Source organism: Hemicordylus capensis, chromosome 4 (genome assembly GCF_027244095.1).
Source record: "Hemicordylus capensis ecotype Gifberg chromosome 4, rHemCap1.1.pri, whole genome shotgun sequence".
Lineage (NCBI taxonomy): Eukaryota > Metazoa > Chordata > Lepidosauria > Squamata > Cordylidae > Hemicordylus > Hemicordylus capensis.
The window spans coordinates 18035606-18157501 of NC_069660.1; the positions used below are offsets into that span (position 1 = coordinate 18035606).

The following is a 121896-nucleotide window of genomic DNA, read 5'->3' on the forward strand; positions in this document are numbered from 1 at the left end:
TCAGGATGTGTCATCCCGGCTTCAGGAACTATGGGCTGCAGGCATGCAGCATTGCTCATCTAGAAGTACGGTCCACACTCCAAGAAACAAGCCATCACCTGTCTGGGGGGAAGCCTCCCCCTCTGCCTTCCTGCTGCTCCTCCCACCCAGTCGTGTGAAAGACCTCAATGTGATCTTATATAGATTTAACTAAGAGTGTGTTCAGAAACAACTTCATTTTCTCCTTCTCCTTTTCCTTTCTGTCTCCACCCCCCTTAATCTTTTCAGGATTCCCCCCCCCACCAGGCAAACCTATAAAAAACAAAACACAAAAAATACTGGATAGAATACAACAAAGTCTTTATTATTCTTGTTATTACTACCCTTTGGGGACAAAGAACACTATTTATTCTGTGTGTTTTCTGTGCAAACTACTTGGAAAACCTTTGTTGAAAAGTGGTATATACACATTTGTAGTAGTTGTAGTAGTAGTTGTTGTTTTATTACTGTTGTTATTTATTTATAAACCACTTCTCACAGTTTACATAGCAAAAGGATAGCTAATAGCAGTTGATGGGCCTCTCATGGGCAGAACATAGGAAACTGCCATATACTGAGTCAGACCATAGGTCCATCTAGCTTAGTATTGTCTACACAGACTGGCAGCAGCTTCTCCAAGGTTGGAGGCAAGAATCTCTCTCAGCCCTATTTAGGAGATGCCACGGAGGGAACTTGGAACCTTCTCCTTTTCCCAGAGTGGCTCCATCCCCTGAGGGGAATATCTTACAGTGCTCACACATCAACTCTCCCATTCATATGCAACCAGGGTGGACCCTGCTTAGCTAAGGGGGCAATTCATGCTTGCTACTACAAGACCAGCTCTCCTCCTCTATGAATTTTTCTAACCCAGGAGTTCTGAAACTTGGGTCCGCAGATGTTGGACTACAACTGCCATCATCCCTGGGGATGATAGGAGTTATAGTCCAACAGCATCTAAGAATTTTAAAACAATCCAAACCAGGAGCCATCACTACACCCTGTGGTAGCAAATAATGAACAATGCACTGAGTGATTAAGTACTTTCATTTGTCTACTACCCTTCAATTATACTAGGTGATCCCACATTTGGGTATTATGAGAAGGCTTTGTGATATCCACTTGTATCACACCACCCAAACAACAACAGAGGCTCTGGCAAAGTAGCCCCCTCCCTCAGTATTATATACTGTACCATAGTCAGCCTCTCTTCCGTTTCCCTGTGCCTTGGGTCATGTACATGAGTCAGCACCCGTAGTGACTGAGTCTCTGTTGGTATTCACAGATGGTGGGTGCTTGTATATGATGGACCTCTTTGTCTGGTTTCAGAGCAAGAGCGGGAGGTGCCCGATCTCTCAAGCAACGTATTTTTAGATTGTGAGCCCTCCGGGGACAGGGATCCATCTTATTCATTTATTTCTTTCTTTATGTAAACCTATTTGGTAACTTTCGTTGAAAAGCAGTATATAAATATTTTGTTGTCCTTTTGCCTGGAAGCAAACCAGCATGTGTGTGTGTGCGGCCAAACTGTTAAGGGCATCTACGAAGGACGTCTGATTCGGGCTGGACTGATATTTCCAGAAACTTCACAAAGAAGATCCCTCCACAGCCAGAGGAGCAGCCGGGTGGACTGGTGCTTCCATTCACAATGCCCACCTTGCAAACAATGGAAAGTATGTCAGGTCCCAGCATATGGAAATAGATCAAAATGGGTGACTGCACATGTTGACAGGACACTAATTAAATTGATCCACACTTTGTGATTTACCTATTTGGAGCTGTTAATTTTGCAGGAGTTAAGACAAGCTGCTTTCTTCCCTTAATGAAAAAGGCACTGGCGAGTCTTGGCATCTTCAAGGAAAGGGGTGCCACCTACTGGACGGCCAGAACTGTCTTCATCCTGCAAACCAGCGAAAGCTCCATTATATTTCATTTTCAAATGTGAGAAGGCTGCACTAGAAAGCTATTGATTGGGGCTATAGCTCCATACCACTAACCATCATCTGTTAGCCTTTGTTTAAAAAATCCCCAAGGCTCCATTTCCTACAGTGCACTCCTTAGAAAGACTCAAAGCCAGGCTGTTCCTGACTTGAATAATTTGCACGTTGAAGCAACAACATGCTAAAGTAAAGTTATGCCGTCGAGTCGGCGTCGACTGCTGGCCACCACAGAGCCCTGTGGTTTTCTTTAGTAGAGTACAGGAGGGGTTTACCATTGCCATCTCCCACACAGTGTGAGATGATTTCTTTCAGCACTTTCTTATATCGCTTCTGCCCAATCTAGGTGTTTCCCATAGTCTACACAAACAAAATTGCATTATTGGTTGACTGTACTCTCTGAGGCTGTTCTCATGTGCAACCGAGGAAGCCAAACCTAGTCTCATCTACCCGTAAGAACTTCTGCAAGCCCCGGGGCTCCCAGCGGTGCCTCAGCAGCGAACCCGCCTCTGGAGCCTCCCTCTTAAATGAGGTTAAGGGAGCAAGCTCTCCCTGAGCCCCTGGCACTGGAGGGGAGCCTCACAATGCACCACACACACAGTGGATTATGGTATTTCTGGGGGCCAGGATGATGTTTCCTGGCCCCCGACCCTCCATGCTGCTTGGCACATCAGAGGACTGTGTGGGCGTGTGATGCGAAGCAACGGAGGAGCAGTCGTCTGTGGGGAAGGTAAGTTTAAGCAGCCTTCTCCTCCACCTGCCCAGTAGCCCTCTCACTCAGTCATAAGGATGGGCCCTCTGTATGTCCTTCCTGCTTGCAATCACCTTGTAATATTGACTGATCTGTACACAGCTGTAACAGCAAATATGTTAAACCTGAATCCACCCTTAAGTGATCAATAGTCACAAGTGTATCACTCAGATGTTGAACATTTGCAAAAGTGGCCTGGGAATGGCCAACACTCACGGGTGAATGTCAAGCTTCAACACATTTCCAACATCCACTGTAGCATGCTGGTAATTTAAGATTTTGGAGAAGCCAAGAGGAGAATGTCAGAATATTCTGACATTTACCAATAAATCTGACAGTTGTCAATTAAGTACAACCATCACCCTCCCTTCAGTCATTTATGAGTGAAGGACATTTTCCTTGCCACAGGTATAGCAAGCCAAACCTCATCACACAAATACCTGACATGTCCCACTGGGCCGTTTAATATTTTAAGACTTACCAGTCAACATTCAAATACATTCTAAAAGACAATCTTCTCCATGAAGCCTTTGATTTAACCCCCTAATCCTCCTCTCCAACTGTAATCCGGTTTAAATATTTGTAGCTGCTTTTGCCTACATTTTATCCTCTGCTCCTCTTGTCTCATTCCCTCCTCTTTCAGTTGAATCTCATTCAAATTGAGGCTGTAAACTTCTGGGGGGCAGGGACTTTTAATTTTTTAAAATAAATCTCTATTAAGTGCCATGCAGTTTGATGCTGCATTATAAACTATAACAACAATAACAGGTACCATGCCTCCAACATTGTGAAGGTTATATTACACAGATATAAAAACAGAGAAAATGTATATATCCCCATGGTACAGAGTAGGAAGTTGGGTGTATTTTAAAACATGGGGTTTAAAATAGCTTTTCCTTAAATTGTTTGCATTGCAAATGTAAAACCTACATTACCAAGAATTTCCATTCAGCTTCTCTTCCCAAGTTGCATCCTGCAAGTATGATATCCACATGAAGCACAAGCTGCATAAGCATCCCACCACTCGAAATGGTCCTTCCACAGCACAGCATGTTTGCCCCAGCTCCTGTAATGGAGCACGAGGCAGGGGCTCTTACTGGCTGCCGGATCCTGGGGGTCAGAGCTTTCTCAGCTGTTTGCCAAGCCAGCTCCCCAGCCTGGCATTCTGCATTGGGAAGCAACTGGAGCAGACGTGTTCAGGCTGATTCTCAGAGGTGCACCCAGGTAATTTTGGAGCCTGGACCTAAGGCCTTTTGAGGGCCCCCCCCCCTTGCAAGTTAAGCACCATTTTTAGCACATAGGTTCTTGAGGGCACAAACCACACCACCCATGACAGATTAAAGACCATTTGGGGGGCCATAGGGGGTGTGGAGGCATCCCCCACCCCCACATCTGCTGGGGATGACTGATAAGTGGCCAGCAGGCCTTCATTGTTCTGGGATGGGATTGGGGGTCTTGGCAGGGCAGTTTTGGTCTTTGGGGCCCTCTTTACTCTGTGTGGGTCAGGCTTGGAAGGCTTGCTTTGGGTTTTACACACACACACACACACACACACACACACACACACTCTTCCTTTTACAACTGGCTTCCCTCACACTAGGCATAGAGCTGTCTTGCAGAGGCTGAGGATAGCTTGAATTGTTCCCTTTGCAAAGTGGAGCCACTTTGGTCTGCTTTTTCAAGGTTGTCTTTTCTCCTGCACTGTTGGAACACTTTGGATATTCCACCAAAGAAGGCCAAGGGGAAGACTGGCGGTAAGCTGGTTCGCCCACTTGGGAAGCACCACCCCCACCCCTAGCTCTCCTCCTCAGAGGACGGACAGGATTTTGGCCAAATTAAGACACTCATCACTAGTTTGGAAGCCATGGAGAAGGCTAAATGTGCCCTGGCCCTGATGCTGGGGGTCCTTCTGGTGTTTGTAGCACCCTAAGAATGATCCCAAGGGTGTTAAAAGGGTGTAACTTATGCAATTATTTTCCAATAGGTTGGCATAGCTGGGGAAGGAAGATGATGCACCAAGTCCTTCACTGATACAAGTGGGGATGCTTCAATTCCTAAGGAGAGGAGAGCTGGTCTTGTGGTAGCAAGCATGACGTGTCCCCATAGCTAAGCAGGGTCTGCCTTGGTTGCATCTGAATGGGAGACTTGATGTGTGAGCACTCCAAGATATTCCCCTCAGGGGATGAAGCCGCTCTGGGAAGCACAGAAGGTTCCAAGTTCCCTCCCTGGCTTCTTCAAGATAGGGCTGAGAGAGATTCCTGCCTGCAACCTTGGAGAAGCTGCTGCCAGTCTGTGAAGACAATACTGAGCTAGATAGACCAATGGTCTGACTCAGTATATGGCAGTTTCCTATGTTCCTAACCACCCTATGCCTGTGCTGAACCCCATCTGGAGTGGGGGCATGTCAGTCTCCAATGAGTATTTGGCTGTGGCAATCTGGCCCTAATGGCGTCTATCCTTCTGCCCCTTACAATCTTCCTGGTGATCAGTTTGGCTGGCCAGAGGGCATTGGGGGCTGGCCTTCTTCTTTTTCAAGTCAGCACATCACCATATGGGGCTTGCAAACAGGTTTGGCAGGAGGGGCTCCCTTCCTGGTCAGGCCACTTGGCCTCAGATAGCAGGTGGGGCATTTCAATATTCCTAGCAAACGTTACCAGCATGGTGGAGTGTCTTTACTTCTTAGTGGTCACCTATTCCCAGCTGTGAAGGAGCACATTTGGAGAGGAAAATGTGTTGATATCTTCCAGCTTCTTTTTAGGGAACCCGAACCTGTTCCCAAAGAGGGTGAGCATGACAGGGATCAAAGAAATCAAAAAGGAAGCCCGTTGAGCATAACTGGACAAATTGGCTCTTGGCATTCACAATTTACATCGGTGTAGTTCTGCAGGTGCAGTCTGCTAAAGGCCCAGCCCTACTCAAATACTTTGATATACATGGATTTTGTAGGTAATGCCTGGCAGTGCTACAGCCAGTAATTCAGGATGTGCATAGTGCTTGACCCTTCCATTCCATGGGACAAGCAATCCTAGGAGCTTTGGCTCCTGAACATGACTCCGTCCAGACCTATCCAAGGTAATCAGTTAGCCAGCAGTTATATTATATCTAAGACCCCAGTGGTGAATGCACCAGTTGGGTCTTCTCCGCAGTGGATTCAACCCCAGCTCTTTGGGAGTTTAATTGTGGAGATATTTGAACCTGCAATCCATGCAAGTATTGCCATGATTGTGGGTTCTCTGGGGATAAACACCCAAGCTCCAGTTGTCCTAGAAGTAGGGGTTTTAGAGCGGGCACTAGGGACCAAAGTTTCAATGCAAGGCAGGTGCTGGAGGATCTGCTTCCTCCTGGAAAAGGGGCCCAGCCCAATTCATTTGTTAGTTCTTGAACACTTGGTGGATTACCCACTATGTGACAAAGCTGGATATCTGCCGCATGGCTTTACGCATGGTTTCAGAACCCTTATGAATTGCCCTGGGTCCATGTGGAAGCACATAATTTGAAGTGAATTCAGGGGATGGAGGGTGTGGTGCATCGAAAAATTCAGAAGGAAGTGACATTGGGTAGGGTGCTCGGACCATTTGTATCCTTTCCTCTGCCAAATTTGTGTTCTTCACCAGTAGGTATCGTGCCCAAGAAGGTGCCTGGGGAATATTGACTTATTTATCACCTTTTTGTCCCCAGGGGTTTTTCTGACACTGATGGCACACTGGCAGAGCTTTGTTCAGTCCAATATACTTCATTCATTCATTCATTCATTCATTCAACACATTTATATACCACCACCCAAAATGCTAGTCTCTGGTAGTGGTGTGCCCGAACCGGTCTGGAGGCCATGTTGGAGGCCTCCGAACTGGTTCGGGAAGGGACCAGTCCAGCGGTCCGGCGGGGGGGGGGGGCGTCTATCTTTAAGGGCGGGGGGTAGAACTTACCCCTCCCGCTGCTCTTCCCCCTCCGGCGCTGCGGTAATATCCATAGTTTTCGGGGCGGCAGGGTCCTTCCCTGCCGCTCCGGTGCCCGTCATTGCCCGGAACAAACTTCCAATGTACTACGCATGCGCACGGTGCAGCGCGCGTGCCCGGCGCCGCCGTGTGCGCATGTTGCATACATCACACGCATGCGTGTGTGTGATGTATGCAGCGCGTGCCACGGCGCGCGCATGCGTAGTACATTGGAAGCTTGTTCCGGGCAACGACAGGCACCGGGGTGGCAGGGAAGGACCCTGCCGCCCCGAAAACTATGGATATTACCGCAGCGCCGGAGGGGGAAGAGCGGCGGGAGGGGTAAGTTCTACCCCCCTGCCCTTAAAGATAGACGCCCCACTGTGCCGGTCCGGATGGATCCGTACCGGTGCACATCACTAGTCTCTGGGCGGTTTAAGGTAAAGTGTGACGTCAAGTCAGTTTCAACTCCTGGTGCCCACAGAGCCTTGTGGTTTTCTTTGGTAGAAGGAGAGGTTTCCCATTGCCTCCTCGTGTGCAGTATGAGATGATACCTTTCAGCATTTTCCTATATCGCTGCTGCCCGATATAGTACCAGAGGGGATCCAAACTGGCAACCTTCTGCTTGTTAGTCAAGCATTTCCCAAGCATTTCCCCACTGCGCCACTTAAGGCAGTTTACAACAAAACAATAAAAACAACATATAAAAAGATTAAAACATTACAACAATTAAAATTTTGACAAAGCAGTGCATATTGTACGCAGCTGTGGGCAAAAGGCACTGATGATGAACTGTGATGTTGAATCTGCCTTTCATCTTTGCCAGTACATCCTCAGGACTTTGATCTTTGGGGATTTCCATTTGCTGGCTCCTATTACAGGTATGTTGATCAGGCTCTTCCAATGGATTGCTCTGTATCTTGCATGGCATTTGAGTCGTTCAACTCAATGCTGGAGTGGGCGGTCAGGCATCATGTTGGGTTGCAGACCATTGAATAATTTTTAGACAATTTTCTTTTATAGGATACAGGGACTCAGATCTGTGTATTCACGTCTTGGATGAGTTTCACTTTCTGTGATAGGAGCTTTCAGTGCCTTTGACTAGGAGAAAATGGAGGGCCCTGTTAGTAAGCTCATCTTCCTCAGCAACAAGCTTGACATGGCGAAAGCCTGCTCTCCGTGAAAAGTTTGAGTCGCTGCAGCTTTGAATTTCTTAATGTCCAGCAGCACGGAAGGTCACCCTGAGGCAATTGCAGATTCTGGTTTGAAAACTAAAATCTGCGTGCAGGATGGTTGCCTCAGGCAGAGCTTTCCTTCAGCTTTTTTGTGATGTCATGGTGGGCCTCAGGGAGCCACACCATAGGTTGTAAGTCACGGCTCAGATGAAGGAGGATCTGGAGATATGGTCCACCTTCCTCTCTTCCTTTAATGGAGTGTCCTTTTGGAGGTCCAAATGATTGTTAGAGATGGATCTTCAGGTACACTCTGATGCAGCCGGTGGCTTGGGTTTTGGTGTTTATTTCAAAAGTTGCTGGTGTGGTGTGCACAGCACTGTGCTTGGGTTCTGTCATTTGGGTCCAGCAATGTAATACCTGGGATCTCATCTTCCTAGAGTTCTTCCCTATCATTGTAGTGGCACAGCTTTTGGCAGGTCTTTTTGAAAATTCCACCATACACTTCCAGTGTTATTACTAGGCTATAGTGCACCTGATTAATTCTCAGACTTGCAAGTCCGTATGGCTGCCTTGGCCTTTTTTTGCAAAGGCGCAGGGTTAGCTGGTAACACAGGCAACTTCAGGATGTGCCATATACCAGAGGGTGGGCCAGACAAAGGTCACCACAGGTTGATGCTCGCAAGCTGTTGATGCCATAATTGGTTGAGGCTTTGATCAGTCTTTTTCCTACACTTTGTTTCTCAGCATTTGAGGCCTCTTTCTTCCATACTCCTATGGATGGTTGCCTTTTTTGGCACCTTCCGTGCTTCTGAGCTGTTTCCCAGAGGGAAACATGTGCCCATGTCCCATGTAGTGCAGAGAGGTGACCTGGCCATTCAGGGGTCCTCAGCAACCATTTTTCTTACATTTTCAAAGACTGGTCAGAAGGGGGAGGGCCAGCTGGTTACTCTGCACAGGTCTGGGCAATCTGTGCTATGTCCAGTATCGAGCGGGTCCAAATTGGGTAATGGGGAGATTTGTGTCCTCTTGGGGTGGGGGATTCATCCCCCATACAGACATTTCATTTTCATGGCCTGAGCTCTATAGGGGTGACAGGGTTCGTTTATCCCCTCTTGGGTCAGATATTTACTTGACTGACTTGCAAAGGGGATTGGCTGCTGTTCTGAGTGGTTGGTGGGTGGTGTAGAGGGCCAAGCTAGGCTGGTCCGCTGCTGTGGCAAGGACAGTGCAGAATTATTTAATAGAGTAGGGTCTGGTGAACACCTTGTTTGTTTGTTTGTTTGTTTGTTTGTTTGTTTGTTTGTTTGTTCATTTAGCATATTTTAATACCTGCGTCTCTGGGCAGTTTACAGTAAAAATTTAAACATAAATTAAACCATTAAAATCATTTAAACATTAAAATCATTAACTTTAAAATCATTTTAAACCCAACATTAAAATATTAAAACTATGAATCTAATTAGAAGCCTGGATGAATAAATATGTCTTCAGTGCCTTTTTTAAAATTGCCAGAGATGGGGAGGCTTATTTCAACAGGAAGCACATTTCAAAGTCCAGAGGCAGCAACAGAGAAGGCCCGTTCCTGAGTAGCCTCCAGACGAGTTGGCGGCAACTGCAGACAAATGTCTCCAGATGATCTTAACAGGCAATGGGGCTCATGGTGAAGAAGACGTTCTCTTAAATACCCAGGGCCTAAGCTGTTTAGGGCTTAGGTTGGTCAGGTAACAACCAGCACCTTGTATTTTGCCCAGAAACATATCAGCAGCCATGTAGTTCTTTCAACACAGGAGTGATATTGTCTCTCCAGATGACCCAGAGACCAACCTGACTGCCGCATTCTGGATATTGATGGACTGCAGTTTCCAGAATAAATACAAAGGCAGTCCCACATAGAGTGCATTGCAGTAATCCAGCCAGTTGCCAGCATATGTACCACCACTTTGAGGTCATTCATCTCAAGATGACGCAGCTGGTGTATCTGCCAAAGCTGATAAAAAGCACCTCTGCCCACCACCTCAACCTGGGACAGCAGGGAGAGGTTCAGATCCAGGCAAGGGAGATGTTGTTCTTATAGTCCACAGCCACTCCACCTCCCCACCCACGTCTCCTCATCTGCTCCTCAACAGAGTACCCTGGAGGGAGAAGCTGGGCCTAGGCTGGGCCACCAGCATCCCCCAGCCAAGTCTCTGTGATACATACCAGGTCAGCCCCTTCATCCAGAATCAAATCATGGATGATTTCAGGTTTATTCTGGACTGACCTGGCATTGCAAAAGATCAAGGTGAGGCTCTGTGGGAGGCTGGCACTGTTTTCTACAGTCAAAGAGCTGGCAAGGCAGCCAGAAGGGGAAACAGCCATTAAGTTCCTGACTTCCCTTCCCCTGCAACGGCCTGCTGACCTGCCGACTTTACTTCTTCTATTCCTCCCCCACCCACTGAAATAGCTGCCCCAAAGTCAACGGACACACCCCTTGCCTCCCCATCTCCAGACAGACCCAGACACATTACAGACGCCTTCACTCAAGACTTGATAACAAAAATGGGCTAGACAGCAGTTATCGCTCACAAAATAGCCATAAAAAATATATTGTGCCCCAGCACTCAGCCCCACACCAAAGGCTGCTCCCTTTTGGTGGCTACCTGCAGGCCAGCCGCACCGCCGGCTGTGCTGGGGGCCGCAGCCCCCTTCTTTAAAAGCCCCCAGAATCCCTCCTCTCATGAAGGACTCTGGGCAGGGCTGGTGTAATCAGTGCCTGCAGGGGGTAAAAGTCAGGCACTTAGGAAGGGAAGGCTCCCAGTCAAGGCAGCAGAGCTGTGCTGGTCTAAGCTGTCCCAGCCAGGAAATGAATGGTGGTGGTGGGGAGGCTGCTGTAAATCTCCCAGCCCTTAGGCATGCATTTGGCATATAGAGGGGCTCAGGGAGCTTGGGCTTGGGCTTGCTCTAAACTGCTGTGGCTTCACCAGTCTGAAAGGACTATACCAGGGTTTCTCAACGTGTGGGTCCCCAGATGTTATTGGACTTCAACTCCCATAATCCCCAGCCCCAGTGGCCTTTGGTTGGGAATTATGGGAGTTGAAGTCCAATTACATCTGGGGACCCACACGTTGAGAATCCCTGGACTATACGGCCAGGGGGGTGATGCCTTGTGTGGTTGCCTGACATTAGATTTGCTAGGAAGAGCAGCCTCAGCCTCAGCACAGTGCGCCTGCCTGAAGCCAAGGTGTGTCTCCCATGGCATTATAAGGTGGGCATGCACCATGGGTGACAAGCTCTAGTTCCCACACTGGGGTGTGTGTGTGTGTGTGTGCTACAGATACAATGTAAAATAAGACGAATAAAGGAAACAAGTTGAGTTAAAATACCAGGCTAAAACCACATTTAAAATTCCATTTTTTAAAAAGTTTCAAATTAAAAGTTATTTTAAAAAGCTTAAAACTGAGCACTATAGAAACTAAAGAACCTACCATAAATAAACAGCAAATAAAACATTTAAAAGCCTCTTTTGAAAGATGTGTTTTAATTGTGTGTTTTTTTTAAAAAAAAAAACTAAGGTATCTGATGTGACAACAATCTAAGGCTGTGACAAAACTACTTGTAAAAGGCTACCCAGTAAGTCAGTTGCTGAATTGGAATTTGAACCCGGACCTGATATCAGTTCTCCCTCTATTAATCTGTAGGTGATTCCTCCAATTTTGAAGAACAAGTTGCAGGTGAAGGTTAATATACACACAAGATGAATTTCTTTTTCAAGTAACAATGCTTCACCACTTCAGTGATTAATGTCACTACGCCGTGCTGATTTCACCACCTCATAATTAAGCAGAAGGTATTCAGCTGTATAGCAGTTGAGCATGATAATGGGTTATGCATTAGCTCTTTTACCCTGCAATTTCATACCCTATTTCCCACCCCCGCCCCCACTTTTGTTGTTGTTGAGGAACATAATGCAATCATATATTCAGCAGCAAGGATTCAAGTGATGACCTCTAAATGTTCCTGGAGGGAGCAAACTCCTTTGCCACTGATTGTTGCCTCGGTCTACCTGCTAAATTGAAATCACACTCTAGAAGTAAATTTTCAGTAGAGCATTATCTGTGCAATTCCCATTAACGATAATAAAAAGAAAGAAACCATGTGCTTTTCTCTCCCCCCTCCCATTTTGATAAATGGTCCTGAAAATTGCCCAGTTCTTCACATGAGTAACAGAGATGACAATAAAAGGAATACTGAGGAAAGAGATGGAACATGGAAGAACTGCTAAGAGTTTTTTCTATAGTATCTTGTCTTGTATAATTTATTTTCCTGGTACCTTCTACAAAGAGCTACAAGTATTGCTTTCTAAAGTGCTATACCATGCTTTCTAAAGTGGCTCAGGGCGGTTTACACTAAAATAATAATTTAAAAAAACATAACAATTAAAATTAAAAAACAGATTAAAATTACAATTAAAACTGATTGATTGATTGATTGAGTGCTGTCAAGTTGGTGCCGATTCTTCGTGACCACATAGATAGATTCTATCCAGGATGATCTGTCTTCAACTTGGCCTTTCAGGTCTCTCAGTGGTGCATTCATTGCTGTCGTAATTGAGTCCGTCCAGCTTGCTGCTGGTCATTCTCTTCTCCTCATTCCTTCAAATTTTCCCCACATTTGGGGAATTTTTACCGGACTTCAACTTTTCCCTGGACTTCTCAAGAGAGCTGGTTCTTTGCATAATGTGTCCAAAGTATGCTATTTTGAGCCTGGTCATTTGTGCCTTGAGTGAAAATTCTGGATTGATTTGTTCTATGATCCATTTGTTTGTTTTCCTGGCTGTCCATGGTATCCTCAAAAGTCTTCTCCAGCACCAAAGTTCAAAAGCCTCAATGCTTTTTCTATCTTGCTTCTTCAAAGTCCAGCTTTCACATCTATAGAATGTCATGAGGAGAACCATTGTCCGAACAATTTTAATCTTTGTAGGTGTAGACACATCATGGCATCTAAATATCCTTTCCAAGGCCTTCATTGCAACCCTACCAAGTGCTAGTCTGCAGTGTATTTCTTGACAGTTGGCTCCTTTACTGTTGATGGTCGATCCTGAAAGGCAGAAGCTATTAATTTAGTCTTCTTTACATTTAATTGTAGTCCCATTTTTTCACTGTGCTCCTTAAATTAAATCTAGATATCTTTAATAAAATTAGTAGCAGATTGATTGATTGATTGATTGATTGATTATAAAACACCTTTCCTCATTAAAATGGGTGGTGCCAGCAGGAGCGTTCCTTTCGTTTCCTGGTGGTCATCATCCCCACCTCCACCCCTACCAACAATGCCTCAGGAGTAGCATCACTCTCCAGGGCATTGTGAGACCTCCATTTGTAACTATAGGAATTAAGATGAAGCAATTTGAATGTACCCAATTCGCCTGGATTCTTTCTCAGTGAAAGTAATGTGAGCCTCTATTTAAATGTTGTAGACCCAGTTTTTCAAACAAGGCATGCAGCACAAAAATCTGTCTTCAGTCAATAAATGCAGCCAGCTTGGATGTACTCTTTTATGCTTCCATCTATTGGACCTGAACAAAGAATGTTCATGTCCATAGTCCTTTCTGAATCTACATGACCCTGCAGTTCCATTTTTTATTATCAGTGCCTTGTGTACTTTGTAGGAGGATGTGTTAAAATAAACTTTAGGGCTAGATTCCATATGCAATATTCTAAGTTGGGATGAATGCCAAGATGTGTCCTGTGTATGTTTTGTACTTAAGCACATATTGGACTGTGAATAATTGAGAGAGAAAAACACTCCTTACTTTCAGAGCTGCTCTGCAGAAAAGCAAGCAAAATCAAAATGGTTATATGCTGGAGATTTTTCTTTTCTTAATGTTTATATTTACCTTTTTCTCTCTCCTTGTCTCTTCTACATTGCAGCAAGATTTCTAGCAGTTTCTACCACCCCACTGCCATCTTAGGCCACTCTGTGACTGCTGTGGAATGGAATGCATAAAAGATCTTTAATTCCAAATATATTCTACTGCATCCTGATCATGCAGATCCAATTACATCATGCATTGCCACATGCTTTCACCTCTGCGAGAGGCCAGGAGCATGGTGGGATCCTAATTGTGTATCTCTGAGATAGTGTGCCCTCCCCCACCATATATCCATTCGCTTTTAGAGTTTCATGCAAAAGGCAGGCCTGAACTGCAGAGTGATAATGGAGTAGGAGGGTAATTGCTATAATTCAAATGTCAAGTAACCAGTCAACCTATTGTGTCTTCTTTCTCTTCCCTCCTTGTTCCTTTTGTGCTTCTCCACCTGCTGCAGACTTGCCTGATTCTGATGGCAATGCCTTGGCACCCTCTCCTGTTTAAAAAAAAAAGATAACTTTTTTAACTTCCTGAATTAAAAGCCAATTTTAAATTTTTTTTAAAAAGAGCTTGCAGAACAGTTTCAGCATGCTGAAAGAATCTGAGTACATTGTTCTCCCTTTTAAAGAATATTTTAAAAGAAAAATAATTTGTGCCATGTGAAAGAGGATTTAGCTAAACACAACAAAGAGAGCATTTGAGGATTTGCTCACAAATTCCTCCTTCCCCTCAGCTCCAGTCCTGGGGAAGGTTGCCTCCATTACAGAATTCAGACATAATGGAGGCAGGCTTCAGCCACAAACCAGAGGCCCGAGCAGCGAACCTCACTTCAAACCGAGGATTAAAACTGGAGTTTGGTGAATGAACCCTCAGGACGAGTTAGGGTCTGAACTGTGGTTTTCCCCATTCAGACATTCAGATTTGGGGACCTCTGGCTGCTCTGCCTCCAGTTCCCCATTATGTCTGAAACTGGTGATTCTGTGGTGTCCTTGGGGCCAACCCACGTGACTAACCAAGGTTGGGCAAGCTTGATTATCACAACCAAGAAGGACCTAGAGCATCTCCCTTACAAGGCTGTAGGCCACCTCCAGCCTCAGAGGCAAGATGCCTCTTAATACCAGTTGTAGGGGAGCAACGCCTGGGGTTTTTTAGTTTAGAAAAAAGACATAGAGGTCTATAAAATTATGCATGGTATGGAGAGTGGAGAGAGAAATAATTTTCTCTCTCTTTCATAATGCTAGAACAAGGGGTCATCCCATTGCCAAGAAATTTAGCACCAACAAAAGAAAGCACTTTTTCACACAATGCATAATTAACCTATGGAATTCTCTGCCATATATGGTAATGGCCACCAGCCTGGATGTAAGGGTTTCGATAAATTCATGGAAGACAAGTCTATTACTTTATTTATCATGGCTACATTTATTTGTCATGGCTATAGACCACCTCCAGCCTCAGAGGCAAGATGCCTCTTAATACCAGTTGTAGAGGAGCAACAGCAGGAGAGAGGGCATGCCCATACCTCTTGCCTGTGGGCTTCTCAGAAGCATCTGGTGGGCCACTGTGTGAAAAAGGATGCTAGATAGGACTTGGGCCTGATCAGGCAGGCTGTTCTTATGTAAACTTGTCTCCCGAACTGTTGTTGAACTACAACTCCCATCATCCCCAGTCACAATTGTGGCTGGGGATGATGAGAGTTGTAGTTCAACAACAGCTGGAGGGCCAGGTTTGCCCAGCCCTGTATTAAACACATTACTGTTGCTGATGGCCTTGGCTGGCCTCCAGACTAATGCCATCCTAGTGCAACAAAGATACACCCTGGCTAGAAGGTCATGTAGCTGAGTGGGCGCTCAAAATTGCATCATCTCCTGCAATCCAGTTGTGCACGCATTGCACTGTGCAGCAAGAAGAGAGGATAGCTTTGCATCGTTCCCTGCAATATATGAGGTCAGAGGAAGAAGTTTCACCACAGAAGGTGCACCACAAGTTGTGCAACACTAGTGTGGAATGCCAATTTAGTGGAACTAGAGCACAACATGTTTTCAGTAGTGTGGATGTTTGCACAAGTGCAGCATTTGTCTGGATGCCAGCCCTTGGTTTTGTTGGCGATACAACTCCAGCAGCATCAGCTCTTTACACCTTCTATCCTACTGACCACAAGGGGCCTTGGGAAGAGAGACAGTAAGCAAGGGTCTTCCTCTTTGTCCCTCTCTCTCTGCTCTGGCTTCCTCTGGTTGGCAGACTGAGAGGTTACCTCCTGAGGTACACTGATATTCCTGAGGTACCTACCTGAGGAAGACTGATATTCTCAGGTCTCCCCCTTCTTTCATGTTCTGCTCTCATACATAGAAAGCTCAGGGACACAGGTTTTCTATGCAACTAGCTTCTGTCATGGGTCTTACATGTCTTTCTCAAGATACGCTTAATGGGCTTGGTTCTTCTCACACACACTTGCTCTGCTATAACTGGGGTCATTGAAATCCCTTCCCTACAAAAGTATTAAACTGAGTAAATCGCTGGCTTGCCCCACTGCAGACTGGGGTGGGGCAGGGCAGGGCTAAAGAGCATTACCTCTGCTCCAGGGTCCCAGCTAGATATGATACGATAAGTCTTTATTGTCATTGTCCTGTACAGAACAACGAGATTAGATGCCACCCCCACTCCCATGGCTGCCATTTAACAAGGAAAACAAGCTCCCATTGGCATGTGCGGAGGCCAAGCTGGACTGGGACCATGGCGCAGGGTGAGAGTTAAATCCTCTCTACCTCATCACCATGTCCTCAGTCTTTGGGGTCCTGCTCCAGCGGCTGTTGACTCAGTTAGAAACAGGCCTGCCAGTCCTAGTAAAAGGCTAAATAGTCGCATGGGGCCTGGCCCAAGGGCACCACTGGCTCACACAAACACATACCATCTCCCATTGCTAAAAAGAGATGGGGAAAAGAACAAAGGCAGTGTGTTTCCCTGAAATAGTCCACAAGCAGCCTTGTGAGCTGGAATGCTGCCCCCCGTCTATCTGAGATCTGAGAATCATGGGAAATCTAGGGCACACCCATAATCCTACCCCACCCCTAGATATTACCCACACCATAGGAACATAGGAAGCTGCCATATACTGAGTCAGACCATCTAGCACAGTATTGTCTACACAGACTGGCAGCAGCTTCTCCAAGGTTGCAGGCAGGAATCTCTCTCAGCCCTATTTTGGAGGAGAAGCCAGAGAGGGAACTTGGAAACTAGATGCTCTTCCCAGAGCGGCTCCATCCTCTGAGGGGAATATCTTACAGTGCTCACACTTCTAGTCTCCCTTTCATATACAACCAGAGTGGACCCTGCTTAGCTAAGGGGACAAATCATGCTTGCTACCACAAGACCAGCTCTCCTCTCCTTGGAAACTGTGGCTGAATACTGAACTTGTTTACCAAAGAGCGGGCATGCAAACAGTCTAGGATCTTGATGTTTGTTGGGAGGAAGGAGGGCTTTGTTTATACTTTGATAATTTTTGATCCTGTGATTGAGAAGCTCCCTGTTCTTTAAGAACGTTGAAAAGTGGTATATAAATAGTAGTGTTAGTAGTAATAGTAGCAGTAGATACAAACTCCTGTTGTCTTCCTCTTCATTTCTGGAGCCAGGTTCATTTCTGGACCCAGTGGGTAAGCTCGGAACAACTCTTCATCCACACTTTCCTTTGCAGATCCTCGAAGCAATCTCAGAGAAACAGACAGATCGCCAGCTCTTTTTGCTGTATCTTCCCTGAAAGATATGCAATGCATTCTAGGTCTGAGGTATCACAGAAGGCTTAATGAGGAGGCCGACATCTCCTATGTGACAAACGATATCACACCGGATTCTGGGCCTATCTGAACTGCAAATAAATTGAGAACGCGACTGAAACACACTGGGGGGCTTTGCCATAACTCGCAATGTTTGAACAAAGGTCTGTATAAAGAAGAGCTTAAAATGTTCAGGCTTGAGCAATTAAAGGAATAGCATTTGGGGTCAAAATAGCACCAACTCTCTAGCTTCATGTACAATTCCATGTTCTCATCTCTTCAAAAAGAGTATCTCCTTAGCAACAGACCACACATTTCTTCTTTCCCTGAGGTCATCTTGCTCCCAAATGATACAGAAATGGCATGTTTGAAGCTGAAGGGCTGTTAATAGTGCCGTAACTATTTCTCAATATGTGAGGCAGATGAACTATCCTTGAACTCTGTGGGCTGCCTACCGATGCCATTCAAATGGATTAAATTTCCATCCACTGGGAAGCCAATCCAAAGATCGCTACATCAATACAACCAGATCCATTATTCTAAAACTATTATTTGATCTTTGTGATTATCAGTGGGGATTAGTGATGGCAAAGCATGGTTCGGCTGAGGCTGTCTCTGACAGGACTGGCACAGCCAGGGGCGTAGTAAGGTTGGAGTGGGCCCAGAGACAAGATTTTAAAATGGGCCCCCCCTTAACTGAGGCTGAATAGTGGTAACAAAACACATAGTAATACACACACACACACACACACCTACCTATGTGGCCCAATAGAACATCATCCTAAATTGCAAGTCATTTAATGGTACTAGATAAAGACATGCTGTTCTGGTAGCTCCAGGTCTTAACACTCACATCAGTTTCGGAGGATGAACACAACTGAAAGAAGCCAGGGCGGGTGCGTGGCTGGGGGAGTCAGTCATGTGACTCGCCTCTGGGGGGTCCCCCAAGGCAGTGTCTCCCCTTGCCCTATTATAGTTATGCCCCTGGGCACAGCCCTACAAGTTGCATCATTGTGTTGATGAGCATTTTCACACCTGATCCTATGTGTTTCTTTTTAATATGATGACAGGCCATAATGATCTCCCTGTTGTGTGCACATTCTATCACATAATTAGAATGGTTAAAAGCAGGCTTCCCCAAACTGCAGCCCTCCAGATGTTGCTGAACTACAACTACCAACATCCCTAGCCACAATATATTGTGGCTGGGTATGCTGGGAGTTGTAGTTCAGCAACATCTGGAGGGCCACAGTTTTGGGAAGCCTGGTTAAAAGCAATGGTGTGGTTACAAATTCAGAAGCGCAGGTGCTGTCCATGACAGGCCTCCATAGCTATGCCAACTGTTTACCCTTTAGCCACACACACTCCACTTAGGCAGGCGCAATAGTTTTTTGGGGGGTGGATTCTGTTACAAGAAATCAAGGATAGTTTCCTAACCCTACAGAGGTTGAACCTCATGAGGTTATTCTCCCAGAAAAGCAGCCTGGATTGTCAACCACAAAAGGCAGAGGATACTCCTTGTAACAGTTTTTTTTATATTTAATTGTTTGTTTGTTTGTTTGTTTGTTTGTTTGTTTGTTTGTTACATTTATATCCCACTCTTCCTCCGAGGAGCTCAGAGTGGGTGCAGTCCAATATTCAGTTACTGTATGTAGCAAACTGGGGAAATTGCAAGTGTAGCAGATTATTTCCATTTAGAAAGCAAAGGGCTTTGCATCTCTGCTGAGACCCTGGAGGGGGAAAAGTACTGGGACTGCATCCTTGCCCATCCCTGCAGCTCTGCACTACTGGTTAAGGGGGGGGTGATTTAAAAGGTAAATGGTGCCTTTTCCCCCTCCATGCAGCAAATAGCAACTCTATGGGTGCAATTCTTTTCAGGAAAATGACATGGAAGGGAACGGTCACCCCACCTCAGCGCCAGTGTCTGAATCTCAATCAGATGACCCAGTGACTTACATACTGCCCATTTCCTCACCTATTCAATAGCAGGGCATCCGCACTGGTTCTATGCATCTCTCAAACCTGTCCATGTTGCTACTGAGAGCAGAGAGACTCTGTGGCTATTGAGGATAGTTTTGGTGCCCTAGCATTGATGTTCCCATTTAGGAATGAATCTATCTATCTATCTATCTATCTATCTATCTATCTATCTATCTATCTATCTATCTATCTATCATATTTCTATACCGCCTGATATGTACAACTCTAGGTATGATGGGGAAATTATTGCTAAAGCACTGACCCAATTCCTAGTAGCCACTGAGCTTCTCAGCATTCAATAACCATGTGAACAGGCTTTGGAGATGCATGGAGTTACTGTATGACCACTCTTGGATTTCCAGGGGGTGGGCACTGCACAATATGTAAGCATTGGTTGCAGTTAGCCTTTGAAAAACATGCAGGAAATGCAATCACAGATATCCCACCATCTTGTCCAGTCCTCAGCTCACAGTCAAATTGCTTCATGGAGTTTGTAGTCTCAGGTCTAATTCTTGCACATGCACATTGTTCTCAATGCAGGACTAACTCCAGGTTTCAGAAGATCCTCATCAAAGTGCAGTTTGGTGGGCTGTGCCCTGGTTGGGTGCTCTCCTAAGGTTTAGGGGGGCTTACCTTGGAAATCAGCTCAGATAATGTTGTGGGGTGAAATGGGATAGTCCCTGTTGCCCCAGCACTACTGACTCTGACTTCTACACACCACTCACTCCATGGCTGCTGTGAAGAAAAGAAGCCATCAGCTGATCTTCTGCATGTGTCACATTCATTTCAGCCCAGGAAGCCACATTCTCAATAATAGGTTTGAGGTTATCTGTTGGAGGTTCATTGGGACAAACCTATAATTAGGGTGAGGGCCAACTCTACTCTTGAAGCAGCAACAGGCTTGCCTGCCCACCATCCATTGCTGACACCACTCATGTAGCAGCAACCAGCCTTTCCAGCTTCCTTGCTTTGCATCTTTCCCCAACACCGTACCTGTTTCCTGGAGCTAGAGACACCAGATGCCTCTGCAGGAACAGCTGCAGTGGGGACGGACAAACAGCAGGCAGCTGAGAGAAGCTGGATGCTGTTGCAATGGCAACTGTGAGTGGGTGGTGCTGGAAAAACCAGTAGGAGCAACAGTGGCAGTGATGGGAGGGGGTTGTATGGGCAGGGAAGCCAGAAAAGCTGGTTGCTCCTGCAAAAGCAATGACAATGGACAGTGGGTGGGAGAAGCTGGTTGATGATACAGGAATCACAGCAGTCATGGTGGTGGCAGTGGTGATGGGCAGGCAGAGTGTGCCCCAGGAGTGGGAGGAGAGAGGAAAGCAGAAGGAAGAGGGACAGCAGGACTGACCAAGTGGAGGAATGCTGACAATATGAATGGCATTTTGCACCTTGCCTCAGGCACCCGAATACAACAATCTTGTTGGGTGAACAATGTGCAGGTCTAGCAAGGATATCGGCAGAGATCCCTGCAGAGAAACGGGATCAGAGACAGCTCACTGGAGCAGAACAGGACCATGGACAGATCACCGGAAAAGCACTGGCTGCATACCAGGCAACATGTTAGTATATTTCTCCAGCAAGTCTTCCCCTCACGAGGTCCTAAAAGGATGCTCAGTTTCGTTCAAACCACAACAGTGTATACATGGTGTTGGGGGTTTTGTTTTTGTTTTTATTTTTGTTCCAGCCTCCAAGTATGCATAGTTTTCTCACACAGAACTGGCCCCAAATTGCCTCCCAAAGTATGGCATTTCAGCAGCAGGAGGGGTGAGATTTGGAGGTGGAATTTACTGGTGGTTGAGGCAGATTTGTCCCGGGTGACCTTTTTTCATCGTTCCCCTCTACAATTCCCCTGCCATGCTAGGCCATCTCAAAGCATGGTTCTAAATGTGCATATACTACAGTGGCGGCAAATATTTATGTACCACTCTTCAACCAAAGTTCTCAAAGTGGTTTACATAGAAAAATAAATAATACATAAATAAGATGGTCCCCTGTCCCGCACCTTAAGTGGTGCGGCGGGGACAGTGGTTCAGCGGAGACACCACGGCCCCGCGGAGGGCATTTGTGCATGTGTGGCAGCCACCAAAATGGCGGCCGCTCGCTTGTACAGCAGCCCGAAAGGGCCAAAAAGGTGTTGCTTACCCGGCCACGGCAGTGATGAGGAAGGCCAGTGGGAGGAGCGGGAACCCACACAGATGCCACCCCTCCCCCCCCCCCGCGCAGCTACCACAAGCTCCCTGAAGGGGCTACAGGTACTTGTTTTACATTTTTTAATTTTTTAAAAAAAAAAGTTTACAGATCTGCCAGATTGGACCCGGAGGTCCGGTTCCAGTCCGACGGAACCGGGGGGGTGGTTTGGTTCGATCACGAACCCACGAAACCCCGGACCGAACTGTCGGACTGCAGACCACCATACCAGTTCCGCACATCCCTACAATTAATTGCAAAGTTCTCTTAGTCTGCTCTCTCAATGCATCAGTGCATCTTTGCTCTGTATGTCAACCACTGTGGTATGTGGTTAACATATATACCCCTACAGGTATATACCCCCACAGGAATATACCCCTGTGGTTGGCTTAAAGATCCATCAGTTTCACTTCCTATTTGCAGGAAGGGGCTCAGTTTTGCTTTCTTTTCTTGCTGTAGATAATAGTCTAATCCCTGTGCTTGCTCGGGACACTTTTGTGCAGCAATCCACATGTGGCTCCCTCATCAGAAGTGGGAAACCACCTGTTAATGGCATTTCTAGTTATCCAAGAAGCAGCTGTAAGACTTTCCCTCTTTTTAAATGCAGCAAATGCATTCCTGGCCCACAAGTTCCATGGGCGAGCCCTCCTGGAAAGCCCTGGCTCATACAAACATCCTGACCTTCCCATTCTGATTCCATTTGGCTGTGTGGACTTACTGTACCAGAAAAGCAGCCTTTGAGTAGGTTGCCGCTGTTTTTGTCACTTCATACCATTTTAATCCACATCATGCTGGGCCACTAGCATCTACCCACTTTCACGGTCTTCAGCATGTGAGCTGGTCCAGGCTCTGCTGCATTAGAATGGAGCCCGGCACAGCAATGAGAAAGCTGAGGGGGAATGCAATTAAAGCAAATACCTCCTTGGGGATGGGGGTTCAAGGCCTGATTAAGCCCCCAGTGAAAATGAACTTGGTGACCCAGTCTGAGCCTCTTTTGCAATTTGCTACAGTTCAGCATAATTGACAACCGGTGCCTGAGGAGAAGGCTCAGGAGTGGATTAGCGCATTTGCTCCAGGTCAAGATTGAATCGCCTTGGCAGAACCGAGCAGAGAGGTGTGCAGGCTGGCTGTCTGTGCCACCGTTGTCACATTTCTAAGAACTGATCGCATTCCAAAGGGTAAGGAAAGGATACGAGACAAGGGATTGGAAGGGATATAGAGGGTTTAAATGCCAGGAGAAAGGAGAGCATTGAAATAAACAGCTGACTCATCCCCTCTTGACTTGGATCTTAAACTGCACAGAATCATAGAATTTAGAGCTAGAAGGGACCTTGGCAGTCTTCAACCCTCTGCTCCATGCAAAAATAACCCAATCCTTCTTTTGGCCCGAAGGCTTCAGAAAAAGTAAACCAAGTCAGGTTGTTATAAGGAATATATGCAGCTGCCTTATATTACACCAGAGCATTCACTCATCACTTTCTACTCTGACTGGCAGACAGCTTTCCCATCACCTGCTATCAGATCCTTTGAACTGCAGATGCTGAGAATTGAATCTGGGGTCTCTTTTGCAGGCATCTGCTCTTCCACTGAACTATGGCCCTCTCTTGGGAAGCTGGCACCAGGAATATCTCTTGCATCCAGGTGGAGGGAGCAGGCAGGAATGTAGAACTGCAGAACCAGGAGCTCCAAAAGTATGCCTGAAGCCAGGGTAGCCCATGAACTTGTAGCACCTGAGGTGAGGCACAAATGATACTTTCCCTACGACCTTGGTGGGACCTAGGTTAGCTCCCTTTCACATCTGTCTTGGCAAGTTTTGAAAGTGGAAAAGGGGAATGGATGGAGAGAAGGTTGCCTGCAGCCTCCTTTCCCCCCAAGAACCATGAACTGAGACACGGCTAGCAAAGCTTGCAAGGGTCAGATCGGTCCCAAAGAGCTGCTCCAATGGCAGCAGTGGGAGGGGCATCTTGAAGCCTTGCCCCAATAATCTGCCACCTGAGGAGACCACCTCACCTTGTCTCATAAAAGGGCCTCTCCTGCCTGGACCCCAGGGACCTAAAAATAGTTCATGATCCAGGATTGATTCAAAGAAACACCATGCCCTGGGAGAAAACCCACTTCTTCTTCAACTTAAATGAGACGTGTATAGCCTGACACATGCTCATAGATCAGATGCATAATAATAGAATTTCAGAGCAACTGGGCACAGATGGGAAAGCTCTTTGCAGCACAGCTCTTTGCAGCACAGATGCATCTTCCAGTTGCTCTGGATATCAGCCACTATTCTGCACCTGGATCTGGCTAGTGGGCTTTAACAAAAGATCTGTACACCTGAAGTCTGCCTACTTACCTCTGGTGTAATGTATGGCTGATGTTAAGTGGTAGTTAAGAGTGTGAACCAGAAAAGTAGTCCCCAACTACACTGTCACTTCAGCTGTCAACTCACGAGGTGGCAGAAGCACAGTTGACACTTTGCCAAGTGTGGGAGGCAGCCGCAAGAACTCTAGCCTGCAGCTGGACACATTTTGTGCAGTGCAGAAACAAGAATGAAACTGTAGTGGAAAGTAAGTTTTTGTGCAGCTGGGCTTATGGAGTTTAATAAGGAAGTCGGTTGTTTCTTAAAAAGAAATAGAGGAGAAAAGGAAAAAGCAAAAGAAACAAAAAATAAAGATGAATACCGCTTCCTTTCAATCTTCATAAGCGTATACAAAAAGTATCTTACAGTATTTTTCTTCCATTCTATGCAAAGCACCTCCATTGCTCTTGTTTCCTATTTCTTTTCCTTCCTTCTTTCCTTCCTTCCCTTGATATGTTATTGTTATGTTTTCATCTATATTTTAAATTGTTTTGTGTTGATATTTTGATCATTATTTTTTTAGATTGTAAACTGCCCGGAGATTTGTATATGGGGCAGTATAGAAATGTGCCATATGAATGAATGAATGAATGTTCTCACTCTCTCCCATTTTGTCTCTTTTTCTATTCATTCTATTTTACCTTCCATCTTTTTTCTTTGCCTTTTCCTTCCTTCCTTCCTTCCTTCCGTGGTTATCTTCCCTCTCTTCCTATCTGTCTTTTTCTTCTTCCATTCATTCTCCTGTTCATCTTTTTCAGTTCTTTCTGTTAGAAAATTCTGGAGGAAATGGGGTGCTCATGGATGGGGCTGGGCTGCAGCAGCTGCTTGTGCCTTAGGAACCAGAGTTCAGAATAATCCTTGGGATTATTGCCTTGCTCACCTGCATGATATGATAAATATGATAAAATATGATATGATGTGATAAAATAAATAAATAAACCCAGGATTCCGCACCTTGCTCAGATGTTTGGGGCTGGGTGTCAGTCTGGCGGGTGGGGGGGTCCGAGCCTAACTTCAGGCTGGTCAAATCCCCCACCCCTGTCACTGAGGGAAGGCAGGCAGCTGAGCTGCACAATATCTTGTGGGGGGGGGTCCTTAGAAAAAGAAGATGATGTTTATCAAGGAGCACAAGGGGGTGGGAAAAGTCTGCTTGAAATGAAATTAGAAATGAGATGAAATGAAATGAAAATTGGCATGGTATAAGTGTGAGAGCCAGTGTGGTGTAGCGGCTAGAGTGTTGGACTAGGACTAGGAGTGTGCACGGAACCAGTCTGGGCCCATGTAAGAGGCCTCCGGACTGGTTCGGAATTTGGCCGGTCCGGTAGTCCAGCGGGGGGGGGAGTGTGGCTTTATGGGTGTGTGGGGGTAGTACTTACCCCTCCCGCCGCTTTTCCCCCTCCAGCACTTGACTTATTAGCAAAGTTTTTGGGGTGGCAGAGTTCCTCCCTGCCATGCCTGCCCCCATGGTTGTCTTGAAGAAGAAGAAGTTGGCACCACACATGTGCCCGTCGCAGTGCGCGCGTGCCCGCCACTGCCACCACCGCACGCGCCGCGTACATCACAGGCAACTTCAGGGTGGTGGCGGCGGCACATGCGCACCATGACGGGCACAAGCGTGGCGCCAACTTCTCCTTCTTCAAGGCAACGATGGAGGCAGGGGCGGCAAGGAGGAACTCTGCTGCCCCACAAACTTTGCTAATAAGTCGAGCGCCTGAAAGGGGAAAGCGGCGGGAGGGGTAAGTACTACCCCCCTCCCTTAAAGCTACACTCCCCCCAGTGCCAGACCGCACCTCTGTGGTTCTGTGCACACCCCTAACTAGGACCAGGGAGGTAAAGGTAAAGTGTGCCGTTGAGTCAGTGTCGACTCCTGGCGACCACAGAGTCCTGTGGTTGTCCTTGGTAGAATACAGGAGGGGTTTACCATTGCCTCCTCCCACACAGTATGAGATGATGCCTTTCAGCAGCTTCCTATCGCTGCTGCCTGATATAAGTGTTTTGCATAGTTGGGGAAACATATCAGCGGGGATTTGAAATGGCAACCTCTTGCTTGCTAGTCAAGTCATTTCCCCGCTGCGCCATTAAGTGGCTCTAGGACCAGGTAGACCTCAGATCCCTGTTCAGCCATGAAACTCACTGGGTCAGTCACTTATCTCTCAGCCCAAACTACCTCACAGGGTGGTTGTGAGGATAAACAACCATGTATTCCATGCTGGGCCCCTTGGGGGAAAGAGTAAAAATAAATAAGTGGCTGCATTAGTATTCTATGGAATGATGCTTGGATAACAGCAGCACAGGCTGTTAAGAGGAATGAGCAGTTCCAGCTTTTTAAAATTTTGCTTCTCATGCATATAGAGTGAGTGGGTTTTTAAAAAACAAAACATAAAGATGGCACTAGTAGTAGAGGGAGTAAGAGGATGCTGTAACTGAAAGGTTGGTGGCGGCAGGAACTGTCCAGCATAGCAGAGCCAGCTGGGCAAGCAGGAAGGCAGGCAGGCCGCTGGTGTGCCTAAAGAGTGGGAGAACTGCATTTCTGTCTGAATCTTTTCCTGATTCACCAGAGAGCTTTCCAGACTAGACCCTACAACGGGGTCAGTATATATCTCGGAATTGTGCTTCCACACTTCCTGAGTCCAGACACCACAGTCCCTACAGGGATAGCAGGGTGCCGTTCACATTTCTAATGCCTTGTTGTGAATTTAATCGCTGCAATATAGAGCAAAAACGTTATACATCCGGCGTGGGAAAGATGCAGTTTTTTCAGGCTGTTAGTTGCTGCGAGACTGCTCCCCCTGGTGTTTACGTTCCGAATGCGACTTGCCCGAACAGAGGCATTTTGCTGCTGTTCCAGCAGCTAGTCCAGAAAGCGCCCTGGTCATCTAAACCACAGTCAAGGCCTTCTGTAGCGATGTGCTTGCATCTTCCCTGCAAGCTTTTAAAATGAGGAGGACATCTGAGCTCTCTGTAGAAAGGAGTTATTTCTCCCCGCCTTTCAGAGAATAACAAGATTGGCAATGGATGAGGCTCACACAAGAAAAGCACTTGAAAATAAAGCTGTTTTTAAAATATTGTCTGGAAGCACCCAAAGAGAGATGTCCTACACTTGAAGAAAATCACCATTTTTTCCTCTTGCTCATTGTATACCAGGTTAATGTCTGCCATCTTCTGGCCCATTTGCAGAATTACCTAAGCTGATAGTACTGGGCTCAATATTTTCCTCTTCCCGACTGTAACTATTTAATAAGTCTAAGATCTTTTTTTCTCATTATGTGAACCAGTTGCTGTACAACTAATACTATGCAACTAACACAGTACAACTAACACTGAAGTATCTTCTCCAGATGTACATTTTTGCCTTGTAAGTTATCAACTTTCCTGCATCAGCACCAGTTCTGGCAACCTTTGCTAGCAGCTGCTGAGCTGGAGAATTCTAACTTTCAGAACCAGATATGATATAAATTTCGAGAAAAGTTAGAGAATTCTACCTTTCAGATCCAGATATGTGTATGTATATGTATCTATACATACAGAGAGAAAAAGAAAGAGAAAGAACAATACTGGTTACTAGTATCTTATAGAGATTTAGAATGGAACAAATATTTCCGGTTATTAGCTTTCCACTGTATGGTTGCCAACTGACTTGTACCATCAGGGTGCATGTAGTAGAACTTAATATGGAGAAATCAGCAGGTGAAGTTTTTCCACAGCATGGTGACAGAAGCAATTGCTAGTGTTTATCTCTATGCTGTGAACAACTTCACTGCACATCAAGTGACTTTTAAAGGCATAGTTACTGTGGCCATTTGAAAGGTTGGCAGCCCTACCCTTATGAGAAGAGCCAATACAAAATAAGTGTTCTCTATCTATCATATGCTGGAGGGTGTGTGAATTTATGCTTTTAGGAGGCTCTTCAAAAGAAAGCCAAATATTCTGTTTGGCATTGCCTTATCTTCAAGATGGGTTAGGACAGGGGCTGTCGATCTTGTGACCCCAGATGTTGTTGGGCTACAACTCCAATCATCCCCAAGAGCCACTGTGGTTGTGGATGATGGGAGATGTAGTCCAACAACATCTGGAGACCCAAGCATGAGAACCCCTGAGTTAGGAAAGGAACTTCTTTGTGAGGGAAGAACCATGCAAGATGGTCCTAAATACGCTTACACAGAAGTCAGACCCACTGGCTGACATACAGCACAGCCCACCATCTGTCCAAGCAAGATGCTCCCATGCTGCTGTGTTCTACTCAAAAGCATCCTGCAGCTCCTTGCAAGCACACGGAGCCTCCATGATACCTGAGGACAGTGCCATCACTCCAGCAATGAAGCTCCCCCGATTCTCAATGGGAGCTGCATTACTACATCAACGACATTGTCCTTAGGTGTCACAGAAACTTTGTGTGCCTACAAGGAGTGACAGAGTACTTTTGTGTGGACCGTAGCAGTGTGAGGGCATCTTGCTTGGATGGGCGGTGGACTGCGCAGTATGTCAGCCAGTTCATTTACTTCCAAGGAAATGTGCACAAGGTTTAACGCCTTGCAGCCAGATCCTAACCATGTTTTCTCAGAAGTCTTCATCCCCTGAGCTTCTCCAGGCCCTGCTCTCTGGCTCATCTCTAAGCATATTCAGTTGCCCAGTATCCAAGACAGAAGCTTCTCAGTGGCGGTGCCACAGCTTGGGGATTCTTTCTTGGGGGAGAGTCACCAAACCCTCACGCTCCCTGTTCTTTGGTGTGCTCTTAAAACCTTCCTTTTGTGCCTGGCTCTGGACTAACTCATTTTAATTATTTTTTAGATCTGCTGTTGGTTCTTGTTGTTATGACTGAGTTTATGTTTATTATTGTTAAGCCTGCTGGTCACTTTGTGAGGACAGTGTTCTGATAGGCATGGTATAAATGTATCAAATAAATAAGTCGGCTCTGTGGAATTTCATGGGTAAGAATACTTAGGAATGCTTAGCCAAACTCTGTGCAGAGTTAGTGCTTAAACCCCTCAAGACCAATGGACTTGGAGGCATCCAACTCTGCATAGGATTGCAGCCTTCACCCAGATGAAGCCTAACTGGTAACCAACATACACAGAAAGCTGCTTTATACTGAATCAGATCCATGGACCACCTAGCTCAGTACTGTCTGCAGCTCTCTGGGATTTTGAATAGAAGTCTTCCCCAGCCCTACTTGGAGATGCCAGGGACTGAAAGTGGGACCTTCTGCATGCAGAGCAGATGCTTTACCACTGAGCTATGGTTCTTCCCCAGCCAACTCAAGCATTGCCCATCAGTTGTGCACTGTGCTCCTCCATATCCTTGACAGTTTTTCCCCAACACACATGTTTGCAGTCCCAGGCAAGCAGCAGACACACATGAAGGCGCTTCACACAATTGGTGTGAAGCGCCTGAGAGGGTTTATCGGGGAGAGCGGGCTTAGCCCACCCTCTCCACAGATGAGCAGCCACTCATAGCTGGGCAGCCAGATCAGCCGCCCACACGACTGCCGGCTCCATCATGGATCCAACAGGGGTAGCGGGGATCGGGGGCCGCGTGGCCCCCGGAAGTTGCAGGATGCCCCGCGCAAGTGCACAGGGCATCCTGGAGAGACCTCCAAACCTGGGAGGCTGCTTGCAGCCTCCCAGCGGGGGTCTCCTCATGTGTCACCATGGTGCAGAGCCACGCCGTGGCAGCACACACTTCGAAAACCCGGGTTAGCAGAGCGCTTGCTCTGCTAACCTGGGCTAAGGGGAGGGCTACTTTGGTGGGCTAGCCACCAGAGAGCCACCGGGCTTGCCTGCTGGTTCTCACGATGGGGAAAAACCAGGCTGGGCTTCTTTAGCCCGGTTTTCCCCCATCGTGAGAATAGCCTTAAGGTTTATTGAATTCATGGTGGGCCACCATGCTTGGCTAATGGGTTGCGATCAGCTTGGATCACAGGTTGTACTGGCCTGATCTAAGTCTTGGGTTCCCTGATGTGGACTGGTGCAGCACTGCCCCTTTCTCCACTGGAGTTCAGCCTTGCCATCCCTTGAATTTAGCAAGCTCCACCGCTATTGCCTTTCCTCTTGGAAAAGCAGTCTCGGTCCAACACAGAAATTCAAGGTCAAACATCTGTGGCGCCAACAGCAAGCTCCATCCAGCATGACATCCAGCTGATTTGCATGAAATCTGTGCAAGGAGGAATGATTAGGATATTCCCCAGGAATTGCTCCAGGAATGGAGTGCCAAAGTAACCATCCAGTCAATGGGAATACAAGCACCACCGCCAAAGATTGCCTGATGGTATCCAGTTGTAATACCAGATTGTGAATGCCAGCCAATCACATACTTTGGACATCCATCTCCAGTTGCATATTGATTTTTTTGTTTTAATTTTAATTTGCAATGGAAAAAAAAAGTAGACAGGAATAGACCAGCTGTCCTGGGTGTGTGGCCTGTACTCCATGATTTGCCTGCCTGTCAGCTCTCCAATCAGCCTGCAATTACAGGCCAAGCCAGGAAGCCATGTTTTAAATAACTCTCTCATTAGTCTCAATTTTCAGCACCAGCACACATGCAGATAATAATAATAATAATCCAGTTTCTTTAGGAAAGAGTTTTGTACTGTTCCAGCATATTGGATACAAAGTTTGCCAGTTGTTTGACAAGACGATCAACTCTTAATGGAAAGAAAGACTGGGAAGCCACCTGCCCACATTTTAGCCACCACATAAAGAAGACTCTTCTGGTGTCATTAGGTTTTGTGTGTCTTGTGTGCAATTGCTGAGAAAGTAGCATCTTAAGATAGGGGTTCTCAAATTTTGGTCCCAGATGTTGCTGGACTACAACTCCCATCATCCTACATTGGTTGTTGGCCATTGTTGGATAATGGGAGTTGTAGTACAGTAACATCTGGGGACCAAAAGGGAGGAGGATTAACATGGATGTCAACAATCCATTAACTTTCTCATTTTTCTGTAGCTTGCACAAATGCCCTGGGAAAGACAAAGAATGGCTGCATTTGCAAGTAATGCCACACCAGAAGGTTAGAATTCGTGTACATCTAAATGTGTGAAACCGCAGTTTTGTGGCAAAAGTGACCTGCGGTTTCCTTTGTCAAACTCCAATTTGAACCTTTGGTTTGTAGTGAGTTCTGCTTTTCCAACCTGAGGAGGCAGCATTACGTCTGAACACAGATGCCACCATAACCAAAGTTCCGTGCTGTTTCTGGAACAGAAATCATAGAGAAGATGGCCCAGACCCACCCAGTAACATACCCGCTCCATGCCTGCCATGCTTCTCACTGGCCACCCACCCCATCTCCACACACTTCAAGCCATTGCTGCAATGTCCCATACCAAGCTTCTTAGCCTCTCAAAGTGAAAAGTCACATTGGGGATGCCCACTTTCCACTGTGTCTCTTGTTCCCCCCTCTTGCAATCAGAAGAGAAAGGGGACGGGATGGCAAGATGGGCACTATGTGTTTGGGTCTCCAAAAATGAATCAATAAAGATCTTCACAAGCACATGCAGGCACAGTGGCACCATAAACCAGGCAACCTGATTAGATCGCTGCAAAGATAACATATGTCAGGGCAGGTTTAAAAGGCAGCCCCACCCAGGAATTCTTGAATGTGCCCACTCTATTTTTTGTACAATAAAGTTGGGAAAGGGGGGCCCAGCCTCTAATCCATTGGTGAAAGTATGCAGTCTGTGGTGTTACTCATGAGAAGAACCATCCAGCAAGAGCAGTATTGCTTCCAGTACATTCAATTGTACTGCCAGTACATTCACTTCTTCTGTACTGGCAGATGCAGATCACAGTGGGAGAGTGGTGTGGCACCGAAGCAGTTAATTTCCAGAGGCCCAGTTGGTTGCACATGTTTTGCTTTCCATTTAGGCTTCATAAATGAAGCTGAACAAAGACAGGGGCCGAGATGATAAACATTGGCACTGTTGGGACTCCCTCCGGCTTCAGCACAGCAGGGACTAGCAGATTCACAGGCATCTCTTTCCCTGGGAGCAGGTAATTGAAATACTATAGCCCATCAAAGACACTTTGCAAACTGTCAGGCAGGAAAGTGCTTAGTTAAATGCAGAGTCTGAATGAAATCTTTCTTTCTTTCTCCACTCTCCTCATACACACACACACACATACACACCCCTCATGCTCTGCTGCCGCCTATGCTACACGTGAACATGCAGTGCTCAAGTTGCCTTATTGGCAAAGCCTGATTCTGACCAATAGGAAACTACAAGGAAGAGGATTGTGTAGATCATATAGGCATAAGTAATACCAGGGCTGCTCAAGTGGTGGTGGTGGGGAGAGTAACTGGGGCAATCTGCCCCAGACCTCCACAAAGCAAGGGCCTCCCACCTCAGCTCCTATGTATACCATTAATCTCTTTCCAAGCCCAGCCACATTGTTCAAGAGAATGGTTGGTATTCTGTTCAATATTTTGTTTTTAAAAGGGGAATAGTTTATGAGAGTACGATGACACTGAATTGCAAAATGTAGAGCCCACCCATGATAAACTGGGAAAGGAGGAGCTCTAGAGAATTCTCACGTACGGTTCCCCATCTTGGTATGCACATGCATGAGTCCTTTTAGAGGGGCCCCATCACACCTACCCTGGGCCCTGTTTATCCTCTGAGTGGCCCTGAGAAATCTGCCAGACCAATGACAAGTACAATGCAGGTGTGTAGGTATAACTGAGACCAAAGGGGACAAATATCATTTGGCTGCCAATCTCTGGGGGCCACCGGCTGTCTCCCCCCACTGCCATCCCCACCCTTGGGATGCCTGGACACTGAGTGACCCATGTTCCTGGGCCAAGCTGCACCGCTACCAGCAGGAGGTATGGGGGGGGCACCTGCCTGTGTGACCCCTGCTGGCTGCCTGGTCATCCGCCCACCTCTTGCCACCCAGTTGCCTCCCCTGGCCAGCCTCAGTTGGGTCTCATAATGTTGTGTTGCCCGCTCCTGCCAGCACAGCAATGTCATCAGACTATGCGGCAAGGTGGCCAGGTGGTGTGTGAGTGGCCTGTGAATGGCGGGTGGTGGTGACGGCAGCAACAGCAATAGGGGCCAGCCCAAATCTCATCTCTGGGCCACCCTCGTCATCGCTAAACCACTGGTACAATGGCTTTGTGGGGGGAAACTGAAGGATGAAAGCTGTTGAAGGATGGTGTCAGGATGTCAGGTTGCTTGGGTGACCTTGTGGGGTCTGGAGAGGGGCGTGGCATCCCTCCTGTGGGGCTTTCGTTCCCTTAGGTGGGGGTGGGGATGAGAGGGGTCCAGGCTGGTCAGATCCCAGTAGAGTTGGGAAGGCAAGGCAGGGAAAGCTGCAGGAAATGGCTCCAGGGAGACAGCTAGGTTGGGAGTGGCAGGAAACAGGAAGCAAGGTCAGGAAGGGGGCGGGGCTGGAAGTAGGCTTTAAGCCCTGTCAGCTCTGCACTGGGGTATTTAAAGACAAAGCAGCTGATGAGGAGGAGCTGCTTCTGAGTATGGGAGCCAGGAGTTCTCCAGGAGAGGGAACTGGCTGAATGCAGCAAGCCAGGAGGACTCAGGTGACAAGCTAACCACCTCCTCTGGCTGTTCCTGAGGCTGACCTTTTTTTTTTTTTTTTTGGTGCTGACCCTGTCATTCTGGAGTCTAAAGTAGATGACTGGAGAGCAGGTGGAGAAAGACTTGGCTTGAATCCGACAGATTGCAACATAGAGCTCATTGGAAGACCTATGCTCGGGCAACACATGCACAGATACATGTGGCAAAGATGCGATTATTTTCTAGGGATGTGCGAAACGTTTCAGGTATTCAAAATGGGCCATTTCGAGTGTTTTGTAGACAAAATAAAACACCCATTTTCCAAATCTAAAAGTTTTTGTACACAAAACAAAACGTCCCTTTTTCGGCTACAAAATGTTTTGTTGTTTCGGACCTCCATTTTGTGGCAATCTCTGAGTCAGTCTCCATTTTGTGTTTGAATTTCCCACCCTTCCAGCCTTCCGATCGGTGACCTAAAGCATGGGCTGACCTGATGATGATTCCCTCCTTGTTCCCCATTGGCTCTTTTGCCTCTTCCCACTCTTTACTGACCCCACATTAGCCAGAAGAAGGGTCAAAGAAGGGGCAAGGGTGGGGGGAGTTCAAGGGTTTTTTTCAATTCATTCAACAAGTTAGTTACTCATTTGCCATTCTGCCTTTCTGCCTCATTGGAGAGAGAGAGAGAGAGAGAGAGAACTAGTTTGCATTTCATGGCATGCCTCAAGTTGCCATGATGATGCCATGCCATTGCCTATGCCTGCCTGCCTTGTTGCCAGCCTGAGCCCAGCCTGCCAGCCTGCTATCACTACTGCATGCCAGCCTGGGAATGGATTTATCTGCTGCATTGCTTTTTTGTTCCAGGAGAAATTTTTTTCAGCCCCTTGAGAGATGCCATGCCATTGCCGATGCCTGCCTTGTTGACAGCCTGATTCTCTGGTAGAAAATGAGATTGTCTATGACAAACCATGAATCCACTCTCATATGCTACCAGAGAATCTACACTCAAAACATCTCAGAAACAACAGAACCCAGTACCCCATGGGTTAGCAACCCATAGGGGTGGTTAGCATCCTATGTGCTCTACATCACCACTCGCTTTGGGCCACCCTGGTGCACCCCAAATGCAGTTATGGGGCTGCTGAATCCTCCATCATTCCCTATAGGGAAGAACCTTAAAGACGCGTAAACTGCATTAAATCTTTAAAAATCAGCCCTCTGCCCAATTCCTTTGAAATATTTCTGGCAGCTTCCTTGCCCTCACTGGGCGCTACCACTCACCCAACTCTGCTCTGGGCCACCCCCTTTCCCCCCAACATGAAGCTATACTTTTGCTCAAACCTCCCTTATTCCCTAAGGGGAAAATCTTAAACTTCAAAACTTCACCAAAAATCAGCCCTTTGCCCAATTCCTCTGAAATCTCGGTGGTAGCTTCCACCCATTGGGCACTACCACCACCGACCCACTAGTTTTGCCCCAGGGCCATTTTTTTAAATCCAAAAAATATCGGATTCGGATTTTGCAATTTTGAACAAAGAACAAAATTGGGGTGTTTCAGATTGGCTGATATCATAAAAAGAACAAAATGGGGGTGTTTCAGATTTGGGCCAAAAAGAAAACAGAAAAAAATCCACAACACACAACCCTATTCTTTTCTGCCCTTATCTCATCCACAAGCTCATATCCAGCAGAGTTGTTCAGAGTTGTGAGAGGGCTAGTATGTGCCCCTCATCCCTTGAATCAGAATCTGGAACCATCGATTACCCATTGTGATGTGTTTAATGAATTTTTTGTGGGGTAAATCTCTTGTATTCAGGCCGATCTAGATTCCATCTCCACAATTACTTCAGTGTCTAATGGGGAGGTGTCCAGCAACTCCTCTTATGTGGTTAGGTTGGATCAATTCCAGTTTGTGACTCCTGAGTATGTGGACAAGCTGATTGAAATGGTGTGGCCCACCACCTGTCCTCATGACACTTGCCCGACATTGCTTATATTATCTGGCAGGGGGATTGTTGTAGAAGGCCTGGTAGAGATTATAAATGTGTCTCTGAGGGAAGGTAGGATGCCTCCTTGTCTTAAGGAGGCAATTATTAGACCACTTCTGAAGAAGCCTACCTTGGATCCCTCAGAGCTGAGTAACTACAGGCCTGTCTCCAACCTTCCATGGCTGGGCAAGGTAATTGAGAGAGTGGTGGCCTCCCAGCTCCAGACAGAATTGGAGGAAACTAATTATCTTGACCCATTTCAAACTGGCTTCCGGGCTGGCTATGGGGTGGAGACTGCCTTGGTTGGCCTGATGGATGACCTCCAACTGGGAACTGACAGAGGAAGTGTGATTCTGTTGGTCCTTCTGGACCACTCGGTGGCTTTCAATACTATTGACCATAGTATGCTTCTGGAGTGTCTGAGGGGGTTGGGAGGCACTGCTCTGCAGTGGTTCCGTTCCTACCTCTCAGGCAGGTTCCAGATGGTGTCCCTTGGAGACTGTTGTTCTTCACAATCTCAACTTTTGTATGGTGTTCCCCAGGGCTCCATATTGTCTCTGATGCTGTTTAACATCTACATGAAACCGCTGGGAGAGATCATCAGGAGATTTGGTGCAGGGTGCTACCAGTATGCTGATGACACCCAAATCTATTTCTCCATGTCAGCATTATTCGGAGAGGCATAACCTCCCTAAATGCCTGCCTGGAGTCAGTGATGGGCTGGATGAGGGATAACAAACTGAGACTGAATCCAGTTAAGACAGAGGTACTCTTTGTGCGGGGTCGAAACTTCAGAAACAATTTTGATCTGACTGTTCTGGATGGGGTCACACTTCCCCAGAAGGAACAGGTACGCCGTCTAAGGGTGCTTCTGGATCTGAGTCTCTCTCTGGTGTCCCAGGTTGAGGCAGTGGCCAGAGGTGCCTTCTATCAGCTTCGGCTGATACGTCAGCTGCATCTGTTTCTTGAGATGGATGACCTCAAAACAGTAGTACATCTGCTGGTAACCTCCAGACAGGATTACTGTAATGTGCTCTATGTGGGGCTGCCCTTGTGCATAGTCCGAAAACTACAGTTGGTCCAGAATGCGGCAGCCAGGCTGGTCTCTAGGTCATCTAGGAGAGACCATATTACTCCAATATTGAAGGAGTTACACTGGCTGCTGATATGTTTCTGGGCAAAATACAAGGTGTTGGTTATAACCTATAAAGCCCTAAACAGCTTGGGCCCTGGGTATTTAAGTGAACGTCTTCTTCATCATGAACCCCACTGCCCACTGAGATCATCAGGAGAGGTCCGTCTGCATTTGCCACCGGCTCGTCTGGTGGCTACTCAGGGACAGGCCTTCTCTGTTGCTGCCCCAAGGCTTTGGAATGCGCTCCCTAGTGAAATAAGAGCCTCCCCATCTCTGACAGCTTTTAAACAGTCCTTAAAGACGCATCTGTTCACCCAGGCTTTTAATGGATATTGTTTTGATTTTTTTTAATGTTTTAGAATATTGGTTTCTTTTTAAAATTTAATTGTCGTGTTTTTAAATTTTTTGTTTTTGTTTGGTTGTAAACCTCCCAGAGACGTAAATTTTGGGTGGTATAGAAATACATTAAATAAATGAATGAATGAATGAATGAATGATAAGGGCTAGGAGCCCACTCTGTCCCCTGGGAGTTTGACAGATGGCTTATAGCACTATGATGACAATACATCCATTCAACATTCCTGGAGCCCAAGATTCAACATCACTTTTATGTGCCATATTTCATAAGACGCTTTTTGAAAATAGCAGCATATGATAATGAACAACTCCAGTTCATTACGGGAATTTGGGAGGAAGTCGACTCAATAAGGACAGCTTCCCTGCCAAAAATCGCCCATCAATGGGAATCATCACAAAAATCAGTTTTTCATTATACTTACAGCAAATGGCTGGTCAAGTCCTAGGGTGGTGCGACCTCATAGGGCATCAAAAGTCAGACCAGGCAATAGACAGCAGGGAAGTTACATTGCTAATGAGCCAACTAGCTGCAACCTGCATGGGGCAGCTAGGTGACAGTTTGCTCTTCCCTCCCCCCTCAAGAACATAGGAAGCTGCCATATACTGAGTCAGACCATCAGTCCATCTAGCTCAGTATTGTCTACACAGATTGGCAGCGGCTTCTCCAAGGTTGCTGGCAGGAATATCTCTCAGCCCTATCTTGGAGAAGCCAGGGAGGGAACTTGGGACCTTCAGTTCTTCCCAGAGTGGCCCCATCCCCCTAAGGGCTCATATGTGGTCTCCCATTCAAATGTAAACCAGGGTGGATCTTGCTTAGTAAAGGGGGCAATTCATGCTACCACAAACAAGACCAGCTCTACTCTCTAGAAGGAGGTGGGAGGGTAAAGTGGGAGGAAAAGTTTCTTGCCCTCATCTTCCTAAGAAACTTCAAGTCTCTACGTCTCTTGATCCTCGGTTCCAATATACTCAGAAGCCCACCACAGTACGAAGCAGCAGCTTCTGAACAAGGCCTGATGTTTACCATAGCAAACAGAAAGTTTGGTTGTTTCCGCTTATTCTCCAAATACTTAATGAAAGTTTATATGTCAACCAGAAGGTGGCAGCAGTTCACTGTAGTTCGCATCTACACACAGGAACATCGTTAACTGTTCATCAGAACTTGTACATCCAGATAGATAAGCAAGCAGACAGAGCCTAGCCAGGGGCGGAGCTACCATTGGGTGAACGGGTTCAAAGAACCCAGATCGCGCCCAATCAGGGGCCACACTTTGCGGCCCAAACACGCCCCCCGCATCTGATGTCAGATGTGGGGGTGCTGGTTTAGCTCCCGAAGGGGGGCCGAGCAGCCCCCGTTCAGGAGTTAAAGGGCTGCTGTGTTTGCCGTGCGGCCAGGAGCGACTCTTCCCTGCCTTTAAGGCAGGGAAGGGCCGCAACTGGCCGCACTGCAAATGCAGCACCAGCAGAAGTCTAGTGTGGCTTCTGCAGCACCAGCAGAAGCCGTGTGGCCCCTTCATGAGTTAAATGGCTGGTGCTGCATTCGTGGCGCAGTCCGGAGAGGCTCCGGGCCATGCCACGGATGCAGCGCCAGCCTGAGTCTAGCTCCCAAAGGGGCTGCACGGCCCCTTCGGGAGTTAAACAGCTGGCGCTACAAATGCAGCACCGGCCTGACTCGCTCCCTCCTCCCGTGCCAACTGACTGAGTCCTGAACGGAGTTAGGGCTCTGTTTGGGAGCCAGACCACACCCCTCATGTCTGATGTCAGATGCAGAGGCATGGCTAGCCTTGCATCTGATGTCAGACACAGGGGGTGGGGTCAGCAGGGCCACGGCTGCACACGGGCCACTGGCGCTCAGGCTCCGCCACTGAGCCTAGCCTTTGGAGTCCAGCGTGCCATTTTGAGCTAGGTCTTTTCAACTATAGCCCCATTTGGCGCTCGTGGTTACAGCACTGAAAACATGTAGGAAGTCCTTCCACCAGTGCTGTCCCTCACCCCCTCTCTCCAGGGAGATCCAGGCTGCTGATGACAAAAGCGCCATCGCTCACAGGTGCAGTGGGTCCTTCTGCAGACAGCTGCCACTGTCTGAAGAGGGTTAGTGTCTGCTGGTGTTCTGTCAGAGTTGGAATTCCTGTCAGAGTTGGAATGCAAAAACTGTTAGAGAGCTTGGAGAGGATATCTACCCCAGCTAACATGTGGAAGTTGCCCAGCTGTGGAAGTACACAGGTAAGGGGAGCACTGCTAATTAATATTGTCTGGAGACATTGAGTTAAAGTTCTAATTAAAGTAATCTATTTAGGAAATCCATCAGGGAGATAGATAAGCCTACATGCTTAGCTGCTAGCTAGATACAGGAAGAACAGAATGGAGAACATGGAAGTCTCTCTCTCTCCGGTGAGAGAATGAAACATGAGACTTTCAGTCTAACAAAGGGGAATCAGAGCAGAGAAAGGCTGGTCAGAGAGGGAATGCCCTTACTGGCTGTCTCTACCCCTAATGCCCCTAGTGGCCAATAGAATCAATGACATCAGGAGCTGCATCTCCATCAAAAATGGATCCCAGTGCAAATCAAAATGGGAGGTGGGCTTGTAAGTGAATGGCTGTTTCTGAGAAGATGAAAAGAGCACCCTTTCATATAAATAGCAAACTAAATACAGAATGTTGAACTTGGACTGAGTTGTCAGCAGTATGCAGATGACACTCTGCTCTATCTCTCCTTGTCACCTGATCCTAGGGAGGCAGTGGATGTCCTGAATCATCCACTGGGGCTGGAGGCAGTGATGGGTTGGATGTGGACTAACAAACTGAGATTGAATCCAGGCAAGAGGGAGGTACTGTTTGTCAGTAGGATTGCGGATTGCCAATTGCCAATCGGGATGAGGAGATCCTACCAATTCTGAATGGGATTGCATTCCCCTTGAAAGAGCAAGTGTGCACCTTGGGGGATCTGGCCCTGCTTTTGAAGGCTCAAGTGGAGATGGTGGCCAAGGGTGCCTTTGCAGGGCTTTGGCTAGTTCACTAGCTGTGTCCCTTTCTCAAGAACACAGATCTGACCACTGTTACCCACGCCTTAGTCACGGCTAGATTACTGTAATGTGCTCTGCGTGGGGCTGCCCTTGAAGAATATTCGGAAACTGAAGCTAGTTCAAAATGTGGCAGCTAGGGTGTTATCCAGAGCTGCCCACTGGGACCATATTACCCCCATTTTGAAAGAGCTACATTGGCTGCCAATCTGTTTCTGGGTCCAATTCAAGATGCTAGCTTTGACTTTTAAAGCCCTAAACAGTTTGGGCCCTAGATACCTGAAGGACCACCTGCTCCCAAGGGTTTCTGCCTGCTTGATGAGGTCATCAGCGGGGGGGCTGCTCCCTGTGCTGACAATGAGGGAGGCTCGCCTGTTGTGTACACGGGACAGGGCCTTCTCAGTCATTGCCCCCAGACTTTGGAATGCTCTCACACTGGGCCTCCACTCCCCAGTCCCCATCACAGTTTTTAAAAAGCATGTAAAATCTTGGCTTTTTATCCAGGCTTTTAAATGAGTGGTTTGTATGCTGCTGTTTTGTATCTTAGGGTTATTGTACATATTTTTAAATTTTTTAATTAGACTTGTATTTTTATATTCCATTTTAATTCTTATAGTGTAGTTTTTATGGCAGAGGCGTAACTATAGGGGGGGCGGGGGGGGCACATGCCCCGGGCGCCATCTTTTCTGGTCACGTGGGGGGCGCCGCCATGACAAAAAAAAAATATTATTATTTTAATTTTTTGTTAATACAAATGTTTCCTGCTCAGTGCAGCAGCGCTGCAGCAGTCAAGGGAGCGCGTCGGCGCCCCCTCCCCCATGAGCGGTCCCTTCCGCGCCGCCCGTGCCCCCCCCCATTGCTTTGCTGGCGCCTGGCAGCCAGTCAGTGGCCTGGCTTGGCAGCGGCGGGCGCTTGTGAGGAAAAACCTAAGTATAATGTAGTATGTTGGGGGCGCGGGGGGGCACCATTTCAGTGCTTGCCCCGGGCGCCATTTTCCCTAGTTACGCCTCTGTTTTATGGTTTTATATTTTAAATGTTTTGTGAACCGCCTTGCGATGATTTTAATGAGAAGTGGTATAGAAATTTAACAATAAAATAAAAATAAACTACAACCACGGGAGGGCATCCCATGTGACTTCTTTTTAATACATTTGTGGAAACTGAAGACGAACAGCACAAAACAGACTGCACCGGAGACAAGACTCTGCAATGCAGATGCCCTCAAGTTATTGTGGCATAAGAAATACATACATGGATGTGACATGTGAGCTGCCATGGCATGCACAGAAAATGGTATTTTCTAAATTGCTCCAAAAATACTATATTCATCCACAATGAAATTTGAGAGAATTTCAGAATTCTTCTGAGAAGAAACTGAAGATCAAAGAGGAATTTCAGGCTTCTCCCTGAGGAAAAACTGAAATTTGAAGAGAATTTCAGGGTCCTCCCAAGCAGAATTGTAGAATAATCCAAACAAAGACGGATTGAAGTATAATGGCCTTTGGCCATTGTGACTGGGGATGATGGGAGTTGTAGTCCAACAGCATCTAGGGACCCAGATTTGAGAACACTTGGCTTAAGCTAAATCAGTGAGACAGTGGCCTAGTTCTCAGTGAGAAGGTGTCAAACCCGTGTCAGAGCTGTGCCACTTCAGCTTGAAGGTGAGGGATTCCGTAGTGGAATGCTTTTCCATAGGAAACCAGTCCTTCCACACAGAAAACCAATCAGGTCAGGAAGAAAAGTTCAAGGACTTCTTTGTATAGAGAAGCATTACCCGCCTTCCTGACATGCTGGTTTTCTAGGCAGAATGGTTTTCCGCCCCTGTCCCATGGAGGAGCATTTGACCACAAAAACCCCTAACTTGAAATCTGAAATGTTACAGTCCTGTCACAGGTTTAGCACCTTAGTAAAAACAGGCTGCAATTGATAGCAAGGCCAGCACAACATCTGATCCACAAGCCGAATATACCCCACCAGTCATGAATTTTGTCCCAGCCAGGCAACAAAATAGGGGAAGTATTGAGCTTGTAATAGACCCAGGGCCAGGCCGTTCATCAGGTGGTCTGGAGAAGGGGCCTCAGAGAGCAGACTGGCAAGGGGCGGAGACTCTGCCCACCTCTGCTGTCCTCTGCTCTTCCTTTTTCTACTTCTCCACCCATATTTCCTGGATTTGAAAAGAAAGCGGGGAAGGGAGAGGAAGAGGGAGTATGGAGGAGAGCTGAGTGGTGGCCTAGAGCATCTTTCCCAGAGACACCTTAAGCCACCACTCTCTTTGCCTACACACTTCTGTTGTGCTCCCCTCTTCCTTTTCACATCCAAAGAACACAGAGCAAAACGAAAGGGGCTGCTTCTTTTTCCAACTCACTGGTGTGCTACCAGGAAAGCATATGTCAATTATTAATCATTGTGTCTCTTGTAAGCTTCTAAACAGCTTGTTTTAATAGTGGGAATCTGCTAGCATGGACAGATCTCATAAATCCGTGCTTCCAGGTGCCAGACCCCAATGGAAAAGCCATGGGGCAGAAACAGATGCTCCTTGTTTCTTGGTCTACTGGAGATTAATAGACTCCTTTACATGCCCTCTTGAGGGCAGGTGGCAACTTATGCAACACACACACATATCGGTTGGCAAAGTATGGGAGAAACATGGTTGGACTGGACCAGAAGACAGACACAGCCAAAATTCAGGGATTACCAAATTCACCCCAACATTCTATGTCAGTCACCTCAAGCTATCATGAGCTTGGAGCAAACACAAAAATGTGGAATGGAGCCATGTGTGCACTTCCTCACTCAGTCCAGAACTCTGGACACATTAAATCTCTTGCCCATGCCACGCAAGGTAGCCTGGGCCCTGTATTCAGCCCAGTGTAAAAGTCCCATTTTAAGCTGGTATTGGCTATCTACTGCATACATACTTGGAAGTGTTCAAAGCTTCTTAGTTCAGACATATTGCTTTTTCAAAGTGGAAGGATGACTTGATTCACACAAAAAATGAACAAAGTGATGAAGGGGAAATTTTAAGAAACCCTCTGATCTAATGTAAGGAACACTTTATATTTGCAAATGTGTGCTACCTAACACAGCCACAAGGAGACAGCATAAAGCAGTGCTCAGTCACAATTGCTAGTACCAAAATGACTGTAGTTTTCTGTTCCAGTGAACTGAGTGCGAGGCAGAGAATTCTGACATCTTCTGAAGTGTAACAAAGATAGCCTCTGTGTGTGTGTGTGTGTGTGTGTGTGTGTGTGTGTGTGTGTGTGTGAGAGAGAGAGAGAGAGAGAGAGAGAGAGAGAGAGAGAGAGAGAGAGAGAACGTGAGTTTTAACATTATATATATATATATATATATATATATATATATATATATATATATATATATATATAAAATTCAAACATTTCTAGAAATGAAACTGGTTTCAGAATGAATGCTGGTGAAAAGACTTGATAAAGACTTAGCACAAAAATCCAGCAAATGACAGATCTATTACCATTTTCTTAATTAGAAACTGTTAGCTACCCCTTGAACAGGTAAACACCTGGTCATCTTTCAGAGAAGCTGCATCAGCCCTGGATTAACCATAAGGCAAAACAAGCACGTGCTTAGGGGAACAAGGGAAGGGGGGCACCACAGAGTTTCCCCCCTAGCTATCATGCCCTTAACTCTTTCACTGAAAATAAAAACATAAGAACAGCCCTACTGGATAAGGCCCAAGGCCCATCTCGTCCAGCATCCTGTTTCACACAGTGGCCCACCAGATGCCTCTGGAAGCCACAGGCAGGAGTTGAGGGCATGCCCTCTCTCCTGCTGTTACTCCCTTCAAATGGTACTCAGAAGCATCCTGCCTTTGAGGCTGGAGGTGGCCCACAGCCCTCCAACTAGTAGCCGTTGATAGACCTCTCCTCCATGAAGTTATCCAAAACCTTCTTAAAGCCATCCAGGTTGTTCGCTGTCACTACATCTTGTGGCAGAGAATTCCACAAGTTGATTATGCTTTGGGTGAAAAAGTACTTCCGTTTGTTGGTCCTAGATTTCCTGGCAATCAATTTCATGGGACAACCCCTGGTTCTAGTGTTATGGGAGAGGGAGAAGAATTTCTCTCTATCCACTTTCTCCACACCATGCATGATTTTATAGACCTCTATCATGTCTCCCTGAAGCCCTCTTTTTTTCTCAACTAAATAGCCCCAGGTGTTGCAGCCTTGCCTTATAAGAAAGGTGCTCTAGGCCCTTGATCATCTGGGTTGCCCTCTTCTGCACCTTTTCAGGTCCTACAATGTTCTTCTTTAGATGTGGTGACCAGAATTGTACGCAGTACTCCAGGTCTGGCCACACCATAATTTTGTATAAGGGCATTATAATATTAGCAATTTTATGTTCAATCCACTTCCTAATGATCCCTAGCATGGAATTGGCCTTTTCCACAGCTGCTGCACATTGAGTTGACACTTTCAATGAGCTGTCCACCACTACCCCAAGATCCCTCTCCCGGTTAGTCACCGACAGCTCAGATCCCATCAGCGTATACTTGAAGTTGGGTTTTTTCATCCCAATGTGCATAACTTTACACTTGCCAACACTGAACTGCATTTACCATTTTGTTGCCCTCTCACCCAGTTTGGAAAGATCCTTTTGAAGCTCCTCACAATCCATTTTGGATTTCACTACCCTAAATAGTTTAGTGTCATCTGCAAATCTGGCCACCGCTGCTTACCCCTACTTCATTTATGAACAAGTTAAAGAGCTCTGGTCCCAGTACAGATCCCTGGGGGACCCCACTTCTCACTTCCCTCCATGGTGAAAACTCTCCATTTATGCCTACCCTCTGTTTCCTGTCTTTCAACCAGTTAGTAATCCACACATGTACTTGTTCCCTTATCCCATGACTGCTAAGTTTTCTCGTGTCTTTGATGGAACTTTGTTGAAAGCTTTTTGGAAGTCCAGTTATACTATGTCAACTGGATCACCATGATCCACACACTTGTTGACACTCTCAAAGAAGTCCAAAAGGTTGGTGAGGCAAGATTTACCTTTGCAGAAGCCATGCTGGTTCTCCCCCAGTAGGGCCTGTTCTTCTATGTGCTCTTCAATTTTATACTTGAGAATGCTTTCAATCAATTGGCTTGGAACAGAGGTAAAGCTAACCACCCTGTTATTTCCCGGATTGCCTCTGGATCCCTTTTTGGAAATCAGTGTTACACTTCTACTTTCCAGTCCTCTGGTACAGACCTTAATTATAGGGATAAGTTATATATTTTTGCAAGGATGTTTCACATATGAGTTCTTGAAGGACTCTTGGATGGATGCCTTATGGCCCTGGTGATTTGATAGTATTCAGTTTTTCAGGTTTAAAACATCAACTCTTGTCACCTCTCTCTGACTCAGTTCTTTAGCTTCCATCCTCGAAAAGCCTGGTTCAGGAACAGGCATATGCTCAGTAATCAGCATCCTCTGCCGTGAAGACAGATGCAAAGAACTCAATTAGCTTCTCTGCAACCTCCATATCCTCCTTAATAATCCCTTTCACTCCCTCATTGTCTAACTGCCTCCCTGGCAGGTTTCCTGCTTCTGATGTATTTAAAGAAGTTTTTGTTATTCCCCTTGATGCTTTTAGCTAAATGTTCCTCACACTCTCTTTTCGCCTCCTTTATCTTCACCTTACATTTCTTTTGCAGAGTTTGTGTTCCTTTCTGTTCTCTTTATTTGAGCAGGCCTTCCAATTTCAGATGGAAATCTTCTCCTTTATTGTTTGCTTGACCTTACCTTCCTTGATGATTCTCTCCCCGCATGTACACTGAATTTGATTGCACTATGGTCGCTGTTCCTAAAGGGATCCATGACACTGACATAACACACTAGGTCCTGGGTTCCGCTCAGAATTAAGTCCAAGGTTGCCTTCTCTCTGGTTGGTTCTAAGGCGGGACTGTAACATTTCCAGCTCTTTGGAAATAGATATAAAGGATGGCAGCAGAAAAAGGATCTGACCAGAATGCAATGGCAGCCGTGTGCATTTCTCTCTTTTCCAAATCATAAATACTGAAGTGGTTCTCCTTGAGGGAATCCTTGCTTTGACTCAAATTCTGCTTGAAGTGATTGGGATTCCCTGCCTAGAACACATACAATGCTGAAGAAAAGCTTTCATGGACTTCTTAAATTATGGTCAATTGCTTATGTTTCAACTTGTTTTTAAACATCCTAAATACCACCCACCCACCCTATAGAATCAACCTATTGCAGTAATCATTAAGAATCATATTCCACCAGGAAACAACCTCACTAACCCTCTTATGAAAGACAATTCCTGTTGACCACAGAGAGCTCTGCTTTTGTTACAGAAGGTTTACGCCTGCAAAGAGGAGATGAAGCAAGGAACCAGTCCTGAACGTGCCCTGATAAGAGTCAACATAACAGTTGTTTTAAGTCAAGTCCGACATGCACCGCTTAATATGAATACAACCTATGAGTATTTCCCAATTGCTGGGCTGATCTTAGTAATCCCTTAAGAGAAAAAAAACGTATCTGTATAATTTCCAAGGAAAATGACGCAGTTCTTGCTTTTCATTTGTACTCAAATGCACTTTTACTTCTTTTTCAACTTCCTCTTCAACAAATGCAAACACTGTGGAGTAGTTCGGACCATGTTTAGTGACACTGATATGCACCATTCTCTCTACCTCTTTAAAACTGTTGTCACTGTACTCTCTGGATACAGATGAGCTTCATTTAATGCCCCCTTTTCTAGTACATGCTTAATTTAATGAATGGCAAAGATCATGAAAACAAACAGAGAAGGAGATGCTCTAATTTCAGTAGGGAGCATATTAAAAAGCCCTGGGGCAGCCACAGAGAAAGCCAGATCATGGGTCGCCACCAAACAAGCCAGTGGCAACAGTAACTGAACTCTCTAGAAGATCATAACAGGTAGCAGGGATTATGACAAAGGAGGTGCTCTCTCAAATAGCCTGAAATCAAGCCGCTAAGGGCTTTATAGATAATAACTTTTTATTTCACCCGGAAACATATTGGCAGCCAGTGCAATTCTTTTAAAACCGGTGTTATATGGTCCCTTCGTGTTGTCCCAGAGACCAATCTGGCTGCCACATTCTTTGTAGTTTCCTGACTTACTACAAAGGCAGCCCCACATATAGCACATTACAGTAGTCAAGCATGGAGGTTACAAGCATATGTACCACTGTTTTATGGTCATTCACCTCTAGAAATGGACGCAGCTGATGTATCAGCAGAAACTGATAAAAAGCCCTCCTGGCCACCGCCTCAACCTGAGAAAGGAGGGATAGCTTTGGGTGCAGGAGCACTCCCAAACTATGTACCTGATCTTTCAGGGGGAGTGTAACCACATCCAGAAAAGGCAGATCTAAACCATCTCTTGGGTCCCAACCCCGCACAGTCAGTACCTCCATTTTATTTGGATTCAACTTCAGTTTGTTATCCCTCATCCATCCCATTATTGCCTCCAGGCAGGTATTTAGGGAAGATATGCCATTTCCTGATGAGGCTGGCATGGAAAAGTAGATCTGGGCATCATCAGCATATTGATAACACCCAGCACCAAAGTTCCTGGTTATCTCTCCTAGCGATGTAGATGTTAAAAAGCATTAGAGACAGGATGGAGCCTTGTGGGACTCCACACTTCAGTTCTCACTTAGCAGAACAACAACCTCCAAACAACACCATCTGGAATCTGCCAGAGAGGAAGGAGCGAAACCACTGTAAAACAGTGCCACCCAATCCCACCTCCCTCAGGCAGTCCAGAAGGATACCATGATCAATGGTATTAAAAGCCGCAGAGAGATCCAAAAGGATCAGCAGAGTCATGCTCCCTCTGTCAATAGCTAGTTGGAGATCATCCATCAGGCTGACCAAGGCAGTCTCAACCCCATAGCACACGTGAAAGCCAGTTTGAAATGGGTCTAGATAATCTGCATCAACAAAAACTTCCTGGAGTTGAGAGGCCACCACCTGCTCAACCACCTTGCCCAACCATGGAAGATTAGAAATAGGTCTGTTTCTAACTCTGAGCTAACTCTGAGGGATCCAGTGTAGCAAGGGGGCATCCTGCCCTCCCTCAGAGAAGCATTTATTGTATTTCCCAGACCCTCTCTGATAATATGATTACCAGATGAGATTAGCCAAGTTGGGCAAGGGTCAAGAGAACAGGTTGTAGGACGCACAGTCCAAAGCAGTTTGTCCACTTCCTCAGGAATCACAAACTAAAAATGATCCCATCAAATTCCTTAAGAGGGGTTGCTGGACACCTCCACAGCAGACTCTGCAGTTATTATGGAATCCAATGATACATTCAATGAGAAATTCCAATGATACATTGGCATACACTCTGCATTCATGGTAATTCATGGTAATTTTTGTTCCAAAAACCTGGATGAGAGGAAAAGGATTCCAATGAAAGTGGGTTGACAAAGTCAGCATTTAAAAAAAATTAAAAAATCAGTTACAACATGTATTAAAAATCTACCTATTGACAAAATGAATGTTGGCAAGATCTCCTAAGTGACAGAGAAGAAAAGTAAAAGACCACTTTTCAGCCTCCAAGAAATTATAGGCCCACACCAACCTCACATAGACAAGATCCCACCTTTCCTCATTCCCAACCCAAAAGAGCACAAATTGAACCATAGTTACAATGAAACCACATAATGGAGATCTCATCTAACTGTGAATTGAGTCTCACTTCCAGAGTTTAGTTTTGCTTGCTTTTGTAGAACAGAGGCGTGTAATAGGAGATAAGAATTTCCATTTGCTTCTCAAGACAGCCACAATGAACTAAAAGCAAAATTGTTTCTCCTTTGATCCTGTACTTGCAGAAATGTGTGCAAAATCAACTATCCTGCAAGAAGCTACATTTTTATGAACCTACTTCTTTTAAATAAAACTAGCTGACCCCGCACAGAGCATCCATGCAGTTGTGCAGTGCACATGTGATATCCGCCCCCCACAGCTGCCTCACTCGATCTCTACACACATACACACAAACACAGAGCTCCCTCACTTGATCTCTTCCCCCCCAGGGCTCCCTCACTCGATCTCTTCCCCCCCAGGGCTCCCTCACTCGCTTTCTCCCCCCCCCCCCCCGTGGCACCCGCACTCTCTCCCCACCCACGGCTCCCTCGCTCTCTCCCCCCTGCAGCTCCCTCGCTCTCTCCTCCTTGAGGCTCCCTCACGCTCTCTCCTCCTCCATGGCTCCCTCTCTCTCTCTCCCCCTACGACTCCCTTGCTCACGCTCTCCCCCCTGCTGCTCCTTCCCTAGCTCACTCCCCCTGTGGCTCCCTCGCTTACTCTCCCCCCCACGGCTCCCTCGCTCTCTCCCTCTCCCCCCACGGCTCGCTCTCCCCCCACATGGCTCCCTCCCTCGCTTTCTCACCCCGCAGCTCCCTCGCTTGCTCTCTCCCCACCCCACAGCTCCCTCTCTCACTCTCCCACCCCTGTGGCTCCCTCACTCTCTCTCCCCTCAGGCTCCCTTGCTCTCTCCCCCATGGCTCCCTCACTCCCCCATGTGGCTCCCTCGCTTGCTCTCTCCCCCACCCCACGGCTCCCTCTCTCGCTCTCCCACCCCCGTGGCTCCCTCACTCTCTCTCCCCTCAGGCTCCCTTGCTCTCTCCCCCATGGCTCCCTCACTCCCCCATGTGGCTCCCTCGCTCGCTCTCTCCCCCACCCCACAGCTCCCTCTCTCGCTCTCCCCCCCCACAGCTCCCTCCCTCACTCTCTCCCTCCTGCGGCTCCTGTGCTCACTCTCTCCCCCTCCATGGCTCCCTCCCACACTCTCTCCCCCCGCGGCTCCCTCCCACACTCTCTCCCCTCCAACTCCCTCCCTCCCCTGTGGCTCCCTCCCCACTCACTCTCCCCCCCACGGCCCCCTCACTCACTCTCCCCCATGGCTCCCTCCCTTGCTCTCTCCCCACTGAGGCTCCCTCCCTCGCTCTTTCCCTCCCTTGCTCTCTCCCTCCCACAGCTCCCTCCCTCGCTCTCTCCCCCCGCGGCTCCCTCACTCGCTCCCTCCCCCCTGTTGCTCCCTCGCCTCCTCCCCCCTCCTTGCTTCATGACCCCAGCTGGCAAGCTCCCTGGCTTTCCGAAGTGGCCACCCACACTCCTCTCTGGCTGCTGCCTTCTCACTTCCCAAATTCTCGCAGGCTGTCAGCCAATTGCCTTCCCCCTGTCAAATCGTCTCTCTCCTCCCCCTTTGTCAGCCAATTGCCTCCTTTCTGCCACATCACCATGCATCACTCTTCCCCCCCCCACAACTCTCTTGCTTGCGTTTCCCCCCCCCCAACTCTCTCACTCGCTTGTGTCTACCTGTTGTTGTCCAACTGTCCTTCAGTCTCCATTTCTTCACCAGCAGGTGTGGCGGGCGGGCACTAACAACGGCCTCCTAGCTGCCCAACTGCTTTCTGCAGTGCCCTCATGCTGGCCTCAAGCTCCTTGGTGTATTTTGAGGCGGCAAACCGCCAGCCGTCCCCTTCCACTGAATTCCTTGGTGCCTTATGTAGCACCACCACAAACTCCTTCCGTCCCCAGTCCCCAAACTCCCTGCTTCACGACCCCAGCTGGCAAGCTCCCTCCTAACGGCGGCTGTGTTGGGTGGGCAGTAACAATGGCCTCCCTGCCGGCCCTCCGCTTTCCACAGCACCTTCGTGCAGCTGACCCCAGCCGGCAAACTCGCCTCCCCCACCCTTGTCAGCCAATTGCCTCTTTTCCTTCCCCCACTCTGTCAGCCAATCGCCTCTCTTCTGCCACGCCCCACACATGGCCCGTCTTAGAGAAATAAGTATATAGACAATGTATATTATTCTAACTCTCGTGGTTATAGAAGTATGAGCAAAGAAGAACTAAGAATTGTTTGTATTTTAATATGTTGCTTGGTCAGAGGATTCAGCAGGTATTCATGGCAACTGACAGGAGGAGTTCTATAGATGTGTGCTGCAGAATCAGTTAGAAGTTAACTGTCAAGGAAGAATCTGGGAGAAAGGGAGTCCGACTGAAGGAGAGTAAACCGAAACTGTTGTAATACGAACTGTGTATTTCTTGGAAAGGATCGGCTTTGTTAAACAATAAATCATCTTTATATTTCAGGTATATGGACCAGAATATACTGTTCAGGTATATTGCAATATTTTATATTTCAAGCATATGGACTTGAATATATTACTCCAACAGAGAGTGACATCCAATCAAGGATATTGCATAGCCCTAGGATATCTTTATATCCTATCAAGGGCAGAAAATATTATGGAAGGAAACTGTTGAAGATAAATGGTAAAATCTCAATAAGAAAAACTGTGTTAATGGAATAAGCAGATGCAGTGGAAGAAACTAATGCACATACTCAAAGACAGATATAATCAATCCATATATTAATGTATCAATATTACCTAGTTAAGGCTGGTTGGAGCAACCATATATTAATATCAATTTCACAAAGTCACAAATGATCATAAAGTATCACAGAGTGTAAATACATGAATAGGGCAGGAGAAATATATTACAATGTGGAAGAATAGTAGTCAATATAACCCATCATACATAAGCCACATATAGACTAGAAAAAGCAGATGTTTAAGGAGGAGAAACTAAGCTCCTATATGGACCCAATGGGTGAAGTTTCTGATGTTTCCTTAGTGGGTCATTCCCATTCACGTAGGAGATTAGATAGTCCTCATGGGTCACTGAAGTATCGAAGGGTTATAATGTGCTTGATTCCAGATCCAAAAACTTAAACAGCTGGCTGAGATGGGTGAAATGGTAGCAGCAGATGCAGGAGCAAACAAAACTAAGACCTTTGAAAAGCTCCAGCTGTTCAAGACTGATCTTCAGTGTTCTGCATGATGGGGTTATCCCATTGTTTCTTCACTAGAACGTGGGTGTTTCAGCGCAAAAGAACTGGTGCTCTAGCTAAAAGACCACCAGACTATCCATCTAAATGGCCTCCCCGCACTTGCACAGAGGCCATTTAAAGGAAGCTTGGCCCTGGCTAGGCCGGCCACAGGGAGAGATGGTGGGTCTGGTCACCGCCTCCCCATCGCTGCCAGTTCTGTACAAGAAACTACCACTCCCACTAGGAGCAGTTAAAAAGGCACCTCTGATCCATGAACCTCTACTTCCTTACAGAAGCAGCCAGTGGCCCCAAGGGGATAGCAGGTTGGGTCGCCACTTCCCCCTGCTCCACTGCGGGCTCTGCAATGAACAAGCAGAGTTTTAGGACACCCCAGTGCCTCGTTATTTTTGTTTTTTAAAGCAGTTACATGAGACTCCTCTGCCCCTCCCTCCCCCCTCACACCATACAGTGAAGGTCTCATCGATTTGGCTAGATTCAATCAGAATCTGGTAGATTTGATTTGACTTTGAATCTAATCACCCCTTTGGGGAATGATTCATTTTAAAGTAGAAAGACTCGAATCAGCCATATTTAAGTCAAATCAATGTGATGTCTAATCAATTTGCACATCCCTAGTTTTTTCACCTCAAACTAGTGGTCCCTTTTCTTTCATGTTTGAGTTCTTGGCTTAGTTCTTTCTTCTATAGTTGATTTTGAGGGTTGCCACTGCTTTTCCAGTCCGATCTGGGGAAGGGGGGTGGCCCCTCCTGCTGGAAGTGTCTATTCAAGTTTACCCTGCCTCTTGTTCTGAGGGAAGGGCCTAACCCATATATGGAATGCCCTCCAGGAATCTCAGAGAACCATAATTCATGGTAAGAATTGCCCTTTATCTACATATCCTTGATCGTAGATATGTAGATAAAGGGCCTTGAATGGCAGGCATTAATAGCAATAGCAATAGCACTTACATTTATATACCGCTTTATAGCCGGAGCTCTCTAAGCGGTTTACAATGATTTAGCATATTGCCCCCAACATTCTGGGTACTCATTTTACCGACCTCGGAAGGATGGAAGGCTGAGTCAACCTTGAGCCCCTGGTCAGGATCAAACTTGTAACCTTCTGGTTACAGGGCGGCAGTTTTACCACTGCGCCACCAGGGGCTCACTAATGACAGTGACCCATGCCCTTGTTATTTCCCATTTAGATAATTGTAATGCTCTCTATCAAGGGTTACCTTTGAAGACGATCGGGAAGCTGCAGCAGGTCCAGAATGCAGCGGCTTCCCTACTCATGGGTGCCAGAAAATATGACAGGGTAACACCTCTCCTACAGTCATTGCACTGGTTGCCTATTCGCTTCCAAGCTCAGTTTAAGGTCCTGGTTCTGACCTTCAAAGCCTTGCGGGGCCTGGCACCTGTCTACCTACAGACCCGCCTCTCCCATCCAGTTACATCTCATCCAGTTAGATCATCTCAGATGGCCCTTCTGTCAGTCCCTGATTTCCGAGATGTTCGGGGCTCTAGGACCCGTGAAAGGGCCTTTTCGGTTGCTGCCCTGCTCCTTTGGAACTTTCACTACAGATCTGGCTAGCCCCTTCCTTACTGATCTTCAAATCGCTATTGAAGACTTTTCTTTTTCACCAGGCTTTTGCTCTGTAGTTTATTTTTCTGGTTTTTGGTAGTTACTTTAGTTTTTAATTTAGAACGTAATTTTTAATGTTGCCTGTTTGCATGTTGTTGTGCACCGCCCAGAGTCTTCGGAGTGGGCAGTAAATTAAATGTCATAAATAAATAAATAAATAAAATAAAAATATCCCTCCTGCTCCTGAAGTATAGGCATATGTAGTTTCGCAGTATCCCAAAACTCCAATGCAAAAATAATTCAGATTTTACCCTTCCTTACCCACAATCAAATGTTAAACTCCAGAACAGAGCATGCAAATGCAATGAATTTAGGGCAAACTGCATAGTGATGAGGATAAGAACAGCCTTGCTGGATCAAGCCCAAGGCCTTTCTAGTCCAGTATCCTGTTCAACACAGTGATCCACCAGATGCCTCTGGGGAGCCCACAGGCGAGAGGTGAGGGCATGCCCTCTCTCTTGCTGTTGCTCCCATGCAATTGGTATTGAGAGGTATCTTGCCTCTGAGACAGACCTATAGCCACCAGACAAGTAGCCATCAATAGACCTGTTATCCATGAATTTGTCTAAGCCCCTTTGTAAAGGATTCTCATGATCAGCAAAAAGTGGGCTAAGGGAGCCTACCCCACTTTTTGTTGATCATCTGCTGCCATGGGAGCCACGCGGCTCCTGGCAGCAAATCCTCCTAATTCCCCCTCCCCTTATCCAAGGTTAGTGGAGTGAACACTCCACTAACCCCATTTTCTTGATCATGTATCGCCATGGTGCGGCTCCACACCGTGGCAACACACGAGGAGACCCCCGCTGGGCGGGGGGCTGAAACAAGCCTCCCGACCCTGGGGGTCTCTCCACAATGCCTCGTGCATGCACACGGGGCCTCCTGAAACTTCTGGGGGCCATGTGGCACCCTGGTCCCCGCAATCCCCGCCGGCTCCATGACAGAGCTGGCAGTCATGTGGGTGGCTGATCAGGCCGCCCAGGGCTCCACGGGCGAATGGCTAAGCCCACTCTCCCTGCAAACCCCCTAAAGGCAAGTCTCACTGATCGTGAGACTCATGTCACGCCCTCAATCTCCGACAGCGAGGAGGAAGGGGAAGCTGTCAACTTTCCAGCCGAGTCAGGAGTGTTTGAGGGGCAGAGCCCAGCTGTCAGTGTTCATGAAACGGCTGTGGTAGATCCAACTAATGATTTAGAGCAGGCACAACAACCTGAGTCAGCAGAAAGCGTGAGAGACCAATTGGAAGAAGAACTAGGCAATGAAACACTGACACCACAACAACGCAGGCACACTAAACGCAGAATGCAATTAGAATCTATTAGAAGGAGCATACGCCTCTTGCTGAAGGCTAATAAGCCATGAATTATTGCCAGCTGGGAACTATCGGCTTCCACTATAAATCCTGTCACCAGCCGTCTACTCCTTGCTGAAAAACAACATATGTCATTCAGTCAACAGCGTTCAGCCAAGCCGTGAACTTCCCTGGCATTTGGCCAGACCTTGACAACTCACCTCTTTGCCTCAAAGCAAGCCCACACAAGGCGAAGAAAAATGCAGAATCATCCTCTCTCTTGCTTTCACCCATAAAGGCTGTTCCTTTAAAACCTTTCCATATCCCCAGTAGCTGATTAGCTGCCACCACACCCTAATTATTACAGAGTTTGCCCACCCCTCCAGATTTGGGTGAATATCCAGGGAGACTCTCCTTCTCTTTACTATTGGAAACAGAAGTACACAAAAACCTCCACATGGACGCCTACACGTGATGAGAAAACTTGATAGAGTTGCTGAGCAGTCAAATTGAAATGTGTTCGTACCAGAGTAGACCCCTTTCCAGCCTCCACTTTCCTGAGTTAAAAATCCACTCAAAGAGGCTGATTATAAAAGCAAAGAAGAAAAATAAAAATCAACTTTATTTAAAATACTACAGACTGCTTCCGTCTGAGGCTTTCTCAGCTTTTAGTCACAGGTAAAAGGAACACTCAATAACTACATGAATACTTCAAAAAGCACCCTCAGATGATATTGTGGCACCACACTTTAAAAATTGTGGTTACCCAGTTGCAAAGAACATAGATGTAAGAAAATACAAAAAGCCAATAAGAGTTTACAGTGACATATGAAATACCCTGTTGGGATGGCACAGGCTTAGTTTTTCTTTGCTTATTTGCATTACAGATAAACAAATTTAGAACAATATCGGGGAAATGCAGAGTACATGAAAGAAAACATAAGTTTCTGATGCCAACTGACTAACAAACTGTTCCCTAGTCTAGATCCCCTTTCCCTTGAAAACTCACCCCATCTGATAAGAGTCAAGCTTCCTGCAATCCTGTCTCTCAAGGATCTGCAGATGTCCTTCCATGAGAGAATTCTCCAAGCTAGCTTTTGACCATGTGGCAGCAAAACTCCATTGCTGCTCCTCACTAAGCCTTCCGCCCATCCTCTCTCTCCTCCAGCCTAGCTTCTTCGGCCCTCTAGATCCCACCCACCCACTCTAGGTCCCACCCACCGTGTTCTGAGTGGCTGATCCCTAGCCTGTCAGTAAGGACAGGGTACACTTCTGGTTCACTCTTTACAGGAAAGGAAAGACTGTTACTACCTAATAGTTACACCCTTTTAAAGCCATTGAAGCTGGTGGCCATCACTACATCCCATGCCAAAGAATTCCATAGATTAATTATTCGCTGTGTGAAGAAGTACTTCATCTTGTCAGTCCTAAATTTTATAACCTTCAGTTCCATGGGATGACCTCTAGTTCTAGTGTTGTGAGAGAGGGTGACAAATTTCTTTCTGTCCACTCTCTCTACAGCATGCATCATTTTATACACCCCGATCATGTCTCCCCGTAGTCACTTCTTTTCCAAACTAAAGAGCCCTAGATGCTGAAGCCTTGCCTCATACGGAAGGTGCAGAGGATGCAGAATGTTATTTTTGGTACATTTTAGGAGAAACAGGGCCTGCCTTCATCTCTTGCTTGTGAGCTTCCCAAGGGCATCTGGCGGGCCTCTGTGTGGAACAGGATGCTGGCCTAGATAGGCCTTGGTTGGGCCTCATACAGCAGGGCTGTTCTTATGTACACCCAAGGGCTTGCACAAGATGGCTGCTTGGGGGCCTGCTGAGGTGTAGGGAGTTGAACAAGTGGGAGGGAAATTGTGCACAGAACACTGGCTGAGACCTGCTTCTTGCTTTTCAGAGGAACTAACTATTTCACAAAAAAGAGAAAGACTTTCACAAGGAACTTGGGAAGCTAAGGAAAGAACTTGAGAATGGATTTGAAGACTGAAGCTACTGGCTTGTTCTGTTCTCCAAAAGGGATTCAATTTCCTCCCAACAGGAAACTTGCTGGACACATTCTCAAGCATCTTCCTCCTCAGTGTATACATGGTTCAAGTCCAAATGGTTTGGGAGGCATCCAGCCACTCACAGGCAATTAGGTCAGAGGGTGGGAAATCACTTGCTGCAGATTTTCTCCAGAGTGGCAAACCTGGGCCCTAATATGTCTAAGAAATCAGGAGGCAGGCTGCTGTTGTCATCATCTGCAACAGGTAAGGACAAAAAGGATTCACAGTTCTCCAACTCTCCTTCTTCTGCATAAACATGAGGTGAGTGAGAAGCAATGTTGTCCTCCATGTTGATCATTTGATACCATTTCTGGAAAGAGAAAGCAAGAACTTTGAGCTAGTCAAATATATGTATACATTAGTGTCCTTTGGAACCTCGAAATGCTCCAAGGAGAGGGTCTGCACATTTACCCCACCTTTAACTGCAGCATTCATTTCATTGGCTGTGCAACAGATATGAAATGGGCAAAGCATATTGCAGCATCTGTTGCACTGCCCATGAAATGAATGCTCCTCTTCCAGAAGGTACAAGAGACAGGGATGCATGTAAAGCTTTTGTGAAGACAAGCTTCTCAAACTGGAAGGCAGCATTAAAAAGATTTCAAAAATCAAAATCCAGACATTCACCGAACAGCTGTTCAAGCTATTGCTGCTGAGCTACTCACAGGTCCTCTTCCAAGGGCCCTTGGACTGGTGGCCGGATGCCTTTGTTTTCACACCAGGAATGCTTAACATTGAGGGCATGTCTGCTGCAGTAAGCCTAGTGGAATTGACAGAACTTTCACCAGTGGTATTAGCAGCACCTGGCAGCCCGGGGAGCAGGCAGCATTGCCCCCACTGGGGAATCCTGGAAGGATTTTGAGCTCCACCACTGCTCTGAAGTTTATGCCGCTGCCTTGGGGCCCTAAGGAAGGACACCAATTGTCACCCCTGCCTGCTCCCTCAAAGCTCTAGCTCACCACTCGCCTCTCACCACCAGCCAGCGTGGTGAAGTGGCTAGAGTGCTGGGCTAGGACCAGGGAGACCCGAGTTCAAATCCCCATTCAGCCATGAAACTAGCTGGGTGACTCTGGGCCAGTCACTCTCTCTCAGCCTAACCTACTTCACAGGGTTGTTGTTGTGAGGTATGTAGTACACCGCTCTGGGCTCCTAGGAGGAAGAGCGGGATATAAAATGTAATAAATAAATAAATAAATAAATTCATTCTCCCTCTTCTCTTCTGTCCCCATTTTCCTTTTCAAATATAGCATGCTGAGGAGGAGAACAATTGAGCTGCATTCCACATTCTGCCACTGAGCCAGGCAGTGACTGCCTCACTTGACCTCGTTATGAGGACAATTCTGCATAAGTGCAACTGAAAAAGACAGCTCTGCTGTAGCTCCAGGTAGTCGATGTACAAGACAGCATGTGCCAAGACAAAATCATGGGATTTTGTCCCATGATTTATTTCTTACTTTATTCAAAGTTTTGTTCACAGCTTCCATAATCCTGTCATGAGGTTTCTTCCACTGGATGCTATTGGTTGGGGGATGTAAGGTCACCTAATGAAGAAGAGAAAAGAATCTTCAGAATTAACACACTTAAAAACCTATTCATCATGACACCAAATAGAGGAAAACTATAGAAACCGGTCTTTATCTTTTTGTAAGATGACAGATCCAGGACAGAAGCACATATTACTACTACATACTACTACAAATATGTATGTACTGTTTTTCAACAAAAGTTCTCAAAACAGTTTAATCAGAAAAATAAATAAAAAGAAGATGGCCCCCTATCCCAAAGGGGCTTACAGCCTAAAGAGATTCCTCACAATCTAAAAACAATGAGAGAGTAAACTTAAACATTGCTCAGTCTGTCATGCTTTCTCTAACCTGATTCTGGATAAGCTGGTGGTCTTGTGGCAATATTCTCATTCCGTTAGTATAGTTGTCGTCTCCTGTTGGCTTTGCCTGAATCATTTCATGCACATCCTTTTAAAGGGGAAAAATGGCATACAAAAGTGAATTGCTTTTATTTACTTAAATTCTTGTATGGATTTATAATATTAAAATGCAAAATGAAGGCAAGAAAGACTACCAAACATATGATTAATCAACATAGTATACAAATGAAAATAATATGTAAGGCCCTGCATTATCCTGAAACTTAAGCCCTGTTCAGATGTTATGTTCAACACTTAAAACGAATGCACAGAGTACACAAGTTCAGTTATTCATATGTTATAATGAACACAGATACAGCAGTTCGCTTCCTATCCGTACCATGCATTTGAGGAGCCTGTACCCCAGTTCACTGTAAAATGAACATGGATTCAGTCATTCACAGAAAACATCTACATAAGAACCTCGGTAGAGCCTTGCTGGATCAGGCCCAAGGCCCGTCTAGTCCAGCATCCTGTTTCCCACAGTGGCCCATCAGATGCCTCTGACTGGGTGGCACCTGCACACTTGTACAACATAATGTCTGAATGGGGCATTAGTGTTCCAATGAAGGATGAAGAAAGACCACTTCTGAATACATGTACTTGGGTCATTTTGTTCCTTGGATCTCTTCAAAATGTGTTTTTTATAATGGCGAAATGGTCCTGCAGTCAAGAATCCATGAGGTGAAGCAGGGCAGGACCTTGGAGAGCTCCAAGTGAGTAACTTGTTCCAACAAAGGCCACAGCTGGAGAGTTCTTCCTTACATAGGTCCTTGGTGGCCTGCACAGACCCTGCTGTCTCGCCTCCTGCTCCCTCCCCAAAAGGGCGTGCACCCTCCCCCACACGTTCTGCTGCTGGCCTTTGCTTGGGAGCACGCTGCTCCTGCAGATTGCCAAAGGAGGTCATTCCTTCTTGTTTCTCAGTGCCTCTTGACCACCACCGCTGCCGGGAATGGAGGGAAATGTCTGGAAAGCACCTTTGGTGCACTCCCTTCTCACTGGGGCACACCTCGTGGGGGGGAAGGCTGCTGGGCCAATCACAGGCCCTCAGTCGCAGGAGAGAGCATGTGCTCTGACAGTGGAGCAGGGGAGGCAGCAGGCAGGATGCATGTCCTGGCAGCACCCACTAAAAGATTAGTGAAGATCACTGTCTGATATGATTCCGTGAGCAATTTCTTTTGACAAGGACCAGAGCTGGAGTGAGAATACCTCTACGCTCAGACTATGCCTGCCTGCTGAGAAATATCTTTATTTTGTTTATTTAAAGGGGCAGTCCTCTGGACTGCAGTCTAGCATTCCTCCTCCACTCTATCAAGTTCTTCCCAGCCTTTTGCTGGTGTGTGGGCTTGGGAGAGAGTGTGACATACTTGGCATGGAGGAGGCCAGTTCATTGAGGAACTCAGTCTGCTGGCTCTGGTTCCCAGTGTATCCCAACTGGCCAGCTCAGACTCCAGCCTAAAGTCAGGGCTTGGGCTGGGACTGGTTGCTCTGGCCCAACTGCTCTCCCCTCCTTAAGGTCAGGTGCTGGGCTGACACCAGTCTGTCCTCCATGTGTATACTCCAGCCCCTCTCTGATGCATCTGTGGTCAGAACAAAATGAGGCGCGGGATGGAACAGGGATTCAAAACGTATATTGCAGAGATCCTGCCACCAACAGAGGGACAGGCAAACGTGAAGTGGTACACGTAACCAGCAGCTCTAAGAGTCGCACTGAGGATGGAAGTTATATAGAAACCAATGTTGTAGCAGCCAGGACCAGAGGCAAGCATGAGGAAGAACATGAGTGGTGAAGGCCATATAGTCTCAGAGCTGTTGGATAACTTGAGCACTGTGACGACGTTGGGCGGTCGCTGTAGAAGCAGGATAGCCTGAATCCTGCAGTCAGGCAAGTAGAGTCTCGCATGGACTGAGTTGAAGACATGACCCAGGAGCCCTATGCAGCAAGTTGGCATGAGCTTGGATTTCTTGTAAGTGATTTGGAGGCCAAGACTGGTGAACAGGGTAACAGTGGACTGAAGCGCCTGTCAAAGGGTGTGAGGGGTGTCTGCAGCCAGGATCCAGTCATCTAAGAATGGAAAGAGCTGAATGCCCTGCTGTTGTAGGAATGCCACCATGGAGGCCATACATTTGGTGAATACGTTGGTAAGGTCTGGTAGTCTGGTACTCATGAAGCGAGCAGTATTATGAAGACGCTGAACCTTTTGCAGAGTCTCGGACTTATCCCCAAAAAGGGCTTTTTCTTCAAAGGATAGATCCTCTATGCAGGCAACTGCATCGTACGAGAGCAGTCTCTAGAGGCAGCTGCATAATCCCACTGGTCCAGCTGGGAATGGTGTTGGGGAAAGCCCCTCGGGGGGGCAGGTGGTATTGTAAAGATCCCATTGTCTCTGGCGACACGATGGTTCTGGTTGGTAGGAGTGATAGGCTGGATTCTTATCCCAGTTGGAATAGTACTGGTCAATGTAGGAAGACTGGCTGTGGCCTGTGCAAAGCCCTCCATGTCTTATCTGCTAGTCACCCTATGGGAGCATGGGTACAGAGTCTCAAATCTGGCTTTGAAATCAGCCCCTTGGAGCCTGAACATGGGTTCATAGGAGTGCTCTTGTTGGTTTCCTTCAAGGTCTGAAGCATCCTCGGGATCGTAAGTGACGTCCTCAGTCTCTGAGAGGACATAATAGTGACCCTCTGTTTTGATCGCTTCCTCAGGATTGAGAGCCTCCTTGGGATCAAGGCCTTCCTCTCCTTCCTCAGGGTTGGGGTCAGTAGTGAGTGTCTTGGTACTGACCGTCGGGTTAAAGTGGAGCAACCCCGACTCAGACTGCCTGGTCATTTTGTGCTTCTTCTTGGGCTTAGCCGAGGCTTCCTGAGAAGGCAGCTTCCATTTAAGAGGCTGAGCTGATTCCTCCAACTGTTGTCGCTTCTTCTTCTTCTTCTTAATCAAAGAAGTGGAGCTGATAGAACCCGACAGCTTGAGGGCCGAAGAAGCAGAGCTAGCAGAGGAGGCCGTGAGGTGGCCGGGACTGAAATGGCCATTTTAGGAGCTGTAGGCTCTGAAACTTGCCAGGGACCAGGAGCAGCCACACCCGTGGACAGAGAAGCAGGCTTAGAGGGCTGTAAGCCTGAAACTAGAGAAGAGCTCACCACTGTTTGCATGGCAGGATTTTCTGAAGGAAGGGCTGCTTCTTGGGAAGATTTAAGTGCCTGCTCCCACAGCCAAGACCTAAGGTGGGAGGTGCAATTCTTCCTCGCTTGCTTGGTGAATTTAGCACAATGGGAACAAGCATCCACCTTGTCTGCCTCGCCAAGGCAAAATAGGCAGTGGTTGTGTCCGTCGGTGGAAGAAAGCTTAGCCCTACACCAGACACAAAATGTGAAAGTGACTTTGCTGGCCAAAAGCAAGGCGAGGGCCCAAAAGCTGTGCCCGAAGCATGGGGTGGGGACCGTGAGGAGGAAAGTAAAATGCAAATCCACCTTGAGCTATTCTGTAAGGGCGGTCTAAAATCAAACAATAAATAAATAATAAAATGCAAATCGAAAGGGAGTGAACTGGGAAATAGAGAGAAGAATTAAAGAAGGAACGTTTGTGTGTCTGCTTTTCAGCTTGGAGCAACTCTCAAAGATGTCAATCCGTCGACCGACCAAGAAGGACTGAATAGGACTGTTGGGGCACATACGTACTACTACAGAGGGGGCGGGGCTACTGCCCATTTCGGAGAGAAGGAATTTCAGCTTGGAAAGACTCAGACAAGGTCTCTACACAGGCACAAAGCCCAATCATATAAAGCACAGAGACCACGCTGAAGAACACTTAGGGACACCTCAAAGGTGTAGTTTGTGATGATGTCATCCACCCCAGTTCAAGATGGCAGATGTGTGAACATTTAAGGCTGAAGTGGGCTAACTGATGAGGATGGTAATTGTCCATTAAGATTATAGTGAAAGGAAAGTAGGCAGACTAGTTCTTACCAGAACTCCTTGTGGCAGGGCTTTTCCTTTTGAAATGTGTGCATACACGGGGGGCCGCACTTTGTGATTCCCCCCATCAGGAGCATCCTAGATAGCAAATTAAGGCAAAAAATCAATGAATCAATAAAAACAATTATTAAAAGAGGTCAGATGTTTTCCAACTGGCCAGAAATCTTATTCAAGCATCAAAACTGCGCGCACACACACACATTCTCTCTCTCTCTACACTGATGAAGTAATATGAAATCGAACGCACATTCTGGTTCATGTTTCTTTATATGTATGGTGAAGAACCAAACCTGCTGTTTCAAACAGATGATAGTGTAGCCTGGGGAACTTAGAAGTTGATGAGCCACTCAAAACTTTACCTGCTGTTCCTGGTAGGGAAAGAGAGCTGGTCTTGTGGTAGCAAGCATGACTTGTCCCTTTAGCTAAGCAGGGTCTGCCTTGGTTGCATATGAATGGGAGACTTGATGTGAGAGCACTGTAAGATATTCCCTTCAGGGGATGGAGCTGCTCTGGGAAGAACAGAAGGTTCCAAGTTCCATTCCTGGCATCTTCAAGATAGCGCTGAGAGAGATTCCTGCCAACAACCTTGGAGAAGCTGCTGCCAGTCTGTGAGGACAATACTGAGCTAGATGGACCAAAGGTCTGACTCAGTATATGGCAGCTTCCTATATTTCCAAATGAGTTAGTTATTTGGGGAATATTAGAAACATAGGAAGCTGCCACCTACTGAATCAAACTACTAGTTCCTCTAGCTCAGTATTGTCTTCTCTGACTGTCAGCACCTTTCTCCTGGCTCTCTCCATTGTGCCCCTGGTTTACTTCAAAATATTTTATATATTACATGAGAACACAAACGTAGGATTCAACAAAGTTTCTCCAAGGTGTTTCTGGGTATGGTTGCAACTCTGATTATTGTGAGCAGCTCTATTGATCACTATGGTATTAACTGCAGTGACGTCAGCTGGGAGTCGGGGATTTGATAGAAGAAGCTGGATCTTCCTTGACTAGCTCAGACTGTTCCCTTAATGCAGGGCTTCCCAACCTGCCACAGAGTACTCCATAGGTTGCTGAACTACAACTCCCATCATTCCCAGCCACAATCCATTTTAGCTGGGGTGACGGGGGTTGTAGTCCAGCAACATCTGGAATACTACAGGTTGGGAACCCCTGCCTTAATGGGCAATTCACCAGCAGGGGTGGGGTCTCAGACCAGCACTCTGCAAATTGAGTGTATGTGTGCGTGAGAAACAGCAGGTTTGGACTTCTGGATGAGGACTGCAGTCTTGGAGCGGGGCTGTGGAGCTGCTCTCTGGAGATCTGCTACCTGCTGAAGGGCTGCCCATTTGCCTCTGCCGTCCTTTCCCTTTGAAATTTGTGAATAAAGTGCATTAGAATAGTGGTGCACTAGATGGTGGTGAACACCATCAGCCTCCAGTGCTACCTCATTCAAAGGCAACTCAACCCAGGAGCACTATCTCTAACGCAACTCCCTACTCAGATACTTACCTGAGGCAGCCCATGTTGTTGACTTTCCTCATTATAATGGATCAGACTTTGGTTGCCCATTTCATATGGTATGTAGCCAGGGCCTTTCTCAGTTTCAGACCTGCAGGAACACCATAGTAGTAGACCTATACTCACTGCATAACAGGAAAAAAGAAATTATGAGGTTTGTCACGACCTCTACACAGGAGACATTATTTTCCTAAAGATGTCTTACTGGTTGCATAACAATTTTCATGAACCTCTGCACAGGAGAGGAAGGAGATTGCCCGAACCATTTCATAAGAAGCTGGGGCAGCATGTCCATTCAGTATGGTGACCAGTCAATGCCAATGTCCATCTCTAGACAGGGTTAGGCCATAGTTCAATGACAGAGTACATGCACTGGTGGATTACTGCATAGGCAAGATAGGCACTTACCTAAGGCGGCAAATTTTGAGAGGCAGAAATTTTTCAGGGGGTTGGGGGCAAGTTAAATATTTTTTTAACCTTTTAAAACCGCCACTGCATAGCGGGGAAGGTGGCGGAGACAGGAGAGTCTGGCTGGGTGCAATGCTCCAGAGGTGCTGGCAGCGGTGAAGGGAAACCAAGGCAGGAGGGCAGAGATGGAAATGGTGGCAAGAGATCCTTCCCTGGTCCCGCCTGCCACCCAAATAGCCACCTCCACGACCACAGAAGCATCACATCCCACCAGCCACACCCCGTCTCTGCCACCATCCCTGCCGCTTAGCAGTGGTCTTAAAAGGTTTAAAAAATACATTTAACTTACCCCTGGCCACCCCCAAGTCCTCCAGATCCTTTTTGCCTACAGGTGTCAAAAAGCTTAATCCGCCCCTGAGCGCATGCTTGCTTTGCAGAAGGTCTCAGGTTAAGCAGCGGGCCTTCACAGTTTGCAAATATGGGGAGGAGACTCATCGCTTCCATAGAGGAGGTAGAAGGCTTACTGGTGGTGAGGAGGCAGCTCTTCTCTCTTTTAAAAACAAAGTAAGGAACACCATTACTGCAGGCAATGGCTGCAACTGTGTTTAAGCAGCCGTGGCCCACCATTTTCTCTCCTGGAATGCACTAGGAAACTCCAGTGCATTCTGGGAAAGAAAATGGCAGGCAGCAGTCCCCATGAAGACTGGCAGCACTTAAACTGTGCTGCACCTGTGGAGACATTAGGGATGCGCACAAACCTGTTTGAAAACCTTAAAGGTTCGAAAGACCGGTGGGTTCGGCCGGTTCAAAGGTGGGGGATACCTCTAAGGGCGGGGAGGGTATTCTTACACCTCCTGCTGTGTTTCTCCTGCTGATGCTGCACTTCAAAAGGGTCCAGTGGGATGGCAGCGTACCTCCCTGTCACCCCGTTGCCTTGCTTGACCAGAAGTACCTGGTGCGCATGAGCACATCGGGAGTATGTGCTTGCATGTCGCGCTTGCTCACATGCATGTCAGGCACACGCCTGACATGTGCACACACGGGCTGGCTTCTTCCAGTCACTTCTGGTCCGATGAGGCAACGGGTCGGCAAGGAGGTACGCTGCTGCCCCACTGGACCCTTTTGAAGTGCAGCGCCGGCAGGGGAAATGCAGCCGGCAGAGGAAGAGCACCTTCCCCCACCCTTAAAAAGGTATCTCCTGCCCTCAAGCTGCCCCCCACCAGTTTTGTGAACATCCCCAGGAGACAGTGCCAGATATCTATTAAGAAAAAGAAAAAGAAGAGCTGCTGGACATGAAGCAGGACCTCAGCTGTGGATCTGTATGCATGGGTAGGCACTTGTGGGAGGAGACAATTGTTCAAATACTCTGGTCCCAGATCATTTAGCACTTTAGAGGTCTTAAACAAAGTAGAATTAGTTGTTTACTAAATGGCTTAATGTATTTTTGTGATGTGTGTCTGAGATCAGATCCAAGTACATAATTTCTGCCAATAAGAGGACGCAAACCCTATCACATGACTTACATATCAGTAACAAAATGGCAACCATGACTGCAGCAACTGCATTCCCTCCAAGACCAATGGATGCAGCTCTTAACTCTTGCGCACACATGATCCCATCCCTGCAATGACACACCCGGACATCCAGGGTCTGTGTCTTGGAAAACCCTTGCTTGTCCAAGATCTGAATAGGTAACACATAATGGCCAAGAGGGAGGCTTCTCAACATAAAGAGTTCAACTGAATCACCTACAAAGAAAAAGAGAGAAGATTTTAAAAGAAACTGCCAAAGGACAGAACACTGACAAAGGAAGAAGTGAACGATACAATGCGAAATTGCAGATGGGGCTAGTTGCTTGGAGCCTGCCAAATATCACTAAGCAGAATAAAACTACTCTTAGATTCCTGGAGTTGGAATGATCCTTGCAACTCCCTAAGCAAGATGCCTACATTTAGGATGCCTGATCAGCCTTCCTTGAAGACCTCTGCAGAAACATATTCTTCTGGTATTTTTGCTCTTAAGGTACGGAAGGGGAGGAAAGCAACATGTTTCTTGATGACAAGTCTATAAGTTTATACACCCAATACACCCATGACTTAGAACATAAGAACAACCCTGCTGGATCAGGCCCAAGGCCCATCTAGTCCAGAATCCGGTTTTGCACAGTGGCCTACCAGATGCCGCTGGAAGCCACAGGCAGGAGTTGAGGGCATGCCCTACCTCCTGTTGTTACTCCCCTGCAACTGGTACTCAGAGGCATCCTGCCTTTGAGCCTGGAGGTGGCCCACAGCCCTCCAACTAGTAGCCGTTGATAGACCATAAAGTTATCAAAAACCCTCTGAAAGCCATACAGGTTGTTGGCTGTCACCACATCTCATGGTAGAGAATTCCACAAGTTGATTATGTGTTGTGTGAAAAAGTACTTCTGGTTGTTCGTCCTAGATTTCCCAGCAATCAATTTCATGGGATGAGCCCTGGTTCTAGTGTTATGTGAGAGGGAGAAGAATTTCTCTCTATCCACTTTCTCCACACTATGCATGATTTTATAGACCTCTATCATGTCTCCCCACAGATATCTTTTTTCTAAACTAAAAAATCCCAGGTGTTGTAGCCTTGCATCATAAGAAAGGTGCTCTAGGCCCCTGATCATCTTGGTTGCCCACTTCTGCACCTTTTCCAGTTCTACAATGTCCTTTTTTAGATGTGGTGACCAGAATTGTACACAGTACTCCAGGTGTGGTTGCACCATAGTTTTGTATAAGGGCATTAGAATATTAGTCATTTTATTTTCAATCCTCTTCCTAATGATCCCTAGATGGAACTGGCCTTTTTCACAGCTGCCACACATTGAGTTGACACTTTCAACAAGCTGTCCACCATGACCCCAAGATCCCTCTCCTGGTCAGTCACTGACAGCTCAGATCCCATCAGTGTATACTTGAACTTGTGGTTTTTCGTCCCAATGTGCATCACTTTACATTTGCCAACACTTAACCGCATTTTCCACTTTGTCGCCCACTCACCCAGGTTGGAGAGATCCTTTTAGAGCTCCTCACAATCTGTTTTGGATTTCACTACCCAAAAGAGTTTAGTATCATTTGCAAATCTGGCCACCTCGCTGTTTACCCCTACTTCTAGATCATTTATGAATAAATTAAAAACCACCGGTAACCAGCACAGATCCCTGGGGGACCCCACTTCTTACTTCCCTCCATTGTGAAAATTCCCCATTTACACCTACCCTCTGTTTCCTGTCTTTCAAACAGTTAGCAATCCACACATATACTTGTCCCCTTATCCCATGACCTCTAAGTTTCCTCAGGAGTCTTTGATGAGGAAATTTGTCAAAAGTTTTTTGGAAGTCCAGGTAGACTATGTCAGGTGGATCACCTTGATCCACACACTTGTTGACACTCTCAAAGAAGTCCAAAAAGTTGGTGAGGCAAGATTTACCTTTGTGGAAGCCATACTGGTTCACTCCCAGCAGGGCCTGTTCTTCTATGTGCTTTACAATTTTATCCTTGAGGATGCTTTCCATCAATTTGCCTGGAACGGACGTTAAACTAACTGGCATAGTCTATAAGAGCTTTAGAGCAAGACTATTGTGGTTGGAGCAGATCAGAATTATAGTCCAACATCTGGAGAACCTAGGTTGGAAACCCCTATTCTAGACAAAGCAGGCCAGGTAAGAATAGTATCAGCCTGGCCTTTTCTCGTTCCTTAATCAAAGAAAGTCTCAGGATTGCTACACTCCAGGCTCAGCTCCATCTACAGGGCTGTGGCTCAGCTCCAGAGGCACACCTAGGTAATTTTGGAGCCTGGACCTAAAGGCCTTTGGAGGGCCACCATCCCCTGCAAATTAAGCATCATCATGCTCTGCTGGGCAACCACACACCCCAGGACAGACTAAAGAGGATTGGGGGGGGGCAGGGTCTGTGGAGGCCCTGGACTTTGGCCCTGAAAAAAACCCATAGAATCCTGTGGGGGCTTAGGTGTTTTTTTTTCTAATTGCCCACTTGCCCATGTCATTTCGTTTGTGGGTTGGATGGTAGATAGTACCCCTCATGCCATACCACCCAACCCACTTTGGTATCCCTCAGACCTACCCATGGGAAACAATGGGCTGATTCATTTCGATCTGAATCAGGCTCTCCATTTTAGGGGTGATTTGATGAGCAGACATCAAAAAACTTGTGAGCATGCACACACCTTAGAGGGCTCAGATATTGAAGAGTGTCGTCATGTCCTCTCTCAGCTTTCGCTTCTCCAGGCTAAACAGACCCAGTTCCCGAAAGGGCATGCTACACCACAGGATACAGTACAGTGAGAAGATAACATACCAAAGTTCTCTCCCAGTTTCCAAGAATTCTTCGTGTTGTCCGAGTCCCCATCTAGCTGGAATGTAAAAGGCTCTGCATATGGATGGGAGTCTTTGTCCTTTGCTTTTATAATGAAAGGGCCTTTGCCTTTTCCATCACAGACTTCTAAAGATGGTGTAATGAGCATGGGTTCATTGTCATTAATGTCAATCAGATGAAGCTGGATGGTGCCTGTGCCAGTTAGGGGCGGAACACCTAATGGCAAAACACAACATGATCAGCAGATACTAGAGTCTTCCATCTTGAAAAAAGCCTTCAAGATGATAAATGGATGTCACCCATCAGCTGGCTTAGGACCATGACTGGCAAAGGAGACCTACTTTTCTATTCTATTGTCCTCTCAAGGCACAGTCTACTGTAAATCTCAGGAAACCCTGATCATTAAAGTTGGATTTGAGTCTTGCAGATACTTACAAGTTTTTGAGTGCAGGACTTCAACAAATGGATCCACCATGTCAGATGTGCCCTGGAGATCAAGGAGGAATTCATCCAGGGAACACTAGGGAATGTTTTTAAGATAGCTTCTCAACATATTTTTGGACATACAAATACTATGAATATGTAAATACCACTTTTCAACAAAAGTTCCCTCAGCGGTTTACACAGATATAAATAAAATGGAATCAAATCCAATCACCTTTATTAAGGTCTTAGACCAGCATAATAAAATGGAGAATTCATGGGAAAGGTTTGGAGAATTCATGGGAAAGGTAACCCGGAGGGATTCAATAGATATTGTTTGGATCTATACAAAACAAGAGATGGGAAGTACAGTATGTAGCCCACAAGGCATTTCCATTACATAGCCTACAACAAGCCTTCATAATTTGTGACCAAACAGGAGAAATACAGCATATCAGTCAGGTGCTGTGGACTGCCAGATGCTTGACTAGCCTTCTCTTTTCAATCCCAGGCAAGGAGCTAAGAACAGGTTTTTCAATCCCCAGATGGACCACCATATGGAGATACAAATTTTACTGGCCAACCTTTCATAAAAGACTAAATCTCATCTTTATCTCATGGTTTACCATTAAAGGATAACCATTACCAAGCTGTAAAGGTTCAAATCAAACTTCAGCACATTTGTCATATAGAGGAACATCAAGTGCCTTCATTATCCTAGTATCCATAATATACTGGGAAATGCCAGCAGCATTTACCAGTACAGGGCACAAAGTGTCTAGGATTATCAAGAATGAACTGTTTTTCAGATATTTTCTTACTCACATTATAGCCAAAGTAAAAAAGAAATATTTTACAAATCCATTCTGTATTTGAGATGCAACCCCAAACATATGTACTTGGCAATAAATTACCTTTAATTCAGTGGGACTTGCTTTAATATTGGAATTTTAATGTTAATTGAAAAATCATTATATGTACAGGAAACTGAAACAGAATTTCTAGCTCAATTTGTTTGAAAAAGACAAAATCTTTCTTTTAGGATTCCCCCTTGCCCACCAACATTATCAGCTATGGAGGCTGTTACACTTTGAAATCCTCCATATGTTTACTTGAAATTCAAACTAGAGCTAGGGCAAAAGTTCTCTGAGAACTTTCAGCAGGGGTTTGAGGGACTCGAGGTACAAAGCTGTTTTGCCTCATTCACATTTTGGGGGATAGGATGATCTTGCCAACTAATGGTTGCAATTCCCCCACCCCGCCGCCAGAATATTCCAGAATGAAACTGTGTGATGACATAGGATCATTCTAAGGGGCATTCTGGGGGAAATGGAGGCCCCAAGCTGAAAAGAGCCAAGAGGAGTACCGGGTTTTGCCCCTGCTCCAGCTATCACCCTTCCTGAAAATGGCCAAAATCATTACTTTCATGGTCTTCAAATGTGGGGTGGGGGAGGAATCTCAGCAATTCTTTATTGAGAAATAGGTAATACTGAATGGAAGTATGAATGTACTACTTATCTGGTAGTACTCCCAGATAAGCATGCATGAGATTGTAGCCTTTAGATGAAAAGGAAAAAAGTATACATGTATTGAATTTGGCAACAATGGACTGTGTCCAGATTAGACTAAGCATTATTGAAAATCAATGACACAAGTTAGTTGTGGCTAACTTGAGACCTATTAATTCAATGAGTCTTAGTCATGACTAACTTTATATGGGTTCTGTCCCAATAAAGCCTTGTGATTCAGGAACAAGACTAAATTTTAAGCCAGATTTCAGAATGAAATATGAAAATGCCACAAACTGAATTCAAATCTTGGAGTTTTTATATGCACAATTTATTACTTTTAATATAAATCCTAGGCAACTTATGCAACATATAAATAAGCTATGAACCCTCACGCCCATGAGACTATTATCTCAGAGTAATAATATTTAATTTAAAAGAATGCAGTGCAAAAAAGCAGCCCAAATTTTATCAGAAAAGCCCAGTTCTGAAGATATGTGGCATATACTCCTGGAGGCAGTGAAGAAGGGGAGGGCTCAAGAGAATCAGGAGGTGCCCCAGCAACAGTTGATAGAGGGGAAAGAATGTTGGGAAGGGGAAGTTCAAGAGAGGAGGACAGTAGAAGAGAGAGAGAGGAAGAAAAGCAATGAAAATAGTGTGAAGAAGAATAAATAGTGGGATTGAAACTTTGGCAAGTAGAGGCCACTGTGCAGTGTCAGTACAGGCAAAAAGCAGGTAGGTTGGAGACAAAGGATGAGAGGATCTACACTTCATGGGACAGAATGGCAATGAGGAGAAATGGATCCAGCAGCCTGTAATATATTAGTATATTGTTTGAAGCGGAAAAGTTTGTTTCGGGTTCTATCTCTTTTTCCAGATTAATATTAAAGTGGGCTCTGCCTTGTATTTGTCACATCTGTTTTTGGTGTCATGAACAGGATCTGGGAAGTAGAGCTTAGAAAACAGGGCAAACACAAACATTGGGAATGGGTAAAAGAAGGCCCAAATTATTTGGCAGATACTATGCACCATATTGTTGGTACTCCCTGGCTGCCTACTTATTCTGGAGAGCCTGGAAGGGGAAATACCCTGGTGGACTTTCAGGAAAGAATGCAGGGGGTACTAAAGCCCAATTCAGACATTGTGCTGTACGAATGATTGAGAAGGAACTTACCATTGTCAATGGCATGAATCACAATGGTGTATGCACTGCTGTTCAGATAGGGAGCCTCTCTGTCCAGTTTCTTCATAGTCGTCACAACTCCAGAGCTTTCATTGACAGTTACCCAACCATATGGGTCAGAAGCTACCTTGTATCTTAAAAGAATAAATCCAATGATTTAAACATGAATTATAACACTTTCTGAGCGCTGAGTCTATCTGACACTGCCTGTTCTCAACCACCCAACCTACTGATAGCCAGGTTGCATGTAGCCAAAGCAACCCCTGTAAAAAGTGAGCTGGACAAGTCTGTTGGCAAGGAGGCCAATTAAGATAATCATGGCACATCTTCTTGAACATCACAAAGCTGGCATTGGCCACTGCCATTTGGCTCTGGAATCTACTTCCCCTGTCCACTCTGGGTCCATTTTGAGTTCAATTCTGCTTGTTTGTTTTTTAAATCCTGGGCTTAATTTTGACCAAGGCTCAGTGCTTTTCACAATTCAGCCCTGGAACATATGGAGGATAGGTTAAAGTGTCTCTGGGAAGGTGCAGTGCCTTACTCTCACTTTGGTGAATCTTAAGAGAGTTCTCATACATTACATTAGCGAGGAACATTTCCAGACAGGTAATGTAGGGTAATTGTTCTATACTAATCTGAGCCATTTCTGGGGGGCCAGAACTCCCACCTTAGAAGTAAGGGTTATTTTTTTTAATTTAAAAAAAATCTATTTGTCCAAGAATAAAGATGGGGATTGGCAAGGCTCCCTGGAGAGCAGATTCCTTAGTTTGGGTGCCACGATGGAAAAGGCCATGTTTTCGACCTCCCTGGAGTGAATCTTCTAAAGCTTCTAGGCAAGCTTCTTCAAAAAACCTAAATCCTCATGGAAGCTTATATAACAGTTGAAGTTTAACACTCATAACTGCCCACCTTATGAGATGTGAGCTATCCAAATCCCTAGCTGTGTATTGTACAAGCCTGGTCCCAGGATCCAACTCTTCCTCTTGCCGGAGAATGAGGACAGGGGGATTAAATTGAGGAGCATCATTTCTGTCTATGACATTAATTTTCACAGATGTTTCTCTGGGGGGTCCAGGAGAGCTCATCATTTGGCCTCTGGAACAAATGAACATGGGTTCTTCATTCTCCACAGAAATTACAAGTTTCCTCTCAGAGATGCCATGGTAGGTCAATGGCTGCAAAGAAAACAACACTCCTGTTACTAATTGCTCTGTTAAGTCATTGTCAACTCCTGGCGTGTGGTTTTCTTGGTAGAATGCAGGAGGGATTTACCATTGCCTCCTCCCATGCAGTATGAAATGATGCTTTTCAGCACTTCCTATATCACTGCTGCCCGATATAGGAGTTTCCCATAGTCTGGGGAAAATACCAGCAGGGATTCGAACTAACAGCCTCTTGCTCCCTAGGCAAGTTGCTTCCCCACTGCAACATTAGGTGGCTCCCATTACTTATTAGGTTTAGCTATATTAATAGAATGGTTCTTCACACAATATTGGTGGCTTTGTCAGCCTACATTACCTTTACAATGCTTAAAACTCCTTCATTGGAATCAGGATCTGTCTCAATGATGAAGTTGTGTTTTTCATTTCCTCTCACAATCTTGTACTTTGCTCTCCATGCAGATGTGTTGCGAGAATCTTGGTCTTCCACAGCGAGACGTAGGACATCATGTTCCATTTCCCCTTCTGGCACATCCAAGTGATACTTGGAAGACAAAGAGAGGGGGGTCCGGAATGTGGAGATCTCACCTAGTTCATACTGCCACCAAATTATTCACCACCTGCAGCAATCTCATAGCAGAGCCTGATACATCCACAAACCCAGAGATTGTAAAGGTAAGAAGCAGCTGGTCTGAGGGTCCCTTATCTACTCTGAATGCTGCCTAATTTATTTAGGAGAACAACTAGTTTTCAGGATGCAGGTCTCAAATTCAAAGTTTCAGAATAATTTGCAGTTTTTCTATCTTTTCCTAATCTACAGATATTTCCCTACTATTTATCCTGAACATAGTACTACTACTGTACTATTACTACAAATATTTATATGCTGTTTTTCAACAAAAGTTTTGAAAGAGAATTACATAGAGAAATAAAAAATACATAAACAAGATGGTATAACTTTCTATACATGGTGAGGTCACCATAGAGAGAAATGCCTTCAAAGGCAGTCCTCACAGGTAAAACCTCTGCACTACATGGCTGATTTCTCCCCCATTGACATTTCCCATTATAATCACTCTCCAGCACCACATTCTTACATTTTCCTGGGTAAATACAGGGATGTTGTTGTTGGAATCTTCCATAGCAATGTTAACTGTTGCTGTTGAGGACAATTGGGGAGATCCATGGTCTACAGCCTTGATCAGAAGTGTGAATCTTTTGATAGCCTTGAAAATATTAAAATATAACATTATTTCTACAAGGATTGTGGAATAAAACCCTTATGTTTTCTCTCCAGAATACAGCCTGGCATGTAAATATTAAATTCTATTAATTTTTAAAAGATGCTAAAGCAAATTCTGAAAACCAATGTATATATGCAATGGGGAAAGACATGCTTGAACATAACCGGATGTTTTCCATTTTGCACTAGAGTGGAGGTTTCTCGAGTGTGGATTCAGATATCCATCAAGGATTTTTGATACTGTGATAGTGGAACCTATTTTTTATTATCTAGACCCATTTTAAACTGGCTTTTGAGTGGGCTATGGGGTTGAATCTGCCTTGGTTGGCCTGATGGATGACTTATACCAGGGAATCGACAGAGGGAGTGTGACTCTACTCATTCTTCTGGATCTCTCAGCGGTGTTCAGTACCATCGACCATGGTAACTTTCTGGTTCGCCTGGGGGAGTTGGGGATAGAAGGCACTGCTTTGCAGTGGTTCCACTCCTATCTCTCAGGCAGATTCCATATGGTGGAGTTTGGTGATGGTTGCTCTTCGAAATGGAAGCTATTATATGGAGTCCCTCAGGGCTCCATCCTGTCACCAATGCTTTTTAACATCTACATGTATCCTCTGGGTGAGGTCATCAGGAGATTTAGTGCTTGGTGTTATCAGTATGCTGGTGACACCTGAATTTATTTCTTCTCCTCCTCCTCCTCCTCCTCCTCCTCATCATCATCATGAAATGGCATTCACGCCCTAAATGCCTGCCTATGGGCAGTAATGGGCTGGATGAGGGATAACAAATTGAAGCTGAATGCAGGCAAGATGGAGGTGCTCATTCTGGGGGATTGGAATTTGAGGAATGAACTAGATCTTCCTGTGCTGGATGGGGTTACACTCCCCCAGAAGGAACAGGTATGCAGCTTGGGAGTGCTCTTGGATCCAGGCCTCACTCTGGTATCTCAGGTGGAGGCTATGGCCAAGAGCGGTTTCTATCGACTTCAGCTGATTCAACAGCTGCATCCATTCCTTGAAGAGAATGATCTGAAAACAGTGGTGCATCAGCTGGTAACCTCCAGGCTCGACTACTGCAATGTGCTCTACATGGGGCTGCCTTTGTACGTAGTCCGGAAATTTCAGTTCAAAATGCGGCAGCTAGATTGGTCTCTGGGGTAACCTGGAGAGACCATATTATGCCTGTTCTAAAACAGTTGCACTGGTTGCCAATATGTTTTTGGGCAAAAGACAAAGTGCTGATTATTACCTTTAAAGCCCTGAACGGTTTGTGTCTGGGCTACCTTAGAGAGTGCCTTCTTCGGTATGATCCCCATCGCACATTGAGGTCATCTGTAGAGGTCTGTCTCCAGTTACCACCAGTACATCTGGTGGTGACTCAGAACTGGGCCTTCTCTGTAGCTGCTCCTGGCCTATGGAATGTACTCCCAGCAGATATGCACAGTTTAGGCTCACAATTAGCCTTTAAGACTGCCCGAAAGACTTACTTGTTTGTCCTGGCCTTCCAAAGTTCTTTTAAAAAATTAAGTGTTTTAATTGGTTTTAAATTGTGTTAAAATTGTTTTTATATTGTTTTAAGTAGTGTGTTTAAAATGATATTCATTTTTATGTTTTTAAAACTAGTTGTACACCGCCCCGAGCCTCTGGACAGGGTGGTTTATAAATGTAATAAATAATAATAAATCATAAATAAATAATTTGCTTCGCTGTCTACTGAGGAATGCACACTGTGGCTGAACCTGTAGTCACCTTGTCTGTTCTGTTCTGTAGCCTGTAGCCATAGTTAAAGATCGACCACTGAATTAAGCGAAGTGATTTGCTGAATTTGTACTGGTAACTAATTCTATATGAACAATGCCTTTATACCCCATCTGTCCTCCAAGAAGCTTGGTATACATGGCTCCCCCATAATTAACTGAACATCCCTGTGAGTGAAGGCACAATAAGAGACTGTGACTGGCACCAGATAAGGAGGTTTCCATGGTCCAAGCCCATCATTCTGTCTATTAACCACCTTGGTGGCATGTTAGGAGTAGGTTGTTGGCAAATAATGTAGAACAGGGATTCTCAACACTGGGTCCCCAGATGTCATTGGACTTCAGCTCCCATAATCCCAAACCAAAGGCCACTAGGGCTGGGGATTATGGGAGTTTAAGTCCAGTAACATCTGGGGACCCAACGTTGAGAATCCCTGATGTAGAAGATATATTGGAGCAATGAATGAATTTTACAGAGTGACATTCTGTAAAAACTTAACTGTTTGAAGGTGGATCTACAAGATCCTGACTTCTGACTGCATCATTAGACTGGAGATTATAGATGCCAACTGATAGCTTTCATACTTAATGTCTACAGTACTGTACCTCATAATCTGAGCATCCTGAAATGCGTATCTGGCCACTGGAAGAATCAACAGTGAAGACAGGTTCTTTTGGACGAGGCGTCTGCAAAACCAGGCTATATGTCACTCGAGAATTTTCAGTGCCTTCTTTATCTTTATCAGAGGCTGTGACATTGAAGTTGGGCCTATCTAGAATAGGAAAAAGAAAGGAATTATACATGCAAGGCTTCACTTGATAATGCAGTCACAGAGTGATCAATATGGATGTGTGAGCAGCACCCTAAACATTCCAAGGTTAGTTTTATACACAGTATTCCAATAGGAATTAACACTTTTCTTCACACTTAAGGCTTAGGGATTGGTTCCTATAGAATGCCAGCAAGCATGACCAGGTAAGGACTGATGCAGGCATATGAAGTTGGCAAATATAAATACAGCTGGTAGCAATTCCTATGACTGTAGAGTGCTTTTTCAGGTCACTGTGATAATGGGAATCACCGACTCCCACATTAGTGTTAGGCCAGATCCTACTTAACATTTGTGCATGAAAGCATATGCCTGATGAGTGTCAGGAAGTACGTAAACCAATAGTATCATGTGAGTCAGTCTTAGGAGCCGAAAGAAAATCAGACTGGAAAAAACAAGAGGAAGAAACAACATCTTGCATCTGATATTATCCAGCATCTTAAAGATACTCACTTCTATCATGGTTTTCTTTCATACTGATGTTAAATTCCTTCTTGAGAAATTCAGGTGCATTGTCATTTATATCCCTGACTTCAATGTTGAAGAATAAAGATCTGTCCACTATTTCCCCTGTCATTCGATTTGCAACATCAAAGCGTATCTGGACAATGGACAGTCAACATGTAAGCCGAGTTAGAGACTGGCGACAAAGAACCGAAATAGGAACATCATTCATAAAATGAGGTAGCACTTTCTGTGTATTAAGGTTGACTTTCTGTGTATTAAGGTTGACTTTCTGTGTATTAAGGTTGACATACAGACTAAAAAGTGTGCGTGTAGCAGCTGTGCATGAGTGCTACAGAGGAGGGTTGATTTTTATCAGTCTCTATTTCTAAAGAAAGAAGCCTTCAGGGATATATTTTCAGGAGTCATAATTGACATGAGACGGAAACAATGGAAGGGAATATCAGCAACAAGATGTTCGGGTAAGAACTAATCTGCTTACTTTCCTTTCACTATAATCTTAATTGATAATTACCATCTTCACAAGTTAGCCCACTTCCGCCTCAAACATTCATGCAATCCCCATCTTGAATTGAGGTGGATAACATAATCACAAACTATGTTGTTGGGGTATCCCTATGTGTCCCTACAACTGTACCAAATTCGGTTCAAATCATTTCAGGCATTGTGAAGTTGATAGAGGGACACACACATACATATGGACACAAACAGACACACATTCAGAAACCTGGGTGATCTCATAAGCTGAATTTCCTTCAGGAAAGCAGGCTAAAAATTACCCCAATCCCATAGCACATGTACAGCATTAGCTATGTGCTAAAGTTGGCCAAAATAAACACAACAGCTCTGATCAACATCACAACACATGAAGGTGCAAAGAGACATTTGCCTTTCAAAAAAAAAAAAAAAGAATTTCAGATTCAAATGAATTTCAGGTTTCCTGTACTCTTGGACTGGACATGCCACAGCAAGTTCATTTTGCCTGCTAAGACACGTGAACTATATAACAAAATAGAATGGGTTATATTGTTTGCAAAGTCTAGTATGTGGATTGAAAGCCTGCAGGCAGGGACTTGTAATTGTACATTTTATGTTTATACAGTATCTTCTCTTTTAGGAACTTAATAATAATAAATATTGGGCAGTATTCACACCTTTCCCAGAACACTACCCTTCAGCAGAAGTGCCTTCCATATGTGGAAGGAACTTCTGATCATGGGAGACTGGTCTATTAGTATCTCCATGATATGCAACAACAGTGTGTAGTATAAAGCAGAGAGCAGTGCAAACTGAAGTTTTCAGCTATTGGGGATGGTGGGGGGAATAGCTTGGATTTTTCCACATTCCATATTTAATGTTACAAGGATAATAAACAATGGATGAACCATTATCCGCAATCAAATTCACCAGTTGTCCCATATTTGTATGCAGAATCACCTGCTTTACTGTTTTTCTTGACTGTAATTACCAAGAAAAAAGGTGTTCTCTCACGATCAATGGAACGGTGGACATATACACTTCCGTTAGCGTCATCCTTAATAGAAAACAATCCAATCTCTGGATATTGATCCACACCAGGTCCATGGATTAAATATTTTACGGATAAATCAAGTGTTGCATCATTGAAGAGCTACATAAGAAAGAGATCTTGGATTAATAATGAATTATATCACCAAAGTAAGGTTTCAGTATCAAGGCTCTTTAAGCTTCTTCTGCTTGTACAGAATGCTTTGCTAATCTAATACTGGGGTCAGAGAAAGCCAATGACGTTGATTAGAGCCATGTTTTGTTTTTAATTTGGCTGCATTCTCACAGTCATGGTGATCCTGGTTAAAGAGTTAACCAGGAATGCTAAACCCTGAAGAGTTGATTTCCAGTGCAGATTTCCAGGAAATCCTGGTCAAACTGCTATAGTTAAATCGCTTTGAACCATGATAGATAACCAGGATCAAATCCTGGTTATCTATCCTAGTTAAATCCAGAGCCGGGTCTCACGATCAGTAAGACCCGGTTTAGCAGGGTGAGCGGGGAGAGCGGGCTAAGCCCACTCTTCCCGCACACAAGCAGAGAGGGAGCCCTGGGCGGCCAGATTGGCCGCCCACACAATTGCTGGCTCCGTGACAGAGCCGGTGGGGGCTGGGGAGCTCGGTGGCCACGCGGCTCCCGGAAGCTCCAGTATGGCCCCCTGGAGCCAGGAGGCAGCTTTTCTCCTCCCCTCCGGTGGTGTCCTCATGAGTAGCTGCAGTGCAGAGCCGCACCACGGCTACTCACGATCGGAAAGCCCGGGTTTGCATAGTGCTCACTCCGTAAAGGGGAGGGATAAAAAAGCGGGCTAGCTGCTTGTAAGCCACCGGGCTCGCCTGCGAGCCCAATGGTTTACATGATCAGCCAAAATCGGGCTAGGCTCTCCTAGCCCGATTTTTGCTGATCGTGAGAATAGCCCCCCAGTTTAACAGCAGCAGTTTGACCAAGATTGCCCCAGAAATCTGCAGTCTCCCAACCAACTTTGCAGAAGCAATCCTAGTTAACTACTCAACCTAAATTGCCGTGATTGTGATAATGTATTTGGTAATGATTCAAGTGTAATGCAAACAAAGCTATGTTAAGAATATTGTCCATGCATACAACTGTTCTGACATGGTATTTGAGGTCTGTAATGACCCCAGTTCTAATTCCTACGGCATCTCACAACCCTGTACTTTCCTCTTTAACTCAAAACCTTCAAACTTGGCCCTCCAGATGTTGTTCAACTACAACTCATCCCCAGCCACAATTTATTGTGGCTCCACAGGGAGAGGCAGGAGCCAGACAGGCCAGTGTCATCCTACCCACCATTTGACAGGGAGTCCAAGCATTTATACGAGTGGGGACTGGGGTAGAAGAGTGTGCTTGCGCCTGTCTACCTCAGTATAAGCCTGGAGTGGGGTGGGGGGACCCAGCTTACCCCAGTGAAGAGCACCAGGATTAGATTGGGACCAGTCCCAGCACTCCACACCAGGAGGCAGGAGCCGGGTAGGACAGTGTCATCCTACCCAGCTTTCATACCCAATATTTGACCAAGGTAGCAAAGCAATAGCACTTACATTTATATACCGCTCTATAGCCGAAGCTCTCTAAGCGGTTTACAATGATTTAGCATATTGCCCCCAACATTCTGGGTACTCATTTTACCGACCTCGGAAGGATGGAAGGCTGAGTCAACCTTGAGCCCCTGGTCAGGATCGAACTTGTAACCTTCTGGTTACAGGGTGGCAGTTTTACCACTGCGCCACCAGGGGCTCTATAAGGTAGAAGAAAAGGCTGTCCTAAACTGCTGTTGGTGGAGCCAGGGAGGGCAGAGGGCAGGCAGGATCAAACTTCCCTTCCCCCCAGATGACTGCCATTCCTCTTTGGCTGTGCTGCTCATATGCCCACATGAGCCACGCTGCAGGGAGGCCATATGGAGGCTGTGGAAACAAAGCCTGGCCTCCAGAAACCCCACAATGCACTGCATAAGGAGTATGGTGCATTGGGGGATTTTCCCATAGCCGGGCGTTCTAGCCACCTGACTCTATGTATGCTTGAGCTGCAGGCAGCCCAAGCATTCATACGACCAGGAACTGGGGTAGAAGTACGCACATGCACAGTATAAACCTGGGTTTAAAAAAACCTGGGTTACCCCAGTAAAGAATGCCAGGATCAGGACCAATCTTAGCACTCCACAAAAGCTGCCCTACCTGGGTAGGACTGTGCAAGCCTTGGTAGGGCTGATCACGTGAATGACCTCCTTGCCAATTCCAGTCTCCCTCACAGTCATGTCTCCCTCCTCCTACCTAGTTGTTTGCTCCTAATGGTAAAGTGTGCTGTCAAGTCAGTGTTGACTCCTAGCAACCATAGAGCCCTGTGGTTGTCTTTGGTAGAATACAGGAGGGGTTTACCAATGCCTCCTCCCACACAGTATGAGATGGTGCTTTTCAGCATCTTCCTATATCGCTGCTGCTGAAATAGGTGTTTCCCATAGTCACAACCCAAAATTGGGAGCATGCAGAGCTCCCAAACCTGGGTTGGACACTTGCGGTTTTGGTTGTGTCAATGTATAGAGGACACTCTTGATGTATATAGGGCTAAACTCTCGATGTATCAGAGAGTTTGTACATTCCCCTTGCAGACACTTGCATTTCTTTTAAAAAGATTGAGAAAGTGTTGGGTGGGGAGACATCAGTGTTGTCCCAGAAGCTGAGTAAACATTGCAGGGACACTTATATTGAGAAAGGAGAATGTAAACACGCAGAGACTTGAAAAGTCTATTTAGGCTTCTTCTTGCATGACAGTTAATCAATAGGGCCCATCATCCAAGTAAAATGCAAGGAAGAAATGCCTTTGGGGCTATAACCAAAAGCACACTTAATTCCAAATAAATCAATTCACAGTGGTGGTCACAGCCAGCAATATGATACACCTGAGTGGAAATGTCTAGATCTCACTAAAAAAAAAGCAAGCTTTTCGTTTACCTCTCCAACAAGCATTGGGAATGGCCCTTTGCTTTCCTCCTGAAGATCCAAGGTAGTAATGACCCATCTCCTTTTTGTACGCTGCAGAGGATGAAGACTGCCCTGCACATTCAAATCCAGAACCTGGGTGGACAGAAATATATTTCTGGTAGAACACCTATGTACTAATTGTTATGATGAACATTTATATGCCACGTTTCACTGTAGCATGACGCCTCTCGCACCACATTAGAGCAGTACTTTTCAGACCAGTGGTTTTATTTATTTATTTATTTATTTATTTATTTATTTATTTATTTATTTGATTTCTATACCACCTTTCCAAAAATGGCTCAGAGCGGTTTACACAGAGAAATAATAAATAAATAAGATGGATCCCTGTCCCCAAAGGACTCACAATCTAAAAAGAAACATGATAGACACCAGCAACAGTCACTGGAGGTCCTGTGCTGGGGGTGGATAGGGCCAGTTACTCTCCCCCTGCTAAATAAAGAGAATAATCACATTAAAAGGTGCCTCTCTGCCAAGTTAGCAGGGGTAAATTTCACACCACATACTCCATGGCACGTGGTTTAAAAAAACCTGGATTTTTAAAGATGAAGTTCTTTAAAATACAGATTGAGATTTATATGTTGAGGAACAGAAGAGAAACCTCAACTGGTTGCTTCTCTTGTGGATGGTGTGCATTAGGATACTATCATCTCTCCATGAAGGGTGGAAGTTGTGGATGGGAAGAACCTTAACAAATGAGAAAAGGGCTACAGTAAAAAGGAAGGTATTTTAGCTGTTGGTGCCTATCCCAAATACCTTACACTGAAAAGCCAGGCAATCTGGCCACGTAAATTTACCCAGTGTCGATTAACATTTCCTGCTGAAATATGGTTAGGACTGGGAGAAGATCCTGCACATTTGTGCCCTTTGTTCCAGGTGAATTAGTCCCTTTTCCATGATTTGCTCCAACTATGGCATCATGCTGAAAATGTGCTCAAGCGCAATTTCATGAGCATGAATAGCTCCTGCACCCTCCCACTCAACGAACTGCCCTGTGACACGCTTTTACCCTTCACAGCCTTTGAAGCTTTTAAAGCTTTTCCATTCAAAAAAAGATCAAAACACAGGATCTCCTTAAGGGAATAAGCCCAGCACCCCCTCCATCCGTGGCTTTTTCTTTGCTCAACTACGCAACATTCTGCTAGCTAAATAGAGCAACAAACCCCACGTCCCGCCCTATTTTATTGAATATTTTAGGATAGCTTGAGAACCACTTATCAGGAAGCAGGCTCTGTTCTCTGGAAGTTGCCAGATTAGTGTATTCTGTGTCAATCAGTCACCAATCCACGTTGGACATTGAGGGATTACTCAGAAGACCCAGTCTGCTTCCTTGAGCATTATATGACGCCTTACTGTAACAACTGTCATTAGCAGCTAACTGCATCTCATGTAGGACAAGCTTGTCTAACCTGTTTTCAGTCCATGCAAGGGGATGAAATATTAGCTTGCCTCTGTAAGTCTTTAATGAGGTCATTCACACAACCTCAGCCGCTGGCAGAAGGGTCACCTGCCCTCGTAAGAACATAAGAACAGCCCTGCTGGATCAGGCCCAAGGCCCATCTAGTCCAGCATCCTGTTTCGCACAGTGGCCCACCAGATGCCACTGGAAGCCACAGACAGGAGTTGAGGGCATGCCCTCCCTCCTGCTGTTACTCCCCTGCAACTCCCCTCCCCCCTCAGATGAGCCGTGGCTGTCTCAGGCTCCTCCCACATCCACGTGTGCCCCACGCTGGCAGCAGAGCGGCCTCTGCTCGGCGCAACCACTCCTTCCCACCAGATTGCTGCTCAAAATGGTGGCGGGCCACCAGAAAGCCCAACTACCCAGCGGCGATCCCACACAGGATCACCTGCTGAGGTAGAACAAACCCATGCCAGGTAAAATGCCAGGGGGGAGAGATGGGCTCTGCAGGTCCGGAACAGCCAGGAGTGGAGGGCTCTTGGATCTCCAGATGACACAAGTTGTCTGAAGTAACCCCGGCAGCCGCTCACCTTATGTCAATGCCCTCACAGTATCGCAAAATCCTCACTCCTTTTTGCCAACCTTTTTGCTCCCCCAGCAGGGGCGTAGCAAGGTTGGAGTGGGCCCAGAGACAAGATTTTAAAATGGGCCCCCCCATCACTGAAGCTCAGCTCATGAAGTAAAGAAATCTTAAATGAGGCTGAAAAGCGGTAACAAAAAGCATACACACACACACACACACACACACAGGTGCCACAATAGAACATCTTCCTAAATTATTTTTTAAAAGGTTTTGTATATTGTGGATGATGCAAGTCATTTAATGGTACTAGAGAAAGACATGGTGTTCTGGGAGCTCCAGGTCTTAACACTCACATCAGTTTTGGAGGATGAATACAACTGAAGGAAGCACGGGTGGGTGCGCAGCTGGGGGAGTCAGTCATGTGACTTGCCTCGGTGGGGGGCATGTCAGTGGGCCCCCAGATAACTGTCTCCCCTTGGCCTGTTATAGTTACTCCCCTGTCACCCGTACTAGTTGTTTTAGAGGAGGGGTTCCCAACCTGTGGTACTCCAGATCAGTGTTCCCTCTAATTTTTATAATCAGTGTTTGGAAAGAGTTTTGTCCTGGGCAGCAGTATCAAGTCAGTGTGCGCACAACACACACACACACACACACACATGGGTTAGTGACTTCTGCACTGCGAAAAGCTCTCTGTGCAATTTATTTTTACCTTGTTTCCCTGGTGCGGGGGAACCACCTCCCCTTGCCCCCCAGCTCCAGTCTCTCTGTCTGGGGAGCTGCGGGGGGGGGGAGCCATTGCCACCTCCCACCCTCCTCCAGCTGCAGCCAGAACTTGAGGAGAAGGAAGCCCAGCCAGCAGTGAGGAAAGAGCAGGCAGCGGCAGTGACCTGGTCGGGGAGAGGGGGAAGTGCGTCAACGCCTCCCGGCCAGGAAGCAGGGGACCAGGGTGCCGGGCAGTTGGACAGCAATGGTGGGCACAGCAGAGACTGTGCGACCGCCAGAAACTGCTGCGCAGGGGCCTGGAAGTTGGTGTGTGCACACACACTCGCGCACCTTCGAGGGAACAGTGTTCCAGATGGTGCTGGACTACAACTCCCATCATCCCCAGCTACAATTCATTGGGAGTTGTACTTCAGCAATATCTGGAGTAGCACAGGTTGGGAACCCCTGCTCTAGAGTCAGCCCTGGTTAAGTCCTTGAATCCTGTTGATCTCAAATAAGAATCCAGAGTGTTGACTTGGGTGCCTCCATTGTAAAAAGCACTGGGCACAGTCCAGAATTCTGCGCACGCAAATCTTTTCACTACCTGGGACTTGGCATCCCCAGTTATGAGAGATCTAATGTGACAGGAAGGCTTAGGAGACTTCCCAACCCAAGGTCTAGAAGAGCTGCTGACAGTCATTGTAGAGAGTAGCAATACAGTTGCCAACACTGCTTGAAGCTTTTCCTGAAGTGATTCCCCCTCCCAATATTTTTCCAATATTGTTCACAATATCAGGCCATTAAAGTCTCCATGGCTGCTTTTAGTTGCCTTCCAGATACTTCAGGTCAATCGTGGAGGGCAGGCAATGCAAATGACTGGATAAACAGAACAGTCAGTCTCCATACATGGCAGCATAACTGACTGACTCATGCCAAACATGTACAGTGGAATAAGAGGATCTTTGCCATTCATTAAATTAAGCATGTACTAGAAAAGGGGGCATTAAATGAAGCTCATCTGTATCCAGAGAGTACAGTGACAACAGTTTTAAAGAGGTAGAGAGAATGGTGCATATCAGTGTCACTAAACATGGTCCGAACTACCCCACAGCGTTTGCATTTGTTGAAGAGGAAGTTGAAAAAGAAGTAAAAGTGCATTTGAGTACAAATGAAAAGCAAGAACTGCGTTGTTTTCCTTGGAAATTGCAGAGATACGTTTTTTCTCTTAAGGGATTACTAAGATCAGCCCAGCAACTGGGAAATACTCATAGGTTGTATTCATATTAAGTGCTGCGTGTCGGACTTGACTTAAAACAACTGTTATGTTGACTCTTATCAGGGCACGTTCAGGACTGGTTCCTTGCTTCATCTCCTCTTTGCAGGCGTAAACCTTCTGTAACAAAAGCAGAGCTCTCTGTAGTCAACAGGAATTGTCTTTCATAAGAGGGTTAGTGAGGTTGTTTCCTGGTGGAATATGATTCTTAATGATTACCGCAAGAGGTTGATTCTATAGGGTGGGTGGGTGGTATTTGGGATGATTGCTTATGTTTCAACTTGATAAAAACAAGTTGAAACATAAGCAATTGACCATAATTTAAGAAGTCCAAGAAAGCTTTTTTTCAGCATTGCATGTGTTCTAGGTAGGAAATCCCAATCACTTTAAGCAGAATTTGAGTCAAAGCAAGGATTCCCTCAAGGAGAACCATTTCAGTATTTATGATTTGGAAAAGAGAGAAATGCACATGGCTGCCATTGCATTCTGGTCAGATCCCTTTTCTGCTGCCATCCTTTATATCTGTTTCCAAAGAGCTGGAAATGTTACAGTCCTTATGGGCAGAAAACCAGAATACCTGCAGGCAAGCGGGGAGATACCGACAGACTCAGGGTGACCCACAGATATACCAGTTTCACAACAGTATGAATAAAAAAAGCCTAAGGGAGCCAAAATCCTCCCACACTGCCCCCATGTTAGTCAATGGGACAGAATGTTCGTGAGCTCAGACCTTTAAGCAGATGGGTGAAGATAATGGAAATCCGTGGCGGGAGGGAATGGAAGAGAGCTTCAACCAAAAGAGCAGGACATTTTTCAGCCTGAAGAATACTCCCTCAAGACAGTCACACCTTCTGTTCTGAGGGGGAAAGCTGTCTAATAGTCTGCATAGAAGAAAATGCTGAAACTCTGTGGCTTCCTCACCAGTCAGGTAACCCTGTGCTGTTTTTGATGGGGAAGATGTTTGACAGAGTTAAGCTCTTGGTGTTATGAAGTACTGCTCTCCCAGGGGCAGTTAGGGTTGTGAGAAAATTGTGATAATTTCCTCACAACTCCCCAGATTTATGGAAACACTCCGGAGGTTCAGACAGCTACAGCAAGACTTAACAGAAGAAAAGTGCCTTAGTCCATTCCATAGCGGTTACACAAAACTGAAGAGCCCTGTTTCTTAACACTAGCTCTTGAAGCTTTAAGCCTGGATGAAATGGAGGTGGGACTGAGCACCAGTGCAGGGGCAGAGGCAAGCAGCAGAAATCACTCCCGCCCTCCACTAGGCACACACTCTGCTGTTCAGCAAGACTCTGGCAGAGCAGCATTCTCCTCAGCTTACACTCCCTGGAAATAGTTCCTTGAATAGTTGGTTTTTCTGTTACTGTATTTACCTGAATCCAACACTAGTTCCCCCCCCCCCCAAATCCTTTGTTGGTAGAAATCAGAGGACAGTCTTAAATTCAGAGTCCTCTTCCTTTTGGGTAAATACAGGTATAACCTCTATTTAACTGCTGAATTTCAGGGGGTTGGCTTACATAAGAACAACCTCCCTGGATCAGGCCCAAGGCCAATCTAGTCCAGCATCCTGTTGCACACAGTGGCCCACCAGATGTCTCTGAGAAGCCCACAGGCAAGAGATGGAGGCATGCCCTCTCTCTTGCTGTTGCTCCCCTGCAACTGAGATTTAAAGCCATCTTGCCTCTGAGGCTGGAGATGGCCTATAGACACCAGAAGAGTAGCCATGGATAGACCTGTCCTCCATGAATTTGTGTAAGCCTCTTTTAAAGCCATCCAAGCTAGTGGCTATTACCACATCCTGTGGCAGAGAATTTCATCGATTAATTGTGTGCTGTGTGGAAAAGTACTTCCTTTTGTCAGTCCTAAATTTCCCAAAATTAAGTTCTAGTGTTGTGAGAGAGGATGACACATTTCTCTCTATCCACTCTCTCTACTCCATGCATAATTTTATACACCTCTCTCATGTCTCCCCATAGTCACCTCTTTTCCAGATTAAAGAGCCCCAGATGCTGTAGCTTTGCATCAGAAGGAAGGTGCTCCAGGCACCTGGCCCGCCTGATCATCTTGGCTGCACTCTTCACCACTCTCTAGGACCCACTGTTTCAAAAGGCGGCCTCATTTTGGACTACCGAGTTCTTAGCTGGTCCCCAGCACCAAAACAGATTTGTTAGGGATTGGGATACATTTTGGGGCAAGCAATGCCTGAACAAAAGGGACAAGCTGCACTTGAACCAAGATGGAACCAGACTGCTGGTGCTTAAAATCAAAAAGGTTGCAGTGCAGCTTTTAAAATGACACCTGGGGAATAGCCAACAGGCAGGGGAGTAGCTATAATTGAGCGAAAGGGTTCAAAAAACATGGGTCCCCAGCTCCTGAGGGCCCTGCAGCTCCATCCCTCCCTATTATTGTCATTATCTCCCTCACTCTGAGGGGCCTCCAGAGAAAGAGATGAACACAGGCCCCCTCTCCCCTAGCTACACCTCTGCCGACAGGAGCTGGGCAGAATCCGGTTCAGCAAATGCCATCCCTTAAGGTGCAAGGGTGTAAAAGATTCAGATAAAACAGAAGGGGACAGAGCAGAATCACATAAACAGGAGGCTGTGCTAGCTGGTCAAAGAGATCAAAGAGCCAAAAGAAAGATAGCATATACCAGGTAAGAGATTCAGCGTATAGGTGCTTACATGCCAATGCCAGAAGCCTCCAAAGCAAGATGGTAGAGCTGGAGCACTTGGTTGCTAACACAGAAATAGATATAGTGGGCATAACAGAAACATGGTGGAACAGTGAGACCCAGTGGCACAGAGTTATCCCTGGATATAAAAACTATAGAAAGGACAGGGAGGCGTGCCTTGGAGATGGGGTAGCACTGTATGTTAAAGAAGGGATAAAATCTAACATGGTAGAAAACCTAGGTGGACCGGAGTCCTTCACAGAAACCCTGTGGGTGACAATACAAAGCCTGAAAGGAAATGTGCTACTGGGGACATGCTATCGCCCTCCGGATCAAAACGCTGACAGTGACTAGGAGTTGCAGAAGGAAATCAGGAAGGCATCAAGGAGAGGCAGGGCAGTAATAATGGGTAACTTCAATTACCCACACATGGACTGGGTAAAATTCACAGTCAGGCAATGACAAAGAGGTCATATTTCTAGATCGCTGAATGATTGTGTCCTAGAACAGTTGGTCTTGGAACCAACCAGAGAGATGGCGACCTTGAACTTAATTCTGAGCAGAACCCAGGACCTAGTGTGTGATGTCAGTGTCATGGATCCCTTAGGGAATAGTGACCATAGTGCGATCAAATTCAGCATACATGCGGGGAGAGAATCATCAAGGAAGTCTAACACAGACATTCTGAATTTCAGAAGAGGAAACTTCTCCAAAATGAGGAGTATGGTGAAAAGAGAGCTAAAAGGGAAAATTAGGAGAGTCACTTCGCTCCAGAATGCATGGAGTTTACTCAAAACCACAATACTAGAAGCCTATTTAGAATGTATACCAAAAAGGAGGAAAGGTACCACTAAGTACCTTTCTTGAGATAACTGACCTCAGAACAGTAGTACATCTGCTGGGCACCTCCAGACTTGATTACTACTATGCGCTCTATGTAGGCTACCTTTGTATGTAGTCCAGAAATTGCAGTTGGTCCAGAATGTGGCAGCCAGGTTGGTCTGTCTCTGGGTCATCTCAGAGAGACTATATTACTCCTGTATTGAAAGAGCTACGTTGGCTGCTGATAAGTTTCTGGGCAAAATAAAAGGTGCTGATTATAACCTATAAAGCCCTAAACAGCTTGGGCCCTGGGTATATAAGAGAACAACTTCTTCACTATGAACCACATTTCACTTATTCATTATGAACCACACTGCCCATTGAGATCATTAGGAGAGGTTCTCCTGCAGTTGCCACTGGCTTGTCTGGTAGCTACTCAGGGACGGGCCGTCTCCATTACTGCCCCAAGGCTTTGGAACACACTTCCTGCTGAAATAAGAGCCTCCCATTTCTTAAAACTTTTTTAAAGGCAGTCAAGAAACATTTGTTCACCGAGGCTTTTAATTATATACTGTTTTAATTATGTTTTTAATAGTTTTAACTTTAAAATTTTTAAATTATCGTAATGGTTTAATCTATTTATTTGTTCTTATTGTTTTGTTGTAAACCACCCAGAGACTTGCATTCTGGGCAGTGTACAAATATGTTAATTTTTTTTTAAATCTATGAAGATGCCAGCATGGCTAACAGGTAAGGTCAAGCAAGGAATAAAGGAGAAGATTTCCATTTGAAATTGGAAGGCCTGCCCAAATAAAGAGAACAGAAAGGAACACAAACTCTGCAAAAGAAATGCAAGGTGACGATAAGGGAAGCAAAAAGAGAGTGTGAGGAACATTTAGCTAAAAGCATCAAGTGGAATAACAAAAACTTCTTTAAATACATCAGAAGCAGGAAACCTGCCAGGGAGGCAGTTGGACCATTAGACAATGAGGGAGTGAAAAGGATTATTAAGGAGGATATGGAGGTTGCAGAAAAGCTAAATGAGTTCTTTGCATCTGTCTTCACGGCAGAGGATACTGATTACTGAGCATATGCCTGTTCCTGAACCAGGCTTTTCGGGGATGGAAGATAAAGAATTGAGTCAGAGAGAAGTGACAAGAGTTGATGTTTTAAACCTGAAAAACTGAATACTATCAAATCACCAGGGCCATAAGGCATCCATCCAAGAGTCCTTCAAGAACTCATATGTGAAACATCCTTACAAAAATATATAACTTATCCCTATAATTAAGGTCTGTACCAGAGGACTGGAAAGTAGAAGTGTAACACTGATTTCCAAAAAGGGATCCAGAGGCAATCCGGGAAATAACAGGGTGGTTAGCTTTACCTCTGTTCCAAGCCAATTGATTGAAAGCATTCTCAAGTATAAAATTGAAGAGCACATAGAAGAACAGGCCCTACTGGGGGAGAACCAGCATGGCTTCTGCAAAGGTAAATCTTGCCTCACAAACCTTTTGGAGTTCTTTGAGAGTGTCAACAAGTGTGTGGATCATGGTGATCCAGTTGACATAGTCTACCTGGACTTCCAAAAAGCTTTCAACAAAGTTCCATCAAAGACACGAGAAAACTTAGCAGTCATAGGATAAGGGGACAAGTACACGTTTGGATTATTAACTGGTTGAAGGACAGGAAACAGAGGGTAGGCATAAATGGAGAGTTTTCACAATGGAGGGAAGTAAGAAGTAAGGTCCCCCAGGGATCTGTACTGGGACCGGTGCTTTTAATTTATTCATAAATGATCTAGAAGTAGGGGTAAGCAGTGAGGTGGCCAAATTTGCTGATGATACCAAACTCTTTAGGGAAGTGAAATCCAAAACGGATTGTGAGGAGCTTCAAAAGGATCTTTCCAAACTGGGTAAGAGGGCAACAAAATGGCAAATGCAACAAAATGGCAAATGCAAGTGTGGGCAAGTGTAAAGTGATGCACATTGGGACAAAAAAACCCAACTTCAAGTATACGCTGATGGGATCTGAGCTGTCAGTGACTAACCAGGAGAGGGATCTTGGGGTCGTGGTGGGCAGCTTGTTGAAACTGTTGACTCAATGTGTGGCAGCTGTGAAAAATACAAATTCCATGCTAGGGATCATTAGGAAGGGGACTGAAAATAAAACTAATATTCTAATGCCCTTATACAAAATTATGGTGTGGCCACACCTGGATTACTGCATACAATTCTGGTCACCACATCCAAAAAGAAGACATTGTCAAACTGGAAAAGGTGCAGAAGTGGGCAACCAAGGTGATCAAGGGCCTAGAGCACCTTTCTTATAAGGCAAGGCTGCAACACATGGGGCTATTAAGATTAGAAAAAGGACAACTGCGGGGAGACATGATAGAGGTCTATAAAATCATGCATGGTGTGGAGAAAGTGGATAGAAAGAAATTCTTCTCCCTCTCACATAACACTAGAACCAGGGCTCATCCCATGAAATTGATTGCCAGGAAATTTAGGACCAACAAACAGAAGTACTTTTCCACCCAAGGCGTAATCAACTTGTGAAATTCTCTGCCACAAGATTTGGTGACAGCCAACCACCTGGAAGGCTTTAATAGGGGTTTGGATAACTTCATGGAGGAGAGGTCTATCATTGGCTACTAGTTGGAGGACTGTGGGCCACCTCCAGCCTCAAAGGCAGGATGCTTCTGAGTACCAGTTGCAGGGGAGTAACAGCAGGAGAGAGGGCATGCCCTCTATTCCTCCCTGTAGGCTTCCAGCAGCATCTGGTGGGCCATTGTGTGAAACAGGATGCTGGACTAGATGGGCCCTGGGCCAGATCCAGCAGGGATGTTCTGATGTTCTTAGGAGGCTTCCTAGCCATTCCGGCAAATGTGTTTCTGGGCAGCCAGAGTTCAAATTATTCACCTGTAGCATATCTTTTCCACTTATCTGTCTCTAAATCTCATCGGGCCCTGACTTTAGCCTGCTGTAATGCTTTGCACACAGCAGTGCTGGAAGGAAGGTTTCATGGTATCCCCCAGGAAGTGTGCCCATGTGGTTTGGGAGAGATGGAAAGTACAGCCCTGTTATTTTACACTGCCAGTTTTATAATGATGCTAGATTTGAGCTTATTTGCCCTGAACTTGCCTTATACCCAGATTTGGACGAAAATTTATGTTTATCTCATCTTTTAGCTGAACAGAACATAGCCAGATTGTGGAAGGTTGCCAAATTTTGTTACATTGTGGGTAGTATACGTTTGGAGGTTATGAATACTCCTTAGTGGGATATTTTACCATTGTTAATTATAATCTTATTCCTTTATATTATTTATATTTGTTATATTTGTTATTTGTATTTTTTATGTTCTCTTTTCTGGTCAATGACTGTAATAAAATTGAACTTAGGAGGCTTCTGGATCAGAGAGGTTCCCAGGCAACCTCTTCCTTGGGCCACATCGCTCTAACTTGCCTTGGGTGCCCAAAGCGCAAGGGGTGGCAGAGGCGCCCAGTTGTTTGTAGGACAAGACTTTATAGGACAAGATTTGTTTTACTGAACCAACAAACTACCAAAGCATACAGTACGTTGCCAAAGCACAATTATATACAAAGTGGTTGTTTGTACATGAGATATCTTCAGAGATTTACACACAACACAAGGATTTGGAAACCCACAAAGTTATGAAGTGTATGCAGGTAGTACTGTAACTCGGGGGTGGGGGATTTCAAGGCACATCAGGTAATGGGGGGGGAGGGGAGGGGACGGTTTTACGTCCGGCGTCCATTTCCACAATTTGTCCCATTGCTGTTTAGAAGTAAGAGATACTACTCTTGTCTTTTTGCACATAACCATAGAAACTTTTCCAGAAGAGATTTACTGTCTCATCTGCGTGAATCTCTAGGGGCCAACGGGGTTTCCTTCAGCTCCCGCCCCGCCCGCCCTTTCCAGCCTTACCGCCAGCAGCAGCGCAGCGAGGGAGACCCGCCGTAGGCACCAGAACGCAGCAGCAGCCGGGAAGAAGAAGGCGCCCCGCGCCGCCGCCAGCATCGCTTCTTCGCGCTCCTCTCGCGGCTAAGGCGACGCTGCTGCTGCTGCTTCTCTCTTTGCCGAGACGGAGGGAGGAGCGCCCCAGGGTGGCGATCCTGCCCCTTCCCCACGCGGTGGTGACAGGAAGATGCTCCGCCTGAGTCCCGCCGGGATCCGCTCTGCTAGCAGAGTGCCGTAGCTGGCGTGCCCAGGAGACGAAAGAAGGGCAGCGCCGACGAGGACTTCTGTGCTCTCCATCCCGGGCCCCGTGGGGTAAACCTCATCCGCAGCGATTGTTGATCTGGCGTAGCCACACCCCTTCTCCTATTACCAGCCACGCTCCGCTATGCCACCTGCTCCCATTTATAACAGATATATAACAAGAGTACCTCTGAGCATGCACAGAATGCTTTGACCTCCCTCACCATTGCGCAACCCGCTACATATTATTCCACGAAATCTACATGTGAACATACCTGACTTTAAAATAAAGTGCTTTTTGGTTGCAGAAGCAGCATGAAGAGTAAAGATGTGCTTTCCTGTACATTCTGCACATTCCCTGGCTGTTTTTCTGATCTAGATCTCCTGTCTTCCACGCACAAGATGTTATACTGGAACTTCATCTCTGTTATCTGCATTAATAAACAAGGTCTTAGAGCCAGTAGGTTGAGTCAAAACCAAACCAAACCTTCTTTGAACATGGCTGATAGTGATGCTGTTAAAACAGCTATTACATTTTTTAATTAATTATTGGAGGGATATTTCTGTACCAAGACAAGCCAGAATTGCTAGCAATAACAGCCAATATCTGTATCAAGACAATTTATTGCATGATCCTCTACAATAGATGTATTGGTTGGTGCTCTTTTGAAAAACAATAGCCGTCTGGGTTTTGAGTGCTCAGACTTAGCAAAGATGCAACTTTTTATGTTGTGACTTGTTTATATTCAGCAGGGGGAGAGTAACTGGCCCTATCCAATCCCAGCAGAGAGAATGAGAGCGAGCACCCCCTACTGGAACAGATAATCATCTCAATCTTATTTCTTTCTATGTACAATCACTTTTGTGGACCTTTTTTGTTGAAAAATGATATAAAGATATTCACAATAAAAATATTATGATAAACCATTATTAAATCATGGTTTGGCATTACTAGCATGGTCCTGATGGTGCCTGATGTCAGACACAGGGGGCGAAAGTTAGCTATGCCCTCTGTGTCTGACATCAGATGCAGTGGGTGTAGTTCACGGGGGCCCCGTTTGTGAGCAAAATCAGTCAGCACCACATTCGCAGCACGGCCGGGAGTGTTTGTAAGCTAAACCATGGCCCCCCAAAACCGGCGTCCAATGTAGAGGGCGTGGCTGGGGTGTGAAGTGCGGCCCCTGAGGGGTGGCAGCCCGGGTTCTTTGAACCCATTTGCGCAATGGTGGCTCCGCCTCTGTTACCTGCAGTTTACTACTCACCACCCCCAATTACATTGGTATACAGTTTTCTCTTTGCTTCTCAGCTGGTGTGCAGGGAGATTAAAAGAAGTGCAGTAGGTGCATAGACTGCTCTATCCAGTCTCACCTTTTGTGCCACGTTTTTAAACCAACCCACATGTCAGCTGAGAAGCGGGGAGAGTGGCTATTTAAGCTTTATACCTCCCTGTACTTCTCAGCTGACACACAGGGAGGTTTAAAGCTGAAATAGCCCTTCTCCCCGCACAGGCTGCTCCATCCGCTCTTGCTGTGAGGATGAATTGTTTAGCTAAGGAACCTAACCACAATTCTTGGGTTAGGTCACACATTCCAGTATTGCAGAAGAGGTGCAGAAGAGGGCAACCAAGATGATCGGGGGCCTGGAGCTCCTTCCTTATGAGGTGGGCTACAACACCTGGGGCTTTTTTAGTCTGGAAAAGAGGCAACTACAGGAAGACATGGTAGAGGTGCATAAAATTATGCATGGAGTAGAGAGTGTGGACAGAGAGACATTTTTATTCCTCTCGCATAGCACTAGAAACAGGTGTCATCCCATGAAACTGATTGCTAAGAAATTTAGGACCAAAAAAAGGAAGGATTTCTTCACAGAATGCTTAGTTAACCTATGGAATTCTCTGCCACAAGATGTGGTGACAGCCAACAACCTGGATGGCGTTAAGTGGGGTTTAGATAAATTCATGGAGGACTAGTCTATCAATGGCTACGTGTGAGGGCTATAGTCCACCTCTAGCCTAAGAGATAAGATACCTCTAAATACCTGTTGCAGGGGAGTAACAGCAGGAGAAAGGGCATGCTCTCACCTCTTTCCTGTGGGCTTCCCAGAGGCATTTGGTGGGCCACTCTGTGAAACAGGATGCTGGACTAGATAGGCCTTGGGCCTGATCCAGCAGAGCTGTTCTTATGCAGATGATATAGATATAGAAATAGATATATAGATATAGATGAGCATGTACAAGCATGTGTGTGTGAAAGTGCCTCAGCCTGTATGTGTGCAGAGTGTGTGATATTATTTGCATGGGACTGAGAGAAAGGTTGTGCAGATAGTATTTTGGTTTTTCACCATATCTTTACACTTCTTGTGCAGCAAAGACATGGGTGGGAGGAGGAGGAGAAAGTGGGGGGCAGGAGGCAATCTTCACTCCAACCTTGCCACGTATACTGAGCCATATACTGAGCTGCTGTATACAGAGTCAGGGCATTGGTCCATCTATCTCAGTATGGTCTACACAGACTGGCAGCGGCTTCTCCAAGGTTGCAGGCAGGAATCTCTCTCAGCCCTATTTTGGAGATGCCAGGGAGGGTACTTGGAACCTAGATGCTCTTCCCAGAGCAGTTCGATCCCCTAAGGGGAATATCTTACAGTGCTCACATGTAATCTCCCATTCATATATAACCAGGTTGGACCCTGCTTAGCTAAGGGGACAAGTCATGCTTGCTACCACAAGACCAGCTCTCCTCTCAATTCCGAAGCAAAGCAAGGTATAAGAATTTAGACTAAACATTTGATGTGAGGGGAATATATCTTCACTCCAACCTTGCTGCACCCCTGGCTGAAACAATCGTGGGACTGAGTTAGTGGAACATTTCAGAAGAACTGGTGCTTCTCCTTATGCCCCACTGCTTTGTTACTGAGGATGTCAGCCACAGGAAATAGTTCCTAGAGAAGGCAAGTACCTCTTCCATTAAGTTTACCTTTCCCTGCAGTGGTGTTGCAATGACAGGCTACATCTTCTGGATCTTCAGTTTTTCCTTCCATGCTCATATCTCCATCCCCAGATGCCTGGGATAATGTTTGGATCTAGTGACCTACAACTTGGATGGGACTTCTGCCCTTTGAGGGATCCCTCCACACAAACTTGCCTTCATGTTGATATCATCCTCTGCGGTTCTACTCTGTGTTTCCCCACCTTTAGGTTAGGTAGCTGGTTTTTGGAGGATTTTATCTTCCAAGACTTTCTCAGTTGGGATGTCTTGCTTATGGAACATTTTCCCCTAAGGAGATTGCCAATCCTTTGGGCAGAAGAGGGGGAAAATACTTTTCATTTAGGTAAGCTCCCTCATTTCTGCTGGAGTTAACTATATTTAATTGCTCTGATGTTCCTAACTGTCTTATTTCAGGGTTGTTGTTTTGTAAAGACGTAAAAAAATTCAGGGTTTAAAAAATGTTTAAAAAGAGAAATATGTTTGAAGTGCATGTTTTAATTATTGCTTAGGTTCATTTGTAAGCCCCTCTGAGGATGCAAACATTGAAGAGTGGAGGTCTGAATAACAAACATAGGAAGCTGCCATATACCAAGTCAGACCATTGGTCCATCTAGCTCTGCATTGTCTACACAGACTGGCAGCAGCTTCTCCAAGGTTAGAGGCAGGAGTCTTTCTTAGCCCTATCTTGGAGACGCCAGGAAGGGAATTTGGAACCTAGATGCTCTTCCCAGAGCGGTTCCATCCCTTAAGGGAATATCTTACAGTGCTCACATGTAGTCTCCCATTCATAGGTAACCAGGGTGGACCCTGCTTAGCTAAGGGGACAAGTCATGTTTGCTACCGTCTCCCCTTGCAATTCTGAAGACCAGCTCTCCTCCCAGTTCTGAAGCAAAGCAAGATATAAGAATTTAGACTAGAGTTTTTTTTTTTTTTTAAATATCCCACTCTTCCTCCAAGGAAGCCAGCACGGTGTACTACATACTTAAGTTTCTCCTCACAACTACCCTGTGAAGTTGGTTAGGTTGAGAGAGAAGTGACTGGCCCAGAGTCACCCAGCAAGTCTCATGGCTGAATGGGGATTTGAACTCAGGTCTCCCTGGTCCTAGTCCAGCACTGTAACCACTACACCACACTGGCTCCTTTTCATGTGTGGGGAATATTTTTCCTTATGTGTGACCCTGGCAGGCTAGAGAAATCTTAGGATCTTCTTCTCTATGTGACTGAAGAGCAATCTGCCCAGAAGTTTGGTGGAGGGAGTGGGACCCACCCTGAATGTCAAGATTTCTTTTTGACATATACTTTATGACTGAGCCAAAACACCTTCAGTTTTGCCCCAGGCCTCAGAGACCTACTTCTGCTTCTGCCAGTCCAGTTTCTAAGTCTGCCCTCCTCCCCCCGCCAGTTGTTGTCAAAGATAAGTTAATACTCTCAATTTCAGCCAAACTAGTCAAAAATGCTTATCTTGACTTGTAAGAGCACATTATGTAGAGATCAGTGTTGGCTAATGTTTCTTACGGAGAAAATCAATAGTGTCTTAAGCTCAGCCTGTACAATTGCTGTGGTCTTGAGATGGTGGAAGCAAGTGACGAGCTTCGTATTTAATCTGAGGACATCATATTGGCCCAGTTCACACGTAAATCCAAACTGGAGTTAAATGGGGCACAGGTTGGAATTCCAGTACGTCCAAATGTGTGAAACCGCAGTTTTGTGGCAAAAGCAACCTCTGGTTTGCCTTGCCAAACTCCAAATCTAACCTTCGGTTTGCACAAACATCCACTGCCGAGACCAACTCTGGACACTACCATAACCTCGGTTTCACACCCATTTTCAAACCACAATCATAGAGGTGGCAGCGCAGACCAACCCAGGGACATGGCTGCTCTATGCCAGCAGTTGCTTGCTGACCACCTGTTGGGGAACCAGCCCCACCCCTCCCGTCTCCTATCCAGCTATGGAGTTGCCCGGCAACAGGGATGCCACGATGCCCCATTGCAGCTTTGTCATCCTCTCAATGGGCATTCCCTATTCCAACTCTGTGCCTTACTCCCCTCCATCGGGAAAGCAGGAGGGAATTGGGAGGGGATGACAGGAAGGGCACCAAGTGCTTTTCTCCCTGAGAAGGAAGCACCAGTGATGTATGTTCACAAGCACAAACACCCCAGGGGTCTACCTAAGCAGGGAACCCCGTCACAGCACTGGGAGGGGAACGTTTGGCATGCACGGGGGTTCCCGAGGTCGGGTTCAAAAGGCAGGCCCAAGCAGGGATCCTGGAGTGGTCAAGCTCGATTTTTCCTCCACAGAAAGGTAGGGGAAGGGGGACCCAGCCCCTTCCCCTGGGGGGTTATCAGTCCCTAGGCTTACTCATGAGAAGGACCATCTGTGAGGAGTGGGGGGGGGAGCTCTCTGAGGTGCTCATGTGGCATTCTGCAATCCTTCCCATCTTTGATCACTAATATCAAATTTACTAGGTGGCATTTGAGTGCTTGCCACCTATTATCCCTCAGACTGCTTCTTTCATGAGAGTGCCAGGCCATCAGGGCTTGGTAACTGAGCAAGGATGGTCTATGGAGGAACAATTTGGGGATGGGTACTTCAGTGAGTATTGTCCTGGTCTTGGCAACTGCCACCAAAGAGCTATTAAACTTTGCACCCTGTCAGCCTGTCTACCCATGTGGCCATGGGCACTCTTGCCCACGCCCCATAACATTGACCGCGCTGTTCTGGGGCTGTGGGAAACGAGGACTCTCCCCTCCCACAAATCTCAGCCCTGGGAGATCTGCATACGGCATGACGCCGGACCAAACCTGGAAATTCTGAATGGGTTTAAAGGTCCGTCCCAGAACCTGGTGTGTCCCCCCTCCCATCTACATACAGGCTCTTCAGGCTCTATATGCAGGCTCTGACACATGGGGCATCAAAAACCCCTATGGCTGTGCACAAGGCTTAATGGAGAAGGGGAGTTTACAGTGCTGAAGCTCACTCTTTTGCCATCAAGAGTTGGATCGCCCCCCCCCCCCCCAGCAAGCTTCCCATGGAAGTATTAGCTCAACCTGTGAGCATTTGGTCTTGAGGGAAACCTGTGGCAGACACCCCTTGGTCCTCCCCAGTACACAGCCCCTCTCATGGGAGGGGCAGCCAACATGAGCAGGCCACCCCATCATCAGGAGGGGAGAAAATATTTTGGGTGATGGTGCTCCTGGCCGGGTTTAAAGCAGGTATTCTGGAGTAGCCAAGTTATAGATTTTTCACTGAAAGAGTGGGGAAGCGGCACTGTTACATTCTTTCTGTAAACTCACAAGGAACAGTATTGCTTATAAGAATAAGTTTGGAGACCAACTTTGCTTTTGTGATGATACCTGTAAGGCCAATGAGAACCGCTGGAGGCATAAGGCACTATTAAGTTCTGCAGGATCCACTGGGACAAACATCCAAACAACAAAACACAAAAGATTACTAGACAGAATACAACATTAGGCCGATGTGTTCCCTCCATTTTTCCTGTTACCAATACAGCAAAAGGAATCGCAAATAAATAAATGAAAGCTGGAGGCTTGCAAGTGTAATAACAGACAGCTTTTTTAAAAACGGTACGAAGTGGGGTGATCCTGAACCCCTGCACAAAATAAGTTTATTTCTGGACAGACTAAGTGGAAACTTATGCATTCTGAATAGGGCATGCTTGAACATATAAGAAGTTTTGATATTCACTACAACATGGTGTGACTTTCAAACACTGAAACAATGATACATATTAATATGGGCATCTTCAAACTTCCAGTCATATGGGCAGTCTAGAGCTGATTCGGATTAAAACCCTCATGATTAATTAAATAAATAAATAAATCAGCTTTCAGCCATTCCTGAGAATATAACGTCTTACAATGGAGATACAACAGAATTGCCTGATTTATTATTACTTTTATGAACATTTTAATGTTAGCAAATTCCATGCTTTCAGATCCTACAGAGCTGCAGTTCAGGTAATGGACAAGAGAGAAAGCAAAGACAGATCAGTATTTTATAGCACAAAGTCAACAAATAAAACAATTTAAGTATGTACACAGCTGAGTTTACCTTGCCTTTGAGTTACAACTTCCAGAAACTGAAGAGTCATATAAACATGTATTATCACAATGTATTCTACCAGAATTGTTCTGTGGAATTGATTAGGAATATTTTTAACAACTTCCACATAAGTATATTCTGCTTTCCCAGAAAGGAAATGGAAAAAAGTATAGCCTGGTCCAGAGCCCCACATATACACACTAATGTGCACACACAGAATTCCTGTGTACAGGGGGCTCCCCTGTTCCTTCTAGTGGAGATGGCAACTTTGCAAGCACAAAATTATGCCCCTGAAGATCTGCTCCCTCCATCAAAGCAAATGCAATAGGCCTGGAGAGATGTCCACAAGAATCTCCACACCCCCATCAAATTACTGAGTGGGTCAAAGGGCCATGCTTTGATTGTGTTCTATTATGTTTATAAACATCTGGATGAAGTTATCCATTGCTTTGAATTAGTACTTTTCTGAATTGGATTTGCACTATGTCTCCACAACTGTGAAATTCCTTTCTCCTGAAAACCTTAAAAAATGCTTGAGCATCTGTTGGAAGCACAGTGGACTTTTCAGTTTGGCCTGGCTTCTAAAGAAGCTCTGGGATGAGGTATTACTCTTTGATATGTTGTATCAATTGTAGTATGCTGATGTTGAATGTTTTGTGTATGCCATGCATAGGGAGATCCAGAAACATGAAGGAATGGATGCTTCAGTTGAAGGCCATACTAGATGCTGTGTTAAATGCACAACTGCTGCCAAAAAAAATGGCAGCTGTGCATTGAGTTTTCCCCTCCCACTCTATTCTATCTAATAAAACTTAGGTGGAATAGAGTGGGATTCTATTTCACCCATGTCCAATTTCTCTGCATTCCCTCAACCCACCTCCTCAAAATGGTCTGCCAATGGCAAATATTAGGGAAATGCAGAATAGCTCGATTCAATTAGACGTTATGGAGGAGACAGGGGTCTAAATAAGCGGCTGTCATTTTCAGCTGCAGCTGCATGCTTACTATAATATCTTGTTTGGTCTTGAGGATTTGATCATATATTCTTCCAACTACAGACAAGTACAGGCTAACCTACAGCCCACAAGCACTACTGTGAGAACATGAGGCTCTTGTTGTGGTACTTTGGGTCTGTCCAGTGATCATAGTGCTTTTGTGCATATCTAGGATATTGATATGTCAGACATCAATTGTGCCAATTTTTGTTCCAACTGTTGTGCAAAATTAGCGGCAGAATTCACTTTCTAGTTTACACTTACCTTTGCTGGAGAAACTGAGACCTCAAAGTGCTCTTAGAACAGGGATTCTCAACACTGGGTCCCCAGATGTTATTGGACTTCAGCTCCCATAATCCCCAGCCCCAGTGGCCTTTGGCTGGGGATTATGGGAGTTGAAGTCCAATAACATCCGGGGACGCAACGTTGAGAATCCCTGTCTTAGAACATTAAACTTTTCAACTCCTGGTCCCAAAGCAACAAAGTGTCCAGCCCTCATGGGGAAAAACTGAAAATAAACTGAACTGAAAATAAAGGTATTTTGACTTTGCATAGATAAAACTTGCTGGCTCAGTTTTAAGCCTACTAAGGCTTTGCAAGGAAAAAAATGGGTCACAAACAATGTGGCAGGAATTGTAAATAACTTGCTAACATGAACAAAAGGCTTGATCTGAATTCCTTTACTGATTTACTCCTGTAAATCCTTCAAGTTCAAATGAAATGAAGAATCGGTATTTTCTTAAACTTCCCACTACGTTAGGAAATAAATAATCCTTTGACTGAAGATAAATGGAAGACTCTTTGCTGTAAAGAAAATATTATTATCTCCTGGTATAAGATAATGAACCATGTACCATGATGGTCCTAGGAACATGAAGTGTGAAACAAATTTAGCCATGAATTCACCTATGGGAAGCAGGCCTCCTCCAGAAGCAACAAAGTAAGTGCCGAGTTCACAATATAACAATAGTGCATATGTTGCCATGTGCTCTAGGCATCTGAAGAGAAGACCCTTCCATATACTAGGCCTGTGTTTGGTGAAAATGTTGGATCCAATCTGATCCAACCTGACAGAGAAATTAGCAGGAGGGCCAATTTCCCCAGACTGTCAGATCGGATTGGACCTGACATTTTGTCAGATTCTTTCCCCTCCCACTCTCTTCTCCTGCCCTCTCCCTGTCCCTTACTTGGACCTGTGGACAGCAGCCATGGCTGCATCCATTAAAAAAAGCCACAACTATGATTCCCACAACCACTACTCTGGCTGGGGTCCTCTTAGGGCAGACGTCGTGGCAAGAGGCAAGCAGCTAGGCCGCTGGCTCCAGCCTCCACAAGAGGATATGCTGCCGTCTACGGCACCCAGGTACAGGAAAGTGAGGGAGATGGAGAGAGGGCAGGGGGAGGGTGGGGGAGGCAGAAGGGAGGGGGACAGGGAAAGGCCAGTGGAGGATGTTTTGATAGACCGGTTGCAACTCCAATAGAGTTCCACGACAGCAAGAAGGAGTTTTGTCAGAGTTCTGTCTGTTGAGAGGTCCCTCCTGTCATTGCAAAACTCATTCCGATAATTCCCAGCACAGGGCATACTGGATCCAACATGTCTGTGGGACCACTCTGACTGCACAGTCCTACCATTTTCCATCCTCGATATCCCTAAGCCCAGAAAAATTTTCCCCAGAAGCTTTTGGTAACTTGGATTGTTCTCAGGTGCAATCCACACTCACTATTTGGCTCATGATCCACCCAGAACATTTGTTTTATTGAAAAGATTTATATCAAGACCTGATATCTAAATATATATCTAAAAGATTCCCAAGGTGGCTTCCAGCCCATTACACACACACATACAAGTGATGCTGCTACTGTTACGAGATATTTTGTAATTAAAGTTTAATCACACTCTTAACCTGCGTGAGCAGCATTTATATAGCCAGGCCCCTTCAGCCTGTGTGAAGCTGCCTTATACTGAGGCAGATGCCAAGGATTGGAGGTGGGATCTTCCACATACAAAGTGTCTGGTCTGCCACCAAGCAATGGCCCCTTCCACTGAGCCAGCAACCTGAAGTCATGATCAACGTGACTTCATTCCTTTTATCCCCTATAGCTTCTGTCCAAGTTCCTCTTCTCCACTTCACTGTCCTCCCAACATCCCTCATGATTAATTGCCTGACATAAATAGCAACATAGGAAGCTGCCATGTACTGAGTCAGGCCATTGGTCTATCTAGCATTGGTCTATCTATCTAGACTGGCAGCGGCTTCTCCAAGGTTGCAGGCAGGAGTCTCTCTCAGCTCTAACTTGGAGATGCTGCCAGGAAGGGAACTTGGAACCTTCTGCTCTTCCCAGAGTGGCTCTGTCCCCTGAGGGGAACCACTTTACTAAGCCACACAACACCTATCAAATCAGCATGATACACACCCATCTTCCTCTAGAGTTGTCCTCATATGCCTGTCCTCAATATCAGGGGTTCTCAAACATGACTTGTAGCTTTTAAAAATAATAATAATGACCCAGGTATGTCCAAGTATAACAGAGAAAAAGGCCGCACGATCAATTTTTATAGGGAAATGTCATCACAAGGTAAGAAACTGCCATCACTTTTTGCTGAATATTAGGTCTTCAAAATGCACCCCTATGTATTGAGATCAAGATGGAAAAGGTATGCTTGCTCGAAAGTAAATAGTTCTTTCATTAGTATTTCTAGATTTCACCACATGGGGGCAAAGTAACAATGGAAGTAACTATGGAAAAATTTTAAGGATTTCTTTCACTTTCTCTATGACATTCCTCTATAAGAACTGACTGCAAAAACACATCCGAAGGCAAAAGAAAGGTAATCTGCCTGGACATTCATTCTACAGCCAGGTATTTCAAATAAAAGGAATGAGGAACAGGATCATATGAGCTCTGAGCATGCTTTGAGGTGCTTATGGACAAGATCCTGGGGAAGCACAAAACTGGTCCCACTGGCCCCTGGAGTGGCAATCAGGACAAGAGGCGGGCAACTTAGTTTGCTGTGTTGCACTGACTGGGAAGGGGTGAATTAGAACTCTCTCTCCCAGCCCAATCACAATACATGATGGGCGGTTCAGCGAGGAGTGTGTGTCTCCCTATTAAGGTCCCTTCATAGTGGATGAACCACTAGTCTACCTCCCTGTCACACGGGATGGATTTCCAGGCCCTTCTGGCACAAGCGTGGCAAACCCTGCCACAACATTACTTAAATTTACATGGCGCCTGCTTCATGCCATTTGCTTTCAGTTTCTTATCCGACAAGACCTTTTTGGAAGGAAGATAGTTATTCGTGTTCCCATTCTTCTTGGGATCCGTGCATGTGTAGACGGTTAGACTCTTGTGGGGGGCAGCTGAATCGTGGAACGAAGATTGCTTGGGTGGTCTGATGTTGCCGGCTCCCTGGATCATTGATCTACTCTGAGAGGGTTGCGTACTGGGGAGTTGCTGCTTCGTGGCCGGCTGCTTTTTGGCCTCGCTCCTCACTTCACACGGTCGTTTTGGATGGGCCGATGAGCCACACGCTGCTTTGAAATGAGTCTGTGAGGGAACAAGCTGGCTGTTTCCTTCGCTGTATAAATCCCTTCTGTGGCTTGAGTGGCTGGTGGGGATTCTTGGAAAGCTTTCGTGGGGTGTCAGCTGTTTGCTGGGCAAAGGGCTATGCAATGGTTTGTTTTTGCCAGGACTTTTTAAGGTCCGAAGGGCACTAGGGGCAGTCTGAGGCCTAGCTTTAGCTGCCTTCCCTTTCTCGGCTTGTATCGTCTGAGCCTGCAGCCACTCCAGCTCCAAAAGCCGATCGACGTACTTCTCAAGAAATCCGGTTGGTTGTGGCCGCGGTTCCGAGGTGCACTCAGTGTTGACAAACACCGCCAGGCCTTTCAAGTCCCAGGTGCTGAAAGGCGGCGGGAGGAAGTCAGGGTAATAGTAATCGGATGGCTTGAATTTTGTGTCAGAGAGGTGTTCAAAACAATGCGGGTCGATTTCTTCGGCTCGGAGGTTGAGCTCCGGTGGCGTACAAGGGGAAGGGGGGATGGGAATTCTCTCTGAGTCGGAAAGATCGCTGGCACTGCCCTCATCGGGATCCTCTTTCATAGTCCGCACAGATTCAAAGTCAAGGAACATCGCACCAGCCGAAGAGCCTTGAAAGAGAGGACTGCTGGGGCCTGCTTTGTCAGGATGTGTTCCGATTTTGTTTTCAAAGTTGCCTTTTTGTTTACAATAAAAACTCTGAATCAGGACATCTTCTGCTGGACTGGGATCGCCCCATGAGGGATCCTTGAACACAGACGGGATGTTGCTCTGCCCAGCCTCATAACACTTTCTTACCAAGGGGTCTTTTTTTAACTTTGGTGCTCTCTGTGCAGAGGTGCAAGCATCTGTTGCTCTAGACAGAAAAAGCAATAATATTAAGACCAACCCTTTTAAGAAAATGTAAGTTGTCAGTCAGTCAATGAATGTGTTTCAACCACTGGCTATTATGAACGTATCCTCCCAAATCAGGGACAGAAGGAGCGGAGGGGTTGTGGGGGGGGAGACAAAATAAACCATCAAATGCATAAACACAGTCAGGGGCATAGAAAGGATGGACTGGGCCCTGGAATAAAGCTTAAGATGAGACCCCTCCCTCTGCCCACCCCTCCAAATCCTCATGTCTTTGCTGCAGAACTATATGGACGCGGTGAAAAACAAAATATTGTTGGCATGCCCTTTCTCTCACTCCTATGCAAATAATATCACACCCTCCCCATGCACACAGACACATGCACACACACACTAGCATGTGTACATTCCCCCTGGCTTAGAAATATTTTAACATGTAAACCTAAAGTGAAGTTGTGCCATCGAGTCGGTGTCAACTCCTGGCGACACAGAGCCGTGTGGCTATCTTTGGTAGAATACAGGAGGGGTTTACCATTGCCATCTCCCGCTCAGTATGAGATGATGCCTTCCAGCATCTTCCTATATCACAGCTGCACAGTATAGGTGTTTCCCATAGTCTGAGAAACATACCAGCAGGGATTTAAACCAGCAACCTCTTGCTCTCTAGGCAAGTTACTTCCCCGCTAGGACCTACATATATGTCCCCTGGGGAGGGCGTCTTGTGTGTGTGAAGCTGAGATCAGACCTCCAATCGGGAACCAACAGTGTGCCAGTGAGATGGAAGAAGGAGAGTGAAGAGCAAGCTGTTGTCCAGCCAGTGGGGGGACACTGGGGGGGGGGCACAGACACTTGTGCTCCCCTCCTCCATTGAATATAGAAGTACCTCTGAATACAGTGATGATATGGACAAATTGGTCATAAAACCTCTCTCCTTCCAGTGCAACCCAGCCCTGCTAACAGAGCCAAGAGGCACCTTTTAAAAGGTGGTGATCCTCTTTATTTAGTAAGGGGAGAGCAACTGGCCCTATCCATCCCCAGCACAGCATCCCTCCAGTGGCTGTTTCTGGTGTTTATCTTATATGCCTTTTTTAGATTGTGAGCCCTTTGGCGACAGGGATCCGTCTTATTTATTTATATCTATGTACACCACGTTGGGAACTTTTGTTGAAAAGCGGTACAGAAATATTCGTCGTATTCATTTTCGCTCACTTCCAGCCACAGACAAAAGAGGGTGGCCCACTGACAAACACAAGGGGAGGGAAGAGATTCGGCTGCTTTTGCACCGGAAAGGGGAATCAAGAGCCCTTTGCCTCGCTTGTGCTTTCAACTGCATGGGGTGGGAGCAGGGGAGTAACAAGTGTGCATAGTAATACGAGGGTGATAGGTGGTCATGCTGGATGTCCCTGCTGATTCCTAATGATACTGTAATCCAAGGCTGCACAACTTCAGTGCTCCAACTGTTGTTGGATTACAACTCCCATCATCCCTGGTTATTGGCCGCTGGGGATGATGGGAGTTGTAGGCCAACAGCAGCTGGAAAGTCAACGTTTGTGCAAGCCGGGCAACTGGAAGCGCAGTCCCATCGCCCTCACATCACTATGCATGTTAGTTACTTTCCCCCACTCCGCCATGCAACTGAAAGCATAGGCAAGGCAAAGGGCTCTTTATTCCCCTGCTATCCAGTGCATGAGCAACAGCCAGAGGGCCAAGGTTCTGCAGCCCTGCTGTAATCCTCAGAAGATTTACTCTGAAATAAGTCTCCCCGAGTGCCACAGGACGTATGCCCAAGTAAGTGGGACTGCAGCCTTGTTGCAGCCCAGTCTGATGTGAAAGCAAAATGCTTATGGCAGAAAACTCTTTCCTAGCTCCTCGTTGCAAAGCTGAACAGCTTCGAGCCGGCTGAGTTGAAGCAGACTCCAGAATATTAACAATATTTCTAATTGCTGCATCTTTCTCTAAAGAGAATGGCGAATGGATTTCAGTTCCATTTGGATGCCAAATGAAAGGCTGGCATTTGTGTGAAAGAAAAACACAGATGGGAAATAAAGCAGACATACATCGGCTCGTCTTTGTGAACAAAGCACATACTTAAATCAACACCATTCAGCTCATTCTGACTGAGCTCTATGCTCCCAGTTACAAGCCTGCTCTCGCGTCTCCCTCTCTGGTGGGGTTCTGTTCCCCAAAGCTTCTGATTTTGAGGTGGGGGGGGAAGCTGAGAAACCTCCCCCACCTGAAGATCCTTCAAACGTTGCTTGGAGCACCGACTGTGCCAGGCACTGTGGATCTCCAGAGACCAGGGCAACATGTCCCAGCCTCCAGGGATCCCACAATTTACCGTACGTCGAGTGCGGTGCCTTGGGGGATTCCCCCGGCAGATGGGCGCTCTGTCCTGCATGATCCTGGCAGCCTCACTCCCCTAACCTTGGTGAAGAGCCGGGCTTAAGAGTGAGGTTTGGCAGGGCGAGAGCGCTCGCATCCACGCAGATCCTAGCCCTCCATATGAGCAGCCTAGCCCAGCTTGTGAGAATGGCCTCAGCATCCGTCAACTTCTTGCTATGCAATGAAATCAAATTGTATCCTGTAAGTGTAAGGAAAAATGGAATGAGAAAATAGGAAGCATGATTGCCTTTTTTTTAATATGGCCTGGCCCACTTGGCCCATTGCCAGTGCCATAGCTGAAGTAATGCTTCTTCCCAAGCATGAATGATATTAATGATCCAGGATCCTCTAGAGCAGTGGATCCCAACTGTAAGTCTCTAGAGGTTGTTGGACTACAACTCCCATCTTCCTCTGCCTCAATGGCCTTCAGCCATTCATTGTGGCTGGAAATGATGGGAATTGTAGTCCAACAACATCTGCGGACTCAAGTTTGAGCAGCCCTGCTCTACCACATAATACTGACACCGAAGAGTCTGTTTTTCTCACCTGGGGCTCTCTGGCCACTGCTGCTGGCTTCTTCTTCACATCTCCGCCTTTCAGTTCCCTTGCTTTCCTCCCAGGAATGATGCCACCAGCTCAATGTTGCTCCTAACTTTACTATTTGCCCCTCATACTCCCAGAATAAGAATTTTAACTTCAAAGGGACTTATTCCAATGCCTGTACACAAAGGAGATGTGAGATGCCGAATCCCTTTGGTGACCTGGCTTTATAAACCAGCCTGAGGGATGTGCAATGTTCCCTTAGGTCAGTGATTGTCACTATTTTTCAAGCAGAGGACACTGTGGTGAAAAGGCTTCCCACTGAGGGAGCTGTGCTTCTCCCAGAGCCAGGTGGGGAGGCTTCAAGAGCCATCCCAGGAAATTTAGGACCAACAAAAGGAAGTCCTTTTCGATGCAGAGTATAATTAATCTGTGGAATTCTCTGCCATGAGATGTGGTGCTGGCTACTAGCTTGGGTGGCTTTAAAAGGGGCTTAGACAAATTCACAGTTATCAATGGCAACTAGTCTAGTGGCTATAGGCCACCTCCAGCCTCAGAGCCAAGATGCCTTTAAATACCAGTTGAAGGGGAGCAACAGCAAGAGAGAGGGCATATTACTCACCTCTTGCCTGTGGGCTTCCCTGAGGCATCTGGTGAGCCACGGTGTGAAACAGGATGCTGAACTGGATGGGCCTTAGACCTGGTCCAGCAGGGCTATTCTTATGAGAGAAACAGAGCCCTGTCAAGCCCCAGTGCCATCTTAGAAGAGGTGCACGGAATGCTGGGAAGTGGAGTCTTTCCCAGCGTTTCCTCATGGAGAAAGTGCTGGGAAGAACTACACTTCCCAATGCTCCATATGCTGCTTCCACGAGAGTGCTAGGGCTTGAGAAGGCTCTGTTTCCCTTAAAGGAGCCCACCAGTGCTGAGGGAAATGCAGCACTGTGGTGGGTATCATCACCTCTGCACAGTGCCAGGGAGCTGTGTGGAATATTTGACTTCACCTGAAACTTTGCACGGGCCAAATCAAAAATCAGTTAGGGAGCTGCACTTAGCCAGGGTCAATGAGAGCAGCCACTGGCTCCTGTAATAATGAACACTATTTGAATGCTACAGACTGACTTAATGCTGCAATACTAAACATTCTGACAGAAGAGACAACTAACAGCAGGATATTCAGAGATAACCATTTTGTCTTGAACTCCACAATACTTGGGCATATATATATGAAGATAAGGACACTTCTGGTGTACACTGTCTGAGTGCTCGGCCAGTGTTCTGAGGACACACTTTCACATTATGTTCCCAGAAATCATCCTGGGAATCATTTCTCAGAATAATTCCACATCCTATTGTTAGAAGAAGGAGTGGACTTGTTCTCTGTTGCTCCTCCTGAGGACAGGACTAGAACCAATGGGTTGAAATGGCAAGGAAGCAGATTCAGGCTGGACTTTAAGAAGAACTTCTTAATTACAAGAACTGTTTGGCAGTGGAACAGTCTGCCTCAGGCAATAGAGGGCTCTCCTTCACTGGAGGTTTTCAAGCAGAAACTGGAGAGTTGTTTGTCAGGGATGCCGTTTCCTGCACTGAGCAGAGAGTTGGATGAAAAGGCCTCCAAGGTTCCTTCCAACTCACAATAGCCCTATTCGCATGTTATGTACAACACTTGTATGAGTACAGTGTACACTTGAACTCCTGCTAGCTTGGCAAAGAGTCACCTTTTAACGTGTTGATTCTCTTTATTTAGCAGGGGGAGAGTAACTGGCCGTATCCACCCGCAGCACAGAACCTCCTGTGACTGTTGCTGGTGTCTAGCTTATGTTTCTTTTTAGATTGTGAGCCCTTTGGGGACAGGGATCCATCTTATTTATTTATTATTTCTCTTTGTAAACTGCCCTGAGCCATTTTTGGAAAGGCGGTATAGAAATAGAATAAATTAATAATAATGATGATGATGATGATGATGATGATGTTGAACACAGGTACAACAATATACTTCCTAACTGTACCATGCATTTGTGAGACCTGTACTCATGTTAATTTTTAAAATGAATGCAGGTTTAGCCATTCACACAAAAATATGTTCAAGTATACAGACATATCTGTACAATCAAACAGCATAATGTCTGGATAGGGCTTTCAGTTCCATGAAATTGCTGGAAAATGTGACCACGTTAACTTCTGAACCTTCTTCCTACCCATGTCCCTTCTCCTCACTATCAGTAGCACACTTATACACCGGCATTTCCACAATTGCAACCACACTGAGAAAGAACTTTACCTGTTTTTCTGGTGACTCTCACAAAGCTGGTTTCTTTCTTTGCACCAGATTGTTGTCTGACTGCTGTCTGTAGCATGACAGGAAGCCTGAGAGATATTCATTAACATGAGTAACTATACTTACAGGAAAGGAAAAGGAGAGGGGAAAGGAGAAAGGAAACAGCATATGTCTGAAGATTATGTGCACTCAAAAAGCAGGGGCGCCCCTTCCTTGAGGCAGAGTGAGACAGTCTCCACAGGCGCAAGGAGAGAGCATCAAGCATCAGCCTCCGTCACCATGGGTCTTTCTACTACCGTATGGGTCTTTCCACCACCCTGTGGCACTGCCCTTCCTCACCACACTGGGGCATGCTGGATTCTTATGTTCTTATGAGAGAAACAGAGCCCTGTCAAGACCCAGTGCCATCTTAGAAGGTGTGCACAGAATGCTGGGAAGTGTAGTCTTTCTGGGGCATGCTGTTCATTTCCCCCTCCTTGCCCAGCTGGAGCCCACCAGAAATGCCCCTGCCATCGCTGCCTGGCTTGGTGGCACAACCTGAGACTGTGTGTTGCCACTGCCTCAACAGCATGGCCTGAGAATGCTAAGCACTTGCCCACAGATGGGGTGGGGGCACCATACTGTCCTTCACTTCAGGCAGCAAAAGGACCTGCGCCACCCTGTCAAGAAGAATGCCAGAGACATTACCTTTTCAGTGGTGGTAGAAATGTTTTTGCTTAGCCTGCTGGGCGATGCTCTTGCATGGGGCAGTGATATCTTTCGTTCTTTGGCACCCAGGTGGCTCTTTCCGCCACTGGAACTAGGAAAAATTGAACAAAGTACTATTGCCAAAGATGAACGTATACAAAATCAGTTCTTTCAATCAGGAAGGTCACCTTACACATTCACCATTTGCAGATGTTTCTAACCATAGTAAACATTTCTCTCTAAATTCTTCCACGGCTGTCATTCTTAAAAAATGTGCTCTTATAAGATTAAAGAGATATATCATGTGACACTACTGAAATCCATTATTTTAATCTCTCCCTTTTAATATTTTATTTATTAAATTTATCGGCTTTTCTATTAAAAGTGTCGTGTATAATTTTTTTAAAAGCTAAAACAAGTAAATGCTTCATACAATGAAAGGAAAACATAAGCAAAGCAGCAGAGCAGAGAAACCTGGAACCAACAAAACCCTGATTCACCATAGGAAGCTGCCATATACCAAGACAGACTATTGGTCCATCTAGCTCAGTATTGTCTACACAGATTGGCAATGGCTTCTCCAAGGTTGCAGGCAGGAGTCTCTCTCAGCCCTATCTGGAGATGCTAGGGAGGGAATCTGGCACCTTCTACATGCAAGCATGCAGATGCTCTTCCTAGAGTGGCCCCATCCCATAAGGGGAATATCTCACAGTGCTCACATGTCTCCCATGCAACTGTAAACCAGGGCACATCCTACTTAGCAAAGAGGACAATTCATGTTTGCTACCACAAGACTAGCTCTCCTCCTATAAATCAGCAGCTGCCAAAAGCCTGCCAAAATGAAAAGTTTTACTTACAGAAGAAATAATGGTAGGAGTCTGACAGACCTCAGGGGAGGAGGGAGTTCCATAATGTGGGTCCACAACAGAGAAGGCCCTGTCCTGGGTCACCACCAGATGTGCCTTTAATAGAGATAGCACTTGGAGCTGGATCCTCCCAGCAGATATTAGGATGCGAGTAAGTACATATGTATTTTACTATATATGGCCACAGAAGAACTGCAGAGCCTTCTGATCTTGTGGTTTCAATTCTAACACATGGCTAGAAATCTCTCTTTTGAAAGCAAACAAGAATTCTTGACCTTAGAAAAGCATCAAAGGAAAGCTGGTTATACTATAGATGACAAGTTCTGGAAGCTAAAGAGTTAGAACATAAGAACAGCCCTGCTGGATCAGGCCCAAGGCCCATCTAGTCCAGCATCCTGTTTCTCACAGTGGCCCACCAGATGCTGCTGGAAGCCACAGGCAGGAGTTGAGGGTGTGCCCTCTCTCCTGCCATTACTCCCCTGCAACTGGTTCTCAGAGCCATCCTGCCTTTTGAGACCGGAGGTGGCCCACAGCCCTCTGACTAGTAGCCATTGATGGATCTCTCCTCCATGAAGTTATCCAAACCCCTCTTAAAGCCATCCAGGTTGTTGGCTGTCACTACATCCTGTGGCAGAGAGTTCCACAAGTGGATCACGCGTGGTGTGAAAAAGTACTTCTGTTTGTTGGACCTAGACCTCCTGGCAATCAATTTCATGGAGTGACCCCTGGTTCCAGTGTTGTGTGAGAGGGAAAAGAATTTCTCTCTCTCCAAATTCTCCACACCATGCATGATTTTATAGACCTCTATCAGGTCTCCCCACAGTCATCTTTTTTCTAAGCTAAAAATCCCCAGGTGTTGTAGTCTTGCCTCATAAGAAAGGTGCTCTAGGCCCCTGATCATCTTGGTTGCCCTCTTCTGCACCTTTTCCAGTTCAACAATGTCCTTTCTAAGATGTGGTGACCAGAATTGTACACAGTACTCCAAGTGTGGTTGCACCATAGTTTTGTATAAAGGCATTATAATATTAGCCGTTTTATTTTCAATCCCCTTTCTAATGATCCCTAGCATGGAATTGGCCTTTTTCACAACTGCCGCACATTGAGTCGACACTTTCAACGAGCTGTGCACCACGACCCCAAGATCCCTCTCCTGGTCAGTCACCGACAGCTCGGATACCATCAGCATATACTTGAAGTTGGGGTTTTTTGTCCCAATGTGCATCACTTTACACTTGCTAACATTGAACTGCATTTGCCATTTTGTCGCCCACTCACCCAGTTTGGAGAGATGCTTTTGGAGCTCCTCACAATCAGTTTTGGATTTCACTACCTGGAAGAGTTTGGTATCATCTGCAAATTTGGCCACCTCGCTACTTACCCTTGCTTCTAGATCATTTATGAATAAATTAAAAAGCACCGGTCCCAGTACAGATCCCTGGGGGACCCCACTTCTTACTTCCCTCCATGGTGAAAACTCTCCATTTATACCTACCCTCTGTTTCCTGTCTTTCAGCCAGTTAGCAATCCACACATGTACCTGTCCCCTTATCCTATGACTGCTAAGTTTCCTCAGGAGTCGTTGATGAGGAACTTTGTCAAAAGCTTTTTGGAAGTCCAGGTAGACTATGTCAACTGGATCACCTTGATCCACACACACTCGTTGACACCCTCAAAGAAGTCCAAAAGGTTGGTGAGGCAAGATTTACCTTTGCGGAAGCCATGCTGGCTCACTCCCAGCAGGGCCTGTTCTTCTATGTACTTGACAATTTTATCCTCAAGGATGCTTTCCATCAATTTGCCTGGAACGGACATTAGCCTAACTGGCCTATAATTTCCCGGATCACTCCTGGGTCCCTTTTTGAAAATTGGTGTTACATTTGCTACTCTCCAGTCCTCTGGTACAGAGCCCGATTGCAGGGATAAGTTGAACATTTTAGCAAGGAGGTCGGCAATTTCACGTTTGAGTTCTATGAGGACTCTTGGATGGATGCCATCCGGCCCTGGTGATTTGTTAGCTTTCAGTTTTTCCAGACAGTTTAGGACATCATCTCTTGTCACTACTATCTGACTCAGCTCTCTAGCCTCCATCCCTAAGAAGCCTGGTTCAGGAATAGGTATATGCTCAGTATCCTCTGCCGTGAAGACAGATGCAAAGAACTCATTTAGCTTCTCTGCAGCCTCCATATCCTCCTTAATAATCCCTTTCACTCCGTCATTGTCTAATGGCCCAACCACGTCCCTGGCAGGTTTCCTGCTTCTGATGTACTTAAAGAAGTTTTTGTTATTCCCCTTGATACTTTTGGCTAAATGTTCCTCAAACTCTCTTTTTGCCTCCCTTATTGTCACCTTGCATTTCTTTTGCCAGAGTTTGTGTTCCTTTCTGTTCTCTTCATTTGGACAGGCCTTCCAATTTCAGAAGGAAGTCTTCTTCCCTTTTATGGCTTCTTTGACGGTACCCATGAGCCATGCTGGCATCCTCCTGGACGTAGTGGTATCTTTCCTCCTTTTGGGTATACAATCTAACTGGGCTTCTAGTATTGTGGTTTTGAGTAAACTCCATGCACTCTGGAGCGAAGTGACTCTCCTGTATTTCCCTTTAGGCTTTCCCGTTAGGCTTTAGGTTAGAGTTAGAAAGAGTTAGGCTAAAGAGACATTAGGTGTGCAGTGTCATTCACCACCCTGTCACCTCTCTATAACCCTATATAGATATTATGTTGTATGCATGTACAGTTGTCTGTACATTTGCATATGTTTTTGTGTGAATGGCTGTACCTGCATTCATTTGAAAAGTGAATCTTAGTAAAGGCACATCAAATGCATGGACTGCCAAACCTATTTCACCGTAACATGTAAATACGTGCCCCTGTGTATAGTGTGCATGGGGACAGAGAGATCTGTGTACAGATCTGTCCCCGTGCACACTGTACACTCATTGTACAAGCATTGAACATAATGTATGAATAGTGATTGTTTATACCTTAACTGTTCCAAAGCACCAGGCAAGGACCCCGCAACCTGACTGACTCAGGATCATGCCTGGTTACTCTGTTGGTCCACCATCCTCCTCTCTCTGAAGAGCAGCAAGGGAACAGGGCTAGAGACTCAGTGGCTGCATCTTGTTTTGGAATCTTAACACTTAAAATACAAGTATCACCTTCAGGCAAGAACTTGACAACGCTCCTTGCTTAGGATCTGATTGGTATCCTATCCAACCTTCTAATTGCCCAGGGAACTGTGTGCTGCTCACTTCTTGCTTGAATACAGCCTCTTGCCCTTGACCTTCTGGCTAGGTTCTGCATTGCCTTCTGCTCTAGCTGGTCTTGCAAACATTTCCCTTTTGCCTTGTCAGGCAACTTTGAGAGTCTCTTGCCTTGTCAATAGCTCTGAAATCTACAAAAGCCTTCGTTAAGAAGCCAAGGGAATGGAGGGCAGCCATCCAATTTCTGACGACCAGATGGGCCTCCCTGATTCACTCCCTACCCAGGCCTCTGACTCACGTCCATGTGCCACCAGCAGATGTGGCCAAGACCCAGTCTACCACAATTACTATACATCCAAGGTCTGCCTAGTTTGTTGTTTTTCATGATTAATTGGAAGAGGCTGTTCTCACACAAATTGTGGGGAAGAGGGGCAAGAACAGCCAGTGGAAGCATGCCACTGACTGCTCACATGTGCAAGTACTGTGGCTGTTAGATGCTGTGGGTATTAATCAGAAGAGGAGGTGGAGGAAGGAGTTTTAAGGAAATGTTAATGAGAAAGGAAATGCTGGTGTTCCAGTACCATGGACTGCTGAAATATTGGGCAATCATTGCATGCATTTCAGCTGGAGAGGAGAGCTGGTCTTGTGGCCAATTAGAAGGTTGGACGGAGTACCAATCAGATCCTAAGCAAGGAGCATTGTCAAGTTCTTGCTTGACAATGCAAAACAGAGATACTTGTGCTGTAAGTGTTAAGATTCCAAAACAAGATCAGCAAGCATGAATTGTCCCCTTTGATAAGCAGGGTCTGCCCCTGGTTTGCATTTGAATGAGAGACCACATGTGAGCATTGTAAGGTAGTCCCCTTAGGGGATGGGGATGCTCTGGGAGGAACATCAGATTCAAAGTTCCCTCCATGGCATCTCCAAGATAGGGCTGAGAGTCCAGCTGGCAACATTGGAGAAGTCACTGCCAGTCTGTGTAGACCAGGGATTCTCAACGTTGGGTCCCCAGATGTTATTGGACTTCAACTCCCATAATCCCCAGCCCCAGTGGCCTTTGGTTGGGGATTATGGGAGTTGAAGTCCAATAACATCTGGGGACCCAACGCTGAGAACCCCTGGTGTAGACAATACTGAACTAGATAGACCAATGGTCTGACTCCTATTTTCCTAACTTCTTTCCTTTTGCTTAATATATGGACATGTATACAATAATTAGAAAAAACCCTGAACAAACAAAATAACAGCAACCCAAAAACCCCTATATCTGCTTAGCACCTGTAGTGTATGCAAACCCGTTTGTATATTAACAGACAGAATAACTGTACTTTGTCACACAATACATAATTAACTCTTGGAATTCACCACCAGAAGATGTGGTGATGTCTGCTAGCACAGATAGCTCTAAAATGGGATTAGACAAATTCATGGAAGACTTCTTAACAACTATTAGCCAAGGTAAATAGAACCTCCATGCTTACAGGCAAGCATACTCTCATGAATATCAGAGGCCAGGGCAGGGGCGCAGCAAGGCTGGAGTGGGCCCAGAGACAAGATTTTAAAATGCCCCCCCCCGCCACTGAAGCTCAGCTCATGAAGTAAAGAAATCTTAAATGAGGCTGAATAGTGGTAACAATTGTGGACGATGCAAGCCGTTCAACGGTACTAGAGAAAGACATGCTGTTCTGGTAGCTCCAGGTCTTAACACTCACATCAGTTTTGGAGGATGAATACAACTGAAGGAAGCACGGGTGGGTGCGCAGCTGGGGAAGTCAGTCATGTGACTTGCCTTGGGGGGGCCAAGGCAGTGGGCCCCCAGACAACTGTCTCCCCTTGCCCTATTATAGTTATGCCCCTGTGCAAGGGACAAAAACCAGGGTATGGTTTCATGCACGATGTGGGGGCTCCCAAGGCATCTGTGGCCTCCTTCAAGGCATCTGGCCGACTTCAGGTGTTGGACTAGATGGAGCCTTGTTCAGACAGAAGGGCCCTTCTTCTCTTCTTAATCTCTTAAACTACATACTGCTATTGGCTCTTTGAAATAAAGCTGGTTACATTTGCCTGCCAGTCTCATGCTGCTCATAGTCCCTCTGAATTTAGGGCAGCTACTCATATAAGGAATGTCAGCAGAATTTAGGTCAGTGTATAGTCTTTTTTGCTTGAGCAGCAGATACAACGCAAGAGGGCCATATCACAAAAGTTCAAAACATAGAACAACCTGGAATTAAGCAACCATAGTGAACATCTGGGCATTCACAAGATAACCAGGTGTGCTACCATAAGGGCTAGCATTCCTAATCTTGGGTAGCCACCGAAGTATTCTCTGTTACAGGGATTCCCAAATGTGGTTGACTACAACTCAAATCACCAGCTAAATTCTCCTTTGGCTGAGGATTATAGGAATTGTGGTCAGCAACATCTGGAAATCCCTGTTACAGGGGACATGGGTCTCCAGGTGTTGTTGGACTACAACTCCCATCATCTGTAGCCACAATGGCCTTTGGCCATTCAAATGATGGGAGTTGAAATCCAACAACATCAAGGCATTCAAGGTTGGGAATCCCTGTGTTAGGGTAATGCTGTAAACTAGAGAATGCTTGCACCTCCTTTCTACCCATTATATTTCTGTTCCAGAATAACTCAGTTCTGAACAAGCATCATCCCTAAATAGCAAGCCTCATTTAAAATATCAGCACTCTCAAATGTGGTGTCAAGGTAATTTCACAGATGGGTTGTTCTGTATCTTTACGTAATCCAGTAAAATCTAACAGGGTCTGCTTTTTAAAGGCTTAAATCAACCAAAATATGTTATTATCTTTAAACCAGAAGTACATCTGAGTTGTCACAGCACTCGGATATCGAAAAGCAAGCTTCTAGATCACGAAGCCTGGCTCACGAAAGCAAGCCTCTAGTGATATACAACTGATTGCGTAGATGTAAAAAAAAAAAAAAAAAAATTAAGGGGGTGCAAAACAGCTCTTTCACTGAACTTCTTTAAAGAACAAACCTGCATGCACTGACTATTTCCCTAACAGAAAGGGAGAGAGAAACAGAGATCCTTACGTTACCATTCCTTTTCCTTTGTGGCTTTCATGTATTAGAGCTTCCTTTTGCAGGCTCCCTCCTCCTCCGTGCAGTAAGAAGAAGGGAGAATCGCGACTGTCCGGACCCATAATAGGGGAGTTGCACCATCCCCGCCACCTTTTACATGGTCTTATGCAAAATGATAAACAACAGGAACAAACAGAAGATCTCCAGCCCTTTGTGCACCCAAGGCAGAGAGCAGGAAAGAGGCACAGGGTTCTCACCACGTCCTATGGCTTCTGCAATAAACAAACACCACGCACTGCTCTCCACGTGACTTCCCTTCTCCTCACCGGGCGATGGAATAAAGGTCCGCTTTGGGGGGCCAGCCCCGAGCGATGCCCCTTCCCTTCTCCCGGCCTCTGCACAAGAGGCAGCTGCATCACTTGCCGCTTCCTGGTCCTCGCGAAGCCATCGTCCTTAGGCTAGGATGGAAGCGAGAGCAGCAGCGCCGCGCAGCGCCGCTCCAGACCTTGCGCGCTGGAGAGGTTGGCCATTCGCGTCGCAAAGCATTGTGGACCCCGCGGGGAGGCACGCAGGCAGCCGGGGAAGCCGTTCCTGTCTGACTGTCGGGAAGGTGGTGGTGGTGGAGGAGGAGGTGTGTGAGCCAGCGGCCGCTCAGTGCAGCGTTTCGGGGCAGATCGTCGTGGCTTGGTCTGGCTAGTGCAACTGCTGCGGCAGAGATCACGACTGCTCCTCCTGGATCCGTCATGGCAGCCCCACAGATCTTGTGTTGCTTCGGATCTAGGGCGGTGCAAAAGCCGGAGCGGAACTGAACAGGCGCTTTCTGAATTCAACAGGGGGTGCTGGGGAATGGGCCCTCCAAACAGTGAATGCCTCAGAGACAGCTGAGAACCATCTTTTCGACCTGAAACCTTTTCAGTAGTGTACGCTTATTAATCCCTCCCCAGCCAAAATTCACCCGGAAAAGAACAGAATGGGGGCGAGCTGCATTTGGCCTTTTAATGATCGTTGTGCAAAACACAGCGGGGGTATGTTAGAGGCTCGTGAGAACAATATTTTGGAAATAAAATCTATGCATTATTAAAATGTGGTGAACCTCTTCCCACCCAAGACCCATTTGAGGGGTGTATGTGTGTGAGAGATTGGAATTGTCTCTGTGTTCCATTCCGGCTTTTCCACCATCCCTTGTGACCTGAAATAAACCGCCTCTCCAGAGATCTCACTCCAATACTGAAGCTTCTGTGCCATTTTTATCCTGTGCTTCTTCCAAGAAGCTCGGGGTACCTCACCATGCTCTTCCATTTTATGTTCACAACAGTCTTGTGAAGTAGCAACTTCCAGAGGGGATCTGGGTTCACAAAGTGCCCCATAGCACCATAAAGACTAACATACCTATTGTGACATACGTGTTCATGGACTAGAGAAGGGGTTCTTACGTTTGGCCCCCAGAGACTGCTGGAGTATAACTCCCATCATGCCCAACCACAATGGCCATTGACTGGGGATATTGGGAGGAGTAGTCCAACAATATATGGGGACCCCAGTTTGAGAACCTTGGGACTAGATCCCACAGCCCTACACATTTATGCACGTGTAACCCCCTGCTAACTGAGCTAAGAGGCACCTTTTAAAAGCAGTGATTCTCTGTTTCACAAGGGGAGAGAAACTGGCCCTATCCAACCCCAGCACAGCATCCTTCCAGTAGCTGTTGATGGTGTCTATCTTGCGTTTCTTTTTTTAGATTGTGAGCCCTTTTGGGGACAGGGAGCCATTTTATTTAATTATTTCTGTCTATGTAAACCGCTTTGAGAACTTTGGTTGAAAAGTGGTATATAAATATTCGTCGTGGTCGTCATCATCATCAAGAAAGGAAAATGTAAGCAGTGGAGCCAAATGGCCATAAGTTTAAGAAGTACAGTCTGTGTACTTACACATAGTCCTTTGTAAAGTTTAAATGTATATCAGATAAGCACAGTGACAATTCATAACGGCAGTAATGGGTGAGAGAACAATATCCCTCGCTTTGCTACGCTGATTTAGTGGGAGTGTTAACCATTCATACTCTCAGTTCAAGCCTAAATGCATCAAACCAGGCTTCTGATGAATTTAAACCCCCCCCCCCATTTCATGCTGGGGGGTCTCCATTCAAAATTCCTTTGTGGAAGACTGGTGACTTAACTTTCAGGTCATCATGGAGGATGAGCAAGTGGCATAGCTTGCCACTTTTAAGCGAACATCTTCTTCATTATGATCCCCATCACCCATTAAGGTCATCTGGAGAGGTCCATCTCCAGTTGCTGCCAGCTTGGCTGGTGGCCACACAGGGATGGGCCTTCTTGGTTGCTGCCCGGAGATTGTGGAATGCACTCCCTACAGAAGTATGATCCTCCCCATCTCTGGCAATTTTAAAAAAGCATTTGAAAACCCACCTCTTCACCCAAGCTTTTTCAGCTTTTTAATTTTTTAGGTTTTAATTTGTTTTGAATTTTTAAATTTTTTAAATTGTTTTTTGGGTTTTATGTATGTTTTAACTTGTTCTATGTTATTGTTAACCACCCAGAGATGAAAGTTTGAGGCGGTGTACAAATTTGATAGATAAATAAATAAATAAATAAATTAAATAATATCTGAAATTGTCCTGCAATAGTGCTACATGGGTATGGGGACAGATTTGACCTCTGGGTTTGTTGCAGGGACTGGCCCTG

The 121896-nt window shown here is 46.1% G+C and overlaps 2 protein-coding genes across 7 annotated transcripts; both read right to left on the reverse strand.

Moving 5' to 3' along the window:
- Positions 1 to 55970: 55970 nt before the first annotated feature.
- On the reverse strand, positions 55971 to 93692 carry CDH26 (cadherin 26). The gene is made up of 16 exons (XM_053249375.1): positions 93489 to 93692; positions 82029 to 82151; positions 79007 to 79168; positions 77523 to 77674; positions 76850 to 77012; positions 74342 to 74470; positions 73603 to 73788; positions 72994 to 73259; positions 72076 to 72218; positions 68953 to 69186; positions 66136 to 66360; positions 64196 to 64329; positions 62681 to 62767; positions 58665 to 58763; positions 58245 to 58331; positions 55971 to 57100 (listed from the first exon to the last, which is right to left on the reverse strand). Exons 1-16 carry the CDS (start codon positions 93579 to 93581, stop codon positions 56900 to 56902), a joined length of 2484 nt encoding a protein of 827 aa, XP_053105350.1. The 5' UTR covers positions 93582 to 93692; the 3' UTR covers positions 55971 to 56899.
- Positions 93693 to 100633: 6941 nt separating this feature from the next.
- FAM217B (family with sequence similarity 217 member B) lies at positions 100634 to 119956 on the reverse strand. 6 transcript variants are annotated; one of them, XM_053247009.1, is made up of 5 exons: positions 119452 to 119956; positions 112079 to 112190; positions 111395 to 111480; positions 108619 to 108775; positions 100634 to 106198 (listed from the first exon to the last, which is right to left on the reverse strand). In XM_053247009.1, exons 3-5 carry the CDS (start codon positions 111468 to 111470, stop codon positions 105019 to 105021), a joined length of 1413 nt encoding a protein of 470 aa, XP_053102984.1. In that variant the 5' UTR covers positions 111471 to 111480; positions 112079 to 112190; positions 119452 to 119956; the 3' UTR covers positions 100634 to 105018. The 6 variants fall into 6 exon arrangements, with proteins under 6 accessions (XP_053102984.1, XP_053102985.1, XP_053102982.1 ...); XM_053247010.1 differs by having other exon boundaries at positions 119441 to 119956; XM_053247007.1 differs by having other exon boundaries at positions 119207 to 119956.
- Between the last annotated feature and the right edge of the window lie 1940 nt (positions 119957 to 121896).

What these genes read in the sequence shown, in the direction of transcription:
- CDH26 (XM_053249375.1), bottom strand. Translation starts at nt 93,581, where the DNA reads ATGCTGGCGGCGGCGCGGGGCGCCTTCTTCTTCCCGGCTGCTGCTGCG. An exon ending in AGAGAACACCTTTTTTCTTG is followed by an intron (nt 77,675 to 79,006) that starts GTAATTACAGTC and finishes TCCATTGTCCAG; the next exon opens with ATACGCTTTGATGTTGCAAA. An exon ending in CTGTATTTACCCAGGAAAAT is followed by an intron (nt 73,789 to 74,341) that starts GTAAGAATGTGG and finishes TTGTCTTCCAAG; the next exon opens with TATCACTTGGATGTGCCAGA.
- FAM217B (XM_053247006.1), bottom strand. Translation starts at nt 119,316, where the DNA reads ATGGGTCCGGACAGTCGCGATTCTCCCTTCTTCTTACTGCACGGAGGA. An exon ending in AAAGGAAAAGGAATGGTAAC is followed by an intron (nt 112,191 to 119,206) that starts GTAAGGATCTCT and finishes AATTTTTCCTAG; the next exon opens with TTCCAGTGGCGGAAAGAGCC. An exon ending in GAGAGTCACCAGAAAAACAG is followed by an intron (nt 106,199 to 111,394) that starts GTAAAGTTCTTT and finishes TTTTCTGTCTAG; the next exon opens with AGCAACAGATGCTTGCACCT.